At 52.5% G+C, this 138,821-nt stretch overlaps 5 protein-coding genes and 1 long non-coding RNA gene across 32 annotated transcripts in view; 3 read left to right on the top strand and 3 right to left on the bottom strand.

Moving 5' to 3' along the window:
• PRKCZ (protein kinase C zeta) overlaps window positions 1-13,051 on the bottom strand; it is a 100,816-nt gene extending 87,765 nt beyond the window's left edge. The window contains exons 1-4 of one of the 2 annotated variants that reach the window (XM_072731040.1): window positions 12,870-13,051; window positions 10,759-10,880; window positions 9,822-9,911; window positions 7,891-7,941 (exon numbers count right to left, since the gene is read on the bottom strand). In XM_072731040.1, the coding sequence (XP_072587141.1) occupies window positions 7,891-7,941; window positions 9,822-9,911; window positions 10,759-10,880; window positions 12,870-12,940 (334 nt within the window). In that variant the 5' untranslated portion in view covers window positions 12,941-13,051. Of the gene's footprint in view, window positions 1-7,890; window positions 7,942-9,821; window positions 9,912-10,758; window positions 10,881-12,321; window positions 12,404-12,869 lie in introns of those variants that run through there. The other variant, XM_072731041.1, reaches the window with a different exon arrangement.
• Window positions 13,052-29,731: 16,680 nt separating this feature from the next.
• On the bottom strand, window positions 29,732-53,383 carry GABRD (gamma-aminobutyric acid type A receptor subunit delta). 12 transcript variants are annotated; one of them, XM_072731029.1, is made up of 9 exons: window positions 52,881-53,383; window positions 34,518-34,630; window positions 34,168-34,235; window positions 33,851-34,071; window positions 32,776-32,858; window positions 32,149-32,286; window positions 31,256-31,411; window positions 30,799-31,025; window positions 29,732-30,459 (listed from the first exon to the last, which is right to left on the bottom strand). In XM_072731029.1, the coding sequence occupies exons 2-9, from the start codon at window positions 34,624-34,626 to the stop codon at window positions 30,160-30,162; spliced, it is 1,302 nt and encodes a 433-aa protein (XP_072587130.1). In that variant the 5' UTR covers window positions 34,627-34,630; window positions 52,881-53,383; the 3' UTR covers window positions 29,732-30,159. The 12 variants fall into 12 exon arrangements, with proteins under 12 accessions (XP_072587130.1, XP_025862940.1, XP_025862939.1 ...); XM_026007155.2 differs by lacking the exon at window positions 52,881-53,383 and adding an exon at window positions 39,517-39,760 and having other exon boundaries at window positions 30,799-31,022; XM_026007154.2 differs by lacking the exon at window positions 52,881-53,383 and adding an exon at window positions 39,517-39,750.
• Window positions 39,002-118,306, top strand: CFAP74 (cilia and flagella associated protein 74). 11 transcript variants are annotated; one of them, XM_072731021.1, is made up of 39 exons: window positions 39,002-39,342; window positions 63,225-63,310; window positions 67,672-67,756; window positions 67,851-67,997; window positions 69,379-69,477; window positions 70,142-70,249; window positions 73,895-74,068; window positions 74,727-74,837; window positions 75,204-75,306; window positions 76,122-76,279; window positions 77,361-77,565; window positions 78,873-79,043; window positions 80,109-80,282; window positions 80,791-80,909; window positions 83,102-83,168; window positions 83,587-83,676; window positions 91,325-91,489; window positions 92,554-92,716; window positions 101,896-101,972; window positions 102,540-102,662; window positions 103,901-104,022; window positions 105,498-105,626; window positions 105,814-105,901; window positions 106,616-106,789; window positions 107,490-107,623; window positions 110,435-110,711; window positions 111,884-111,982; window positions 113,500-113,639; window positions 114,232-114,366; window positions 114,519-114,628; window positions 114,740-114,795; window positions 114,904-115,023; window positions 115,247-115,402; window positions 116,143-116,272; window positions 116,398-116,552; window positions 116,775-116,907; window positions 117,156-117,286; window positions 117,506-117,640; window positions 117,808-118,306. In XM_072731021.1, exons 2-39 carry the CDS (start codon window positions 63,244-63,246, stop codon window positions 117,907-117,909), a joined length of 4,932 nt encoding a protein of 1,643 aa, XP_072587122.1. In that variant the 5' UTR covers window positions 39,002-39,342; window positions 63,225-63,243; the 3' UTR covers window positions 117,910-118,306. The 11 variants fall into 11 exon arrangements, 10 of the variants coding, with proteins under 10 accessions (XP_072587122.1, XP_072587119.1, XP_072587124.1 ...); XM_072731022.1 differs by lacking the exon at window positions 39,002-39,342 and adding an exon at window positions 53,335-53,597 and having other exon boundaries at window positions 70,145-70,249; XM_072731018.1 differs by having other exon boundaries at window positions 117,506-118,306.
• Window positions 118,307-121,087: 2,781 nt separating this feature from the next.
• Window positions 121,088-127,355, top strand: TMEM52 (transmembrane protein 52). Of its 3 annotated transcripts, XR_011996012.1 has the most exons (6): window positions 121,088-121,224; window positions 121,310-121,353; window positions 121,464-121,505; window positions 122,045-122,223; window positions 122,327-123,440; window positions 124,618-127,355. XR_011996012.1 is itself a non-coding variant. In XM_072731038.1 (5 exons), the coding sequence occupies exons 1-5, from the start codon at window positions 121,159-121,161 to the stop codon at window positions 122,500-122,502; spliced, it is 507 nt and encodes a 168-aa protein (XP_072587139.1). In that variant the 5' UTR covers window positions 121,088-121,158; the 3' UTR covers window positions 122,503-127,355. The 3 variants fall into 3 exon arrangements, 2 of the variants coding, with proteins under 2 accessions (XP_072587139.1, XP_072587140.1); XM_072731038.1 differs by having other exon boundaries at window positions 122,327-127,355; XM_072731039.1 differs by lacking the exon at window positions 121,464-121,505 and having other exon boundaries at window positions 122,327-127,355.
• On the bottom strand, window positions 123,240-126,201 carry CALML6 (calmodulin like 6). Of its 3 annotated transcripts, XM_072731037.1 has the most exons (6): window positions 126,108-126,201; window positions 124,755-124,802; window positions 123,922-124,096; window positions 123,672-123,816; window positions 123,495-123,595; window positions 123,240-123,422 (listed from the first exon to the last, which is right to left on the bottom strand). In XM_072731037.1, the coding sequence occupies exons 2-6, from the start codon at window positions 124,755-124,757 to the stop codon at window positions 123,376-123,378; spliced, it is 471 nt and encodes a 156-aa protein (XP_072587138.1). In that variant the 5' UTR covers window positions 124,758-124,802; window positions 126,108-126,201; the 3' UTR covers window positions 123,240-123,375. The 3 variants fall into 3 exon arrangements, with proteins under 3 accessions (XP_072587138.1, XP_072587137.1, XP_025862944.1); XM_072731036.1 differs by lacking the exon at window positions 126,108-126,201 and having other exon boundaries at window positions 124,755-124,841; XM_026007159.2 differs by lacking the exon at window positions 126,108-126,201 and having other exon boundaries at window positions 124,009-124,096; window positions 124,755-124,841.
• Window positions 127,356-127,425: 70 nt separating the features above from the next.
• LOC140594764 (uncharacterized) lies at window positions 127,426-129,161 on the top strand. The gene is made up of 2 exons (XR_011996013.1): window positions 127,426-127,676; window positions 127,811-129,161. It is a non-coding gene; the product is annotated as an uncharacterized lncRNA (long non-coding RNA).
• The last annotated feature ends 9,660 nt before the right edge of the window (window positions 129,162-138,821 follow it).

Below are 138,821 nucleotides of genomic sequence, written 5' to 3'. Positions count from 1 at the left end.
CAGAGGTGTGCCACACTTTGGGTTCCCACAGAGTCATTGGCCCACCAAACTACCAGGATTCTCAGTTCCTTATCATGTCACACGCGCAGTCCTGGCATGCCTGGAAATGTACTACCACTTGGTGGGAGGGGTCCTCCTGGGTCTCCCAGCTCCTATGGGGCCCTTGCTGCTGATAGCAGGAATCCTGGCCTCCCAGCTGAATCTCCACACATGGTCACCTCCATCGCTCACACCTGATGGGCAGCACATGGCCAGCTGAGGTCAGCTCATGTGGGCCCAAAACTGGCCTCATGGGGCCCCACTGATCGTTTATCCTGGCGATGCCTCAACATAGACAAACTCTATTAGACTTTATGGTGTGGCCAAAACCAGGCTACTCGTTTAGTACTTTCAAACCCTCGAACCTGCATAATTGCCACAGCAGCATGATTAACACAATCTAGGACATGGGGACAGCCAAGGGTCCACTGATACACAAACGGATAAGCAAGCTGCAGGAAATCCACACAATGGCATCAGCACAATAAACTGACACGGCCGGACAGCTGCACACACGTTCTTCCCGGGAGCTCACAGGCCATTCTCAAGACAGCCCACACTGGTGGCCACAAGTCTCACTGGATTTTAAAAGATAAATATACAAAGTATCTTCTGCAACCACCACAGGATGAAGTCCGACATGAATGACAGAAGGACAACTAGAAAAGTCACCAGGGTCTGCAAATTAAACAACACAGCCTTGAACAACCAACAGATCAAAGGAGGAATCACAGGGGAAATAAAGCAAACTTAGAGACACATGAATCCAGAAGCACAGCAATCAGAACTTCTGGGGTCGAGGGCCACAGGGCAGGGGTCATGGGCCAGGGGCATGCCACTGTGACAGCCAACTCCAAAACTGCAACCTGAACCACGACCAGTCACCAACAGCTAACTTCGTGACTTGCAGAAAGATCATTCCCAAAGCCGTAGAAGTAAGGGAGTAATAAGGATCCCACATAAGGAATTCCTTGAGGAACCTGGACCCTTCACACACCCTGACTTCCAGCCAAGCATTGAACCTCTCCAGTCTCTCTTAGACACATGTCAAGTTCTAGTTGTTGAAGACCAGACTAGTCACTGTCTAGGTTTAGACAGATTCATGTTACAGAAATAGTACAGATATTTCCAATCTAAATAGGTAGTTTTGGGGGTGTCCAATGCCTCAGTGGGTTGGGCATCTGATTCCGGATTTCAGCTCAGGTTGTAATCTCAGGACCATGAGATCAAGTCCTGAGTCAGGCTCTGCGATGGGGAAGGCTCTGCCTGCTTGGGATTCTCCTTCTCCCTCTGCTCCTCCCCACTGCTCATATGCGTGTACTCTCTTTAAAAACAAATAAGCAGGGGCACCTGGGTGGCTCAGGTGGTTAAGTACCTGCCTTTGGCTTAGGTCATGATCCCAGGGTCCTGGGAATGGACCCCATATCGGGCTCCTTCCTCAGTGGGAAGTCTGCTTCTCCTTCTGCCTCTCCCTGCCACTCCCCCTGCTCCTGCTCACTCTCTCTCTGTCAAGTAAATTAATTTGGGCAGCCGGGGTGGCCCAGCAGCTTAGCGCCGCCTTCAGCCCGAGGTGTGATCTTAGAGACCAGGGATCGAGTCCCACGTCAGGCTCCCTGCATGCAGCCTGCTTCTCCTTCTGCCTGTGTCTCTGCCTCTCTCTCTCTCTCTCTCTCTCTCTGTGTGTGTGTGTGTGTGTGTGTGTCTGTCATGAATAAGTAAATTAAATTTAAAAAATAATAAATTAAATTAATTAATTTTAAAAATAAAAATTAAAAAAAGGCAAACAAACAAATACATAAATAAGCAGTTTTTATTTAGGCCTAAAGGTGTTGGAAGACCTAAGGCTAAAGTTGCTACAGAATTTCTAAATGGCAGAGTTCCTGACTACAATGTAGTCCCATATCATTTTGATAAAAAAGTTACTCAACTTTCAAAACGAAAAACAATACTCAACAAAGCACAGAAGTCACTATGTGTCTCTTCCCCCTCATACCAACACACAATGAACTCAGTTCTGTCCCCGCCTCTACCTGGAGATAGAATCCGATCCCACAGGTGAACGCTCAGTCCTACAAGGCCTTCCCTCCTCCCAGACTTCAGAGGTCAGTCACCAATCCAGGTTGTCACCTGTGTTTCTGACACAATGGCTACAGACTGGACATTCCCACAACCCCTTTCTGGGTGTGATTAATTTGCTAGAGTGGCTGGATTAACTCAGGAACAGACCCGTGTAGGAAAAGGTACTGGGGAAGGGCGTGGAGCTTCCACGCTCTCCGGACAAGCCACTCTCCCCGGACAAGCCACTCTCCCCGTATCTCCATGTGTTCGTGAACCCAGAAGTTCTGTGAACGCTCCTTTTGGGGTTAAATTTAGGGAGGTTCTTTCGTAGGGAAGATTGATTCAACCTGCAGCCTGTCCCTTCTCCGCACAGGTCAGCGGGGAGGGCTGGCAGCTCCAATCTTCAGGCAACAAGGTCTTTCTGGTCACCACCCCATCCTGAGGCTATCTAGAGGCCCCACCCTAAAGTACCTCATCAGCACACACACAAGTGTGTTCCAAAGGGACTCTGAATGAATGACAAAAGACACTCCCATCACCCAAGAGACTCCAGGGAATTTAGGAGCTCTGCCAGAAACTGAGGACAAAACCATATACACATCTCCTTATAAAACAAATGGAAACTACCTCAACAGAGTAAAAGCCCTCAGCAAACATCTCACTGAGTGGTGCAAGAATGAAACCCCTCAGCAAACATCTCACTGAGTGGTGCAAGATTGAAAGCTTTTCATCCAAGATCAGGAGGATCTTAGAAAACAAGACAAGGATGCTCACTCTTCTATTCAAAATTGTAGTAGAAGTTCTAGCAGGAGCAATTAGGCAAGAAAAAAAATAAGAGCACAAATTAGAAAGGGATAAGTAAAATGATCTCTGTATGCTGATGATACAGAAAACCCTCATGATTCCACAAAAAAAGTTGTCAGAACTAATAAATCCAGCAAAAGAGGACACAAAGCCAACACACAGAAATCAGTTGCATTTTTATACAAGAGCAGTAACAACCCAACCCAAAAAAGAAATTAAGAAAACAGTTCCATTTACGATAGCATCAAGAATAAAATACTTAAGAATAAACCTACCAAGGAGGTGAAAGATGTGCATACTGAAAACTACAAAACACTGAAAGAAATGAAATGTGACAAAAATAAGTAAGATATCCCATGTGTATGGGTTAGAAGGCATAATGCTGTCTTGGTGTTAATACCACCCAAACCAACCTACAGATTCCATGTAATCCCAAAATCCCAAAGATATGTTTTGCAGGAATAGAAATACCCATTCTAAAAATCATCTCAAGGGACCCAGAACAGCCAAACCATCTTGAAAAAGAACAAAGCTAAAGGACTCACACTCCATGATTTCAAAACTTACTACAGTAACCAAAAAAATGTGAAGTTGGCATAAAAACAAACATATGAAGTCCAAGAGAATAGAGACCCCAGAAACCAATCCTCCCCAGCGCCCCCGTAAGATGATTTTTGACGGGGGCACTAAAATCATTCAGAGCGGGAAAGGCTGGTCTTTTCAACAAATGGTGCTGAGAAAACTGGATATCTATATGCAAAAGAATGAAGTTGGACCCCTACCTCACACCATATACAAAAATGAACCCAAAATCCATCAAAGACCTAAATGTAAGGCCTAAAATTATAAAACTCTGAGAAGAAACTATAGGATAAAACTTCACCACATTGTATTTGACAATGATTTCCTGCATGTGACAGCACAAGCAACAAAACCAAAAATACACAAATGGGACTTGAAAACTTAAAAGTTATATGCATCAAGAGACATGATCCACAGAGGAAAACAGCAACCCACAGGATGGGAGAAAATATTTGCAAATCATATGACTGATAGGGGATTAAAACCCAGAATATAGGGATCCCTGGGTGGCTCAGCGGTTTAGGGTCTGCCTTCAGCTCAAGGCATGATCCTGGAGTCCCAGGATCGAGTCCCGCGACGGGTTCCCTGCAAGGAGCCTGCTTCTCCCTCTGCCTATGTCTCTGCCTCTCTCTCTCTGTGTCTCTCAAGAATAAATAAATAAAATATTTTAAAAAACAAAAACAAAACAAAAACCCCAGAATATAAAGAAATCTCCCAAAACCCAGTATTAAAAAAAATTAACAATCGGCTCTAAGATGAGCAAAGGACTTGAACAGACATTTCTCCAAAGAAGACATACAGATGGCCAATAAGCACAGGAAAAGATGCTTGACTTCCCTCTTCATCAGGGAGATGCAAATTGGCACTGCAGGGGAAAAATGACCTCACATTCCTGAGTATGGCCAGAAAACTGCAAGTGAGGATGAGGACATGGGGAAATCAGGACCCCATGCACTGCTAGTAGGAATGCAGATTGGTGCAGCCACTATGGGAGACAGTGGGGAGGCTCCTCCAAAACTTAAACAAAAAACTACCACACAATACAGAAGTTCCACTTGTGAGTATATACCCCTCAGAAGTTGAAAGCAGGGTCTCGAAGAGATATCTGCACACCCATGCTCACAGCAGCATGATTCCCAAAAGCTAAAGCAGGGAAGCAACCCAGGTGTCCATCCACGGAAGAATGGAGAAACCAGATGTAGTCTATATGTACAATGGAATACTTACTATTCAACCCTAGAAGGAAATCCTGACATACACTTCGACATCGATGAACCCAGAGAACATTATGCTGAGTAGAAGAACCAGTCACAAAAGGACAAATCCAGTTTGATTCCGTTTATATGAGGTACCCAGAGTAGTCAAAATCACAGCACAGAAGGTGGGAGGGTGGGAGCCAGGGGCTGGGAGTTAGTGTTTAATGGGGGCAGAGCTGCAATTTTATAAGATGAGAGAAGTTCTGGAGGTGGATGGTAGTGATGGTTGCACAACAATGTTAATTAATATCAACAAACTGTACATGTAAACATGGTCAAGATAGTTTTATGTTAGATGTAATTTACCACAGTAAAAAATTTGGAAAAGAAAGGAATTTAGTTTTGGCACATGCTATAACAGGTGTAAACTCCATAGACACCATGCTAAGTAAAAGACACCTAGGGTTCCATTATGGGAAGCATCCAAACCAGGTAAACCCACAGAGACTGTCGGGGGGTTGGGTGGAGGCGGGACGGGGAGTGGCTGCTGATGGGTGTGAGGTTTCCTCTACAGAGATGTTCTAGAAGTAGGGAGAGGTGGTGTTGCACAGCACTATGAGTATACTAAGTGCCACAGAATCATTCACTTTACAGTGGTTAAATATTAAATTTTGTTATGTGTACTTTACACAAATTTTTAAAAGATTTATTTATTCCAGAGACAGACAGACAGAATACAACACAGACATGCACGTGAGGGAGGGGCAGAGGGAGAGAGAGAACCCCAAGCAGACTCCCTGCTGAGCACAGAGCCTGTGGTGGGTCTTGATCCCATGACCCCAAGATCATGACCCAAACTGAAACCAAGAGTCATACACTCAACTGACTGAGCCACCCAGGTACCCCACTTTATACAATTTTTTTAAAACTATAGAACCGATTAAATTCATATTCACAACCTGAGCAGAATGTTCTGGAAGGTGTTTTGCTGAGAGTAGACACAGGCCCAGATGGTGCAAGGTGGCCCTCACAGGTGGACGCGCCCAGGTGCCACCAGGGGGCTGCATTTCTGCTGCCTGTCCATCTCCGGCCAGTCTATCAACCCATCCAGCCCTCTTCACACGGTCCTGACATAGGTCAAGGGCACCATTCACATGGCACCTGTCTGATCCTTCTCACAGCCCTGGCATCAGGCACATTGCTCAAAGCCAAAAAATGGACCACACAGCATGCCTGTTCACCATGGCCATCAGTGACCAGAACACACTAACCCTGACCGTCCAAGATTAGTCTTAAAATCAAGCCACAAGAGTAAAATACTGGGGAGAACACCTACAAAGAGCCCAGGAGCCCCCTCGTGAGGAAGGCATTCTGCTCACACACCCCTGGCCAGTGAGATGAGGCCGCCCTTCCCCTGTGTGCACAGTGCTTGGGATCTGTGGGCAGGGAGAGACAGCACCTGTCAACCACCCTCAGCCCCTCCCCAGGACCAGCCACCTCTGAGGGCCTGGGAGAACGGTCAACAATACTGAGTAGTCAAGAAAGCCTCAGGGCGGCCCCTGGTAAGCATCTCAAGGATCCACTTGCAGGCCAAGACAGGATGGCACTTCGGTGAAGCTCACCACATTCCCGACATTCCCCCACAGTGACACCATCGGTGCCTGGCCACTCCCCCTTCTACCTGCCTCAGAGACCCAAGACCCCTTCCTGCACTGCAGAGGCTGATGAACCCACAGAAGGCCTGGTGTGATGGTGAGTCCAGGCCCCTGCAGGCAGTTCTTATTACGTCTGCTCCTCGCTGGCCCACCCTGTCTATTCTGGTGCCCACTGCATGTCCCACCCCACAAACCTCTCTGGACCCACACCCTGGCAGCTCCCAGGTCCCACGCTCAGCAAAGCCATACAAGCACACAAGTATCCACTGCTCTGGCCCAGGTGCACCCGTTTAGACCCCACTGCCGGGAGGCGCCATTGCTGGAACATTCTCCATGGGACAGCTCTTCTCCCACTACCCGCTCAATGCAGCTTCTGCCCCCACTACCCCGGCATTTGTCACTGTCTGGCCTGTCATCTCCTCCCAAGGGGCTCCCACTGCCCCTACCCAGGCTTGTAATGCCCGTGTGGCACCAAGGGAAGCACCAGTCCCTGTGCCTCCTTACATTCCCCCCGAAACCACCCCTCACGTCCACTACCGCATCAGCTCACCCTGGCAGCATGTCCAGCCTGCCTGGGGGCAGCTCCAGCCTCAGACCACCTTGTACGACTCCCACCAGGAGTCTATAGTCTGCGTGTCTCATGGCCTTGCTGGCTGCCCCTTCGGGGTCCCCTGTTCTCTGTGGGAGCCCCAAGGCCAGGCCCCAACTGCCAGTTGCTCTCTCTTTGCTGAGGAACCCCAAACCTACCTTCAGCCACACTGCTTTCCTAAACTCTAGATGCATGCACAGACAACTGCCCACCTACCATCTCCCCCAGGCCTGGTAAGCAACAGGAACTAGGCACAGCCTCTGCCAGAACCTGCTCCCAGGCAGAGGCACCTGCCTCAGTAACAAGAGGCTAGCCCAGAGCCCATCCCAGGGACCTGCTGAGAAGGGGCTGAGCCAGCTCCCCCAGGCGGAGCAAGAAGCCACCTTTGCCCCAAGGTGCTTACTCACACAACAGAGACAGCACAGAACCAGGCCAACAGAGGGTCCGGGTGGTTGGTGAGCCCCATCTGGGTGATCTGCCCTTGGGGACACAGGGGGACAAACTTCTCTGACCTGTTTGGGGTCTGATGGCCCCTGGGACTTCAGCCCCTACAACAGGCCCACGTGGAGATGGAGCGGAGGCTCCTACCTTGTCCCTGGGAGCCAGTGTACAACCAGGTCTGGGGTGGCCATAGCCGCGGCAAATGCCTGGGAGCAGCATCCAGTTGTCCCAGACTGGGCCCTTCCCTCCTCGGGGACTTTTCCTGACAGCGCCAAGGCACCAAACCAGTGCCCCAAAGGCAGCATCTGTTAACCAGAATGCACTCACACGCAGGCAGAGGCAAGCACACCATGAAAACTCGACGTCAGGTCACACTATCCACTACTGCTCTGCCTCTGGTCTCTGCAAGGATAACCGCTCCTAAGCCATGGCCACTAAAGGTGCCCGTCTCTGCCTTCCCAACATAACAGATCAGAATTCAAGCCATAACATGCAACACAAGTCATAGGAAAACAGCAGTACTCACTGTCTTCTCCTGGACACGGCATGCCTGGCTGCTCAGGGATGCTGGGGAACACTGGATAGAGGAAAAAGAGCAGTGTGTCATTTGGTGCGTCCTTGTGCCAGGCCCTGTGCCAGGCAGGCTACCCCGATGAACCGTCACACAAACTCTGCTGCTGATAAACCTACTCTCAGGAGATGCTCCCTGTGGCAAAATTTTGGCAGCCCAAGGAAGCTGGTATCAAACCTCCTTTTAAAGGACTTCAAAATGCAGTGAAAAACACAGGGGGAAAAGCCATCGGGGGACCTCAATGGCAGAGCTGCCCCCAGAAGCCTCCTTCTGTGGGCAGTAAATTAACATGGGAAGTCAGGAGCTGCACCTACCTGGAGAATGGACTTCTGAAAGCACATTAGCTTCCATTTCGCACTCAAGGTAGAGTTCAAAATTAAGTATCTTAAAATATACCCTGGGCTTCCATAACAGATTACTAAAACAGAAGCTTAAAAAGTATTAAAACTTAGCTGAAGCAACCATTCCCTTAATGTAGAAAATAAAACTGGGTTTTTAAAGCATCAGAGCTTTCGGTGTTGAAAGACTCCCTGCCATAATCAGGAGCAGGGCCAGGCTAGGTCCTTAGTGTAAACCACATTTACATAAAGAGCTAAAGAAGCTGGAAAGGTAACCAACTCCTAGCCCTGCACCAGGGAAAATGAGGAGCCCCCAGAAAACCACTGGGTTGGAGCTCTGGTCAAGTGCTTGGCATCGTCCGTCCCTGCCCACGCACCCTACCCCCAGCCACAAGCCTGGACTGCACAAGAGTGAATGCAGACATCACTGGTCAGAACTACATTCAGACACCCTACAGAACCCCAAGAGTGCTGAGGGGCAGGCTGAAACTCCCAATTTTTAGACTATACTGAAATCAGAACAATTCTTATTTCTCATGACTCAATTTATGACACAGCTCTGAGCTTAACAAGGTGAGGACAGTTGTGAGCCAGGAGACAACACAGCAGGGTCACGGCCACCCCGTGCGGATCCAGGCACAGTCCCCTGCCCTGCCTGCCCTCATACACTCTGGATTGGGACCCTTTCACATTCTGAAAAGGCAGAAGCCAATGAGAGAGCCTAGGCTTCTGATGCACCCAGTGAAGCCAGCCTCCAGAGAATGGGGACGAGGACCAGCACCCAAAACCCAGGCCCCTGTATTCCAGGGAGAAGGAGCCTTTCTGACTTTATCAGCTACAGCAACTTCTATTTGGGTCAATAAAATATAAGATCAAAAACAAACCCAAATTGCACTAGATTCAACATCCTTAAATTATCTGGAATTCTAAGATTTTCTTTAAAAAAGATTTTATTTTTCATTCACGATAGACACAGAGAGAGAGAGAAAGGCAGAGACACAGGCAGAGGGAGAAGCAGGCTCCATCAGGGAGCCTGACGTGGGACTCCATCCCAGGTCCCCAGGATCACACCCTGGGCCAAAGGCGGCACTAAACCTCTGGGCCACCAGGGCTGCCCTGGAATCCTAAGATTTTATTTTATTTTATTTTATTTTATTTTATTTTATTTTATTTTATTTTATTTTATTTATTTTTATATTTATTTATTTATTTATTTATTTATTTAATTTTTTTGGAATCCTAAGATTTTAAATTACAATCTTCCAGGGATCCCTGGGTGGCGCAGCGGTTTGGCGCCTGCCTTTGGCCCAGGGCGCGATCCGGGAGACCTGGGATCGAATCCCACGTCGGGCTCCCGGTGCATGGAGCCTGCTTCTCCCTCTGCCTGTGTCTCTGCCTCTCTCTCTTTCTCTCTCTGTGACTATAATAAATAAATAAAAATTAAAAAAAAAAAAAAAAACAATCTTCCACGCAGGTTCCAGTCCCCAGGCCATCTCCCATCTCCCCAGACCACAAGGGGACCACTCCTCCCCTCCAGCCACCACTGACCGTGAATGATGAGCCCTTCATCCCTGCGCTGACAGGCCAGGCGGAAGGCCTCCTCCAGCTCCATCTGGGAGGACACAGTGCAGGGGTCACCTAGGTACGGCAAGAGACATCACTGAGGCCGCCAGAGGCCTAAGGCAAAGGGGTGCAATTCAAGCAGGGAAGGGCAGAGCCTGGCTGCTCCCAGCCAGGCGCCCACCGCAGAGTTGGGGGAATCCAAGAACAGCTGGCTGGGCCTGGAAGTACATCTGACTTCCAGGGACCCACAGCAGGAGGGAAGGAGTCCACCCAGAGCCCCCAGAAGTCCACCTAGAGAGCTAAACTCTGCCAATCTTCCCGGCTTGGGCAAGGATAAGGGCGTTCTTAGGTTGGTCCTAGATGCAAGGAAAGGCTCCCTGCCCCCATCCTGGATGGGAACATAGAAACACACAGAGCCCCTGCCCCGGGGCCCAACTGCTGCTCCCCTATGCTGTCTGCAGCCAGCTGGACTGTGTTCCCATCCCCAGCCTTCTCAGACGCCTGTGTGACTTAGATGGAGAAGGTTGGACGGGGAGGGAAGGACTCTGGGGCCCGAGCAACTTACCCTCCCCCTTTCCCTGACAAGATGAAAATAAGAAAGATTTATCCTTCCAAATCAGCCACTGGAAAGCCCAGGACAGAACGGAAGAACAGGGAAAGATGGCCAGAGCTGGTCCCAGGGGGACCCGGAGATCTCTGCTGCCCCCTCCCCATCTGCCCTGCGGGGGACTCTCCTCCCTCCCCACCCCCGAAAACACAGCTTCCTTTTCAGTAACCACTCCAAGAAGTGATTTCCAGCATCCTGACCCCAAAGACAGGTGTTAACTAGCTTAATGCCATCATTTTAAGGGGGCTGATCTCACTTCATCCACACAGAAGATTTAGAGATTTATAGTCTGACAGACACATGACCCAGGCCTACCTTCATTGTCCACCCACTTAAGGGTGAGCGGGTGCCCCTGACGGAGACTGCACATCTCTCGCACTTCGTCACAGAGCTCCTCGAAGGTCATTGCTGCATCTAGGCTGGTGATCAGGATGTCCCTAGGGCAAAGAGGATGGACATGCTTCACCAAGGAGCACATTTAAATCAAATTAAATACTACTGATTGAGTTATTGGTTACATAAATGAAAATTCTCGCAAACAAAATATTACAGGCCTCTCAACAGAACTACTGACCAGTCTCATGGATGCCCCAGCACAGAAAGGAAAGATCTATCCTGTGCCTAGATGTGCCTAGATGGAGAAGTGGGGGTATCAGAAAGCATGGACTATGGAAGCCGGGCAAGCACTTGCTCAGGCATCAAGTTCAAATTCCACTCAAAAGGTCACATAGGAGGGGTACAGGTGGGGTGGACAGTGCGTCCATTTCCAGCCCACTGGCTTCATCAGACCTTCCCCCAAAGCTGATGGTGTGAACAGTAGACCAGACTGGAGCTGGAAAGAGGAAGACCCCCATGTGGTTGTTTCTGTGAGCTTAGAAGAGGGCTGAGACTCAATCTGGCAAAGCAGGGTCTCCACCTCCATGGTGCATTCATTACCTGGAAATACCCTCAAAACACAGGTACTGCTGCATTCTGCTTGGACCCCACTCAGACCCTGGTGACGGCACATCCTCCAAAGGCCAACTTGGGGGCTCCCTATTTTTAACAATGACATCTTCAATGGGTCTGACCTTCCATTGTGGCCCCGCTGTCCAAAACAACCTCCCAGCAGCCAGGCGGCAGCATAGTCCATCCGGAGTACCAGGACCCTGGAGGCCTGGATAAGTGAGCCCCTTGTGGGAGGGACCAGGGCAGGGGCAGCAGGAGGGAGCGGGGAGCAGGGGTAAGGCAGGAACCTCAGTGCAGTCCAGGTACTACCTACCACCAAGGGAGAAAGGAAGAGTGTGGGAGGAGGAGGAAGAGGGAGGGGATGGGAGAACAGGATGAGTGGATGCCTCATCAGCCCAGGAACCAAACTTAACGGGTCACATTACTGGCAATAACCAAAGCACTCTCCAGGGGCCAAAGTAGGGGGCAGGGGGTGGGGGCAGCAGGCTCCCTCCAGAACTCCCAGGCTCCAGTCCACTTTGCCTGCCCCCACCTCTCCACCCAGTGCCTGACACTGCTTCCTTGAGCCCAGCCTGGGGGCAGGCTGGGGGGGGGGGTCCCATCTCCACCCACCCCGGGCCAGGCGGCTGGGGTGTGGACTTCCTCACCCTGAGGACCAACTCTGATTTTTCACAAAGCGGCTTATTGCTCAATCCCACAGTTCCTGGCTGGGAAGAGGACTGTCAGATATGGGGACAGGCCTTCCACCGGGTGCACCAGCCAGAGAGCCAACCTGTTCTGGCCCTGCATGAGTCAACAGGCAGACCTCTTCAGGTGGGCTGGCCACGGTCCCCCCAGAGCCCTGTCACCCGCTCTGCCAGGTGACCCAGCTGACCATGGCAGAAGGCACAGGACAGGTGTGACCTGAGACCCCAAAAGAGGTGCCCTCACCGAGTCGAGAGCCCCAGGCTCCTCCCCAACCTGGAGGATGCCGCAGGAGGCGCACCTCCGGGGAGACCTCGGGCGTCCAGCAGCCGCAGCTGCAGGGTTTTCGCCGCCCCCGAGCGACACCACCAGCAGGGCTGCCCCGCGGCGGCCCGGCCCCTGCCCGAGCGGTGCCCGCTCGCCCCATTTTACCGCGGGCAGATCGAGTCCAGGGCGCCGCGCGGGGCGGGGCGGGGCGGGGCGGGGCGGATCAGAGTCCGAAAGATCCGCTCCCCGCAGAGCGGCGCCTCGGGCCGTGCGCCCCCGCCCCCCCCCGCCTCCCCCGCCTCCCCGGGCCGCGCCGCCGAGCCCTCCGGCCGGGAGCGGGGACCGCCCGGGAAGCCCCGACTGCTCGGCTCGGCTCGGCCGGCGGCTTCCGCGCGGCCAGAACCGGCGCTCGCAGGGGTGCGGCCTCCACGTCCCGCCGCCTTCGCGCCGTCGCGCCTTCGCGCCGGGCGCCCCGCGGCCCGCCCCCCTGCAGCGGGGCCACCCGGGCCGACGGCGGGCGCGCTCACCCGCTGTGGTGCGCCTTCAGGCGGACGCGGCAGCCGCTCCCGTCCATCTTGGGGCCGGCGGGGCTGGGCATGGCGCTCGGCCGTCAGCCGTCAGCCGTCAGCCGTCACGGGCGCCCCGCGGCCGGCCGGGGCGCCAGGTGCGGCGGCGGAACGCGGAAGGGCGCGCGGCGCGGGGCCCCGGGGCGGGGCCGGCCCAGCCCGCGGAACCTGGACGGCGGCGGCGGCGGCGGCGGCGGCGGCGGGCGGGGCTCGAACTCCGGCGCCGGGCCCGGGCGGGGGGCAGGGTCCGAACGGGGCCGGGCCGGGGCGCGGCGGGCGGCCAATCGGCGGGACGGGCGGCCCCGGGGCGGGGGCGCTGGCACCTGCGGCCAATGAGGGCGAGGCGGGGCCGCCACCTGGGCCAATCCCCGGGGCCCCCGCGCCGCGACCCAATGGCTCCGCGCGGGGCGCCTACCTGCCGGGCGGGGCGCGGCCCACCTGCGGCCAATGGGAGCGCGCGCGGCGCGGCTCTGCCCGGCAACCGGGGGCGGCGCGCGGCGGGCCCCGCTCTGGCCCCTCGGCGCCGCGGGCCCCGGGAGCCTGCTGCGGAGGCGGGCGGCGCGGGGCCCCTCCCGGGCTCGCGGGTCGGAGCTCGGGCGGTCCGCGCGGACGAGCGCTGCGGGGCCCGGCCGAGCTCGAGGCCGAGAGGACAGCGCCACGAGGACCGTCCGCCCGCCGGCCCCGCGCCCGCCCCGTGGGACCCAAGATCGCGCTGGCGCTCCCTCTGCCCTGGCGGACTCCTTGGCCGGGACGAGGACGCTGCGTTCGCCCACGTCGCCCACGATCTTCGTGTTTGAATCCACACCTCCGTGGGTCGTCCTAACTGCTGCACCTGATCCGGATTAGCGCCTCTGAACACCCCCGCGGCCCGCTCCTCAGCGGTCGGGTCGCGGCCCACACCGGCGGCGCCTGTAGGACCTCACCTGGGCACCACGCGGGCACCCCAGATTCGGGTCTGCACCCGCGCCTCCCTGCCAAGCCCCCTCCTCCCCTTCCCCACGCCACCCAGGGGGCAACCTCCGACCTGGGACTCCAGGCCCGCCAAGCCTTCACTCCTCACCTGGACAGGCTTCTGGTACTGGGTACTCACACTCCCATTCCGCGGAGCCTTCCCGGTACCTCCTTGGTACTAGGCTCTGGGGTGAGCCTGGAGAACCAAGTGGACGGTGATTTATGGCCGTGGAACTCATCATCTCCAGAGGGATGGACACAGAGAAACCTGTTGAAAGCCCATCTCTCACCTACTTAGGATGCTGTCAACTCTCCCTTGGTAAAACACAGCAAAGGGCTCTACAGGTCACATCTGTCCATTCTCTGCTCTCTTTACAACAAAACTGCCAGGAGCCTCTGCAGACCGCATCCCTGCCACATTCTCTTGAGCACCTCCCCACAATCTCCCTACACACACACCCATCATCACTGACTCCTGTGTTTTAAATACAATGGTGGGATCCCTGGGTGGCGCAGCGGTTTGGCGCCTGCGTTTGGCCCAGGGCGCGATCCTGGAGACCTGGGATCGAATCCCACATCAGGCTCCCGGTGCATGAAGCCTGCTTCTCCCTCCACCTGTGTCTCTGCCTCTCTCTCTCTCTCTGTGACTATCATAAATAAATAAAATAAATAAATACAATGGTTAGTTCTCAAGACTTTTTCTTGATTGGCTCTTGGCAGTGGTCTGACCCCTCCTAGAAGGTCTGACCCCAGGATGCTGCTCTCTGCTGTTTCACCCTGCTCTCTCCTACGTCTCCCTCTGCCGCTTCCTCCTGGTCTCACTCTCAAATCCCCTACTGCCCCAGCTTCTCTCTCCTGCTTAGGGCTGCTACCAACACCAACCTAAGCTAAATTGCTCCCCTGGACTCCTGAGCCTGATTCCCCACACACACACCTCTCATCCCAGCAGAAGCCCCTCAGCCATGTTCTTCCCCATCTCTGTCAGTGCCAACCTCACTTTTCTAGGTGCTCACTCAGAAAACCTCCTCTCCCTCTTATACCCCACATGTATTTCCAGATTCCCACACATCTCACCACCATCTAGTCCCTGCTATATCCTTTGTGCAGGGATTTTTGCAGCAATCCCCCAATGTCCTTAAAAATGTAAGTCAGTCCATGTCCATCTATCAGGGGTTCAAGACCCCCAGGGATTCCCACTGTTCTCAGGAAAAGATCATAGGCCCTACAGGATGTGAGGCCCCATTCCTTTATCTCCCACCATTCTCATCCTGTCTCACTCACCTCCAGATACCTAGCCACTTTGCTTCCCCTTGCCTCAGGGCCTTTGCACATGCTGTTCCCTCTCCCAGAAGCACCTTTGCTCAGACCCACACTTCCTTTGAGTCTCCACTTAATATCCCTGATGCCTGTATTGCTCTGTTCCCCCATCCCACCCCATTGGTTATTCCTCCATTGCCCCAGCATGGGCATGTAGAGCTCTTGGCTGTCAGTTGGGCATGAAGGGAAATGGAGTATGAGGGTTTGCCATGTCAGGGGAGCAGTGTGGTGCTCATGGGGATGAGCAGGACCAGAGAAGGCAAGTGTGTGGGAGGCACCTCTTCCTGTGCCTGGCCCACCAAGCAGCCCATGGCCAGCACTGTGGCCTCATCCCCACGGCTGTCCAGAGCCCAGCCTGGCACGTGGCCTCAGGCAGGGCTGGCTGGTGGAGATGAGCACAGTTACATCTCAGTGGGCACAGGCTGTCACTGAATGGAGAGGGGTCCTCTGATCCCCTACAGCATCTCCCTGGTACTCTGACCTCCTGCCCTTAAGGCAGGGAAGGAGGCAGTTCTTGGTGGACAGCCACCCCACTGCATGACCATTTCTCCCACACGCCCCACCAGACATGACAGCCCAAGTCTGGCCCCAGAATCCTTTCTCACCAGGGAAGCTCTTGCTGGGGTAGGAGCCCTGAAGGAACTGACTTCACCTGCAGATCCCAGCTGACATGTGGAACCTCTATCCTGGCAGCTGGGACCAGCGTCTGGTACTGTCTTGCCCCCAATCCTTTTTGGGGGAAGTCAGGAGGAGAGCCTGAGGTGCTGAGCTTGAGGGCCAGAAGTGGGGGAGGGTGAATACGGGAGGCTGGGGCGTCTGTTCTCTGTGAGGGTGGGGGTGAGGAGAGGCATACTCCAGAGGGAGGGCCAGGGGAAGGCTCCACTCTTAGGTCTCTTACACATCCTGCCCCAGGCTGGGGTGAGGGCACAGGGGTCATCTGCCATGCCCAGAAAACTAACCTGGTCTCCAGACACCTCACAGGACTGCCCCCAAGCATGGAGGGCTTTGGATTTTCATTGTCTCCACCAAACAGCTCTGCAAAACAAGGGGTCCCACCTCCCCACCAGGCCTGTAGACAATCTCCAGATGGTGGGCAGCCACCTGCCCCGAGCCCCTATCCTTTCCCACCCTACCATTAGAGGGTGTGGTCTTGACCAGCAGGTGGTAGTGCAGGCCTTGTGCTCTGGCAGCAGACACAGGCTGTTTGTTCCCAAATTTTCCAACCACTCCCCACTCCACACGTGACAGAGGTCGGGACCCAGTCAGCATAGGCCACTGCTGTGTCTCCACAGAGCCTGGGTGTCTGGCACATTGTGGGATGAATGAGTGAAGCAGTGAGTAGGCAGGGAACCCTCAGAATTGCCACGCCAGGCCCTGCTCTGAGGGGCACTGGGCAGGGTTCCTGCTTCTGCAGTCTGCCAAGTAAGGGAGCTGGGGAGTGTGAGGCAGGGAGGTGGCCTTGGTAGCCCACAGACAGACCTGCCAAAGGCCCTGGGGATGAGGGCAGGTCCCTTCCACCTCTCAGCAGCTTCTGTGTTTCCCAGATCTCCCTGCAAACACATCATGTGTTTTCAAAATGACAAACATTTATTTCCAAAATGAAAAAATACGAAGGTGTGGGTTTTTTTAAAAGGGATTATAAAAGTGATAGAGGCTTGCTGGAAAGCTTCAACATCACAGAAGGGTGTCAGGAGAACTCTGCTACCCCACCTCCCTCCTCTCCTAACAGAGTCCCCTGGGGCGGTGTCCCCTCTCTTGTCACCTGGGACCCCAGAGCAGGTGCGGTGCTGGTGGGGGAGGAGGGTGACCAGGCCCCAGCTAGCTTACCCTGATTTTCTAACATGAATGTTCTTTATGAGAATGCTTTCAAATGACATTGAGATGCTTTAGGGGAAGGGTGAAAGCCAGGCGAAGTGTATGCTCCGTGAGACATATCAGACACAAGCAAAGGCCTCCCATGGGGTGCCTCCCAATGGGACCTTCCTGCAGGACCCCTCCCCCCCCCAGAGGTCTGTCTTCCTCATCAGAGCTCACGGACTGCATTTGTGCCAGTTTGGGACAGCCCAGAAAGAGGTGGCTATCAGGGGCTGGCGTGTCTGGGAGCCTGTGGGGTGGAGACCCCTCGTCCTCCTGCCAGGTGTGACACTGCCCCAGGCAGTGAGGACCACAGCAGAGTCTCAGGAAACCCAGGGTGTGTGCTTGGCGCACAGCTGTGGGAGGAGCAGGGCAGCAGGTGTTTCCTTTCTTTGTCATAGATCACGGGATTTGGAAAAACTGGTTCAAGAGACAACATTCACTTCACTGGCTCATTAATTTGTTCAGCGGATGTTGACGAAGGGCCTACTGGGTGCCAGGATACAGAGGGGACTCAGGCAGACATGGCGGCTCTGTCATGGAAACTGCACACTGGTGGAGAGACAGACCACTGTCATTGGTCACATGACAGCGCAGTTTATTGGAGAGAGCCCAGTCTGACCAGGTCCCTGGGAGACAGTGTGACAATGGGATGAGGATGTGTGCGGTGAAGCAGGAGAGCAGGACAGGCAGGTTGGGTGGCTCGTGCAAAGGCTCTGTGGCCCCAGGAAGCACGGTTGTCTGGAGGTGTCAAAGCAAGGCTGCAGAAGCTGCTGTAACAGACACTGAGGGGCCTCTAGGACCATGTTAAGGAGAGTGGGGGAGCCAGTGGCAGCCCTGGGAGCTTCCAGAAAAGGTTGCCCCGTTCCCTGGGCAAGGTCCTGGCCAGAGGGAGAGGGAGAGGTGTGTCTTCATCTCTATGGGCTTCTGGGCCTGGGTGTGTGTCTGTCTGCATGTGTGTCTGTGTGTATTGTGTGAGTATCTTATTAACACAGTGTGTGTATCGCATTTGTGTATGGATGTGTCCGAGGCAATGGTGTGCATCGACGTGCACACCACGTGCACGGGACCAATATATTACTTCTCTGCTCCAGATTCACCATTTCCTACCTGTGAGTATAGATGGCATTCCTTCGGGCCAAGGGTGCGGGTTTCTGGCTCCCGGCACTGCGGGACCGTTCATCGCAGCGGGGCCAGCCTGAGCGCGGCAGGTGCAGCGGCGGCCCCAGCCAGCCCCTCTCCTCCCACCACGGCGCGGTGCTGCACTGTCCCAGCAGAGGGCGCCAGAGGGACGCGGCCGGAGAAGGGGTGCCGCCTGGTCAGCGCAGGTGGGCGGGGTGTGGGCTGAGGGCATCCTGACCCCCCCCCACCCAGGCCCAGAACACAGCCCAACTCCTACTTGAGGAGAGGCGCCCCCTCAGCCCCAGGGTGCTAGGCCTGTCTCTACCTGCAGTCACTGTCCACAGCTTCATTGTCCATTGTATCAAGTGATCCCTGTTCAGTCACTGGCTAGACCTGGGTGGGCACGGTCTGCATGTGTGTGTGTATGTGTGTGTGTGTGCTGCGTGTGCGTGCTTGTGCACCATGTGTGTTTCAGTGTGCATGCACTGGTGCAGGTGCTGGGAGAGGCCTTGTCTGGCTGAGGCAGAACAGCTAGGAGGGTGGGTTCCTAGGTCCGGGGGCTGCAGAGACACTGACTGCTCAGAGATCTGGATGCCACTGTGCCAGCCACTCCTACATCCAACCAACTCTCACACAGAGGCCTGCAGCTGACATTGTCCCATCACCCAAGCGAAGAACACTGAGGCACCAGCACCCTGGGTGCTGCCTGGGACAGTCCCTGGGACGTGGGTATCACAGGTCCATTTTCTGAATGAGGACTTGAGGGTCTGGGTGTCCCAGTGCTTTGTCCATGGTCATGGGGCTGGCAAGGTGTGGGGCCAGGACAGCCTGGGCCAATGGGGGCGCACTGCACATCTCTCCTTTCCTGCTGGATGTGTCCACTTTCCTTGGGGCCCCTGACAAGCAGGGCCAGGGCACCACGGAGGGTGAGGCCCTTCCCCTCCTGGGAAATGGAATCTCTCCCACTTTTAATCCCCTCAGCTGCCTGGGATTATATTTAAAACCCCAAGCAAGCCTGACATGCATCTGAGGAGGCAGCACCCAAAACCACGGTCACCATGGCAATGCCACTCCACGGGGGCTGCATATGGGTGCTATTTTAGCCATAAGAAAACCATAGTTAACTAGAAGCATCACAGGGAGACACGATGACAGAGTGAGACAGGCCTCCAGCTGCCTGGCCGAGCCCTTTGTCCACCCAGGTGGGAGCCTGTCCATGCACAGCTGTGGGGGCACTGGGCCCTGGTAACTCCACCTGGCCGAGCCCACCCTCCACTGTCTTCTTTGCCTTTCACTCAAAGACTGAGATGGGGGCCCCCCAGCGGGCCACAGAGCTTGGCATTATGTGTAAACTGCTCTGGAGTTAGGCTTCCAGGCTGCCATGGTGCCCAGTAACCCCTTCCTGGGAAGGGATTAGAAGGTGCAGCTGGGATCACTTTCTAGAAAGCAAGGTGACAGTGTGAATCCAGAGCCTTTAGATCTCATCATTCCAGTTCAGGAAATCCGTTGTAAGGAGAGAACTGGGTGTGCAAACCTCTATGAGTCCCAGGCAGCTGTCCTGATGTTTGCAGGGTCAGGGGCAGGAGGTGACATGGCTGGCTGCAGAACAAAGGCAAAGTCCACCACAGGCTCCACATGACCTTTGAGAGCTGATGTTATGCACAGACACATGCACAGTTGATGCCACCAGGTCCCAGGCAGGACTGGGGCTGCCGACCAGCCCCAAGGGAGCCCCCTGTGCTGGGGCAGCTCTCAACCTCTCCTGTGGGTATCAGAGGCCACCTAACCTTCTGTAACTTTACCTCCGTCTTCTCCGGCCTTCCTCCCAAGCCTGTGCACTCAGCGGCAGAAAGACAAAATGACTCAAGTTTTCACCTGAACCGTTGATTCAAACAGCCTCCTAGGTTCTGCGTGGGCTCCCTCATCTCTATACTTGCCTCCCCTACAAAGACACGTCTGGGTGCTGTGGGAGGGGACAGCTGCTAACTCACGGCTGTGGCAGGAGGGGCCGTCAGACCCTTGCTGGGCTGGCTGTGGCGAGCAAAGTGAGCAAGAGTAGGCAGCTCTGACCCCACCATCCCATCTGCACCCACAGCTGAGGCACTTTCTGGGATCATGAGGCCGTTGCGAAGAGACATCAGAAGACATGAGAGTCCAGGTTCAGAGACAACCTGATTGCTCTCAGTACAGAGAGTGGTGGGAACAGTGAATTTGCCTCAATCTGCTTGCCCCCGAGCCCCACAGGAGAATACTCTGTGTGCAGTGGGTTCTGTGACAGGAAGTGAACCCCGAGCTCAGGGAACCCAGGTATATCACAATATCTGGGCAGGAAAAAAAACCCGCCCTTTCTCAGGGGGAGATAATTCTAAACTGTTCATTCAACAAACCTCCTTGAAGACATGGTCCAGAGCAAGAGGCAGTTGGCATCTTGCCTCATTCAGAAAATGGACCTGTGATGCCCACATCCCAGGGATGTGCAGAAACAGAGACAGGAAACTGTCTCCCAGCAGGAACTTGGGGTGCTGCTTCTGGACCCAGCAAATCCCAGCAACCCCCCAGGAGGGGCGGCCTCTCTATGGTCCTTGCTGGCTCTTCCAAGCCTCTGCCTTTTCAGGTGGAGCTCCAGCCTCAGTGGACCCAGAGCAGGCACCCCAGAGGTTCAGGAGAGCAGGCCACCACAACCTGCCTGTCCTGTCCTTGTCTGTCCGCAGCACACTTCCCCCTGAACTGAGCCAAGAATGGGAGCAAGTGTTCCCTGATGCATGTCTCTCCTCCATGCACAGCACACATCACATGCCATCCTGGGAAACCAGCTGTCTGAAAAGTCAAAGCCCCAGTTACAGTGTTTCCCAAATCCCATGGTGTCAAGTCACTGGCCCTGGGGTTGGACAAGCAGTCAGCTCCCGTGAGCCTGTGGCCCTTCCCTGCCTCCTCCATACTCTGAATGCCTTCTCCCTGCAGCCCCCTGGCCTTCCCCATTCCTCAGGCTCACTGCTGCTCCCCTGGGACAGCAGGCCTGAGGCCTGTGCTCTGCCACCTTGAGGAGTAAGCCTGAGTCTCCTAGAACCGCCCTCCTGAGCCCAATGGCAGCTGAAAGGGTTTAGGAAATGTCCAAGGCACAGCCGGACTGCCAGGTTACACTCTTGCTGCAAATCCTATCTTGAATATCTAAACCTAAATACTGACAGTAGCCTTCTTTTTTCACTTCTTCTTCAACAAGGCTTATCACCCCCAAACCAGGCAGGTGGGGGCCTTGAGCTGACCCATAAAAAATAATAGCATTTACTGAGTGGCGTGAACTATAGGCTCTGCTCTAAGTGCTTTTTATTACCTATGTGACCAGTCAGTTCTCACAACTGTGAACCATCATGACCCCATTCTACAGAAGAGGACGTTGAGGTCCTGGGATGGTGAGTTCCTTGCCCGAGGTTAGGTAGACAGAAGTGCTAGCATGCCAGATGGTCTGGCTCCAGAGCCTGCGCTGCCAGCAGGAGCATCACAGGACTTCTCAAGAGGAAGTCCCACCCAGGAAGGCCCAAGAAAGGGATAAGCTCTTCTGTCACCCTGCCCAGACAGCTGCATCTCTTCTACTGAAAATCCCTGACTTCTTGGCCAGAGATGCTGTTGGTGCCCTGTGCCACATCCCTGGGCTCACCTCTGATTTCAGAGCAGCGGGGTAGGTGGTCCTCCAGCACATGGGCAGTGTCCTGTCTTGTCCCATCACTGGCCTGCCCCAGGACCGTGTCTGACCTGCTCAGCCGAGGGCAGCCTGAAAGGGTGGGAAGTTAATGCCCCTGCGGGCAACAGTCAAGCCCTGGAGTATGGCAATCCATCCTTAGAAGGTGGTTCTACGTGGCTCCTCAGGGGGTCTCCGGGAGGTGCAGACAACACCCCTATCCATGTGAGCTGCCCCCAGTACCCAGCCAGCTCAGGAACACAGACCCCACGGCTTTTCCCTCCTTGCCATCTCTCTGCACTGGCTCACTGCTCCCTCCTGGGCCCTTCTCAGGTGATACTGGGAACTGAAGTCATGGCCAACTCTGCCTTCAGGTACCGGGTGCAAGTGTGGGGTTAGGTCACCCACTAGTATGATGACAGAGTATGTATGTATGTAGGGTTAGGTCACCCACTATATGATGACAGAGTATGATGCCTGCCAGTGGGACGTGGGATGGTGACCAGCCTGCAGAGCCCTCGCTGTGGTGGGCTGCAGAACCAAGTATGGCATGCTGTGAAAGCCAAGAAGTTCTCCCCAGCATTTAAGGAAGCCTTGCTGCCTCCAGCCAGAGGGCAGGTGGTGCTGAAAATTAGGCCGCAGGTATAGTCATAAGGGTGAGAAATCCCAGGGAAGAATGGTGGGTGGCCTTGACGGGTTCCTGAGGGGAAGGTGTCCAGCCTGGGGCCTGGTTTGGGGTCATTGTGAGGTATTTTCTGCAACTCCAGACAAAAGAAGCTTCCTCTCCTGAAACAAATGGTACGTGAAATGGGAGGACAACTCCCAGGTGAATTTGCTCACCATCCCAGGGGGCCTTCCTTGACTCTTTCCGATGGGAGCTTGCAGAGACCCACCACAGGCCTCTTGAGCTCCACTGGACTTCCAGCCAGAAGGAAAGACAAGAAGACACAGGAAAGCTTGCGCCCAGCTGGTCCTGCTGTCTTTTGCCCTGTATGCCCCACTCAAAATTACCAAATGTGGTATTTGTAGCTTCTGCAAAATGATACTTGTGGTGTGAGTTCATGGTGGCTGCTGTAAGAATGACCACAGACTGTGGGACTGAAAGCCACAGAATTTTACTGTGTCCCAGGCTGGAGGCTCAAGTCTGAGATCAAGGTGCCAGCAGGCTCGGTCCTTCTGGAGGCCCCAGTGGCCATCTGTTCCTGGCCTCTCCCCCACTTCTGGTGCTGCTGACAACCCTTGATGCTCCCTGGCTGATAGACATGTAAGTCCAATCTCTGCCTCTGTCTTCACACGAACTTCTTTTCTGTGTCCCTCCGTGTGTCCTCCCATATAAGGATACCAGTGGGTGGATTTAGGACCCACCCCCTTCCAGCATGACCTCATCCTAACCTACATCTTCATTACATCTTCAGAGACCCTACTTCCAAAGAACATCACATTCACAGGTGCCGGGATGAGGACTTAACACATCTTTCAACCTATTATACTTGTTGTCTCCAGAATCTGCCCCTGCCTTCCCTCCTTGCATCCAGACCAGTAGCTGGGACCAGGCTTGGTCTGAGCAGGGATGTTGAGTACCTCATGGGAGGGAGTAGCTTCCTCCCAGAGAGATTGCAGCTCCTGGCTAGGCAGCTCCTGACTAGGTACTGGCAGGAACCTGAGGTCAAGCATGGGAGCAGCTCTGGAGACTGTTGGATGGGGGTGTGTGGAATCTGAGGCTGAGCAGGGGGAGAGTGTACTGATACAGGGGCAGTCACCTACAACTAAGCATTAACATCTCTGCAGATGGAGCCAGCCCTAATACACTTGGGGTGGCTCTCAGAAGCTGGGCTGTGATGGTGGCCGATACACATGAGGCAGAAACACCAGAGTATCTTTGGAAGAGTGTGAGGAATGGGCCCAAGGCCAGGAGGGGGGCTATTGGGATGTGTTCATGGGAACCAGCAGCTTACTGGGTCCCCAAGGGGGCTTGGAAGACATGCCTTCCACTAACGTAACAGGAAAGGGTACCAGCATTGCCAAGAAGCTCAGCCAGGGCTGATCCAAATGGCCAGTGTAACAGGTAGAAAGCCACCATGAGAGCTGCAGCAGGAGGGGTGTGGCTGCGCGTGATCAGGGTCAAGGTGGGGCCGTGATGGTGATGGGAAGAGACTCTGGAGGGAAGCCAGGTGCCTGTGGGAACCTGTGGCGCTGGCTCAGAGACCCTGGCAGCCCCGGGTGGATGGATGAGCAACTAACTAGGGCATCGCCTGACTTGCATGAACAAGGATAATCAAGCACTGGGATGTCCAAGGCTGATGTCAACACTCCTTCCTGGAGGGGCCAGCATTCCAATCCACACCCCTGTTGCTTAGAGAGGCTCCAGCGCCTCACTGAAGGGCTCCACACTACCCCACACGCGTATGTGACACACATTCTCCTGGAGTAACTCCACTCTGGACAAAGGATACCCATAATTTTGAAGGACTTTTTTTTTTAATTTGTATTTATTTATGATAGTCACAGAGAGAGGGAGAGAGGCAGAGACACAAGCAGAGGGAGAAGCAGGCTCCATGCACCGGGAGCCCAACGTGGGATTCGATCCCGGGTCTCCAGGATCGCGCCCTGGGCCAAAGGCAGGCGCCAAACCGCTGCACCACCCAGGGATCCCCTGAAGGACTTTTTTTTAAAGGTTTTATTCATTCATGAGAGACAGCGAGAGGGGCAGAGACTCTCAGAGGCAGAGGGAGAAGCAGGCTTCATGCAGAGAGCCTGATACGGGACTCAATCCCAGAACCGCGGGATCACACCCTGAGCAAAAGGCAGACACTCAACCGCTGAGCCACCCAGGCATCCTGTTGAAGGACTTTTTGATACAGGGTCTGGGTTGACAGTGGTACCAAGAGACCCAAGATGTCAAAACTGGCCCCCAGCTGGTACGAGGGCTTATGAATGTCGAGTGATGGATGGAGTCCTGGCCCATGTCCCCCTCAGAGTCGATCCAGTGGGCTTGTGGACACATCCTATGATCATTCCCTGGTTCCCACCTGCTTCATGGTGGATTTATTTGGCAGCTGCCAGAGTCCTCTCATGTTTCCCTATCCTGAGGGGTGAGTGCCCTGTGGTAGAGAAAGCCCAGTCACCGTGTGAAGCTGCCCTCATTCCCCAGCAGAGACAGTGACTTGGAAACACTTCTTCCAGGTTGAAGGACAGATGCGAACGCCAACCTCAAAAACACAGAGAATTCGGGAGTGGTGCCCCCTTCACATTCCCATTCAGGCCACTGGTACGGCCTCTGAACAAACCGGTTGGAGGGCAGTAAGCGGAACAGGGCGGCAACTCCAATGCCCTGGAGCCGGCAGGGGTGTCTGCCAAGGATAGCCTCTGCTTCTAGGTGTGCAGATTGCTCCAGTCACTGTGTTACACCCACTCTGCCTATGGACAGCTGAGTGTGCCCAGACCGCTGTCCTGCCCTAGCGCTGGGTGAGCTCTCCCTTGCTGTTACAACATGGTACGCGGGGCCCTCACTCCCTGCACATCTGATGGACGTCTCATGGGTTCATTTACTGAGGATGTTCTGCTCATTGGACCTGCTGAAAAAGAAGTGGAAGTAACCTGTGTGTCCTGGTGAAACACCTGCTGGCCAGAAGTCAGAGAAATCCTACAAGAATTCCAGGTTCTGCCACATTTGGGGATTTCAAGGCGTATGACAGTCTGGCTCATGCTGGAACATTCCCTTAAAGATAAAGGACTTGTTGCACAGTACATGGTGCTTGGTGGGCTTCTTTGAATGGTGGAAGCTACAAATGCCACATTTCCTGTATTTTGAATGAGGCATAAAGAGAAAGGACAGCAGGGGCAGGTTGGGTGCAAGCTTTCCTGTCTTTCCTCCTGGCTAGAAGTCTAGTGGAGCTCAAGAGGCCTGTAGTGGGTCCCTGCAAGCCCCTGTCAGGAAGTGTCATGGAAGGGCCCCTGGATTCTGGAGCAAGGCCACAGCAGAGAACCATGTGCCCCATGAAAAGCAGCTCCCAAGATGAGACTGGGCCCTGGCACCAACCAGGACCATGGCACCTGGCCACAGGCCATGGCACGGTAACACACCCAGAGCTGCCTACCACGGGCATTGATAAGTGGGCACAGTCACTGTCTGGCAGACAGTAGAAATGCATTGCATGGCTTAGAATCAAGTGAGTCTCAAGAGTCAAAAAGTTATATAAAAAGTGGCCTAGGTGACCAGGTCAGCTATACCATGGAATCAGAGCCTCCCTTCAGTGCAAGTCTGTGGCCTCATGGGGGGCTGGGGTCCCTACAGTCATGTGACAGAGGGGAACCCACCTCCATCCTGGTTCATAGATATGCCAGCATGATACGTTGGATGGAGGTGACAATGGACCGTTGTGCCACTTGCCCCACTCAAGAATGTCCTTGAAGAACAGTGGTGAGTACAAATCCTCCAGAGGCCAGAAATCTAAGCAGGATGCTTGGTTTTCAGTTTTGCAGGATTCACCTCTGGGGGCTTCCACATCAGTGGCACAGAGTGGGCCACGGCAGCAACGCACGTCCAGTGAGGGCCAAGCAGCTACCAAAGCAAGCAGAGGTGCTGGTCAGGGACAGATAGGGGGCGGTAGGGAGAAGGATGCCTCTCAGTTAATGCCTCAGGAGCACCTGCAGCCATAGGGATTGACTGTGTCTTCTTGTGCTCATCGAGGTTGTCTTTGTTGGTGGCGCTGTGACAGCCACCACCTTGAAGCACCAGCTATGTTCTGAGCAGACGTGAGCACTGCAGGGATGACTGCCTACTGCCAGGACCCCTGCACTGCACCTGCCACAAGCAGCAGCCCTTCTAGCACTCTCCACAGTGTCGCCAGGCTGTCCTCTGCTTACAGGCAGGGTGGCCCTGGGGTGGCAGTGAGTAATAAATGCCCCAGCTCCTCATTCCTCAAGAATACCTCAGAGGTGCATTCCAATGTTGGGCAGGGGCTTCCCAGCAGGATTGGGACCCGAGTGCCCCAGGCCATAAAGCACCTTCCAGCGTTTTCTGCTTCCTGCATTCTTGCCTCCACATCACCCCCTATACTGCGTTAACCAGTGTCCCCCCAAATTCATGCCTACCCAGGCCTTATTTAGAAATAAGGTTAAGATGAGTCCTTTAAGGGCAGCCCGGGTGGCTCAGCAGTTTAGCGCCACCTTCGGCCCAGGGTGTGATCCTGGAGACCGGGGATCGAGTCCCACATCGGGCTCCCTGCATAGAGCCTGCTTCTCCCTCTGCCTGTGTCTCTGCCTCTCTCTCTGTGTGTGTATCTTTCATGAATAAATAAATAAAGTCTTAAAAAAAAAAAGATGAGTCCTTAAATCCAATGACAGCCACCTTTGTAAGAAGAGGATACACAGAACGGTGCCACGTGTCCACAGGCAGAGATTGGGTGCTGCATCTCTAGCCAAGGGACATGAGGACCCCTGGCAGCAGCAGGAGCTGGGACAGACCCCCGCCCCCCAACAGCATCCAGAGGGCAAACCTGCCCACGCCTTGATCTTGGACTTCTGGCCTCCAGACCAAGAGAACAGCTTTCTGTTGTTTCCAGTACCTGGTCTGTGGTCCTTTGCCATGGCAGCCCCAGGAAAGTCATCCCTCCTGAATAAATGCCCTGCTCCAAAGCCCTCGTCCCAGGCTTGGCTTTGGAGAGAACCCATATGATGCCCCCCAGGTGCTGGGGATGTGCCCCTGCCGTGGGTAGGAGAGCAAAATGGGGTCACCACCCCGGACCCTCCGGACTTGGGGAGGAGCTGTCCCAGCTCTCAGGGAAGCATTTCAGAGGCAGCATTGACAATGCACATTCCAGCGTCTGCCGGAGACAACACACAAGGAAGCCAGCAGCCCCCCAAAACTGTCCTGCTGCAATGAGACACATCCGGAGGCAGCCTCCCCTCCCCACCATCCCCTCCCCATCCTCCCGCCGGCCCAGATGCCTGTAATACGGGAACTGCTGGCACCCCCTTCCTGAGCTGGGCCTGCTCAGCTGCAAACCTCGATCCGCCCCGGCCTTCAATCTGCCCATCTCATCACCCCCGGAATAGAACTCAGCGTTTATAAAGCACCAGCCCTTCCCGTCCCTTTTTTCTGGCCCTGTAAATATGTGGGCAGAAATAGCAGCCTGCAGGCTGGAGCGAGTGATTGCTGGGTGCGGAACCAGGCGAAGGCTCCTGCCCGGGTGGGCCTCGACGCGTGGGTGCCCGAGGCGGGCACAAAGGCCGGCTTTAAATAGCTCCTTGTGGGTTATGTGCCGCAGAGAGAGGGCAGCCTGCAAGCCACAGGGAAGGTGAGGACAGGAAGGCATAGGGCCGGCAGGGGGGCAGGGGGGTGGTCCTGGCAGCTCAGCAGCTCCATGAACCTTGAACCAACCTGCACATCCCCTGAGGCCCACGGGTGCAGCTGACCCCACCCCGCCTTCCTCCATACAACATAAGGCTTGGGACAGCACCCTAGCTGCCTCCAGGGTTGAGGAGGACAGGCAGCCTTGAGCCCCGCCTGGTAGCTTCTGTGCACCATCTGGGGCTGGAACACCCTACCCCGGGGAGTCCTCTAGGGTCCAGGAGGAGGGAGCAGTGACTCTGCACAAGAAGGTACCGGGTGGCAAGGGATACAGGGGCCATTGCCCTGGGCATCACTGTCCTCATTATGGACTTGGCCGGGCTTGGCTGCCCCCAATACCCCCGTCTGTCCTGAGGTGGCCCGGATCTCCAGCTGACCCAGATCCAAGCCCTGCTGTTCATCAGCCACCTGCTCTCCACTCACCCCCAGGTCCACTCCATTTGTGGAGCTTCTGCTCACATTGGATTCTGAAGGTCTTGCTCCTTGGCCCATCCTACACCCTGGATGACTCTGCCAAGCTCTGCAACCCAGGCCTTTAGGGCAGGGAACGAAGGGGTAATCTTGTACCAGGAGAGGTCTTGAGGAGGCAAAGGGCCTTGGAGCTAGAGATGGAGGTAGGGCTGGAGGGGGAGAGGGAGGAGCTGGAGGAAGAGAGGGAGGAAGAGTGAAGTGGGAGCTGGAAATGCTAAGCTTGGGTTGTGGTTTGGGAAGATTGGCGGATGTTCTCCTTTGTCCCTGACAAGGCCAGGTCTTTGGGGAGCACTACCCTGCACCCCTTTGCTGGGGCACCTGGACCTCAGTAGTCACTCTGCCAGCATAGCCCTTTGGGAGTAAGTGTCCTCTAGCATCCTGTCCCCATGTCCTCCAAAGCTGCAGACCCCTGGATAGATTGTATGGCCAGAGGCAGATGGCAGGCCCCAGGGTTCACATAAAGTCACCATCCTTTTCCCCTTGAGGTGGCCTGAGGTGGGGACCATCAGGAAGGGCACCACGGGGCCAGCTGGGCAGTCACCTGGCTGCCACTCTGACCACAGTGTGGCATACCCATGGCTAGCCTCATCCACAGGCTTTCAGGGCTCTGCTGTGACCACTGCTCCTCTCACTGCCGGCTTTCGTCTCCTAAGTGTGATGACTTGCTCTGCTTTGGTGCCACCGAAAACCTGGACCCCTTGCTGCCTGTCAGATCTCCAGTGACCAATGACCCCTGTCACCCTGCTGCAACCTCGTCACCCTACGTCCATGGTGGCAGCAGGGGAGAAAGGGCTGAGTGGTGTTCATGGAGACTCAATGGCCTCCCTTCACCCATCACCATGTCTAAGGAGACAGCGTAGTGGCATCCTGGCCAAGGGACCAAGAGACCAAGGTGGGGTGTGACTCCTCCAGCCTCTCTAGGTCCCCGTACCTCTGCCCCTCCCACCGATGCCCAAGGACATGGGCACACCTAGCTCCAAGCCCCTCCGTCCAGAGCCCAGGGAGCCCACAGCTGGAGATGGTCTCTAGTCAGCGAGGGTACGGCCCCAGCCCAGCCACAGGCACAGGGAGCACAGCGAGCAGCCAAAGGCTTTGTTTTATTTCATGCTGGGACCGAAGGCCCATGGACACCCTTCTCTATCATTTCACCAAGAAAGTAGCACCACCTACTCCCAGCCTCCCACGACCTGGTCCCAAACCCACAGACCAAATGCCTAGAATCAGGATTGTGAAGTCCACCAAGGGCCCTGAGCATGCCTAGCTCAGCCTCAGGTCAAGCTGGCTCTGCCAAGGAGGAGCTGGGCTGGGGGTCTGCAGGAGAGGTGCGTTGGGGGAGCCCCAGGCTGACTTCCAGGTGACAGTGGGGACAGAGCCTGGGGTATGCAGGGAGGTCAAGGCTTTCCTCTCGTTTTATGTGGCCTGTTGTCATGTCCCCTTTGAAACAGCCAGAGTGGGCAGATTACCTGGTGGCTATGGGCTCCAGGACAGGCAGAGGCCCACCTCTGCCCTCACATGGTGTAGGCTGCCCAGTAGAGGACATTGACTGCCACAAAGGCCGCAGGGAACACCACACGGGCATAGATGTCGATGGTGTCTGCGTCGATGGGCTTGAAAAGTGTACGGAGGCCTCCTTGGCCCCCTGCACGGGCCCCCCGCTGTTTCTTGGCTTCTCCTGTCTCCACCTCTACACACCTATAGGAGCCCATGAGGTTCCCAGGCCTGCGGCACTGCCGACGGGACACTGCCAGCTCCTGGGTGACTCCCGCAGCGGACAAGGAGAACAGCACAATGGCATTCTTCACATCCATCTGCATAGCGAGGGTAGGGGTGGGGGGACAGGGCTGAGTCAAGGGCTGGCTGCCTCCCCCAGAACCCCCAACCTGGGTCAGCGGCTAAGTCCCTCTGTGGGTATCACTGTGACCAGCAGCAGGAAGGGCCAAAGAGTCCAGGCCTGCTGTCCTGTGCCAGGGGCTGCAGGTTACCTCCCCAGAGCAGTAGGTCCTGAATCGGTCCCAGGAAGAGTGGCCCCAGCAACACTGCCCCTCTGTGCTGGGGGCGGAGGGAGTGGGGGCTGAGGGACAGTGGGAGGTGGTAGGGGAGGCCGTCCTTGTTTCTGAGCACCAGAGAACCAGGAGCCCCAGCCTCACCTCTGCTCTCTGCTCTGTGACCTTGACCTTGGCCTTGGCCTTGGCCTTTTGCTTCTTCCGGTAGTCAGCATTGAAGTGGGCGAAGGCATACTCCACCAACGCAGCAAACACAAAGACATAGCAGATCCAGAAGTACACATCCAGCGCCTTGATGGCTGAGGCCCGCGGTAGGGAGGAGCGGGCACTGACCATCAGCGTGGTCATGGTCAGCACTGTGGTAATGCCTGCTGGGAATGGGCAGTGACACTGCTGGGGCCCCTGTCATCTCCCTGTATCCCTGCCCCCAGCCCAGGTGCAGGTCAGCTCCTCTAACAAGCCCCAGCCTGTCTGGCCACTGGCCCAGGACAGCTGGGAACAAGGAGGCAAGACCGGGCTTGTGGCAAGCAGGGTTGGAGTCCTATTTTTGGGCTCCAATCCTTCCACCAGCTCCCTCTGAGGAAAGATCAGGGCCCTGTACCTAGAGATACCCTGGCAGGCACTGCTGCCTGACTGATCCAGAAGGAGACCCAAGACATGGCGACCAGGAGGATGGAGGGCATGTAGGACTGGATGATGTAGACGCCCCGGTTCCTCCGGAGGTGGAAGTGCAGGCTGAGCCGAGGAAACTGACCCGCTGCGGGGAAACGCTCCTGGTTGGGACCTCACCCCCCACACCCCCACACCCCTCACCCCCACACACAGCGGCTCTCGAACGGAGAGGAGGGCATGGCAGGGCACTGGGGAGCCACTGTAAGCCTCAGACCCTTTCTTCCCCACCTTCCCCACAAAGCCCAATGGGTCAGGGTGCTCCTCTGCTCCTCTGCTCCTCTGTCTTGTTGGGGAGAGGCTGGCTCCCTGCAGGGTCACCCAGAGGACAGAGGGAGACAGGTCCAGTGCTGCCCTGACCCAGGGGACTCAGCCAGCAGTGTGGCCAGCTCTCCTGTCCTGGCCCTCCTCCATGCACAGCCAAGCTACAGCAAAGAGCCAGCCAGGCTAGTGGGCACCAATGACCAGGTGGTAGGTGCTGGGAAGGGGCAGGAGAGGCCAGGAGACAAGGCAGCCTCAGGAGGTGTGGCCCTGACCCCCACACCCCTCATACTCCCCAGACCCCATGCCCCAGGCACGGCTAGCCTCCAGGAAGCAGCAAAGGACAGAAGAATAAAGCAGAGAGAGCCTGAGCCACATCCACACTGTGGTGTCCTGAGTCCCTTAGTTGGGCGCAGCCCATGGCCATCAGTGGTTTTCCAGCCACATCCTCAGGGTAATGGAGGAGCCAACTACCAACTTAGTTAAAAGTGCCAAAAAACCACAAGCCAGGTTTACAGGAAGAGGCCACGAGAGGCCACGAGAAGCCACAAGAAGCCACGTTACCAGATTTGAAGTTCATCAGCTCTGTGGCAAAGTGGTAGCTGGTGATGGTGAACTGAGCCAACTGCAGCTTGTTCAAGCCGTGGATCTGCTCCTGGTTCTCAGACCAGTAGTAAACGATGTCCTCCGAGGAGTAACCATCTGCAGGAGAGCCCCAGGTGGGCAGTAGAGCCCGGTGTCCCCCGGCCCCCAGGAGCCCTCAGCAGGAGCACCCCACCCATGGTGGAGACGGGGGACAGCACATGAAGACACAGCCAAGGACACAAAGGGAAGACCTTGGGCAGGTGGCCGGGGCCAGAAGAGCTGGCCAAAGGGTAGGTGAGCCACAGGGGCTGTCACACTGGGTCAGTGACACACACACACACCTTGTCTGGGCTCTGCACCTGTCCATCCCGGGCAAGGCACTGACCCATGGGAAGAGGGCCAGGCCGGTCAGGCCTTCCAGCAACCTCTCTTCCTTCTCCTCAGCCCAGGCCTCTGATGCCATAGGGCCCGTCCCTGATGCCTTCCTGTGCCTGAGCTGGGCCAGCTGTGAGTCCCCTCTCCTCTCACAGCAAAGTCACTGGAGACGCCTGCACGGCCTGGCCCGAGTGCAACCCCACCCTGTCCCGGCCCCAGAAGGGCACTCACAGCTTTCCAGGTGCAGCATACACTCCTGCTCGTCCATAGGGTATTTGGCCAGGTCCATGTCACAGGCCACCGTGGAGGTGATTCTGCCCAGACAACATGCTGGTGAGGCCTCCAGGAGCGAGGCCAGTGCCCGAAATCCTCTGGTTGTCTTGCCCCCCACCCAGAGGGGCCACCTCCAGCGAGCATAGCCAAGCAGCCTCTTGGGCTTCACTGGCCTCTGGGTGAGGGCCAAAACTGTGGTCCGTGTACGGATATTTGTGGGTCTTTCTTCAGGAATCACCACTGGCTTCATTCACTTTCTTCACTGTGCTACATGGGGAGCTTAGAAGGCAGGTCCAGCCTGAGCACCTGACCTCTGGGCAGTCCCACTGCCTGGGCAGTGTACAAAAAGGTCCGGGTTGCCAAATATTCTGATTTTCCAGAAGAATTTAGATTCTTACATAAATCTCCTGGTTTTTAAAATGTTGGCAGCTAATGCTGTTTTTAAAAGGCATATGTCAGAAAGCACGTGTTCAAACAAATTCACACACACGTATGTTCACAGCAGCACAACTCACGATGGCCAACATGTGGAAGCAGCCCCGAGCTCATGAATGGGTGAGGGGTGCTAGGCCACCAAACCCTGATAAACGTCACAACAGGGTAACCCTCAGAAACACTGCGCTCCAGAAGAAAGGCAGACACCAAAGGGCACATTGCGTGTGATTCACTCGACATGAAATGTGCAGAATAGGCAGAAAGTGGGGTTCGGGGGAGTGAGTGCTCATGGGCATGGGGCCTCCCTTTTGGGGAATGAGACGTTCTGGAATCAGATAGATGTGATGTTTGCACAACACTGCAAATGTACTAAATGCCACTGAATCATTCACGTTGAAATGGTGAATTTTATGTTATATGAATTTCATCCCCACATAAAAAACAGAAAGGCACCGTGTTGGCCAAAACGCTGCACCTGCGGGCTTCCCACGGCCACCTCTGCAGCTGCTGTGTTTTGTGCGGAGCTGGTTGCCTAAGGCTACAGACAACGTGCACAGCTCCCAGCAGGCAGCTTGGGGGGGGCGGGTCCCAGGCTCACCGGATGCTGTACAGGATCACCCCGTCAGGCTGCAGCCGGATAAGCTTGTTCTCCACGGTCACATCGTGGAACCAGGCAGACTTGGCATTCACAATGAAGGTGTCCGGGAGCCAGAGCTTGTCCACGAAGCGGCTGTCCAGGCCCAGAGTCTCGTTGGTGTGGTTGTAGGCCAACCTGCTGTCCCGCCAGCTCTGGTGCAGAAACACCGTCATGGTGTACTCCTGCAGAGGGTGGCAGCCAGGGCCACTGGCCATCAGCCCTGCTCCTCTCCTGGGGGCCAATGGCCAGGGGTAGGGCAGAGCCTGGCCAGCACCTACCATGTTCACTTCCGAGATGTGGTCGATGCTGGCCACCTCGATGGCCAGGGCTACATTCACAGGGGGCCCTGTAAGGAAGATGCTGAGGCCAGGCTCTCCACCCTGCACAAGCCCAGGTAGGCAGGACAGGGCTTAGCCAGGGCTTTGCAGGGAGGACCATGCTGGTGAAAGTCTGCAACAACATCCTGAGAAGATTCATCTTCCTGGCTGTCTCCCTGGAGGGGAGCTAGCTGTGGCTAGCCCTTGGCTGACATGGCCCTTGGGAACCATAGCTACACCCCTCGGAGGAGCCAGCCCAGAGCTGAGTGCAGGAGTCCCCCCAAACCCCCAATCCCCTTGGCTGCCCTCACCTCCAATGCCAGGCCGGAAGTTGCGAGCATAGCCGTCCATCAAGCCGTCCAGGTTGGGGAGCCAGGATATCTCCAGGTTAGAGCCAACATAGTCTCCAATGTCATTCATTGCTCTAAAAACACAGAGCCCGTTGGTCACAGGCAGGGCACAGGCATCCCTATGGAGCCTAGGTCCCCTCCCAGGCACCAAAGCCAGGGTGGCCAGGAAGACCACTGTGAGAGCCCCCCTAGGCTGGACCAGGCCAGTCCCAGGAACTCCTGCCAGACACAGGGAACTCCAGGGAGGAGCAGGGCCCAGGGCTCATCCACCTCACCCACCAGCCTCTCTGCTTGGCTACCTCCTGCCGACCCGGCCTTAAGCGAGCCTGCTGGGTCAGCCAGAGTCCCCAACCTCCCTCCATAATGGGCCCAAGGACAGTGGGCAGTCCCAGAGCCCCCATCCCTGAGGACTCTCGATGAATAGCCTTCGAGGATCCTGACAAGGGCACACAGCCTGCCTCTCAGCCTCTGAGGGCAAAGTGTCCTGTAGGAGGTGACTTGAGAAAAGAGCTGTGTGACCAGGAAGCTGCGGGCTGGTGGAGGGGGATGGGTGAGACCCCAAACCTGATAAGGGCCCATGAGGACCCTATAGCCAACCTCTTGCTCTCTGTCCCTTTCCAGGCAGGCCCAGGCCTGGCCCCTGAGTGGCCATGTGCCTCTGAGGCTTAGCCTGAGCCCAGAGCGCTGGGGCCCATGCCAATGATTGAAGCTAGTCCCACTGACAGCTTGTGCTGGGCCGCAGGGCTGTCCCACCTGTGGCCTCTTATGGCCTGTACACACCAGACGGCCTAAGGCCCCCTGCCACTCCACCTACCCACCCCTCCTGTGTTTATCTGTCCTGGGGTGAACTGTGTTGCCCAACACTCATGTCCACCCAGAACCTCAGAACAGGACCTTATTTGGAAATTGAGCTATGATTAGTTAAGATGATATCATGCTTGATTGGAGTGGCCCTAAATCCAATGGGTGGTGTCCTTATAAGAAGAGAAAGCAGACACAGAGGGAGGTCATACAGACACACAATGGAAGCAGAGATTTAGATAAACGTAGCTACAAGCCAAGGGATGCCAAGGACCCAGGCTGCACCAGGAACTGCAGAGAAATCACAAAATGGATTCTCCCTCGGAACCCTCCAGAAAGAGTCAGTCCTGCCCTCATACTTGATCTCGGGTTTCTGGCCTCCAGAGCTGGGAAAGAATAAATGTCTCTGGTCTTAAGCTCCCTAGCGTGTGGTCACTTGTTACAGCAGCTGCAGGCAACACACCCTGCCTCCTGGCCCAAGGGCAAGGCCCACCCACAGCCAGGCAGGAGGTGAGGAGGGCACTGAGTAACAGCCTATTGTGTTGCTCTGTAATAACATCGTACTCTCAAGTGGGTTCTAGAACTCCAGGAGGGCTTGACTGGGTCAGAGAAGCACCAGCAGCTTGGCACCCAGCCCCCTCCTCTGATTCATATACCGGCGCTTTGAAGAATGTCAACTTTGAACCAAGAGCTCCTTAGCTGTGGAAACTCACTAGCCCCTCACTGATCCCAAAGGACCACCTTGGTCCCTCCAGGCAATGGCCTGGTCCAGAGGGGGTAGAGCAGATGATTTGGTAACAAAGTGCAAGAAGGAAGTGAATGAACTCCTGGCCCCAAGGAAAACACAATTAAAAATACAAATGGAGGTCACCCTGAAGATCAGATGCAAAGGGATTCCAATTAGATTTTATTTTTGGACTGGCCCAGCTGCCATCTTGCTGCAGCGGCTCGCCTGCCAGGAGACACCGTCCTTCCCTGGCCTTGGATGGAGCCACAGGCAGGCATACCTTTCCTCTGCTGGGACCCCTGCCCACTCGCGGCCTGAAGGAAGAGTATGGGTAAGCCTCCAGCCACAGCACCCGCCCTCAAGTAGGAGGATGCCAGTGCATTTCCTAGCCTTCATCATCCCAAAGGGGGTGTGAAGGGAACAGGCCCCCAGCCCCACGTCACTTCTCACCTAGCACAGGGGCTGCTCGTTTTTCCATCTGTGAAGCTAGAACTACATGCTAGGTGGGGTTGTGGAGGGCCTCGCTTTCCTCCCACAGCTCAGGCAGCAGCTATAGGGGTTGATAGGGTCCACATTCCATGTAGGGGAGCTCAGCACAGTGTTGGCTTCTAGGGACTCTGACCAGCACCTTGGGAGACAGGTTCTGCTTCATCTGATGGCCTTGGAACCCAATGATAGCCTCGGGTGGGAGCTCCCTTGATGTAGACAGAGAAGCTCAGAGACATACACCCAGACTCCTGGGATGAAGCAGGCACCATGAAAACACTGGCGGCTTGCTCCTAGGTGCTGGGCACCATTAGGCCTCCCTCCCTCTACTGACCCATTGAGAAACAAGCCCACTCCTGTTGCTTGTCTGTACCCCTGGGGACAGGAAGGAAAGGTGGGTGTAACTGAGCAAAGCAGTGGGAGCTTCTCTCCAAAGATCCTTCCACCGTGCACACAAGCCCACAATCCCTCACAGCTCTGCTTTCAGAGCAGCACCAGCTGCATTGGCACCTCAGTTACCAAGGCAAAGAGGAACACCGCAACGGGTGCACGGTGAGCTGACAAGGCAGGAGATACAGGCATGGCTTCTCCAGGGAGATGGAGGTGCCAGCAACCCAGAGGGGCCACCCATGGGGGTGTGCAGCTGGCAAGCTCAGGCACCTGCTGCATGGGTGGATCGTCAGGCTCAGGGAAGACACAGGTTTGACCCAACCCACAAATGCTGCACAGCACTTTCCTCCTTCTCCCACCAAGACTTCCCTATGAGGAAGCCCAGGATCTGACCTGAGAGCAGGCACCTCCTGCCCTCTCATACCACTCCAGGAAGAAAGGGAGGGCACTGTCCCCCTGGCTTCTGGACTGGAGGGGCACAGAAGCTGGTGGGAGGGAGGCCCCAGACTGACAGCACTGCACTTGTCTGAAGGTCACCCACCAAGGCCCACAAAGCCCAGGGGCTCTCTCCTCTTGGCCATGGCCACAGTCTCCCTGCCTTCCTGCACAGGCAGACTGGCACATTCATTACCTGAAACCCCAAACCATATGTGGGTCAGAGTTCAGAATGTTTCAGTTTTTAGAAAGGCAATATAGGGGCACATGGGTGGCTCACGTCATGATCTCAGGGTCCTGGGATCAAGTCCCACGTTGGGCTCCCTGATCAGTGGAGTCTGCCTCCCCCTCTCCCTCTACCTTTCCCCCTGTCTGTCTCTCTCTGCCTTGCTCTCTTTTTTTCTCTCTCTTTTTTTAAAGACTTTATTTATTTATTCATGAAAGACACAGAGAGAGAGGCAGAGACATAGGCAGAGGGAGAAGCAGGCTCCCTGCAGGGAGCCCGATGCAGGACTCCATTCCAGGACCCCGGGATCAACCACTGAGCCACCCAGGCGTCCTGAATAAATAAAATCTTAAAAAAAAAAGGCAATACAATGCACATATGGACTTGGGGTGCGGGGTCAGGGGGTGGTCTGGAGAATTCTCCAGCAGGAAAGTACAAGCAAGCCCCAAAAGTAGAATGAATGAGCCTCATGTAAGAGCAGAACAGGCTTTACCACCAAATGAGTTTTGGTGTCAAACTTGGGCTAAGACTTTGAGGTTTGGAGCAGCTTGGACTTCAGAATCACAGCTCCATGGCTGTACTGGGCCAACAGCCCATCCTAGGCCTCTAGCACATACATCCATGGCCACGCCTTGATGCTCTGCCCTTCCTGTTACCTTGAAGTAGGAAGAGGGAAGAGGGTGATGGAGCTTGATAAAAGAACAAAGCCCTCCCAAGGACAGGATGTCGCATCAACATTGCCCATGATCTTGGGCACAATGGCCACCCTATGGCCAGACCCAGAGCTTCCTGGTTCTTCCCCCATGCCACCAACAAGGAGATTTTGCCCACATCTTCCCCCACCTCCCCATTATGTGCTGCCTGAGTGCCTATAGCCCAAACACAGGCTGATGTTCAACCTTCCCCAGTCCCTAAGGTCTTTGACAGTGGCTGATTGCCCAAAATCTGGAATGCTTGGGGGTGGGGGTCGGGGCTGTCCTTGCTCTGGTTTTCTGCTGCCCTTGCACCAAGATGATCTTCAGAAAGGCCCCTCACAACTCCCACGGAACGTGGCCAGGATACGTGCACGGGATGCCAGACTACCTGGAGCCCCTTCCAAGTCCCCAGAAAAGAGAAAAGCCAGGAAAAGGGAGGAAGCCAAACCCCGGGGGGACCCTGCTTCTTAACCTTGTCCTTCCTCCCCTCCCCCAACAGTTAGAAATCCTGACTTGTCCTCGTCCCCCACCCCCTCATCCTCTCTTCTCCCTCCCCGCTCCCCAGCAGAGGCAGTCGGCTCCTTCCCACTTGCATACTCTGGAGTTCAGTGGATTCCATTTGAAACGGCCCCTGAAAGGAGACTCCACAGTGTCCTGGGCCCGAACTTTCTGACGACCGCACACAGCCTTCTCTTGTCCACCCCAGCCCTGCTAGCTGCGGCGGAAGCTTGTCTGGGTAGCTCTGCTCTCATGGGGAAGGGAACAGCCTCCTCCCCCGTGTCCACGGGATCGCTCCTTTCTTCCTGCCTGCAGCTCGTGCCCAGCTGAGCGCTCAGCCCGCGCCTGGAAGGGCACACGCCAGCCAGGGGCCGGCCAGGGGCCGCTGGGGCCGAGGACCCCCGCGAGCCCGCGCGCGGGGGAGAACCGAGAGCGGCTCCCACGCGTTCGTCCAGCCCCGCGGCGCCAGTTCAGCACTGGGACGGCGGACAGCAGCCGGGCGGCCTCGGCCCCAAGGGCAGCGGAGCCGTGAGTCCTGGGAGGAGCGCCCGCGGGGGTCCCGGGGGAGCAGTGGGCACGAGTGGAGGGGGGTGAAGACGCCAGTCGACGGGGGAGCTGGAGACGGGGGCGGAGGTAGATACGAGGTGGGGGCGGGGTAGGAGACCGAGGGTGCTCCTCACCGAGGGCGACCCCGGAGCTTACCTGGTGCCGCGGGGCTGCTGCGCGCAGAGCAGGAGGAGCAGGGGCAGCGGCCAGGCCAGCGCGTCCATGGCCTCGGCACTCTGCGCTGGGCCGGGGGCGGCGCCGGGGTCCGGCCGGTCGCCGGCGCTCGAGAAGTTGCTTCTCCCGCGGCCGTGGCGGCGGCACAGGCGGGGCGGGAGCGGGAGGGCGCGCGGCGCGGGCGCGAGGGCGGACAGAGCGCGGAACCCGGAGCCCGCCCCGCCCCGCCCCGAGCCGGGCCGCCCCCCAAGCCGCCCCGCCCGTCCCCCCCCCCACCTGCCGCCGGGCCCGCCCCCGGGGTCCCGCACTTCCCACCGCATCACCATCACTGCAGCCAGGGACGCGACCCCGGCCCCAGACCCACCCTGACGCCGCCTCCCGCTGCCCGGCCAGGCGCCTGCAGACCAACCGGCTCCGCGAAGCTGGTCCCCGGGCTGTTTGCGGGGGGAGGGGGGAGGCCACGGTCCCGGGGGCCAGGTTCAGGTAAGTGAGGAGCGGGACGCGGCCAAGGGGGCTGGCGTTCCTGTAGCCTTCACCTGCTACTGGCAGCTCCTTCCAAACCCCTCGCACTCGCGGCAGAGCAGAGCCAGAGCCTAAGCCATCACCTGGCAGAGCAGCTCTGCCCAGCTGAATGGCCTGACTGGAGAGAAGAGGAGGGGGTCCATGAGGCTGTTCCACTGGCCTCGGGCCTGGTCACTGGTCCCCGGTACAGGGACTTCTGTCTGGCCTGATCTGGCTCTGTCACACCTGTCCACATCCCCTTGAAGGGCACTGCAGATGGCTGCGCTGTAACAGGGGTGACATCCACCCTCCAACACCCACAAAGAGCTGAGAAATTCAAGGCCTTGAGCGTTTTCTTTTTTAATTCTTTTCAACATAAAGTTTTATGCAGTTTCCCTCAAAAAACTTTATCATTGTTTGGTCTCGTTTATTCAAGTCCACTTCTGGACTTGGTATCAGCTGACAATAGAAAGTGAATTCTCATGAAAACACCTAAAAATGGGTAAACGTGTCCTGGAGTGGGTTAAGCCTCCTTGTAAGACCGTAGGCATTGGCCAGAGCAGGTGCTGGTAGAAAGCACTTTGCTGCTGGGAATTTCCAGCCCAATCTTGAATGCCCAAGATCCAAGGATGAGGCTGGTTCCCAACTTTCTCAGTGCAAGTGCATCCTTTGGAGGATCCTCCCAACCCCCTTTGGGTATGGAAGCACTGATCTCAGCATGTACCCACCTGTGTGTATGTGCTCCTGTGCTCTGGACAAGTCTCAGGGCCTTGGGACCTCTTGCCTGTGTGTAGTCCTTCTGTACATGTTTGCTGGGAGAGGAAGGAGTTAATCCTTCAGAAAGTTCCCAGAGCAAGGCCTGACACAGAGTAAGAGCTGCAAGTGTCCACCAGTATTGTTATTATTCCCACTGGAATTGGGGTCTTGTCTGCCTGTTCCTCCAGTGTGCCTCACGTCAAAGCCTCTAGCATATAATAGATGCTCAATAAATGTAGGAAAATACACAGGCTCAGAGTCTCCAAAAGCCAGCAAAACGAGCATGGTCAGCAGGCCCTTTGCTGCTCTGGAACTTCTGACTCATTCCACAGCAGCGATCTCTATGCTGGTCCAAGCAGCCATGCTCTGCTCACTCTTGCTCTCCTGTGAATCTTTGAGAAGATCCAGGTGCTGGCAGCCTATGGGAAAGAGTGTTGACCTCGAATCACTTGCCTCAATCAGTTCAGGGTGAACCAGAAGACTCTGGTCCTGCTGTTTTCCTCACTTGCCTCTATTACCCGAGGCATAAAATTAACCTTGAGCTTTCCCTGCAGAGGGATACTGTGCAGGTATTTTAGCCACAGCTTCCATTATTTGGTGGCATCCACTCGCCTCTTCTTCCTGAAGCCCTGGAGGCAAGCATGTTGCAAAAACCAGGAAGAGGGGGATCCCTGGGTGGTGCAGCATTTTGGCGCCTGCCTTTGGCCCAGGGCGCGATCCTGGAGACCCGGGATTGAATCCCACGTCAGGCTCCCGGTGCATGGAGCCTGCTTCTCTCTCTGCCTGTGTCTCTGCCTCTCTCTCTCTCTCTCTCTCTCTCTCTCTCTCTCTCTGTGTGTGACTATCATAAATAAATTTTAAAAAATTTAAAATAAAAAAGAAGAGACAGAGGGAAAGAAGTCACAGGTACACATATCCAACCTAGGACCCTCGCGCCTTGTGCAGGTTTCTGCAGAATAGCTCTGTCTGGGAGAACCAGAATGTTCCATAACCTTCTGTCAAAGTGCTTGCTTTCCTCCCCAGAATCTGCAAGCTCCATTTCAAGTCCAAAATATGCCTATTTGGTTGGTCTGGATCTGGAGAATGGGGTTTTTCATTATTCCTTCTTCGAGTTTTTCAAGAATTAGTCTGTGGCCACTTCTGGACCTAACCAGGTGGTGTCCCCCTTTTCATCTTGGCCCCGTTCAGACCAGCCCCAGCTGCCCCAGAACAGACAGAGCCAGTTCCGGGTGGCCTTGGCAAAGGTCAGGAAACCAGGTCCTGGGTTCCGGGTGGCCGGCCACCAGCGAGGCTGAGGCCAGCCCCAGAATCTGGGAGCATTCACACCTGTGAAACAGAACCGGCTCCCTCATCACCTCCCTTTGAGGATTCAGGAAATGCTTCCCCACTCAGAGGTCTAGAGTAGGCCACCACCCTACTCTGGAAAACACTGTAGGCTATTCCCCATGTTAATTCCATGCCTGTTACTTTTCAAGGTGGGGAGGGAAAACCCAGCCTCCAAGCAGGACTTTCATGAAACTTTCAAGATCCCGAAGAAGGGGGGTCTCTGCAGTGGAAGGTTCTCCATATCAGATGAGGTCTGTGTTCTCTGCCCAGAGGCCTGGACAACCCTAACCCCCTTCTTGGTACCACTAAGACCACAGAACGGGAGGCCTGATACCAGACCATGGGGAGGATGAAAAAGAAACTCAAATTTCAAACCTAAGGCCTTGGATCCCCATACATCTACTCATCTCGTCCATGGCCTCCCTTTGGCCTACTTGACATGGTGGCTTCTTCGTCAGGCAGAACCCATGCAGAGCCCTGTGGTTTCAGGCGCCGGGCAGTGATGGCTGTCTCTTTCTGCTATTTAGTGCAGGGAGGCGTTATGCTCTCCCCATATGGCACTGAGCAGGACAATCATGCATTTGGCCCTGGAAGGTATGGAAACTCTACCTCATGAGTCAGTCCCTGGGGGTCACCAGCAACACTTCCCTGGGACCGCGCAGAGCAGCCCTCAGCTACATCTGGGAAAACTATAAAAGTGTGGCCTCCTGGTCTGTTAGATTCTTGAAATCATCAGCCTGCAGCCTTTTTTGTATTATTTACCTTTTGGGTAATCTCTTTGCCGGGTGCTCCCAGCAAATGGGAAGGGATGGCACCAAGTCTGAGGTTTGGGCGGAGAGCTGGCCCGCATCCATCCCAGCAGCAGGATGGGCCCCAGGAGGTAGAGGTGAGTCATAGGGATCCGGGAGGAGGAGCGGCACTGGCTAAATTTAAAATCCTTAGCCTGATATATTTGTGAGGTTGCTTTATTATTTTCCTGGGTAGAGAAATGGCAGTGACACAGAATTTTCTTGAGCTTAGGCTGTAATTATTAATGCTTTGATTTTCAGATGAAATCCATTCATTTGAGAAGCAGAGGGAACTTGGCAGAGAGGATCAAATGCAAACTACTTGCAGCGGCCTGAGGTTGTCTGTCTATTTAAACAGAGGCCGGGCTCGCAGAAGTAGGGCCCAGCTGCCATGCTGTTCCCCGCAGTCGCAGTCGAGGCCCTGAGAACCGACAAACAGTCACACTTGGCCATTCGGGTTGTTTCTACACAAGTCAAATAGACATTCCAGTACAATTGGTTATGTTGAATGTGGAAAAGACAGAATTCTATTCTCCTGTTTTATGTTTTTTTTTTTTTTAAGTAGTGATTTGAATTCTTTCATGTGAAAGAAGACACAGTAAACACAAATTAACATTCCTGACAAAAAGGCTGTCAGTTAAGTAAGGAAAACATTCTACTTTGGATAGAGTGAGGGCTGCATCTGCCACAGGGAGCCTCTCTCTGGTCCTCAATGCTGATCCTTTGAGCAGGATGTTGGCCAAATAAAAACAGTAACCTTTTTCATACTTGACATTTGACTACCTTCATTAAATTTTCTCAAGAAAAGCCCCCACACAGATAAAAATTCATTTAACAAATATTAATGGATCATTCATCCTACTGCATGCCAAGTATTTTGGTCTACACATGGAGTGTGAATAAGATATGAAAGGCCCCTATCCCCTCTGAGCTCACCTTCTAGAAGGGGGAAGATGGACAATCAGCGAGTAAATGAAGCAACATTTCAGATGAAACACAGGCTGTGAAGGAATGTAAGCAAGATAAAAATAATAGAGTAATTGTGCTGGGTGGGGGGGCACCTAGACAAGGTAGTCAGGAAATACCTTACTACGAGGTAACATTTGAGCTGAAACTCGAATTACATCCTCTCCCTCCTGGAGAAAAAGCCAGCCACATCAAGAGCCAGGCAAGTGTTTCAGAGAGAGAACAGAAAGTCCCGAGGTCCTGGGGCACCTGGCTGGCTCAGTCAGAAGAGCAATCAACTCTTCATCTCAGGGCTGTGAGTCTGAGCAGACATTGGGTGTAGAGATGACTTTTTTTTTTCAAGATTTTTATTTATTTGTTCATGAGAGACACACAGAGAGAGGCAGAGATATAGGCAGAGGGAGAAGCAGACTCCCCATGGGGAGCCTGATATGGGACTTGATCCCAGGACCCCGGGATCACGACCTGAGCCAAAGGCAGACGCTCAACCACTGAGCCACCCAGACATCCCCCTGGGGATGACTTTAAAAGTTAAAAAAAAAAGTTTTTTATTTTTATTTTATTTTTTTAAAGATTTTATTTATTTATTCATGAGAGACAGACAGAGAAAGAGAGAGGCAGAGACATAGGCAGAGGGAGAAGCAGACTCCATGCAGGGAGCCGGACATGGGACTTGATCCCAGGACCCCAGGATCACACCCTGGGCCAAAGGCAGGTGCTAAACCACTGAGCCACCCAGGGATCCCCCCCAAAAAAATGTTTTTTAAAGGAAAGAAAGTGCAAAGGTCCTGAGGCTGGAATGAACCAGCAAGTTCAAAAAGAGGCAAAGCCAGGCCAGTGTGGGCCGTGATGTAGGGAGTGAGGGGGGAAGCAGAGTAAGGCAGGCAGGGTCCAGGTCAGGTCATGCATGGCCTTTTAGGTGTGGCCTGGATCTAGGTTTTATTTTGTTTTATTTCACTTTATATCAGCTTTGTTCACATATAATTCATATATAATAAAGTTTACCACTTTTTTTTTTTTTATGATAGTCACACAGAGAGAGAGAGAGAGAGAGAGGCAGAGACACAGGCAGAGGGAGAAGCAGGCTCCATGCACCGGGAGCCCGACGTGGGATTCGATCCCGGGTCTCCAGGATCGCGCCCTGGGCCAAAGGCAGGTGCCAAACCGCTGTGCCACCCAGGGATCCCTAAAGTTTACCACTTTTAAGTATACAATTTAATGGGTTTTGAGGTATTTGTAAAATGGTATAGCCACAGCCGTCATTATGCATTTGCTCCATCTTACAATCTCCTCCCCCCGGGTCTGGTCCTGAGTAACCAAGAGCATCTGCTTTCTATCACTTCAGTTTTGCTTTTCTAAAGTATAACATAAGTGGAATCCCACAGCATGAAGTTGGTGTAGGCAGCCTTCAAGGATGGCTCCCAGTGGCCCTTGCCACTTGGTATTGGGCATTCCCTGGCATGGTATCTGGACCCAGTGACTTGTACGTTTTTTTTTTAAGATTTTATTTATTTATTCATGAGAGACACACACACACACAGAGAGAGAGAGAGAGAGAGAGAGAGAGAGGCAGAGACACAGAGGGAGAAGCAGGCTCCATGCAGGGAGCCTGACATAAGACTGTATCCTGGGTCTCCAGGATCATGCCCTGGGCTGAAGGCAGAGCTAAACCGCTGAGCCACCTGGGCTGCCCTGGACCCAGTGACTTGTGACAAGACATCACATCCAGGGTCAGCATGTGGAAGACGGTGACTTAGGTCTTGCTGGTACTCTATGAGCTCACTTTGACAAAGCCAGCTGCCATGCTGAGAGCTGATGTATCGAGAGGTTCACTGGGCAAGGAATTGAGGACTGGCCCTTTGTCCAATGGACAAGGAGCTGACACCCACCACAGCCAGAATGAGGTGGAAAGTTCAACCCAACCCCCATGGACCTCAAGGTGCTGGCTGACATCTTGGCTACAGCTTTGTGAGAGGCAGAGTGAGGACCCGACCCTGACCCACAGAGCTGTGAGATAAGTGTGTTGCTTTAATCCACTATGTCTCGTGGCCATTTGTTACACAGTGATAAATGACCGATACAGTAATCTTTGTGTCAGACTACTTTCACTTAGTATAATATGTTTGAGATTCATTCACATTGTGGCATAGAAAGGAAGGTTTTTTTTATTGCTGGGTAGCACTCCATTGTATGAATATAACCCACTTGCCCAAACCCACCTGCTGATGGATATTTGGGCTGTACCCAGTTATTGTCTATTAGGAGTAAAGCTGCTTTGAACGCTCAAGTGCAAGTCTTTATGTGGACACATGTTCTCATTTTCTTTGAATAAAAACCTAGTGGTAGGATCACGGGATTTTAAAAGGAATGTATGTTTATAGGAAACTACCAATCTGTATTCCAGTGTGGCTGTACCATTTTGTATTCCTAGGAGAAACAGATGAGATTTTAAGTTGCTCTGCATCCTTATCAACACTTGCTTACAAAGTCTTTAATTTTGGTCATTTTTGTAACTATGCATAGACATCTCATTGTGGATTTAATATGCATTTTCTTAATGACTTATGACACTGAGCACCTCTTTTTGGGTTTGTTCAAATCTTTTGACAATATTTTCTTTAAAAAATGTACTTATTTATTTGAGAGAGAGAGAGAGAGCAGGGGGAGGGGCAAAGGAGAAGAATCTCAACCAGACTCCCTGCCAAATGTGGAGCCTGACTCCCGGCTTGATCTCATGACTTCAAGATCATGACCTGAGCCAAAACCAAGAGTCAGACACTCAACCTACTGAGCCCTCCAGGTGCCCCCCTTTTGTCAATATTTTAAAATGAGATTGTTGGCCTTATTGAGTTGTAAGAGTTCTTTGTATATTGTAGGTAGAAGTTCTCCATTGGATGTATGTTCTGCAAATGCTTTCTCCCAGCCTGGAGCTTATCTATTCACTTCTCTTAACAATAACTTTTCAAGAGCCAAAGTTTTCAATCTTGATGAAATCCATTTTGTCAATTTTATTTTATGGCTCATGGCACCCTTGGGCCCTCCTTCCCCTGAGAAAGGGCCTGGGAGCATTCTCCAGGGAACAAGCTGAGATCCTCCTAGGGCTCATCTGATCTGTTCCCAACTCTCAGAGATCTCTGCCGCTAGTTCCCTGGCTGTTGGTGTCATTTTGTATAACTACATTTTGTTCAGGAAGGTAAATCTGCTGTTACTCCATCTCAGTCAAAACAGAAGCTTGCCTTTATTTAGAATTTTTTTAAATGACAACTTTATTGAGATATAATTAGCATACCATAAAATTGCCCTCATTTTCTAAAGTTGTTTTCTCTGACTATAGAAGTTTAGATCATCAATGGTTTTTGTGTTTTTCTTTTTTTTTTCTTTCAGTGTTTTTAAGTTGTTCATTCCATTGGGTTGAATGACTTCTCTCAAAAAGATTACTGACATTTCTTTGTTGCTCTATATGAAATGTGTCTTTTCTCTGAGTGTTTTAAAGAGTTTTTCTTTATTTCTCATTTTCGTCAATTTTATTATGTGCCTTGCTGTGATTTTCCTATATTTATTCTGCTTGAGGTTTGTTGAGCTTCTTGAATCTGTGGGCTTATCATTTTCATCAAGCTTGGAAGATTTTCAGGCACTTTGGCAGCAAATTGCACATCCTCTGGGTCCTTGCCAGGGTATTAGATCCATATCCTGAGAGAATGCCCCACGTGGACAAACTCTCCCTCTTATGGCCTCATGTTTGGCCCTTGATCATGCACCCACAAAATCCATTCCGTGGTTCATACATGTTCCTAATTCTTACAGCTCCCTTGGCATATAGCCCCTGTTAGCCTTAAAAATAAAACTTCCAGCTATTTTACCAGCAAAAGACAGGTTTATTTGGGAATAAAAGAACTGCAACCTACACAAGCAGCCCACATCCAAACCAGCACTGACTCCAGAGAACAAAGCAAAGGAAGGCTCTTTTATAGTGGAAAGGTGGTTATAAGCAAAAAGTCCATTGGAGCAGGCTAGGAGTTTGAGGTGTAGTGTCTTCTCATTGGCCGGGCTGCGGCTATCTCTCATTGGCTGAGCTGGGGCTGTCCCTCATTTGCTAGGTTATGATGGTCTCTCTTAGGCTGAGCTGTTGCTGAGCAAAAGAGAAGAAAACCTTCCTTTCTCCTACTGGGGTAGTGAAGTAACACTCACCTGCAAGGTCCCTCTCTTCTTGTTGGGTCAGCAGTTGACAAGGAGTGATAGGGTCTGAGAGCCTCCCCTCCCCAAAGCTCTCCAACTACATTTTCATGAGGTTTTCTGTTGTTAATTTGCACACACCTTTCTTTCTTATCAGGCCCAACATGTATTTAATGAGGCAATGCTAAACTTATCCCTGGTTGCCAGTCTGGCAAGCAGGAGGGGTGGGAGAGGGACCTTGTTGCCTTGTTTTTGAAACCTCTACAGTATCCTCCCATAAGAGAGGAGTCTCAGTGTTTCCCTTAGGGGCTAGGGGTGACCAACCTTTGCAGTCTCTGACGGTTCAGAAAAGTCCAGGGAGCCAAGACATTGGGGCATATCCAACCATGGCATGTATCAAGGTCTTCCCAACCAGAACCCTGACCTTGGCATTGCAAAGCTACCTTGAATGAGATTCAAGGTCATTATACTTTTAATTTTTTGAGGAACCTCCATACTGTTTTCCAGAGTGCCTAGATCAATGTACATGTCCACCAAATACACAAAAGGATTCTCTTTTCTCTGTACCCTTGTCAACTCTTGTTATTTCTTGTCTTTTTGATATTAGCCATCCTAACAGGTGTAAGGTGATATCTCATTGCGGTTTTGATTTCCATTTCCTTGATAATGAATGATGTTGAGCATCTTTTAATGTACCCATTGGCCACTGGATGTCTTTGTCTTCCTAGAAGAAATGTGTATGTAGATATTCTGCCTATTGCTTAATTGGACTGTTTAAATTCTTTACCATTGAGTTGTATGAGTTTTAATATATTTTTGATATTAATCCCTTTCCAGATACACGACTGGCAAACATTTTCTCCCATTCAGTAGGTTGCCTTTTCATTTTGTGGATGGTTTCCTTTGCTGGGCACAAGCTGTTTAGTTTGATTTTGTCCCACTTGTTTATTTTTGCTTTTGTTGCCTTTGCTTTTGGTACCAACACACTTAGTTTATGTGTTAACTGTCTCCAACTTCTGATATCCCTCTGAGGGATGTTTGTGTAAGTTGGTAGCAGCCAGATCATTGTAGTATTCTTTTTGTTTAACATTGATTGATTGATTGATTTGAGAGAGAGAGAGAGAGAGAGAAGAGAGCATGAACTGGAGGGGCAGAGGGAGAGGGAGAAAGAATCTCAAGACTGAGCACAAAGCCCAACACAGGACTCAATCTCATGACCCTGAGATTTACTGTTCTTGTACATAGCTCCTTCACCCTGCCAAACACACATCCTTCTCAGTCACTGTACCAACAACTGTTCTCCCAATTTATTATTGGTGAAAATTGTATCAATGGGCTGCCACCCTGTACAAGGCATCCACATACTACCCAACTGGGCAGTGAGTGATCTAGTTACAAATCTCCATCTTGCCATGTACTTCCTCAGACCATTCCTGCTACCAACTGTTAATTTGTGTTCTCCAGCAAACAGTCTATAAGATGGCAGAGTGCAAGAGATTTACTGGGGGCTCATGCCTATAAAAGATGGGAGGATGAGGGTGGGCAGTGAAATTGGGCTGAGGAAACCCGCAGACTACAGCATTGATCTGAAGCCTGCGATGGGAAGTGGGAAGAAGCAGAAATGAACAGGAATAACCTAACTCTAATGCAAATCTGAAAACGTTTTGGCCAACCCAAGGGAAGGGGATGGAGGAACTCTGGAGTGAAGACTGTCCTAGAGGAGTCCTAGGTTGGTGGATATGGTCCACCTAGAGCCCCTCCCATGCTGGATCATTGACCAGGAACTACCTAGAGAGAAAGTGAACCCAGCTCAAGGCCCTGCACTGAAGGTTGGCAGCTAGCTGCACTCCTCACAGCTACATGCAAATCCTTTCTTGAAAGGAGATCAGGATGAAGCTCTTCCATGGCTGCTACAGAATAGTGTGACTCAGTATCTCAGCATCCTTCAGGTGATCAACGAGGATTTTATTTTTTAAATGAACTCATGGATGTTAACATATTTGCTGTGCTCCAATCCACTGTATTTACTTTTCTTTTTGATACTCAAATTGTCCTTACCTTGGCCAGTGGGAGCGCCTCCACATTGGCTAGCAAGCCCTCTGACACAGAGCTAGACTCATTGATAATTTCCTTGCTTCCTGTTGATAAGAAGCTCCAGGATCATCTTGTGTGTTTTCTGCCTTAGATCTGAAATCATTTTTCTAAGAAGCTGTGGTTTCTTTGAGTGGGAATGGCATGCAGGAAAACAAGCTGGGTACTAAAAGTGCTCACTGCTACTGAATTAGTGATTGTTTTTAGACCAATGCAACCCAAGAGAAGCACTTTTTATATCTATGCTGTCTAATATGGCAGCTACTAGCCATACAGGGCTACTGAACACTTGAAATGTGGCTACTGCAACCAAGGAATGGAATTTTATTTTATTTATTTTTTTAATTATTTTTACTTATTTAAAGTAGGCTCCAAAAAATAAAAAAATAAAAAAATAAAGTAGGCTCCATGCCCAATGTGGGGCTTGAACTCACAACCCTAAGATCAAGAGTTGCCTGCTCCACTGCCAAAGCCAGCCAGATTCTCCAAAGAATGGAATTTTAACTTTTATTTAATTGTAATATTTTTATTGTGGTAAAATATACATGTCATAAATCTTACCACTTTAATCATTTTTTAAAAGGTTGAATTGTTTATTTGAGAGAGAGAAAAAAAGGTGAGAACACAAGCTGGGAGGAGGGGCAGAGGGAGAAGTAGACTCCCCATAGAGCAGGGAGCCCGATGTAGGACTCAATTGCAGGACCCTGGGATCATGACCTGAGCTGAAGGCAGATGCTTAACTGACTAAACCACCCAGGTGCCTCTCATTTCAACCATTAGTTCAGCAACAATTCATACATTCAAATTGTTTGCAACCATCACCACCACCCATCTCCAAAATCATTCCATTTTCCCAAACTGAAACTCTGCCCCATTAAACACTAACTCCTCATTTTACACCCACCCAAGCTCCTAGCAACCACCATTCCACTATCTGTCTCTATTAATTTGATTACACAAAAAAATTTTAAAAATAAAAATAAAAAAATTAATTTGATTACACTATGTACCTCACACAAGTCAAATCAAACAATATTTGTTCTTTTGTGTCTGGCTTATTTCACTTGGCACAACGTTTTCAAAGTTCACACACACTGCAGTATGTGTCAACATTCCTTTCTAAGGCTGGATAATATTCTATTGTATGTATTGTATGTATATATCACATTTTGTTTATTCATTCTTCCATTGATGGACATTTGGGTAGTTTCCACCTTTTGGCTATTATGAACAATGCTGCTGTGAATATTAATGTACAAATATTTGTTCAAGTATTTAATTTTAATCAATTTTAAATTTAAAGAGCCATATGTGTTCACTGTCTACCATGTTGGACAGTTCTAGACCTTTTCAGTAGACAGAGGTAAACATTAAATTTTTTATTATTTATTTATTTACTTATTTTAGAGAGAGCAAGCAGGGGCAGAGGGGCAGAGGGAGATGAAGATACACAATCCTAAGCAGGCTCCATGCTCAGCATGGAGCTGGACCAGGGCTCAATCTCACAACCCTGAGATCATGACCTGAGCTGAAATCAAGAGTCCAAGCCTTTACTGACTGAGCCACCCAGGTGCCCCAGAAATACATTTTTTAAATTATATTAATTCATGCTAATACTTTACATTTAAACCCAAGATTAAAGATCTTTAACTTAGCCCAGGTGGATCAGAGGTTTAGCGCCGTCTTTGGCCCAAGGTGTGATCCTGGGGACCTTGGATTGAGTCCCATGTCGGGCTCCCTGCATGGTGCCTGCTTCTCCCTCTGCCTGTGTCTCTGCCTCTCGTTCTCTCTGTGTCTCTCATGAATAAATAAATAAAATATTTTTAAAAGTTTTTAACTTATTTTACAGTTCTATCTCTTCTCTCGAGCTGAAAATGTTGGTTCCTGTTATTACCATAGTAATTATTTACTATATCTCACTTATGCAGTTCCAGAACAGCAATAACAATATTTTTAGGAAGACCAGGACTACTGCAAACAACCTGAGATTTCTTTGCTGCTCCTTTTGCCCTTACTAGTTAAGTACAGTCAAATTGTTAGGTTTTAAAGTCACTTGAATTCTTTTCTGTAATGTTAAGCTACCAACTTGACATGCATTAGGTTCATTTGTTTCATTTTGTTTTCCATTTGTAGGAATTGATTTATTTTTTCGTTGTAATTACACAAATCCATAGCCAAAGGGACAAGCACATTTAGAGAAATCTAGTTTCTTTCTTTTTTTTTTTTTTAAATCTAGTTTCTACCTACAAGTCATCCTCCTGATCCGGGCTGGTAACTACTTTTATGTTACTTTTTAAGGTAGGAAAATAGGCATGTATGTTCTTAACTGCCTCTGCCCCTTCTTAGTAAAATTCTACACACATTGTCCTACAACATTTTTTTTTCTTAACCATACGCTTTGAAGATCAGCCCGCAGCAGAACATAGGAACCGTCCTTGCACCTGTGACAGCTGCTCCGCTGTGCGGCTCCTCCTGCGGGACACTGGGCTGTGTCCAGTCCTCCGCTATCTTCCCTTCTGTCGTGGAAAGGGCACTGATGATTATGGAAAGGCCCAGAGAGGCAAAGCTGTCAAGAAGGCAGCCTAGCTGCGTGCGTGGGGTGAGGGAAGAGAAGTATAATTTTTGTTGGAGAAGCTATCGTGGGCTGATATGGTGCCCTCAAGTCCAGCATCCCGAGCAGGGAGGGGACCCGGACGCTGGGGACGGGCGATGAGGGCGGAGGTGCGCGCTCCGCCACCCGCTCACCTGCACGGTTGCCACCTTCGCTGCGCTTTTTGCGAGGCTTGGCGGCTCTGCTGGACGGTCTCCCCGCTGTGGCACCAGGAGCCCCGGGGCGAAGCTAGCACGTGGCCCGCAGGGCGAGCCACCTGCCAGTCAGGTGCAGGCGCGGCGCTCCTCAGGGCAGGGTGTGCCCCCCGCCCCGCCCCGGGCTGGTGGGAGGGCCTTCGTCACACCCTCCGCCGCCAGGGGGGTCGCCTACTGAGGGATTGGGCCAGGGCAGCGGAGTGACGGCGACGGCAGGCCCGGGTGGGGAGGAGGGGGCGCTCAGTGGCGCTCCCGCGCGGCGGGCCGCGTGTGCCAGCGCTCTGCCCCACAGGCAGCGGCGGGGAAGCCCGATTTCAGGGGACACACCGCCTTCTTGCGGCCGACCGCCCGTCTGAACTGGAGCCTGTTTGGGCCACACCCTGAGCGGCCGCCACGCGCGCGGTCGGGTCCACCGAGGCACCCGCTCCACGCGGGACCTCTCCGGCCCGGGCCCGGCCGCACTGCGCCTGCGCCTGCGCCGGGCCGCGCCGACCGAACCACCGCCGGGGCAGGGGTGCGTGCGGCGCGGAGCTCCCCCGCCCCCTGGGGCGGCCCGTTGCCATGGAGTCGCCCGCCGCCAACGCCGCCGCCGCAGCCGCCCGCGCTGCAGAGGAGCCCCCAGAGGAGCTGCCCCGAACCTCGGCGGGCGGCGGAGAGGTGGGTCCGTCGGTCCGGAGCCCCCGGCCTGGGTCGGCGCCCTCCGCCCAGGTTCTGACAGGCGGGCACTTGCTGCGGTGGGTCTCGCCCCCGGGGTCTTGGGGCTCTGCCCTGACGCGGCCGCCCCCCGGGGTTGTGCGCCCGGCTTTGCGGGGCTGTAGGGTGCGGTCGCGGATCTTCCGTGCCGGGCACTGAGCAGAGCTGGGGGGAGCCTGGCTGGTGGGCCCCTGGGAGGAAGGGCGCCTCCTCCCGGAGCTCCCGGAGTGCTCCCTCTGGCCCCCTGAGCTCCTGGAGTGCTCCCGAGGTCCTCCCCGAGCTCCCGGAATGGTCCTGCGATCCTCTCCGGGCTCCCGGAGTGCTTCCTCGGTCCTCCCGGAGTCCTTACCCCCCTGGAGTTTTCTAAGTAGGCTCCGCGCCCAGCGGGGCTTGAACTCAGGACCCTGACATTGAGACCGTAGCGGAGATCAAGAGCCCGCCGCTTCACCAACTGAGCCACACAGGCGCCCGCATTGGGTGTTTGAAAGGATAACCGGGTTTGGGCAGCGGAGGGGCCGGTGCTGTTTCCCACCAGCTGCTGTCTAGGCGCCTTTGCTGAACATCTGCCCTGCGCCAGGTGCCACGCCAGGTGCTGCGTCAAGTCCGAGCAGACTGCGCTGGTCCCCCAAGGCGCCAAGGGTTCCTTCACAGGTACCTTCTGCAGGTAGACGCGCGCACATACATCCACACACACAGCGCACAGATTGCTTTTAAAGTGAACATCAGTAACAACTGCTCAGGTCAAGAAATAAAACCGTGTGAGCACCGCAAAAGTCAAGCCACCCCTCTGCTGCCGCCTGCAGACCTCACTCACCCCCAAGACATGGGGACTGGCTTTTGTGGTTCTAATTTGCTTGATTTTCCATAGGTGTACCACCTATGTACACTTTCCTAAGCAACATAATTAAGTTTCGCCGGTTTTTAAACTTCATATAAATGGAATAATATTGTATATATTCTTTTTTTAATTTTTGAAACAACCCCACGTTTACAGAAAATTGCAAGTTCAGCACCAAAAATCTTTTCCTGAAGCATTTGAGCGTAAGTCGCTTCTATAATGCTTTCTGACCACACCACACTGTAGAGGGTGTCTCCTATGTGCAAGGTTCTCCCAGGTGACCCCTGACAATCAAAGTCAGGACAGTCACAGGTGTCAGCACCACGGGTCCTCAGCCCCAGGGAAGCGTTTTGACCATCGATCCCATAAAGTCACAAAAGCAAAAGGACCCAGTGTGGGACGGCACTTTGCACTCTGTTGTTGTCGTGTTTGTTAGTTCCCAGTCCACCGCAGTCCCCACTTTTCCCTGGCTTTCATGACTTGGCTGTGGGCGGGCTTGTAGAAAGTTCTTCCTGTGGGCTTGTCTCATGTTTCCTCAAGATTATATTTGCATTATGCATCCTTGGCAGGAAAGTCATAGAATTTATGCACAACTTTCTGCTTATTCTACCCAGTCCGGTGGCTCACAGTGACACATTTGTCACATTACCGATGAAATTTACCCCGATCACTCAATTAAAATGGTGTTACTTTGTACCTTGGTAATTTACACAGGGAGACATTTTGAAACTCTGGCCATGTCATCCCTCCCATGCGTGAGCCGAGTGGCTCACAGGGGACAGCTCCCCCACCCTGTTTGGGCTTCAGTGCCCTCCAGGGTGGCCTTCCTCCTACTCAGGCCCTGACATCCTGCTCTGGGCTGCAACTCCCCAACACTGGCATCCCAGTCTGGGCCACTGTGGATCCTGCTTGGCCCACCCCATCTGGGGTACCTCCTCTGAAAGTGGAGAAAAGAGGAAAGGCAGTATATGTGCTTTTGCACCTTCCCTGTCAGCTGTGCTGAAGAGGTGCGCCCACAGTATGACACAGCTGTGGACCATTCTTCGTTTCCCTAGAGCACTATACGGGAGGAATCCTGCTATTGGTGTTGCTTGCCTATTGGTCTTCGGGCTTCCTGCTGTTACCAGCACTGCAGCTCTGGGAGGTCCTCTTATGTCTCCTGGTGTTGAGTGTGTTATAAGTTAAATTGTGTTCCTTCAGGGGGAAAACATCATAGGTGGAAGCCCTAAGCCCTAGTATTTCAGAATGTGACCTCATTTGGAAATAGGGTCCTGGGAGATGTCATTAGTTAAGATGAGGTCATACTGGAGTCCTGAATATGACGGGTGTCCTTATAAAAATGAGGTATTTGAATGTAGATGTCCCACAGAGAGAATGTCAGGTGAATGCTGGAGTTAGCCTGCCACAAGCCAGGGATCTATTAGAACCTAAGGGAGATGCGTGGAACAGATGCTCTCCTAGCACATCAGAGGGAACATCGTCCTGCCAGCACATTTATTTCAGATTCCTGGCCTCTGGAAGTATGAGAGTATACATTTCTGTTGCTGAGACACCCTGTGTTTTGCACTTTGCAATGGCCACCCCACAACACTAATGCAATATGTAAGAGTGTCTGTAGGGTGCACACCTCGGAGTGGAATCGCTGAGGCAGAGAGTATAGGAGGCCAAATAACATCCCCCAGAGATGTCCATGACCTAATCCTTTGAATTTGGGGATATGTTAGAGATGTGGCAGGGGAATTAAGGTTGTTGACCAGGGTTTTAGAGATAGGGACATTATCCTGGATCATCCAGGTGTGCCCAGTACAGCTACAGGGTCCTCAGAAGTGAACAGGGAGGCAGGAGAGCTATTGAGGGAGCCCCAGGAGAAAGGGCCTACATCACACTGCTGACTTTGAATATGGTAGAACAGGGCCTTGAGCCATGGAGTGTGGGTGACCTCAGGAAACTGGAATATTCCCAAGAGCCTCCAGAAAGGAGTGCAGCCCTGCCCACACCTTGATTTTAACTCAGTGAGACTCATTTCAGAATATGACCATCACAATAATAAGGTAGTAAGTCTGTTAAGTCACTGGGTTTGCAGTAACTTATTAGGGCAGCAATGGGAAAGTAATCCAAAGGTATATCCTCTTTACCTTTACTTTAAAAAAAAAAATTTATTTATTTATTTGAGAGAGTGAGTGAGCAAGAGAGAGAGCACGAGAGAGGGGGAGGAACAGAGAGGGAGAAGCAGAGCCTCTGCTAAGCAGAGAGCCAGATGCCGGACTTGATCCCAGGACCCCAGGATCATGACCTGAGCAGAAGGCAGACAACCGACTGAGCCACCCTGGCGCCCCTTGACTTTGCCAGGTGATGCCAAATTCTTTGTGAAGTAACCATCCCAGTTTTCACTCCCACCATTTGTGTGCGAACATTCCCACTGCTTCACTCACGCACCTGGTATTGTCAGGCTTGTGACATCTTACCATGTGTGATGACCATGTCATGATGGTAGATTGTGGTTTTAATTTGCATTTCCCTAATTACAAATGAGGTTGGGAAATTTTGTTGCTGTTTGTGACCAACAAAAAATTTATCATCCAAAGCACTAAAGAGTTAGAGGGAGCACTGCTAACGATGCTAGGCAAACCCATGTGATGGGCACGCTGATGCTCTGCATGTGTGGCCATGTCATTGTTCCTTAGTGCAAAGTGCCTGTTGCCTCCAGGCTGCCCACCTCCTTTACTGACTTGTGGGTAGTCCTTATGTGGTTGTCCTTACATTCGGGGTAACGGGTCAAATTTACCGTCAGGTTTGTAACTTTTCTTAAGTCTCACTAGGGCGTCATCTGAACAAACATTTTTAATTTAGATGTATGTGACCACCAGCCAGCTTTTCCTCTCGTGGCTAATGTTTTAGGAGTCCCCTGTAAGAAACCCAAAGCCATGAACCTCCCCCCGATCACTGTGACAGGTCTTCTTCCATGTGTGTCTCTAACCCACATGGAACCAGTCACAGCCCGAAGGCCGTGCCTGAGGTGTTGATCTTGCACACGTGCTCGGGCACACGCACACCTGTTGGATTTGGGTGCGGGTCTTAGTGAATCTGCAGAGCCATTTGGAGACAACTGGCACCTCGACAACACTGAGTCTCCAGTACTTGAGCATTTTTGTATTTATACTGGCTTTATTCTTTCGTTGCACTTTTACTGTGGCAAATTACAAACTCAGAAACTAGAGAAGGTGTACCATCACTTTCCGAGCTTGCTAGCTATGTGGCTCCGGGCCCATCCCTGCTCCTCACTGGCAGGTTTTGGTTGATGTTGTTTAATGAAAACCCCAGATGTAATGTTTTTACCTGTCACTATAGCTCTAACAAGTAGACTCACTTCCAGCATAACTACGAAGTCATCATCCACCCCCCAAAAATTAACATGAATTTCTTAATGAAATCTAATACTAATCTGTGTTTACTTTCCCACATCATCTCAAAAATGTCTTCTACAGCTGCTTTCTTGAATCAGGATCCAAACAGGACCCACCGAACTGCGGGTGGTTGACTTGTCTCTTAAGACCCTTTTAACTTAAAATGGTCTCCCCTTCCCTCTTTTCCACCATGACATCCGTATGTTGAAGTTTCTAGATCATTTGTTCTATTTATTATTTAGGCCTTGAATGTCCCCCAGGGAGTCTCCAGCATTTTCTCTGTAGAGGTTCTGCACTTTCGTCATATTGGTTCTTAGGTACTTCATATTTATTGATGTAACTATAAGGAAATGGCATCTTTTCCAAATCTCGTTTTCCCATATGTTCTGATAAATGGGAATGTATTTGGTTTTTATGATTGAATTTGTATCTAGTGATATTACTAAACTGTCTCAATGACTTTGATAACGGATATCAGTGTGCCCACTTAGATTCTGTACATTCATGGGCGTGTAGTCTGAAAGTGTTTCCAGTTGTGAGTGCCTTTTGTTCCTGTGGGTTCTGGCTGGGAGCCCCTGGCCCTGCAGGTTAGGAGGACGGATGGTGTTTCCTGCATGTGTTTGGAGACATCCAGCCTTTCCCACGTTAGAGAAGTCCATGTTGGTGTAAGATTGTTAAGTCTTTTTAAAAAGTGCAAGTGGAGGGTCACCTGGGTGGCTCAATTTGGGCGTCTGCCTTTGGCTCAGGTCATGATCTCAGGGTCCCAGGATTGAGCCTACATCGGGCTCCGCTCAGGGACCCTGATTCTCCCTCTGCCTATGTCTCTGCCTTTAAAAAATAAATAAAATATTTTATTTATTTATTTTTATATATTTTATTTATTTGTTCATGAGAGACACACACAGAGAGAGAGAGAGAGAGAGAGAGGTAGAGACACAGGCAGAGGGAGAAGCAGGCTCCATGCAGGGAGCCCGATGCAGGACTCGATCCGGGGTCTCCATGATCAGACCCTGGGCCAAGGTGGCGCTAAACTGCTGAGCTACCCGGGCTGCCCTAAAATCTTTTAAAAAAATACAAAACTTCTGGTTTTCAGACCCTCTCTCTCACATTTGTTTTTGTTGCTGGAATTTCTGATCTTTTTAGTTTTCTTTCTTCTACTTCCTTTGGGTTTATCTTGCAGTTCTTTATGAAACTGCTTGAACTACGTGTTTAGCGCATGAGCTTTTAGCCTTTTCCCAACAGGCGCGGTTAGGGTCACCAATCCACTGGGCTCTAGATGCCCCGCAGGGCAACAGGCACTATCATTACACTCAGTTGAAATATTGTATCTTATCTGGGATGATGTTTTCTTCAGCCCAGGAGTTCTTTAGAAGGATGTTTCTTAGAGGCACCGGGTTGGCTCACTCCGATAAGCCTCCGACTCTTAATTTCAGCTCAGGTCATGATCTCCAGGTCTTGAGACAGAGGTAGGGCAAGGTTGCTCCGCTCTGCAGGGACACTCCTTGAGATTCCCCGCCCCCACCCCCTCCCCCTGCACAAGGGGTGTTCTCTCTCTCTCTCTCTCTCTCTCTTTTCTCTCTCAAATAAATAAATCTGGGATGCCCAGGTGGCTCAGTTGAAGCATCTGCCTTTGGCTCAGGTCATGATCCTGGGGTCCTGGGATCAAGTCCCATGTCCCTCTCTACCTTCTGCCCATCCCCCTGCTTGTGCTCTCACTTTCTCTCAAATAATAAATAAAAATCTTAAAAAAAAAAAAAAAAAAGAAAGAAAGAAAGTATGTTTCTTAGTTTCCAAAAGTAGTTCTCTATTTGTTACTGATTCGGGCTGATGACTTGGTCAGAGAACAAGCTTTTTATGATTGTTTTGTTGAGGAATAACTGATTTATGGTATTGTGTTCATTTCAGGTGGACACTGCAGTGATCTTATATTTATCGACATTATGAAATCGTTACCATAAGTCCCATCACCATCTGTCACTGTATACAGTCATCACGACATAATTGACTATATTCCCTACTCTGTATGAAGCTTTGTACCATTTCAGTCCTTGAAACTTTTGGAGATCTGCTTTGGACCTGGTGATGGCATTTGTAAATGTTCTGTGTATGCTTCTAGGGAGCACCTAAGATTCTGTAGTTGTCACGTTTTGGATACTTCTGTCAAGTTCAGTGTGTTGATGATGTCATCGAAATGTATGTCATTAATGACTTATTTTATCTGGGTTTGTTACCAGTTCCTAGGAGAGGTATGTTAAAATTTCCCAGTAGAGTTTGTATTTTGACTTTTTCCCTTGTTCTGTCAATCTTTGCTCTGTTTACTTTGTGACTAAGTTAGTAGATGCACGTGCATTTAAAATTGTTGCATCCTCCTGGTGAGCCGAACATCTGGTCATGATGTTCTTTATCGCTGTTACTGCTTTTTGCTCAGAGTATCTCATGTGTTTCTAGATAAAACTCCACCAGCTTCCTATTTACGGTTTCTATCTAGAGCATCTTTTTCTGACTTTTAAAATGCGGTGCTTCCATAGGCTTGTATTTCAGATTTCAATTGTGGACAGTTAGATTTCTTGGTGGTTGTTATTGGTCTTTTCAACCAATTTAAAACAAAAAAAAAAAAAAACACTTTTTTTTTTTACCTTGGGCATTTTAACTATTTATATTATTGCCTTTACTTAGATTTTGACCTGATGATTTCTGATTTTCTAGTCAATTCTTTGAGGTTCTTGAGGCAATTAAAATACAGTTTTACTCTGAATTTCTGCCTATTTTTAGTGTGATGGCTGGCACACTGGACAGCCACGTTGCCAAAACCAGAAATGGAAGTTCCAGCTGCTTCTTAAGCATTAATTTAGCAAATCTCTGTTTCTGATTCTACTTCACCCTCGCTTCATAGACACCCAGTTCTGGGGCCTTCTGCCAGCTTGTGCTACATACTCAGGGTTTCATGGTACAAGTTTCTCCCCTCAAGGGTCAGTCGGTCAGTCAGCGCCTCCACCTGCTGGGCGATATCATCCTCACACTTCCCAGCTCTGTTTTGTTCAAACTAATTCTCCTCTTCGCCTTGAACTTGTAGATTCATGTGTTAGAGCTCTGAATCTTTCTGCTGTTGTTTTAGGGAGAACTTAAGAGGGAGCAGAGGCCACCTGCTGGAACTACCATTTTTAACTGGATATTCAAAGTGCTTGTCGTTTAGGGCACTTGGCTGGCTCAATCACTGGAGCAACAACTCTTTTTTCTTTCTTTTTTCTTTTTTTTTTTTAGGGGATGGAGTAGTGAGGGGTAGAGGGGGAAAGAGAATCTTAAGGTGACTCCATGCCTAGGGCAGAGCCAGACATGGGGCTCCATCTCACAATTCTGAGATCATGACCTGAGCCATAATCAAGAATCCAAGGCTTAACTAACTGTACCACCCAGGCTCCCTGTGACTCTTAATCTCCAGATAGTGAGTTTAAGCCCCATATTGGGTGTAGAAATTACTTAAAAATAAAATCTTTTTAAAAAGTATATGTGGTTTAATGTTATCATTTTAAATGAAACTGTATATGTGCAATGTTCCACCTCTTATCAGACTGTCATTCATGGGGGGGTCAATTAACATTATCATGAACACATGGAGTTCTTGGACATGAAGCAGAACAGATTCGACCACTTTGTGGATAGCTTCTAAAAGCTCTGCCATTCACTGACCAGTAGGTTAATAGACTTTTTTCAAGTGAGAGGAATATTGTTGGCATTTTATAAGATGCCTTAAAATTCTGCCTCTCAAAATTGTAACCCATGATTGTTTCTTTATAGCATTTTACAAAATGAATTACTAGCATTGGCTTATTAATGATTTATGCAGGAAACATTGTTAGGCTTTGAAAATATTTTTCAGCAAATTATTCTGAAGCAATTGCTAAATTAAGCAATGAAAAACAAATTCATCTACAATTTTAGTATCTCCTGCATAATAACAACATTCCGTACCAAGTTCTATACAGACAAGCTCCTAACATTCCCCAAATGATAACCAAAGTGCAATGAATATTCTGAAATTCCTTAAGAATTGATTTTGAACTGTACTGTAACATGTATAACATGCTGTATCACACACATATCTTAAATGTTCTCTTGGATGAGTTTTTATAATGATGTACACCTGTGTAACCCCTGCTCCAGACAAGATCTAGAACATCCCCTATCCACCATGTTCTTCATGCCCCACCCCATTCCCTGCCTTTAACCCAGAAACCACTATTACTAGCAATTTGTTTTGCCTGCATTTGGGTTTCTTAGTTGTCTTTTGTATTATGGCTTTCTTTACCTGACATAATGTTTCTGAGATCCATCCACATGTTTTCATGGATCAGTTTCGTTCATCTTGTCACTGAGCAGTGTTCCATCTCCCAGAGATGGACACTTGGGTTGTTTCCAGTTGGGGGCTATATGAGTAAGGTTGCCAAAAGCATTCGTGTACAATATTCTTTTAAGGACATATTTCTGTTTCTCTTGGGCACATATCTTGAGTAGGATTTCTGTGTCACACAGTAAGTCTATGTCAACATTTAGTGTTATGACTTAGTATTTATATTTTTTATTTTAGGCATTCTAATAGGTGTACGGCAGTGTCTCATTCTGGCTTTACTTCACATTTCCCCAGTGACCAATGCTGCTGCACACAGTTTCACAAGCTTATGGACCATTTGTGTATCTTCCCTTACGATGTCTGTCCTAAAATTTCTGTACCTTTTTTTAAAAAGATTTTATTTATTTATTCATGAGACACACACACACATAGAGAGAGAGAGAGGGAGAGAGAGAGAGAGAAGAGAGACACAGGCAGAGGAAGAAGCAGGCTCCATGCAGGGAGCCCGATGAGGGACTTGACCCTGGGACTCCAGGATCAGGCCCTGGGCCGAAGGCAGGCACTAAACCGCTGAGCCACCCAGGAATCCCCTCTGTACTTTTTTAGTTGGAGTTGGACTTTATATTGTTGATATTTAGGGGCTCATTATATATTCTGGATATAAGACTGTTGTCAGATTTATGTGCTACAAATACTTTTTCCTAGGGGCACCTGGATGGTTCAGTGGCTGAGCGTCTGCCTTTGGCTCAGGTTGTGATCTGGGGTCCAGGGATCCAGTCCCACATTAGGCTCCCTACAGGGAGCCGGCATCTCCCTCTCCTTCTGTGTCTCTCATGAATAAATAAATAAAATCTTTTTAAAAAATATTTTTTCCTAGGTTGTGGCTTATCCATTTTCTTAATGTCTTTTATATGAGAAATTAATAATTCTTATGAAATCCAAGATTTATTTTTTTAAACTATGATCTTATTCATGCATGTCTGTAATAATTTTTTTTGTAGCTAATTTCTGCTTCCCAAGATGGAAGAAGATGCTAGCCTATTCCCTAAGAAGGAGCTTTTGGACAGTGTCCCACTTTTGGAAGATGGTAATAAAGGTCTTTTCACAAATAACAGGTGTTTAGCAAAAATGAAGATAAATGATGTGCTTCATAGTTTCCTTTAATTATTTTTCATAAGAAAGACTACATCTTTTAAGCTTATTTTTTTCTCAAAGAAGGAGCTTATTTTTTTTCTGTCTTTAGTTGAAAGAAAGATAAATTATGGCTGAGAATCTTGAAAGTGGCAGAACATAGTTTTCTATTTTCTAACATCTCTATTGAGAAATATGATGCCATTTTTATCCCAACCCTTTGAATATGACCTATTTTTGTTTTCTTTGCCTGAAAGCTGTTAGATTAAAAAAAATCACTGATAATCTCAAATATTTTCTAAGATGTGCTTTGATGTAGGCTGATGCTGGGCACCAGGCAGGACAATCCAACTTGGACTAATATCCTTGGTCCTCCATCTACCCCCAGCATGGCTTCTTTCTCAGTACTGAAGTAGGTATAGTGAGGCATGGTGATGTGAGGTGAAGTCGTGTGAGGTATTGTGAGATGAGGCAAGATGAGATCATATGAAGTATGGTAAGGGTAAGGTGATCAAGTGAGATGGGCTGAAGTGTGGTGTGGTGAGGTGAGGTATGGTGAGGTGTAATGAGATGAGGTAAATGAAGTGTGGTGAGATGTGGTGAGATGAGTTATGACATGGTGAGGTATGGTGTGGTAAGGTGAGATGTGGTGAGGTGAAGTGAGCTGATGTGAGGTGTGGTAAAGTAAGGTGTGATGCAGAGGTCTGGTGTGAGGTGTGGTGAGGTTAGTGAGGTGATGTGAGATGATGAGGTGTGGTATTGCGTGATATGGTGATGTGAGCTGAGGTAAGGTATGGTGTGATTAAGTGAAGTGAAGTTTGATGAGGTGTGATGAGGTGAAGCGAAGTTTAATGAGGTGTGATGAGGTGAAGTAAGATGTGGTAAGGTGAGGTGAGATATGGTGACATGACATGAGGTCAGATGTGGTGGTGAGGTCAGGTATGGTGAGGTGAGGTATGGTGTGTTGAGGTGAGGTGAAGTGTGGTATGTGGTTTATAGTGGTGTAAGGTGGTGAGGTGAGGTGTGGTGAGGTGTAGTGTGATGTGGTAAGGTGAGGTAAGGTAAGGTTGGTGAGGTGAGGTATGGTGTGGTGGTGAAGTGAAATCTGGTGAAGTGAGATATGGTGAGGTGAGGTGAGGTGTGGTGAGATAAGGCGAAGTGAGTGAGTAAGATGTACTCACCATACACAATATACTTCACCATACACAAAGATGTATGGTGAAGTGTGGTGTGGTGAGGTATGTTATGGTGTGGTGTTGTGAACTGTGGTGAGGTGAAGTGAGATGCAATGGGGTGAGGTAAGATATGGGTGAAGTATATTGAGGTGGGGTGAGATATCATGTGGTGTGTTGAGGTGAGGTATGGTCTGATGTGGTGTGGTGAGGTGAGGTGAAGTGTGGTGATGTGAGGTTTAGTGAGGTGAGATGTGGAGTGTGGTATGGTGAGGTGAGGTGTGATATGCTGTGATTTGTGGTATTGTAAGGTTTGGTGAGATAAGCTGTAGTGAGGTGAGGTGAGGTATGGTGAGGTGTCTTGAGTTGAGGTGAGGTATGGTAAGGTGAGGTGTGGTGTGGTGAGGTGAGATGTGGTGAGGTGTCTTGAGGTAAGGTGAGGTATGATGAGGTGAGATATGGTGTGGTGAGATGGATGAGGTATGGTGAGGTGTGGTGAGATGTGGTGAAGTGAGATAAGGGTAGGTAAGGTGTGGTGACATGACAAGTGGGGAGGTGGGATGAGGTGAGGTGAAGTATGGAGTGGCATGGTATGGCAATGTGAGGTGAGATGAGATGTGATGTGGTGTGGTTTGTGGTATTGTGAGATCTGGTCAGCTGAAGTGTGGTGAGGTGAGATGAAATGAGGTAAAGTGTGGGTAAGATGAGGTGAGTTGTGGTGTGGTGAGGTCAGGTAAGGTGTGAGGACATGAGGTGTGGTGTAGTGAAGTGAGGTGTGGTAAGGTGAGGTCAGGTGAAGTCAATTGAGGTGTGGAGTGATGTGGTATGGTGATTGAGGTGAGGTAAGGTATGGTGCGATGAGGTGAAGTGATATGGTGTGGTATGGTTTGGTTTGTGGTGTGATAAGGTTTAGTAAGTGAGGTAAGGAGTAGTGAGGTGACGTGAGTTGTGATGTGGTAAGGTGAGGTAAAATGTGGTGATTGAGGGGAGGTATGGTAAAATGAAGTGAGATTAGGTGAAGTGAGGTGAGGTGAAGTTACGTGAGGTGGAGTTAGGTAAGGTGAAGTGTGGTATGGTGAAGTGTAGTGTGGTGAAGTGAGGTGTGGTGCAATGAGATAAGATGAGATGTAGTGGGGTGAGGAGAGATGTAGTGGGGTGAGGTACGGTGAGGTATGTTGAGGTAAGGTATCATGTGGTGCATGTGGTGTGTTGAGGTGAGGTATGATGAGGTGAGGTGAGGTGTGGTGAAGTGAGGTTTTGTAGGGTGAGACGTGGAATGTGGTATGATGAGGTGAGGTGTGGTGTTGTATGGTATGGTTTGTGGGTTGTGAGGTTTGGTGAGATGAGGGATGGTGAGGTGAGGTGTTTGAGGTGAGGTATCATGTGGTATCTTGAGGTGAGGTAAGGTAGATGAGGTGAGGTGTGATGTATAGTGGGATAAGATGGGTGAGCTATGGTGAAGTGAGGTTAAATGAGAGGAGGTGAGGTGTGGTGAGGTGAGGTACGATGTGAAGTGAGGTGAGATGTGGTAAGGTGAGGTAAGATGAAGTATGGAGTGATGTGGTATGTTGATGTGACATGAGGAGAGATGTGGTGAGATGAGGTGCGGTGTGGAGTGGCATGGTATGGTGACGTGAGGTGAGATGAGACATGGTGTGGTGTGGCTTGTGGTATTGTGAAATTTGGTCAGGTATGGTGAGGTGAGAGGAGATGAGGTAAAGTGTGGTGAGATGAGGTAAGTTGTGGTATGGTGAGGTGAGGTAAGGTGTGGTGATGTGAGGTTTGGTGAGGTGAGGTGAGGTGTGGTGTGATGTGGTATGGTGATTGAGGTGAGAATAGGCATGGTGTAGTGTAATGTGGTTTGTGATATGGTGAGGTGAGGTGTGGTGAGATGAAGTGAGATAAATGGAGGTGAGATTAGGTGAGTTGTTTTGGAGTAAGGTGAGGTAAAGTTAGATGAGGTGAGGTGAGTTGAGATTTTTGAGAAATGGTGAGTTGAGGTGAGATGTGGTGAGATAAGGTGAAGTGTGGTGTAGTGAGGTAAGGTGTGGTGAGGTGAGATGAAGTGAGGTATGGTTTGTTGAGGTGAAGCGAGGTAAGGTATAGTGAGGTGAGGTGTGGTGAGATGAAGTGAGGTGAACTGAGGTGATATTAGATGAGGTGTGTTGAGGTTAGGTGAGGAATGGTGATATGAGGTAAGGTGAAATGAGGTGAGTTGAGGTACGATTAAGTGGGGTATAGTGAGGTGAGGCAAGGTATGGTGATATGAGGTAAGGTATGGTGAGGTGAGATGAGATGAGGTATGGAGGTATGGTGAGGTCAGTTGAGGTGTGATATGAGGTAAGGTGTGGTGAGGTGAGGTCAGGTGACATGAGTTGAGGTGAACTGAGTGAGATTAGGTGAGGTATGGTGAGGTAAGGTATGGTGGAATGTGCTGAGGTAAATCAGTGCCCACCTTTCCATCTTCTAAAATTGTATAGGGTTTTCTTGTCCACTCTCCTTCCTATACTCCTTGTGATTTGCACTGATGCCTTTTTTAATTCCTTTCCAGTCATTTTCACTGAGATTTAATGAAGGAGTAGTAATATATGGTATTGTGTAGATTGGCCATGTTTTGCTGGAAGTCTAAGTATTTCTCAAACTTTTCTGTCAGAGAACCTCTACATTCTTAAAAATTATTGAAGACTCAAAGAACTTTTATGTTAATTGTATCTTTTAATATTTGCTGTATTAAATATTAAAGCTGAAAATTTTTAATATTCACTTAAATTAGCAAAACTGAAACTACTATAACAGAAAGAGTCTGATTTATCAGAAGATGGTTGAATCCTCATATCTCATCGAAGTTAGTCTGTTGTGATTCATAGTCATGTGGCTTTTGCAAAACTCTACACTTAAGAAATGAGAGTGAAAAAGACAATGATGTTTTAGTATTATTAAGAAAATAGTTTTGATGTTGCAGACACTCTAGAAGGGTTTCAGGCACTCACATCAGGGTTCCCTGGGTGGGCCACACTTTGAGAACCATGGTTCTAAGGTGCCATCAGCATAGTTGCCTGTCAGTGTGAGCTCTCTGGATTTATCCCAGGGCTTCAGACTTGAATGTCTATATCTGCTCTGTTTTCTCTCTTGCCTCAATTTCTAGAAAGAGAGGACCTAGAGGATCCAGAATATGAGGCTGAGTTTCTTCCTCCAGAAGCTGAAAACAGCACTGACTTGGGATACTGCTGGTAAATGATGCGGGTGGGCAAGCCCAGCCTGGGCATCCTCTGTAGAGAGGCTGAGCTGGGCAGCGAGGTCAGGTGGTGTCCCTTCTACATTCAGCCCACAGAGAAAGCAGAGCACAGATGCTGATAAAAGTAAGAAGAGACCAGCGGTCCCGGATAGACTCAAGGCCTGCCACCTGCGGAAGACCTGGAGCCACCTAGAGAAGCTGCGAGAAGAGAAAGAGCTTTTCATTCAGAAAAGCAGGTGAGGAGCGCCAGGGGGCTCAGTCTGACCTCAGTGGAGGTCATGATCTTGGCATCCGGTCCCACCACGGGCCTGGCAACCCCCACCACCTGTTCCAGGCTCTGGGCTCCGTGGGGAGTCTGCTTCTCCCTCTCCCTCACCCCTTTCCTCACTTTCTTTCTCTCTCTCTCTCTCTAATAAATAAAGAAAAAGAAAATCAAGTTAGCCGAGGGGCGGTGGGCGTGGCGAGTAGTGGTGGGGGCGGGGTGGGGCGGGGCAAGTGGTTGTGGGCGGGGCTACCCTTGTTCTGGAGGCCCTGGAGCTGGACCTGGAGGCGGTCCTGGAGTCCTGGATGGGCAGACCTCCTGCCTTGGGGGCTGTGGTCAGGTGAAGCTGCAGCCGGTGCCCTGGTCGCCCCCGCTGGGCCTGGACCTGGCGAGTGCCCTGTATGGGGCTTGCCCTCAGGTGCCCCTGCGTGCCCCACAGGCCCCTTCGTCAGCACCCGCAGGGATATAGGTGATCCCCAATGTCTGTGAAGAAACACAGAAAAGTCGGAAAGTTTTGAAGATGGTTATAGCTGTCACCCCTACACCACCGTTAACCTTTTCCCATTGTTTCTTTCTCTGGAAGACATGTGTGCATTTACGTGATTTCTTTTTGCTATAAGTTACTTTCCCTAAGGAAATGGACCTCTCCCTACCTGTGCCGCATCCAGGTCCACAGGGCAGCTTAGAGCGAGTTTGGTTCTGCCGTTTTCATCACAGGAGCTAGAGTTCTGCATCAGGTTTCAATCCAGGCCCACACACTGGCTGGCTGGCTGTTGGGTCTGTGGGTTTTAGAACACGGATGAGGTGCCACAGTTGGATGCCCTCTTGCCTGTGCCCTTTACATGCCTGAGCTCGTTCATTTGTGCTGGTTCATGTTAATTTTCATTTGGGAGGAGGTCACACAGGTGGCTTTCAGAAAACAGATGTCCAATACCCTGATCATGCAGCTTGCTTATGTGAGAGAAATCCCTGGAGAGATGATGTGACCTCAGACCCTGGCCTGGGTGAGAGGGGACAGGTGACATGGCCCCTGGCCTGGGTAAGAGGGGACAGGTGTCCTCAGCTCCTGGCCTGATTGAGAGGGGACAAGTGACTTTGGCTGCTGACCCGGGCAAGGGGGACAGGTGACCTCAGCCCCTGGCCTGGGTGAGGGGGACAGGTGACTGCAGCACCTAGCCTAAGCAAGGAGAGCTGGAGGGAAATACCAACCTAGTCTGTGAAGGCCTAGACCTCACCCTGCCCTGAGCCCCACTGTCCTTTTCTGAAGATGGGTAATCATCGAGGCATCTGCGGGAAGGCATGCAGAGAGACTGAATTCCAGAGAACCACTTACTCAGATTCTGGTTTACTTTCAGAGGAGAGCTGCGTGCTTGCCGCCAGAGGATAGATCTCATCACCAAACAACAAGCGAGCGTGGCAGCTGAGGTGGCTGCGGGAAGAGAGGCCAACAACACGTAGGTCTTGCGCACTGGGCACTGAGGGGGCTGACTAGTGCCATGCAAAAGAGGGGCATCCGGGCCCACTCCAACCATGACCTGTACCAACACCTGTGGCCTTGAGGTACACGAGGAAGCAGCCTAGCTGACCTCCAGGGTGGGAAACACACAACCCCAAATGGAAACAAACAAATGATCACAAGGACAAGAAAGCTGATGGCCATGAGGTCAGGAGGGGTAATCACTTTGAGGCAGATGCCCAGGGAGGTGTCCTGAGAAATTACCTCCAGGCCAGGACCTGAGTGACAGAAACAGCTTCTCTGTAGTAACCAGGAAAGAACCTTCTGGAGAGTGAAGTTGTGCAAAACCCCAAGAGACCCCGAACAGAGGGGCCACCCTGTGGTGACAGTGCAGGGATACCAATGGGCTTAGGGGAAGAAACATGAGGAAAGTGGGCAGGGGTGTAACCAGGGCAGGTTCTCCAGCAAATTCTATGCCTGGCCAAGCAGCCAGAGGTGGGTGTAGGAGGTCACACCCACTGCCATCCCCATTGGCTGGTATAGACAGATTTCTCTCAAGGGCATCACCGGGAAGGCCTGTGGGGTGGCAGCTGCAGGGAGGCTTTCAGGGCCGGGCTGACACCGCCTCCCAGCCTCCCTTGTCCCCTGCCCCTGTGCATCAGCAGCGCCGCCGTGGGCCGCCTCCAGGCAGTGTCCAGACGCCTGTGCATGGAGCTAGACAACGAGAGAGACCTGCAGTCGAAGATCACGGCCCTGCTGCAGAAGAGCGAGTGAGTGAGGCGGGGCAGGCAGCCTTCCTGTGGGTGGAGTATTGAGTGTTGACTTTAACTGCCAAGAAATTGGAAGGGAGCTCATTGATGAAATCATTGAAAGGATAAGACTTCACATTTTTTTAAATGTTTCCCACTTTTTCCATGTGTGCTTACATTTTTAAGAACTATGAAATCTGCTTCTTTTCCTTTTCCCCTTTCCTGCTTTGTGCTTCCCAAGAACCACCAGCACCATTTTTAAAAAAGATTTTATTGATTTATTTGAGAGAGAAAGAGAGCGCATGAGTGGAGGGAGGGGTAGAGGGAGAAGCAGACCCCCTCACTGAGCAGGGAGCCCAATGTGGGGCTCTGTCCAAGGACCTCAAGATCACGACCTAAGAGGAAAGCAGATGTTTCACCTGCTGAGCCTCCCAAGTGTCCCTCACCAGCACCATTTTACAAATTGTTTTGGGGGCACCTGACAGGCTCAGTTCAGTTAGTTGAACGTCTGACTCTTGATCTCAGGGTCAGGAGATGGAGCCCCACCCCAAGTTCTAGGCTGGAGAGTTTGCCTGAGATTCTCCTCCCTTAGCCCCTCCCTGCTCACACTCTCCCTTAAAAAAAGATTAAAAAGTGTTTCACAACCTTTGTAAAAGCATCCCCCAGAAAAGAGACTGTTACATTGTCTTTAATATTTTCCAGACCAGGCTGTGAACATGAGCATTGCCTCTAGCCAGTTGAAGCAAAAAAGGGATTTCAGGAGGGAATCAGATGGGTCATGTCCCTCATGTCCTGCTTCCCTGCACGGTAACCCCCTCCCCCAGGAGCAAGAGGGCATAGACAGACCTGGACAGGGCGTCGGCGACAGGCCACCCCTCTGCTGGAAGAACCACAGCTGCCCACCCCACCCCCCCATTGGCGACTCTTGGGGCCAGGAATCTGTGTATAACCCATCCTTCCTGTGAGTTAGACACAAGCTGGTCTGATCTCCTGGGTCCCGTGTTAAAGCATAACACCCTCCCCAAAATCTAATGGGGAGAGGGGTGAGAGTAAGGTGGCCAGGATGGTAGATCTATTTGTGAGCAAGCAAGGAAGGACAATGGGCATTTGTGTGGCCCTTGCTTGACAGTTGGCTACAGAGCCAGGTCTCACCAACCAGCACCCAGGTGGGCAGTAGTCTTTACTAGAATGGCAAAAACCCTGGAGCTCCTGCCTTGTCAGATCCCCAGATGCACCTGTGTTCTCGCATGTAGGGGTAATCTGGTGCATCCTCAGTTAAACATGACAAGCATTTATTACCTCAGCCATCCTAGACGGTCTGGAACCCAGGAGCAGTGTAGCTGAGGGGTTCTGGCTCAGGGTCTCCCATGAGGTGTCAGCCAAGGCAGTATCATTGGAAGGTTCACTGGGCTGGGGTATCAGCCTCTGCTCACTCAGTTCCACCCAACATGGGCCTCCTTCTAGGGCTACTTGTGACAGGGCACTGAGCCCCAGGGTGAACAATTTGGAGGGAGGGGGCAGTAGCAAAGCAAAAGCCCCAGAGTCATCTCAGAAGTGACATCCCATTATTTCTGCCACGTTTGGATCAACCATGGGGCCAGGTGGGTGCAGACTCAGGAGTGTGCATACAGGAGGCAGGGTCACAGGCTGTCATCTTGGAGACTGGTCACCTCATACTGAGTCTCAAGTTCCCCAGCAAAACCAGCCACTATGCACTTGAGGCACCTGGCAAGTGGTGATCTGGGTGTTTACACCATCTCAGCACTGTCCTCTCTGAAATTATGTCGTTGTGTGGAAGTCATGGGGCTGCATGATGAGCTTAGCCACTGTGCCTCCTCGGAATCACAGCAGTGACAAAGACACAGGTGAAGAAGGAAGCCCTGTATGCAGAGGAAGTGATCATTCCTGAGGGCCCGAATCACTGCATCTACCATAGTGGAAGGCCATCTGGGTCCTGAGGGACATGTGCAGAGTGGGGCCAGCTCGGCCCTGGAGAGGGCAAATCTGTCTGCCTCATTGATGAGAGGATTCTCTCAGATGGGGTCCCGATATCCTCATGCTCTGGGCCAGTTCTGAGAAGTTTGCCCACTTGATGCCTCTGTAAGTCAGGCCATTGACCTCTGGGCCACCAGCCACACCTGCAGTGCTGCAGGGTCTCTGCAGATTGCAGCCTCCACAGGTGGTCCCTCAGGTGATTTGACTGACCAGATGCAGGTTCTTGGAGCTCTGCTCTCAAGGAGGACGTGCCTTCGGGCCATCCTGTGTTGCTTCCAGCCACGTGCTGGGCAGAAGTATCCATGAGTCTGGGATTCTGAGGAGGCCCCAGGTGTGGGTGGGGGAGGCCAGGCCTCCTCCAGGGGTCTCATGTGCACTGGGGTGCTAGCAAGGCACCTGAATTTGCGGCCTGGTGTCTCAAGTAGTGCTACTCACGTAGTCATTCAGCAAATAGTAGTAAAGCACCTGCTACATACCAAACACTGTTCTAAGCATTTGGGATTCATCAGTGAATAGAGCAAATGAAAAGCCATGCCCAGGGAGCCTCTGTTTTTGTGGTAATAGGAGACACACGATAAGCAAAACATGAAGTTCATGACAGGTGGCCCACATCGCACAGTTGCTGTGTCCTTGGACTCAAACTTCTGTCTCACCAGAGGTCAGAATGGTCATGGGCAGGGCAGGCAGGGCTTCGCTCACTCCGTGGGCTCTGTGCCGCTTCCCAGCCAGCCTCCAAGGTAGAGTGTCGTGCTCAGGCACCAGCCTGAGAGCAGTAACATTCCTTTTGTCACTGCCGCAGACAGCATGCAGGTATCTCACGTTCCTGAGGTCAATGCCCACACAGACCTCCCTGGGCTAAAGCCAAGGAGTTGGCAGGGGTGCCTTCCTTTCTAGCGAGAGCTGCTTTCAGGTCCCTTCCGGCTCCTAGAGGCATGCTCCTTCCTGGGCTCATCCCTCTTCCTGTCCTCCAGGCCAGCAGCATCTCTGGCCCTCTGACCTTCCTTCCATTGTCACCTCCCTCTGACCACATATTTTTCAGGCCTGAGGACCCCATAACCAATCAGCCATGCTCAAACATTCCTGCTGCCCATCCAGCCCACCTCCCTTCCATGCCCTGTCTGTACTGCATCCCAATGCCACAGGAGCCTCCTTCATTTTTTTTTTTAAAGATTTTATTTATTCACAAGTGGCACACACACACAGAGGCAGAGACATAGTCAGAGGGAGAAGCAGGCTCCCTACGGGGGGCCTGATGTGGGACTTGATTCCAGGACCCGGGATCACGCCCTGAGCCAAAGGCCGGTGCTCAACAACTGAGCCACCAAGCATCCCAGGAAGCCCCCTTCAAAGGCAGCATCTCCTACCTGTGTCCCTGGCCTATTTCAGGGTGCCACATCAGTGCTCAGACCAGGTGGAGCAGGTGCAGGTGAGTGCCCGTGGGCACTCAAGGAAGGGAGACCCAGGTTGGAACAGGGCAGGGCCCAGGGGTGCTGCAGGTACAGGGGGAGCCTTGCTCTCTAGCAACTGAGGCCCAGAGGGCTCCCAGGAGGAGGAGCTGCCCTTCAGTACTGTTTGTTAAACCTGGATGTCCAGGCCCTCACAGACCCGGGAGTGGATGCTCCACAGAGGGTACGGCCCCAGGTCTCCAACAAAAGTGCCTCTTGTTTGAAGGAACACCATGTGGCACCTTGCAATCCAGGAGGGACAGCTGGAGGATGTCCGAAAGTCTGCCCAAGAGGAGGAGGTGACCAGCAGGAAGTACCTCCGGGAGCAGGCGGCCAAGCAGCTCCGCAAGGAGGAGGAGGCCTCAGAGAAGATCAAGCGGAACCGGCTGCTGAGAGTCAGGTGGGTGGCAAGGACCTGCCAGGGGACCTGCTGCTTCTTGGTAACCAGCCTGCCTGTGGTCCTGCCTGAGCCCCACCCCTGGCCAGAGTCCCCCTGCGACCCCCTACTTAGTGACCTTAACATCCACTTTTCCTTTCCATCCCTGCTCTGGCTGCTCCCAGAGGCTCAGGCCCCACTCCCCAGGTGTAGCTCCTGTCCAGCAGCCTCCTAGTTGGCCAGGTTCCCAAGCAGGGCAGAGCAGCGTCTGCAGGGGTGTCGGGGCCACAGGGCCCAGCTCCGGCCACTGCAAAGGAGCACCCACTCCTGCTCCCCTGGTGTAGTCCCCATCTCCTTAGCTCTCAATCCTTCCCCGAGGTCCACTCTACTCTTGCCCCTCTTCATGCCAGCCAACCCATTGCCAGCTTTCTCCGCTGTTTCTGTGGGAGCCAAGCCCCTGGTCACTCACAGAGTCCTCACCCACCCCTCCCCACCAGCTTGGTTCTCATCCTGCCCTTGGTGCCAGCTCTGCCCCGAGTCCCCCTCCTGGCCCTTGTCCTCGGCACAAGCACTCAGGTGCTGCCACCCTGTGCCTTAGGGACACCTGTTCCCCTGGGTGGGTGTGGCCCCTCCAGAGCTGCTGGGCCCGGGTTTCTGTTCCCACTGCCCCATGCACCAGCAGGAAGTCCATGTGCCTCCAGAAAGATCATGTGCTCAGGCACCAGAAGCTGGTGGAAGATGCCCAGAAGAATCACAGGATCGCAGTGAAGTTCCTGAAGGCTTCCCTGAGAAGGTAGCATATTCAGATCCTCTTCCTGTTGATACCCTGGAGGAGAAATATAAGAATGGATCCTTTGTTTTTGTTTAAAATTCCCCAATTTTACTATTAAATCATCACCTGACTGTCAAAAAATAGTAAAACTTGTTTTCAGTTTTGCCCTGATCGCCCTTTATTTTCAGAAGAGGACCTACCATAAAATGGCAGGAGCCTCTAGTCCAGAGAAACATGCTTCAGTGTTTCCTCGTGACATTCAACACAGCACTTTGCATGTATTTTATTTTCCTGGCGGACACAACCAACCCCCAGGCTCCTTCCAGTTCTGTACTAGCATGTCAGTATGACCTTGGTACTTCTGGTGAAAAATCCACCTTCCTCCAGAATTCGCGAGCAGGAGAAGGAGGAGGAGATGAAGTCCCGGGAGCACATGAAGAGGCGCATGGATGCCGTGCTGGCTCTGAAGAACAGCATCACTGCCAACAGGGTAGGCACCCGCTCAAAATCTGTCATCGACCTTTGCCCGCAGGGCACATCGCAATCCAGGAGGGACAGTGTGAGAGCCTCCCGACACCCTCAGGGCCCCGTGCAATCCTCCAGGAGCCTGTCCAGGCTGTTCTATACCTGCACACTGCTCAGTCTGCCCTACCCTGTCCTGAATCCCTGCTTCTTGGGACAGATCCTGGGTCCTCAGACTCACCACAAGTGGCTGCCTGGGGGTCCACCATGGTTCCCCAAGGATCCATCACCCACAGGTCTGTGCTGGCTCTAGCCAGATGCCTAGCTGGCAGGGAAGAAAGCAGCACAAACCTGTCCTCAGGGGGCCTTGTCTATGGGAGGAGTGATGACAAGGCTCCAGGAGGACCAGGGCTGGGTGAGGCCACGTGCAGGGGCCCAGGACCTCGCTGGGGGAAGTGGCATCTGCCTGGGGCCTGGGCTGTGGAAGTTAGTCTTAGGAAGTGGAAAGGGGATGAAGGGGAACAGCATTTGCAAAGTCTCAGAGGCAAGAGAGAGCAGGCCTCTTGGAGGAAAGCCCAGTGTGGCTAAGAAACAGCAAAGATCCAAGGCTGGCAGCCCATCCTGCAGAGCTGCAGAAGACAGCATGTCAGGGGAACCCCTGAGGATCCTGAGGATGGTCAGTTGGTAGGTGGGCAGGGCCCAGGGACGGGGTAGCTCTGCAAACATCTATTCAGGCATCTCAGAACTAATTTAATGTCACCCATTCAACAGAAAGCTCTGGGGGTGGGTGTATGTGCACATGCGTGTGCCAGTGCTGTAACCTCACTGTTCTCTGTTCCCAAGGAAACACTCCGGAAATTTCAGGCATGGAGCCAGGCCAAGGCAGACCTGGCTGAGCAGAAAGCCCAAGCCGAGAAGGAGATGATTCTGGCCCAAGGTGGGGACGCTTTCAAGCAGCTTTTCCATCAGCGCCGGTGCGAGGAGCTGGAAGCCCAGAACCGGTGCGTGCAACGTAGCACTCCAGGGGAGATGCCCCTCTGGGCCATCAGAGGCATGTCCGTCCTAGTTAGCCAAGCTGCTTCCCTCTCTGGGCTTCCCCCTCTGGGGCCTCCCCAGTCCTCAGAGCAGGTCCTTCCAGCCCCATCACCCCTAGGGTGGCCCCACTTGGATTCCTGGCCTGGTTTCCTGATTTCTCAGGAGCCACCCCGAGGCCCCAACATGGCTCACTGTCTGGCTCTGGGCTCTCCAAGGGCCCTGCCCTGGATGGCTATGGGCAGCCTAGGCTCTCCCTCCTGGGCTCCACTTTCTGATTTCCTCCAAACAGTCACTCGGTGCTGCCTCCTCAGTGTCCTACACCCCCTCGCAATCCTGAGATCCTCCCCCTTCAGCCCTTCAGGGTCCCTGTACACAGCCCCCCAGGCTGCACCCCTGCCCTGCTTCCCACCCCCAATTCCCCCGGAGGATGGGCTTCCCAAGGTCCTGCCCCTGACCCCACCCCCAGTCATGGTCACAGTTAGAGTCTTCCCAGGTGTGGCCTCCTGGTTCTCTCACAGGGGACAGCCTCTCTCATCTGGGGGTCACTATGCCCTGAATGTCACCACAGGAGCTTTGCCCTCAGCTCACCTGCTAGGGGCTCCCAGGGGCAGCCCCAAAAGCCCCTTAGTCTGGCACAGGCCTGGCACCTAGGAAGAGTCAGAAAGGAGCAGCTGGGATGAGTGAATGGGCAAATGGCCTCAAGCCCTACTGTGGCCTTGCTCTGTGCCTCATCAGGAGTGCCCAGCTGCTGGCCTGGAAACCAGGAGCAAACTGCAGCGCCTGTTGGGTGGAGGTTTATGGTGGGGCCGCAGCCAGGCTCTGCCGGAATCTCTAGTCCTGGGTCTCCATCCAGCCTGGCAGCCATCCTCGGCCTCATCTGCCTCCCAGGAGCCTGGGGCTTGTGTGGAGACCAGCTCCTTGCAACCCTGTGCCCCATGGGGCCGCACCAGTGCTCCTGAGGAAGGGGCTCTTGGGGAGGGGCTCTTGGAGCCCCCAGAGGCAGTTGGCGTCTCACTTCCTCTGGGCCCATGTGGTGTTCTCCCACAGCACCTTCGAGGAGGAGCAGAAGCTCAGAAAGCAGGAGATCATCAACCGGATCTTGAAAGAGGAGGCTGAGGAAGAGAAGAGGAAGAAGAAACAGTCTCCCCCTGCCCCAGCCATGGGCCAGGCACCTCTGAGAGAGAAGACCTGGAGTTACATCACAGACATTTGTGAAGGGAGGGATGCAGTGGCCCTTCCCAGCTTCCCTGGGGTGAGCAAATGCCCCATCAAATACTCGCAGCACCAGGGGAAGCAGACGGGCAATGCTCCCAGGGACCCTGTTGGGACCTCTGCTGAGATCCAACAGAGGCCACCCAGCCTGTCCCTGGGTAACCAAGACGGGCTGATGACCACAGGCCAGTGCCTGTTACCACCCTGGTGCCAAACATGTTCAGGACCCCTAGAGTCCAGCGTCTTCCCTCTCGTGCATTCTCCCATCCATTCATGCAATTGACCCTACCAAGTGCAGACTCTGTTCCAGCTCCCGGGCCAGTGACCTGTTTACCTGTCTCGGGGTGGGGGTGGGAGGGTGGGGGTCAGGGAACTCAGGATCCCCAGAGCCCAGTGCAGCGTGTCCACTTCTGCCCTTGTGCACCCCAAGACCTGAAGGTCCAGGTCACCCCAGGTCTGTGGGGCCTTGATCTGGCCTGAGGTGGTTTTCAGTTTTCCTCTTTCCCAGCCCTGTGGCTGCAGAGTCTGCACCTCACCCCACCCCCACCCCCTGCACCCCCTGTCCCCACCCACATGCTGACCTGGCTCACACCCCAGGGCCTTCACACCTGCTACTTCCTCCCCTGTCCCCTGCCCTGGGAGCCTTCCGCCCATCTACACAAGGTGCCCTGTGTTTCTCTGCATTGGCACCCGCTCTACTTCCTTGGGAGCCTTTCACACGATTGTAGCAATGTCTCCTCCATCTCTGTCTGATGTCTCCTGGAAGAGGCTACACCCCATTTCCACTGCAGCCCAATCCCAGAGCCAGGCGTCCGCTGGGTGTCAACCATGGATGGCTTTTCCAGGGCATAATTTATAGGAGCAAAAATTAGAAATAATGCAACACTAAGGGTCTGTGAGAAAGATTCCCGTAGGTCCATAAATTAGTATCTTGTGGATTCTTTTGTGGGCGTTGGAAAAAAATATTTAATGCCATATAAAGACATTTGTCTTTTATTTATTTATTTATTTATTTATTTATTTATTTACTCATTCATTCATTCATTCATGAGAGACGCAGAGAGAGAGAGGCAGAGACACAGGCAGAGGGAAAAGCAGGCTCCATACAAGGAGCCCGAAACGGGACTCAATCCCCAGGAGTCCTGATCACACCCTGGGCCAAAGGCAGGAACTAAACCACTGAGGCACCCAGGGATCCCAACATTTATCATTTAAATGGGAAAGGTTACAAAACAGACTATGTTCTAGTGCCTAGATAAAGAGAACAAGATGCCTTTATCTTGGTGCCTGGGGACTTATGGTGAGGGTCACTTTGTCCTTGCTAATCTGTAGAGTCCCTATTTGCAGGACAAGCTGCAGGATGGCGACAGGGCTGAACACCCCAAAGCCTCTCAGTTCCTGGAAGCCATTTCAAGTGAATCTATCCAGGGGGACCTCAGGAATGTCAGCTGGGAGGATGACACGCTGGCTGAGCCGGAGATCCCTGGGCTCTGGAAGGAAGACTATAAGCCGTACCAGGTAAACACTTCTGCTTGCAGGGCCATGAAGCTGGACAGCGGCCTGGCGCCTGCTGGCCCAGAGCATGAGGCCATAGACAGAGCTCCTGGCCAGGTTATTCACATCGCTTGGAGAGGCACCTTTACTTATGTCACTTGGGGAAATGTTGCTTCCTATTACAAGTTTCAACACCTTCCTCTGGGCCTGATTTAAAAATCTGGGAAACTGGGGCGTCTGAGTGGCTCAGTCAATGAAGCATCCAACTCTTTTTTTTTTGCTTTGTTGCTGCTGAGACGTTAGCTCCTTATTTTCCTTTAAGATTATATATTTGAGAGAGAGAGAGAGAGCACACGAGAGCACGGAACGGGGAGGGGCAGAGAGAGAGGGAGCAGCAGACTTCCCACTGAGCCTGGAGCCCAACCTGGGGCTCAGTTCCTCAACCCCGAAATCAGGACCTGAGCCAAAATCAGGAGTTGGACACTGAACCAAGCCCAGTGAGGCACCCCACACTCAGCACAGAGCCTGCATAAGATTCTTTCTCTCCTGGGGCGCCGGGTGCGGGGCTCCAACTGTGAAGCATCTGCCTTTGGTTCAGATCATGATCTCAGGGTCCTGGGATCCAGTCCTGCAAGGGGCTCCCTGCTCAGCGGGAAGTCTGCTTCTCCCTCTGCCCTTCCCCCTGCTCATGCTCTCTTGCTTGCTCTCTCTCTGTTTCAAATAAATAAAGTCTTAAAAAGATTCTCTCTCTCCCTCTGCTCCTCCCCTTCCAAAAAGTATATATATAAATAGAAAATAAATAAAAACGGATAAATTAGTAAACTGTTCAAATATCTAAAAAACCCCACCTGGGCATTACTTCCTGGAAATCTGCTGGGCCCCTGGATGCGTCTGCTCTTCCCATCTTTCCTTTTTCTCTGAAGGACGGTCTGCTGGCTGATGCCAGGCTCCCCTGGCCTGGCTGCCCTGGGTCTAGCTCTGTGCCACCTCCTCCCGCTGCCCCCCAGCCACCCCCCAGGGCACGGGGGCAGAGTGCCACTCTGGGCCTGGGCTTGCCCCTAGTGCCAGCCACTGTTACTGGAACCTCAGGTGCCCAAAGAGGAGGCAGACAGGAAGCCCGTGGATGGGACAAAGATGGACAAGGACATCCTGGCCCGTACCATGGAGAAGCTGCGCAGCCGAGTGACCCACAAGCAGGTGGTGTCGGGGCATGAGTTCAAAGGTCGCCCATTCAACAGCAAGCCCAAGCTCATTCACTTCAAGGTGAGCCCTGAGAACCCAGTGGGTGTGCAGGAGGGACAGACCCAAGCAGCCTCCCCTGGTGCAGGGGACGGGGTGGGGGTCAGACACCAGCCCCTGAGGGTCCCCTGATCAGGGCCAGCCTCCCTGGAGAGGGACAGCGAGGAGGTCAGTGCCCACACGTACTCATAGCCAGGAGAGGCTGCAGGGGCTCCGGGGCTGGCATGCAGTCCCTTGTCCATCCATCCATCTATCCATCCCAGTAGGGCTCCGGCCTAGCCCACACCAACCTGGCTCCCCAGAAAGCCAATTCCCACCCCACTCTCCCTGCACTTCGTGCACCCCCAGAGGGGCTCTTCCCAGGTCAGGAAACCTGGGGAACTGCTCCTGGTCTGTGAGGATGGTCCTCGTGCTTGTCCCCAGACCTTCCTCTGGCATCCTCACAGTGGCCATCGGATATGAGGAAAGTCACCACATGCTCACAGAGGCGGCCGCCCTCCAACAGGCTCCTAATAACCTCTGCTTTTCCCAGGATTTTGATATCGGCAAAGTGTACAAGAAGAAGATCACGTTGATAAACGCCACATACACCATCAACTACTGTAAACTAGTGGGCGTGGAGGAGCATCTCCGGGACTTCATCCACATAGAGTGAGGGGCTGTGGCGTGGGCTGCGGGTGGTTCTCACGCCTTCCCACCTCGCAGCCAGTGCTTCCGCGTGAGACCTTCCGCTGGCGGCTGCGCTGTCTCTCTCCCTGTGTGGGTGTTGTTGGAGGCCAACCTCGTTTTGCATGATCCGGGTGTGGCGGCCACATGCCGCCTTGTAGTGTATCACCCATTCTGGCCAAGATGCCCCTGGCAGTTGTTGGGCCTTTTCTGTGTGAAGCTTAGACCTGTCCCTACCACAGAATGGTCTCTTCCATCTGTCTGCATGTCCACTCTGTCACCATGTTTCCCTTTCCTTCTGCAGAACCCCACTGGTGCATGAGTGGGTCTTTTTCCCATCCACCTGGCCCCCCTAATATTGCTTCTTCCTTGCTTTTTCCCCCACATTTTTCTCAGGCAGACCTGCTATCTCCACTACAGTGTCTCTCTTTTCTTCTCCTTTGCATTTTGCCTTTGGTTTTAAGGAAGTTTCTTCCTGGTTTCTGCTAGCTTTTAATTGATTTGGAGGCCCACAATGACCCAGGATGGTGCTAGGACTCCTGGCTGGAGTGCATGGGAGCAGGGCAGGTACCCACCACCCATCCCTGAGACCTGTCCCCACAATCTGTGCCTGCTGACCTGGGCTCTGGTCAGCTTCTCCCACATAGGACATGCTATTCTTTTCCGGGCACTGTTTGTAGGTCAGACGTGGGATCTGTGTGCCCCCTCCTCTTTCCAGCAGCATTCTGGACTCTCCTCGCTCTGCAAAGGCTTATGTGGGCAGACCATGCCCAGAAATTGCCCTTTAGCACTGTTACAGCCTCCTGTCCTGTCCTGGAGGCCCAGGATGTACCTGCAGTCCACTCATTCTTCATGCTGATCTGCGGGTGTCTTGGGGAGTCGATCCTGAAGCATTCCCTGCGGGGGCTGGAGCTGAATCTCTCGTTGACAGCTACTTTCTTCCCACACTGCGGTTATCACCCTCCATCTTCTGGTCCCTATGATTGCTGTTGCAAAGTTGGCTTCCAGCCCAAAGGTACAGCCCTTGTGGGTTGTCTGGCTTCCCTCTGGCCACCTAGAGACCTCCTTGTCTCCCGTGTCCTGCAGGTATGGGCTGATTTCTTAGATGTGTTAGGGCTCCCTGAGGACTTAGACCTCTGAACAACTGTGGACACCTCTCCAGCCTTATGTCCAGGTGTGGTCTCGAGTCCCACGCTCACCTGGCCCTTCTCACTCTGGGTCTAATTGGCTGTTGAAATTGCTCACTGAGTCTGATTTCAGTGGCCATACTTCTCATTTCTCAAAGTCCTGCCTCCTGCCTCAGGCCCGCAGCTACATCTCGATGGTACCTTGTTCCCTTCTCATATCTGTGATTCTCTGTCTGTTGATAGTTTCAATATTACATCTTTTAAAGTCACCATTCAATCGTTCTCTCAATCGAGGACCTTGGAGTTTGACCCTACTGTCTGCACGTATGTCGTTGGCTTACATGTGTCCTTTCCAACCTGGGATTCCCATCTTCTCACCAGAGAGATTCTGCCCCACTGGGTCTCTATGATGTGGCATCAAAAACCTTCCCTCCCAACCAGAGACATTTTGGATTTGCTTCTGCCTGGTGCTGTGGGGTCATTACCAGCCAGGGGGGAGACAATTATATAAATAATAAATTTTTAGCTTATATCTTTCTAATTCAAGCACCTTTGGTAAAATCCAACCTTCTGAAAATACATCCCACATTAGAAATTCTCTGGGAGCTTCTTTTTCTCACTCAGGATCCAGACCAAGATAGGCTGACTGCCCTCAAATCTCCCTGTTTCACAGAAAATGGGGTTCAGAGGGTCCCAGCTGTGTGCAGGGTCAGTTGAGTCCCCTACCTGGCTCACACCCCTCTCGCTGGTGTTGAAACCCTAGGCCTGTGGTCCAAGGCACATTCATGTCCCCAGGTTAACCGTGAGTACTGCTCACGCTGTGGCATCTGCCCCCTCTGGGGACCTGCCTTATTTGCCCATCGACTCCCTTACTCTGCACACATTCAGATGTTACTTGAGTGTCTCCTGGCACCTGGGCACTGGGGCACTGGGCAACAGTGCCCAGCACAGGCAGGAAGGAGTGCAGAGACCCACTCAAGTGTCTGCTTCTGTCCAACTATGCCTTCCCACTGCTCTGATTACATATCCTGTCAATTGTTGTGCCTGCAGCTTTGATCCCCCTGGTCCCATGTCAGCTGGGATGTCCTGCGAAGTACTTGTCACCTTCAAGCCCATGGTGAGTGCCTGTCCCAAAACCAGGTGATGTAAACGGACTTTCCTCCATTGTGAGTGAGTGGTAGATGGAACTGGGTCTCTGCTTCTCCTTGGGCTCTGCAGACATTGATGTGATTGGTGCTGGAGGAGGGAAACTTGGGCCTCAGTGGGGGGTCACACAGGCCCCTGTTCTGTTTTCAGACACATTCAGCAATGTTTCTGATGTTAGGAAGAATTACAAGGCTGCCCTGATGGTTTGCGAGCCAGCAGGTGTGATCCGTTGGTGCTCTTGGGTCTAAATGGGGCATGTTCAAGTGTCCTAAGGGGCCGTGGCCAGTGTGGGGCTCCTCCTGCTGCCGCCACACCCAGGTCCAGCCCATGGTTCTGAAGACAAGGCAAAGTTACAAACGTTATGGTGGTTGGGGTGTTTTGTTTTTTAGATAAACAAAGATCTAGAAGGAAACGTCTCATTCCTGGCTCAGACAGGTGGATTTTCTGTTCCACTGAAGTGCTCCACAAAGAAATGCACGGTAAGTCCAGAGACTCCCGAGCCAGTACCTCCAGGGAAGCCTTGGTGGCACCAAGCAGTGCATCCAGGTCTGGGCCTCAGTCCCACACAGCTCGGGTGAGGCTGGAGCAGCGGCCTGGGCAGGTGAGAGCTCAAGTACTGCTCTGAGCAAGTGAGTGTTCATGTGGATGCTGGGAAGCAGGGGCAAGTCCTGCAGCCACCAGGATACCTCAGGGCTAATCTCAGGAGACTCGGTCACCTCGGATGCTCTGTGATGTCCCCTCTATTTCCTTCTGAAATTATAGTCACCATGCTGTGGACACCTCCCCAGGCCTGATGACTGAGATTTGTACCTTTGCACCACCTCCCAAAACCACCTCTGCTGTCTGCACATGAGCTGGGGTTGTGGGTTCCTCACATAAGTTAGGTCGTACAGTGTCTTTCTCTGCCTGGCTTCTCTCACCCAGCAAAGTGCTCTCAACGTTCATCTGAGCTATTCCAAATGGTACGATTTCCTTCTTTTTTTATTCCATAGTACATATACCCCATCTTATTTATCTGTTCATCCACTGGCAGACACTTAAGCTGTCCCCATTGGTTGGTTATTGTAAATAATGTTGCTATGAATATGGGGTTTCAGGTGTCTTTTTGAGTTAGTGGTTTCATTTCCTTGGATATATTGTTGGAGATGAGATTGCTGATCTCAGAGTAGTTCTACTTTTAACTTTTTGAGGAAATTCCAGACTGTTCTCCACAGTGGCTGCACCAGTTTGCACTCCCACCAACAGTGCATGAGGGTTCCCCTTTTCCACATCCTTGCCAACACCTGTCTGTTGATTCTAGCCGTTCCAACAGCTGTGAGGTGACACCTCATTGTAGTTTGACTTGCATTTCCCTGATGACAAACAATGTTGAGTAACTTTCCACACACCTGTTGGCTGTCTACATGTCTCCTTTAGAAGAATGTGTGTTCAGGGTAGTGGAGAAGAGCTGCGTAGTACCCCATGGATCAACCACCTGAGTGCTCCATCCATAAGAACTGCCTTAATTTTAAATTATCTATTTAAAAAAAGAAAAATGTTTGTTTAGGTCCTCTGTCCATTTTTTTAAAAGATTTTATTTTTGGGATCCCTGGGTGGCGCAGCGGTTTGGCGCCTACCTTTGGCCCAGGGCACGATCCTGGAAACCCGGGATCGAATCCCACATCGGGCTCCCGGTGCATGGAGCCTGCTTCTCCCTCTACCTGTGTCTCTGCCTCTCTCTCTCTCTCTCTCTCTCTGTATGACTATCATAAATAAATAATAAAAAAAAAATTAAAAAAAAATAAAATAAAATAAAAGATTTTATTTTTATTTATTAACAAGAGAAACAGATAGGCAGAGACACATGTAGAGGGAGAAGCAGGCTTCCTGTGGGGAGCTGGATGTGGGACTCAATCCCATGACCCCAGGATCACTCCCTGAGCTGAAGGCAGCGCTCAACCACTGAGCCACCCAGGTGTCCCTGCCTATTTTTATTTTATTTTTTTTAAGATTTATTTATTTATGATAGACATAGAGAGAGAGAGAGAAGCAGAGACACAGGAGGAGGGAGAAGCAGGCTCCATGCTGGGAGCCTGACGTGGGACTCGATCCCGGGACTCCAGGATCGCGCCCTGGGCCAAAGGCAGGCGCTAAACCGCTGAGCCACCCAGGGATCCCCCTTGCCTATTTTTAATCAAACTTTTTTCACCATTGAGTTGTGTGAGTGAGTTCTTTATATATTTTGGATGGCAAATATTTTTCCCATTCTATAGGTTGCCTTTTCATTTTGTTTACCTCTGCTGTGTAGGACTGAGTCTTTTAAAATTCTTTTCTTTTTAAATTTTTATCATTGGAGTGTGGTTGACATACAGTGTTGTATTAGTTGGAGGTGTACAACATCAATTCGACAGTTCTATACATTACTCAGTGCTCGTCATGGTAAATGTAGTCATCACTGATCCTCTTTTTAATTAAGAAAAAATTCAAACATAAGGAAAAGCAGAAAAAATAGCCCACTCAGGATGTGCTGCCTGGTGTGTGCTTTGCTGATCCACTTCCCAGTAAACCAGCAATATCAACACCTCAGCCTTAAAAAACTTCCACATTCATGTAGAATAAAGGAGATTCTCCTTCAGAAACCACCAACCATGGCCCCTCCTGAGTGAATGAGTCAGCACTTACTGCCATGATGCTGGGTAACAAACCACTCCTACATTTAGCAGCTTATCACAGCAGCAAGTATTTTGTCAGGTTGGGCTTGGCCAGGTGGCTCACTTCAGGATACAAGTGAACGAAGCAGTAGCTTCTCATGGATAACAGCCACAGCCCTGGAAACGAGGGCCACCCACACAACCTCCCTTATCACATCTCCTAACAATGTTGACTAACACAAGTCACATGCAACATGCTCCATCAGTGGAGCAGAGAAAGAAGCCCCCTTTCCAGGACAGCACGGGATGTCAAGACCGAAAGCGGGAATGAACGAGAGGTCACAATAGTCACAATATTCTCCCCTGCAACATCCACATGCCTCCTCCCGGCCTGTTACCTGGTCCACACTCACATGTACCAGCTGCCCCAAACCACCTCCCGTCGCTGTTTGCCAGCTAGGACACCCTCAAGATCGCACACTGTGTTGATTTACCATCTTAGCCAAGTGTAAGTCCACGCTTCAGTAGATTACATGCATTCATAATGGGCAGGCACCGCCTCCATGCTTTCCAGAACTCTCCTGCCTTCCAGAATGGAAGCTCTGTCCCCAGGCAGCACTTAACTGCAATGGCCCTGGGCGCCTCCTCGCCACCTTCTGTCTGGGGATTTGAATTCTTTAAGTGCCTTGTAAGTGGAATCACGTGGTATTTGTCTTTTGTGATTGTCCTCTGGAGTCATGCTTGTTGCCGCATGTGTCAGAATGTCCGTCCTTGTCAAGCCTGTAGGTGCGGAGGCCGTGCTTCTGTTTGCCACTCCTTGCCTTCCTGAACCTCATTCCCTGCATCACTGTCTTCTTTTGTGTTTAGTTGATTTTTTTTACAGTGAAATATTTAAATTCCTTCCCATTTCCTTTTGTATACATTCTGTCGCTATTTCCTTTGTGGTTACCAAGGGATTCCATTTCACATCCTGACGTTAAAGCACCCTGACTCGGATTTCTCGCAGCTGAAGTCCAGTAGCTGATAGAATGTCTGCCGCTTTACGGCTTGGGTATTAATGTCACAGAATTACATCTTTGTGACTGTGTGTCCAAAACCAGGAACTCAAAATATTTCACACGCATTAGTCTCTTTTCATGTAGAAAGCAAAATGTGGATTACAAACCAAAGTGATGATAACATTAGCTTTTAGACTAATACCTGCTTTTTAAAAAAAGCATTAGTCTCTTAAATCATGTGAGAACAAAACCCACAGTTAAAGCCCTGTGACAAGAACACTTGCTTTTATGTTGCCCGTGCGCTCACCTTTACTGAGGCTGTATTTCTCCTGGTGGCTTTGAGTGACTGTCTCCTGAGTCTCCTCCCCGTTTGGCCTCAGAGTGCTCCAGGTGCATTTCCTGCAGGGCCCTTGACTTTTGTTCATCTAGGAATGTTTTGCTGGAGAGAGGCTTTTGGTTGACAGCTTTTCCCTTTAGGCCCTTTGTATACATCCACCCACTGCCCTCTGGCCTCCAGAGTTTCTGAAATCTGCTGATGACCTTGCCAGGCCTCATGTGCACTGGGTCATCACCTCCCCTTCTTGGTCTCAGTGGTTTGATTGTAATGTGTCCCGACATGGGTCTTTTTGGGTTCATATTACTCAGAGTTCAGAGAGCTGCTTTGATGTCCATATTCATGTCTTTCATCAAACTTGGGAGTTAGGACCATGTTCCTTGTCTTCCGCTGCCAGGACCTCTGTGATGTGGCTTCTAGTACACCAATGGTGGCCCACCCATGGTCCCGTAGGCTCTGCTCACTTTACTTCAGACTCGACACCTGTTGTCAAATGTCATATCCGAGTCCCCTGAGTCTTTCTCTCGTCTGCCACTGATGCTGCCAGTAACATGGCAACACCCTGCCACCTTGTCTTGAACCCCAGTGTGGCACCAACTGCCACCTCCCCACCAAGTGTGGCCATCAACTCAAGGTTTGAGCCATGACCATACCTCCTGCCTGAAGCAGCCCCTTCCTGAGGAGGGATGAGTCACGAGAGGCAGCTGTGCTTCCCTGGTTTCAACCCCTTGGCCTCCAGCCCCACAGGGGAGGCTCAGAAGGCCGTTTTCAGTACTGACTTGTTGCTTTCCCTATGTTTTCACTTCTTTACTAGTCTTTAGCATAAGGAGTTTGTAGTTATCACTTCTCATGGTGGCAAGTTAGGTCCTCTCTCTTCCTGTTTCCTCATGGATTCACGGCTTTTGCGTATTTCACAATCTAAAGACTAAATTGATCTTTTAGTCTCCATTCTTGGTGCTCACATGGCCCAGCCGTGGCCATGGCAGCCCTGGGCCCCCACTTAGGTTTATACACAGCCTATGCGCTATGGCCCCAGGGCAGTGGCATCTCTACTGGTGGCTGCTGAGCCTCACAGAAGCCATGGAGAGCTGATGTGTGCTACAGAACACGTTGCCTCCAGCAACCAATGCTCCAGGGCTCCTGAGCCACCCCCACACGGTGTGGACACCGCCTTCTCAGAGCAGCTCATGGCACAAAGCAGCAGTACTTGCTGGGGAACAGGCCCTCAGAAAGAGCAGGTATGTGGTGGAGTCAAGATTCAAACCCCGGACTAGGCCATGGGAGAAGGCTGGGCACCTGGAAGCCCTGCTCCCCCGGAGGCAGGCCTCAGCTTCCTTTCTGGATGGACCTGGAAAGCACTCATCTGCTAGGCTGGCCCATTGCCAAGTGCAGAGAAGGGCCGTCAAATGCCCAGCATAGGTTCCTAGTGTCCTCTGGGCTTCCCTGCAGTTTGATCATCAGATCATCAAGTGGAGCTGCCATGACAAAGGTGCCTAAGACTGTAGCTCAGTTAAGCAAGGACTTGTTTCTGCCTCAGGGGTCAGGGGCTGGGCTGGCATGCTGCCTTGCCACCATCAAAAAATGGCTTCCAAGCATTGTACCTTCCCAGTCAGAGGGAAGGGGGAAGGGAGGTCCCCCGCATGAGCTGGAAGTGATGGTGGCATGCTGACCTCTGGCTATAAGGTAGACTGGGCAGTAGAGCCCATGTTCCACTGAAGCTCGGGCTCTGTCATAAACAGGAGAAGGGAGAACTCCTAGGGGCACACAAGGTGCCCCACAGTGCAGCCCACCAGCCACTGATTTCACCTGTGACCTGTTGCTCCCACATTTAGAACACACCAGCCCCTTTCCAGGGCAGCAACCCAGGCCCACCGAGGCACTGCCTCTAGCTCAGCATGTTTGAGAAGGGCCACCCTCCATCCTGTCCACACGTGGCTTCTGGAAGTCTGGTGACCTACAGCCAGGAGACAGGTCATCTGCCCACGTACTCCATACACACATGCACACCCACACCTTCACACACAGCCCCACACACTTGTACATGTGTGCACACTCACACACAGCCCCACATGCATGCACACCCATACTCACACATTTACACACAGCCTTACATGTACCACCACCATGCCTCACAGTGCCCCATAACCTTCATCACCTGACTCAGTGTGATTTCCTCACAGTAATGTTTCTGCTCTGCCATCCTCCTGCCAAACTGTGCTCTGTGGGAGGGCCAGAGGGGCGGGAGAGACTCAAACAGCCATGTGGATTATTTGGAATTCTTCTGTAAGGGAGATTTATCTTTTCCTCATTCATTAATTTATAAAAATTATTTATTGATTTCACTCTTCGAATTAGAATCAAATACAACTTTCTGCTGCTGCTCACATTTTTCTTAGAATAAATTCAGTGGCCCTGAGGTCCTCTGACACTCGACTATTACTGTGTTCACAACTTCTGGTTGAGCACACTTCCTTTCTTTCTAATACCAGATAACGTGCCAGGTTCATCTGCGTACCTCCTGCCCCCCATCCTAGAGTAAATCCTTTCCCTAGATAGCCCAGTTTCTTCTCCTGGAGAGTGATGTTAGTAACCAGTATCTGGGGACACTGGGGTAGGGGGTGCACAGCCAGTTCATCTCCTGACTCTTGGTTTCAGCTCAGGTTGTGACCTCAGGGCAGTAGATCAAGCTCCAAGTCGGACTCCTTGCTCAGTGCAGAGTCTGCTTAAGACTCTTTCTCCCCCTGCCCTAGTCCCCCCGACCCTGCTCACTTGCATACTCTTTCTCTCTCAATAAATAAATACAGGGCAGCCCCGGTGGCTCAGCAGTTTAGTGCCTGCCTTCAGCCCAGGGCATGATCTTGGAGACCCAGGATCGAGTCCCACGTCGGGCTCCCGGCAAGGAGCCTGCTTCTCCCTCTGCCTGTGTCTCTGCCTCTCTCTCTCTCTCTCTCTCTCTCTCTCTCTCTGTCTTTCATGAATAAATAAATAAAATCTTTAAAATAATAATAATAAATACATATATATATACATACATACATACATACATACAATTAAAAAAAATAAACGGGTATCTGCACAGAAGATGTGGCCATCGGAGCTGGGATGTTGGCACTTCCAAACCTTCATACGGACACCTCCACCTCTAATCTAGGACCATATGGATCATTCTAGTCTCTTCCCCTTGCTGACCTGTGAGCAGGTCCAACAGGGAGAGCGTGGCTCCCCCAGCCACCACCCATGCCCTGATCACCCAGCCTGCAGGCTCCATGCTGCCCCAGAGTCACTTAGCTCCATACGTATTCCCTACTGTCCCTACTCAGGTTGTCTCTTCAAACCGTGACCAAGAGACATGGTTGTGTGACATTTCCCATTCTGTTGAAATTTCCTCAAAGTCCCAAATGATATATTCTTCAATAGACTTTATTATTTAGAGCAGTTTTGGGTTCACATCAAAATTGTGAGGCAGCTGCAGAATTTTCCAGGTGCCCCAGCCTCCACTGTCCCCTCCGCCCCAGGGTCCCAGGGTGCATGGTGGGTAACAGGGCCCTAATTGCTGTGTGTCCTGTGGCTCGGACAAAGCTATAAGGACCTGTCACCACCCCTTCACACAGAATGGTGTCACTGCCCCCCAGCCCCACTGTGTCCACCTGCTCATCGCCCCCACACTGCTGGCAACCTCTTTCCAAAACGCCATACATTCCAGAATGCCACACAGTTGGCATTGCTGTATGTACCTTTTTAACAATGTGCCACTTGAGATTTCTTTGTCTCTTCAGGGCTTGATAGCTCATTTATTTTTAACTAACTGGACTTTTAAAAAATTGAAGCAAAAAAATAAAAATAGAAAAAAAAGAAAAGGAAAAAAAGAAAAAGAAAAGAAAGAAAAGAAAAGAAAAGAAAAGAAAAGAAAAGAAAAGAAAAGAAAAAATTGAAGCTTAGGAGCTCCCAAATTGTCGTGATCAATCCACAAACTGAGGATTTCTAGGATGTAGACCATGTTCCTGGGGTCTGCAAAGGCCCCGCCTGGAACCAGATGTAGGACTTGGCCTGGCACCAGAGGAAGGGGCCAGAGCTCCAGGGTACCCTCAGGGCCGTAGGGCAGCAGGTGAGAGAGGAGAGCTTGCCTGGCACACTTACCCTGGCTCCTTCCTGGGTCTCTTGGCAGCTGTCCCTCGACAAGGAGCTCATTGACTTTGGCAGCTATGTGGTGGGGGAGACCACATCCCGGATCATCACACTGACCAACATCGGGGGCTTGGGCACCAGGTTCAAGTTTGTTCGGGCCTCAGAGTCCTATGAGATGGACCTCTCCCAGTCAGTCATGAAAATAGTAAGTATATTGCCTGTCCTGATCATGAGCCGTGGCTGCTCACCCAGAGGAAGGCGTGAGGCCTCCTCGCACCCCACACAGTCCTGTGAGTATAAAACTGACATGACAGGAAAGAATCTGTCAACATAGGGCTGGGTATCATCAGGCAGAGTGGGAGAGACTGGGCTCCGTGAGAGGATACCTAGAGCCACAGTGACTGGAGTGTGTGGTGGCTGACAGGGTGGTGGCTGAGAGCCACAGGGGACCACCTTTCTCCTGGTGCACCTATGAAGTCCCAGCAGGAGGCTGGCCAAGAGGACACGGCCTGAACACTGCAGGCAAACCCTGCCCGCTCCTGCACCTTTTCCAAAGGTGTGAGGTGAGCAATGGTCTTTTCATGGGAAGGCCATGCAGACATGCTGCTAAGTGATTGAGAACAACCTCAGAGCAACACGGTGTGCCCCTATCTGTGGAAACAACTTCTGTCACACTCAGTGGACACTGGGAGGTCTTTTGGGGGCAAGGATGGGTGAGAGAAACTTCCTGTAAGAAGCACTGAGCTACTTCACAGTTTGGTCTGCTTATTAAGGGCTCTTAGCAAAGGCCTCAGAAGTATCTCCCCCAGAGGGGACAGAGGACCAGTGAGGTGGGGGCAGGGGTGGTAGGGGTGGGGGTGTAAACCCAGAACATGGCCAGGGCAATGGTGGGTGAGGAGAGGGGTGCAGGCTGGGTCAGCTCTTAGGCCTGCAGGCGTCTGAGCTGAAGCCAGGAGAGTGGAACTGGGGCCTGGGGCTCCGATCCCACAGGGGCAATGGGACCAGGCATCCCAAGACAGGAGGGTAGAGCATCAAAGTGGAACAAGGAAGAGCCAGCCTGGGCTAGAGACAAGTGAGGCAGGGTTGGGCCCTGAGCCCCTGGGCCAGCTGCTGCCCTGATCTGCATGCTTGGCTCAGGTGGGAGAGGGAGCCAAGGAGGATGATTGTGGCTAGGCTCTCATGTGGCCCTCCTGGCAACAGAGGTCTGGGCAGTTGAGTGGGAAAGGCAAATGGAAAACTGCTAGTAAAAGTGTTGTGTTCCCTTTTCAGAGCAGTCTGTTCACATATGAAGATAAAGGTTCTTATGAAAAAATCATCATCAGCCCTTCTGAGCAACAGATGGAGGGCAATGAGTCCTCTCCCTTTGACATGCAAAGCCAGAAGGAGTCTGGGAAGCCGGACAACAAGGAGCAGGAAGAAGGGCACCCCACAGGTGAGCTGGACCCAGCGGGGGTGGGGGGCAGACTCCTGGGAGCACCTGGAGCACTTGCTGCCTCCCAGGAGGCTCTGATGAGCCCCCGGTGGTGCCAGAGGGCAGGACTGTGTGGTATTTTTCTAGGACTTCGACTTAATAGGACTTCATAGGACTTAATAAGGAAATAGATACATTCAAACAAATACTGGTTGTGGAGTGGATTGAAATTTGCAGTCACAGTTAAGCTAACAGGGTATTTATAGAAACTCCCAACTTTGGACCACCAGGCTTGGGGGTCCTTGTTGGTACAGTTGAGGAGCCCTGCCCTCAGTGGGGCAGCAGCAGGACAAAGGGGGAAGAGAGGGAAGGGAGGACTGGGAAGCTCTACTGACAGGGTCTTGGGGGGCTGGGGTGTCTTGGCCCCCTCCCCAGCTTTGCCAATAGAGAGGGCAGTGAGGGCAGTCCACAGAAGAGTCAGGAAACAGGCAGCCCCCTAGTCCCAAGCCCCAGGCACAGAAGGAAGAGCATTCCCCCAGGCCCGGCCTCACCCTGACATGCCCCCTTCTGCTCCAGCGACTGCTCCTGGGACTGTCCCCGTCCCCTCCTGCCTCCCCGTTCGTTTGGTTTCCCCTTCAACACACATCCAGAAGTGGCAGGCTTTGTCCTGTTTCAGCCACTTACACACAGAAGCCGAGCAGTCAGTCCCATTGCTCAGGCTGCTCTGTGAGCTGTTCTTCCTGTCTCCGCCGCTGTGTGGCGTCTGCTTTCACAAACACACCTTGAGTCACAAACCTGCTGCAGCCCAGTCTCATGTGGGGTCTCAGGGTGTGCCAGACACCACACCTCGTGCATTTGCGTATGCAAGGCTTACCTGCCGCATTCTTGCCGTCTCTCCTTTATTGGCTAATGTTAAGTTCTTTTTCAACATGATTGTGCCAATTCAGACTCCCTCCAGCACCCAGCACAGCTGCCAGCAGCCGCTGGACATGGAGGGCATTTCTGTGGAAATGGACAGCTGATTCTAAAATTCGTATGGAAACCCAGAGGACCTAAAATATCTAAAACAGTTTTGAGGGATCCCTGGGTGGCTCAGCTGTTTAGCACCTGCCTTCAGCCCAGGGTGTGATCCTGGAGTCCTGAGATCGAGTCCCACATCAGGCTCTCTGCATGGAGCCTGCTTCTCCCTCTGCCTGTGTCTCTGCCTCTCTCTCTCTGCGTGTGTCTCTAATGAATAAACAAAATATTTTTTTAAAAAACAGTTTTGAAAAAGAAGTACAAAGTTGGAAGACGCAGACTACCTGATTTCAAGACTTGCTCTAAAGCTACAGTGACGAGACAGTGTGGTGTTGGCAAAGGGAGAGACACAGACACTCGATGGGGCAGAACAGAGTCCAAAAATAGACCTGCACAAATATGGTCAATCAATCTTCACTAGAGATGCAAATGTAATTCCTTGGAGAACAAAACAGTCTTTTCAACAAATGAGACCTTAGCAATTACATAAACGTATGCTAAAAAACTAACCTCCATCCATTCCTCACATTGTACACAAATACTACTCAAGATAAATCATAGACCTAAATGTAAAATCTAAAACCATAAAACTTCTAAAACAAAGCATAGAGGAAAAGTCCATGTCATCATGTGTTGGGCAAAGATTTTTTAGATATGACATTAAAAGTATGATCCATTTTTTAAATATTATAACCTGCTTTGGGATGCAGCAAAAGCAGTTCTAAGAGGGAAATGTAGCACTACGGGTCTACCTCCAGAAGCAAGAAAAGTCTCCTTATACCTAAACGTATACCTAAAGGAGCTAGAAAAAGAAGAACAAACAAAGCCCAAACCCAGGAAAAGGAAAAAAAATAAATAAAAGAGCAGAAGCAAATAATATAGAAACTTAACACACACACACACAGTAGGACACATCAATGAAATCAGGAGCTAGTTCTTTGAAAAGATCAACAAAATTGAGAAACCTCTAGCCAGACTCATTGAGAGGAGACAGAGACAAAGAGAAAGGATTCAAATAAATAAAATCACTAATGAAAGTGGAGACATAACAACCAACACCACAGAAATTCAAACAATTATAACAATATTATGAAAACCTACATGCCAACAAATTGAACAACCTGGGAGAAATGTATAAATTCCTAAAGCAGGAAAAAATAGAAAATTTGAACAAATTATCAGCAACGAATGGAATCAGTAATCAAAAAACTCCCAACAAACAAAAGTCCAGGACCAGATGGCTTCCCAGGTGATTTCTACCAAACATTAAAAGAAGAGTTACTGCTTATTCTTCTTAAACTATTGTGAAAAAACAGAAAAGGAAGGAAAACTGCCAAATTCATCCCATAAGGCCAGCATTACCCTGATACCAAAACCAGATAGAGACACCACAAAGAAAGGGAACTATAGGCCCATATCCCTGATGAAAGTATATGGATAAATCCTCAACAAAATATCAGCAAACCGAATCCAACAATGCATTAGAATCACTCACCATGACCAAATGGGATTTATTCCTAGGATGCAAGGGTGGTTCAATATCCACAAATAATCAACATGATATGTCATATCAATATAAGAAAGGATAATAACCATATGATCATTTCAATAGATACAGAAAAAGCGTTTGATAAAGTACAACATCCATTCATGATAAATATTAAAAAAAAAAACCCTCTGCAAAGTAGGGTCAGAAGGAGTATACTTCAACATGACAAAGGCCTTATGTGAAGAAATCTACAACCAACATCATACTCAGTGATAGAAAACTGAGAGCTATTTCCCTAAGGTCAGGAACAGGACAAGAATGTCTACTCTCACCACTTTTAATCAACTTAGTACTGGAAGTCCTAGCCTCAGCAATAAGATAAGTAAAAGAAATAAAGGGATGCCTGGGTGGCTCAGCAATTGAGCATCTGCCTTTGGCTTAGGGCCTGATCCCAGATTCCCAGGATCGAGTCCCTCATCAGGCTCCTTACATGGAGCCTGCTTCTCCTCCCTCTGCCTGTGTCTCTGCCTCTCTTTCTGTGTCTCTCATAAATAAAATCTTTAAAAAAAAAAAAAGGAATAAAAAGCATCCAAATTGGTAAGGAAAACGTAAAACTTTCATTATTTGTAAATCACATGATACTACTATATGTAGAAAACCCTAAAGACTCCACCAAAAAACTGCTAGAAGTGATAAATGAATTCAGTAAGATCACAGGATACAAATTCAATGTAGAGAAATTTGTTGCATTCCTTTTTTTTTTAATGATTTATTTATTCATGAGAGACAGAGAGAGGCAGAGACACAGGCAGAGGGAGAAGCAGGCTCCCTATGGGGAGCCCAATGTGGGACTTGATCCCAGGACCTGAGGCAAAGGCAGATGCTCAACCACTGAGCCATCCAGGTGCCCCTGTTGCATTCCTAACACTAATAATGAACTAACAAAAAGAAAAATTAAGAAAACAATCCCATTTATAATTGCACCAAAACCAATAAAATATCTAGGAATAAATTTAACCAGAGGTGAAAGACCTATACTCTGAAAACTATACAACACTGATGAAAGAAATTCAGGATGTCACAAAGAAATGGAAAGACATTCCATGCTCATGGATTGGAAGAACAAATATTGTTAAAATGTCTATATTACCCAAGCAATCTACATATTTAACGTAATCCCTATCAAAATACCAACAGCAAAAAACAAACAAAAAATACCAACAGCATTTTTCACAGAGTTAGAACTCAATGCGGCAGAACAGAGTCCAAAAATAGACCTGCATGATCCTGTGATAATCCTAAAATTTAAAAAAAAAAAATCCTAAAATTTGTGTGAAACCGCAAAAGATCCTGAAGTTGGCCAAAGCAATCTTGAAAAAGAAAAACAAAACTGGAAATATCACAATTCCAGATTTCAAGTTATATTATAAAATGTTAGTAATTAAAACAGCAGGATACTGGCACAAAAATAGACACAGAATAGAAAGTCCAAAAACGAACCCACAATTATATGGTCAGTTAATCTTCAACAAAGGGGGAAAGAATATCCAATGGGAAAAAGACTTCAACAAATGGTGCTGGGAAAACTTGACAGCTACATACAAAAGAATGAAACTGGACCACTTTCTTACACCATAAAAATAAACTCAAAATATATTAAGGACCTAAATGTGAGGTGTGAAACCATCAAAATCCTAGAAGAGAGCACAGGCAGTAACCTCTTTGACATCAACCATAACAACATTTTTCTAGATGTGTCTCCTGAGGCAAGGGAAACAAAAGCAAAAATAAACTATTGGGACTACATCAAAATAAAAAGCTTCTGCGCAGCAAAGGAAACAATCAACAAAACTAAAAAAACAATTTCTCCCTATGAAATGGGAGAAAATATTTGTAAATGACATATCTAATAAAGGGCTAGTATCTAAAATATATAAAGAACTGACACTACACCCAAAAGACAAATAATCCAATTTTTAAAATGGGCAGAAGACATGAACAGACATTTCTCCAAAGAAGATATCCAAATGGCCAACAGACACGTGAAAAGATGGTCAGCACCACTCATCATCAGAGAAATGCAGATCAAAACCACAATGAGAGATCCCCTCACATCTGTCAGAATGGCTAAAATCAGCAACACAAGAAACAACAGGTGTTGGTGAGGATGTGGAGAAAGGGGAGCCCTCCTGCACTATTAGTGTGAACGCAAGTTGGTGCAGCCACTCTGGAAAACAGTATGGAGGTTCCTCAAAAAGTTAAAAATAAACTACCCTGTGATCCAGCAATTGCACTACTAGATATTTACCAAAGAATATGAAAATACTAATTCAAAGGGATACATGCACCCCTATGTTTATAGCAGCATTATCTATAATAGCAAATCATGGAAGCAGCCAAAGCACCCATCAATAGATAGATAAAGACATGGTATATACAATAGAACATTAGTCATAAGATAGAATGAAATCTTGCCATTTGCAATGACATGGATGGACCTAGAGAGTATTGTGCTAAGTGGAATAAGTCAAGGAAAGACATATATCATGATCTCACTCATATGTGAAATTTAAGGAAGGGCATCCCTGGGTGGCTCAGAGGTTTAGCGCCTGCCTTCGGCCCAGGGTGTGATCCTGGAGTCCCGTGATCGAGTCCCACATCAGGCTCCCTGCATGGAGCCTGCTTCTCTCTGCCTGTGTCTCTGCCTCTCTCTTTCTATCTCCTGTGTCTCTCATGAATAAATAAATAAATTCTTTTTTCAAATTTTAAGGAAAAAATGAGCAAAGGAAAAAAGAGAGAGGCAAACCAAGAAATAGACTCTTAACTATAGAGAACACACTGAGCATCACCAGAGGTGGGGGTGATGGGTCAAATAAGGGATGGGGCTGAAGGAGCACACTTGTCATGATGAAATAATAATAATAAAAAATTATATCTGGAATTCATCAAAACTAAAAACATCTGCTCTTCTAAAGATAATGCTAAGAGAATAAAAAGGTAAGATATGGCTTGGTAGAAAATACTAGGAAAATACTAGGAAAATGTTTGATAAAGAACAGACCCAAAATATGTAAAGAACTTTCAAAACTTGATTAGAAAACAACCTAGTTTAAAAATGGGCAAAAAGGGTACGTGGAGGGTTCAGTTAGTTAAGGATCTGACTCTTGGTTTCAGCTCAAGTCATGATCCAGGGTCATGGGACCGAGCCCCACATTGGGCTCTGTGCTCAGTGTGAGTGTGGAGTCTGCTTGAGAGTCTCTCTCTCAAAAAAAAAAAAGAGAGAGAGAGAGAGAGAGAGAGAGTCTCTCTCTCTCCCTATCTCCCTTCACCCCTCTCCTGAGCTTTCTCTCTCTCAATCTCTCATAAATAAATAAATAAATAAATAAATAAATAAATAAATAAATAACTTTTCAAAAAATAGGCAAGGATGCCTGGGTGGCTCAGCAGTTGAGCATCTGTCTTCAGCTCAAAGCATGATCCTAGAGTCCCAGGATCGGGTCCCAAATCAGGCTCCTTGCAGGAAGCCTGCTTCTCCCTCTGCCTATGTCTCTGCCTCTCTCTCTGTGTATCTCTCATGAATTTAAAAAAAAAAAATGGGCAAAAATCCTAGACATTTTACCAAAGATTTGTTGACAGTATTTCAGCACACGAAAAGATGCTCAGCATCACTAGACGTGAAGGAATTGCAAATTAAAACCACAGTGGAGGGCAGCCCGGGTGGCTCAGCGGTTTAGCGCCACCTACAGCCCAGAGCGTGATCCTGGAGCCCCAGGATCGAGTCCCACGTCAGGCTCCCTGCATGGAGTCTGCTTCTCCCTCTGCCTGTGTCTCTGTCTCTGTCTCTGTCTCTCTCTCTCTCTCTCGATTAAATAAATAAAACTTAAAATTAAAAAAAAAAACAGCTAACCTTTAAAAAAGAATAAAATAAAATAAAACCACAGTGGAGGGACACCTGAATGGCTCAGTGGTTGAGCGTCTGCCTTTGGCTCGGCACCATTCCAGGAGCCTGGAATCAAATTCCGCATCGAGCTCCCCTCAGGGAACCCGCTTCTCCTTCTGCCTATGTCTCTGCCTCTGTGTGTGTGTGTCTCTCATGAATAAATAAATAAAATCTTTTTAAAAATAAAATAAATAAAACCACAGTGCATGTCCACTACACACCTATTAAGACAGCTAGATCAAAACCAAAAAAAAAAAGGACAACCTGGGTGGCTCAGTGGTTTAGCACCGCCTTCAGGCCAGGGCGTAATCCTGGAGACCCGGGATCGAGTCCCACATGGGGCTCCCTGCATGGAGCCTGCTTCTCCCTCTGCCTGTGTCTCTGCCTCTCTCCCTCTCTCTCTCTTTTGCTCTCTGTGTCTCTCATAAATAGATAAAATATTTTAAAAAAAGAAAGAAAGATAAAAGAAAAAAAAAGATAAAGAGCTGGCAACACCATGCATTGGTGAGAAGTGACTGTAATCCCATCCTCTGCTGCTGGATATGCAGCAACTTTGGAAGAGTTCAGCATTTTTTTACCAAGTAAGCAAACATCAAACAACCCGAAACCCCACTCCTAGGTATTTACCAAGAGAAATGTAAAACTATAACAGAATGGAAAATTGTACGTGAATGTTTACAGAGGGTTTATGTATAACTGCAGACGGCTGCTGACTAGTGCACAGACATGGTGACACGGCCCTGCCGCGCAAGGGAGTGAGTTAGTGATGCATACCACGACATGCATGAATCAGAAAGGCATCAATGGTTAGGGAAAGGTCAGGCTCAAAAAACCACAAATCATGAATCCATTTATGTGACATTCTGGGAAAGGCAAAATGATATAGATGAGTGGTTCTCAAGAACTGGGGGAGGGATTGGCTACAAAGGGGTATTGGGGGGCTCAGGGGTAATGGAACTGTTCCATATCTCAATCCTGGTGGCAGCTAGACACTATGCATTTGTCAAGGCTATGCTGAAAAGGGTGAATTTTACTGCATGTGAATTATTCCTTCATAAAAGAAGTGGAAATCACTCAATATACATAAGCAGCAAAGCACTGTCATCTTGCATGTTTCAGATACTGGTATTATCAGATGCTGAACAGAAAACAAGCATACTCACTCAATGCATGGAAAACCATCCCGAAGGATGAAATGAAGCTGGTTTGAAAATGAGCCAAGTAAAACTTCTAGAAGTGAGAATGTGGTCATTGTAACTGGAACCCCAGTCAGTAGGATGAACCGTAGAGAGACACCACGGAGGAGAGACCCGGGAATGTTCTCACTGCAGATAAAGGGCCAGAGCTGGAAACATGAAAGAATGTACATGCCATGGAGGACAGAGGGAGGAGGTCTCATTGGTCTGCTCGAGGCCAGAAACGTATTTAGCAACATGCTTGCTGAGAATTTCTAGAATGTCGAAACACATGTAAACTCATATCCTGGAAGTGATATAAATATCCACTCTATGCTGATAGCACAGAACAGCCCTGGATGCATGATTAAAGAAAGCTTTCATTAATGAGCCTGATTCTAGAATTTATGAAAGCTCACCATGTTTTTAGCCAATGGCTCGACACAGTTCCACGCTGGGACACCAAGAGACCCCAAGCACCATCCACACAGAACAAAGAGCTGCCCCTAGAGTCTGCCCGGCTTCAGGTCCGAACTGTACACCTGAAGCAGACAAGGACATACACATCACCATGGGGGCAGTCAGCTGCCCCCCCATCCAGGTGACAGTGTGGCCACTGAGTGGGGTGACAGGTGTGCCAAATGGGAGGAGCCCAGGTCAGTCCCAGGCCCCAGAGATAGTGCACACCATCCTGTAGGGTAACAGTCCAGCCTCACGGGGCACATGACACCATGTCAGGTGCAGGGCCCAGGGCAGGCTGCCACAGAGCTCCAGGGCTCCACGTAGTAGCCAGGCCAGGCCGCCCAGGACAGGAGGACTCGGAAGGGTGCCAACATTCACTTCTCCCATAAGTTCTGTCTTCATGAGCAAAGTCCACAGAAAGACCTTCTCAGACCAGAGGAATCAGCCTCTGCTTCCAGGGGCCTTCCTGACACGTGGCCAAGGGATGGGAACACACCAGCTGCACACACGCAGATAAAACTAAATAATAGGGGTTAGGCTGGGACATTTGGGGGGCAATACCATTGTCAACTTCCAGACCTTGGTCCCTCTGCTCCCTGGGCCCGGAAATGCCTCCACCCCCAGGCTGCATGTCAGCCCCTCCCCACTCCCTCTGCAGCAGCCCTCCTCTCTGCTGGGCCTCCCTGTTTCTCCTCTGAATAGGAGACCCCTGTGAGCCCACTCCCCAATCCCCTGACCCCCAAAGGGCCAGCTTGCTCTGTTTTCTCCAGCCCTGACCTTCAGGCCACGGCACCCCACTGGCCATGCACAGCTAGCTCCCCTCACCTACCTGACCTTCCCTAGCTAGGGCCTTGCAGCTCTGGCCACCTTGCCCACCCCCAGCCTCCAGCACCAGAGGCCATGGTGCCCACTGTCTTTGTCTCCTGAGAAGCCCCGCTCTGCCCCTCCTGTGTCACTAGGTCTTTCCTCTTTGCAGAGCAGCACCAGAGAGAGGGAGCTGGCTGGGAGCTGGTGGTCCTGGAGATGGAGGGGCTAGATCCCCCTGGCACCCCAGCTCACCCCTGGGCCCCACGGGCTACCTGGCCAGACCTCTCATCTGGACGCCCTTCTTTTCCAGAATCAGAGGGAGTGACCATGACCACTGTCATGACCATACCCCCCAGTGAGGAACAAATGGAGATCTCGCTGGGAGAGGTGAGCAAGGCCTACTGCTTCCCAGCCCATCTTCCTCCAGCCATGCGTCCCTGACCTGCTACCCCTCCTGCAGGTTGCCCTTCCACTGGGCCAGACCTAGTTCATCTGAACGCACAGCCTTCAGGCAGCTTGCGCTATCAACTGGCCTGTGGCCACCCCCATCCCAAGTTGAGTCCAGGCCAGCAGCAGGGACAGCGTCCTGGATACAAGGCACTGGGTCGCCCTCCGAGAAAACATGGTCAGGGCCTCCCTGGCTGGAGCATGGTGTGTGTGTGTGGATGCATGTGTCAGTGTGTGCACATGTGTGTGCATGTGTATGTGTGTGTGCATGCACATACACAAGGGCCCTAAGTCATCAAGAGAGCAAGTACACACACTTGGAGCATCCCAAGAAGGGTTAAGCTGTGATGCTGGGCAGTGAGCAGTGAACCCTCGAAGGGCAGGGCCAGGCCACTCAGGGACACTCACACTCATGGTGACCAGCACCTCATGCTGGTGAAGACAGGGGGAGGTGCCCTGATAGAAATGTGAAGCCTGACTGGGTCTGTGGCATCTCTTCCCTCTCAGGTGACAGAGGGTGAGATTGGCCCCTTCAGCTCCATCAAGGTACCAGTCATCTTCACACCAGTCACCCCAGGAGCCATCCACAGCATGTTCAAGGTCATGTTTAAGAATCAGCAGTGCCCAACTGTGAGTGCCCCACTGCCACTTCCTGCCTTCCTCACTGCAGCCCAGGCTGTCCCTGGGCCACGGGATCCCTGCCCTCTGTGCTTCCCCCACCACAGCCCTGTGAGGCAGCTGCCTGTGCTATCCACGCCTAGACAGCCAGTTGGTAGCACAGATGGTTAGCACCATAGCCAACACACACACGAACATGCATTTGCATGCACATCTGTGCACACACGGAGCCCTTGCTCTTAATTACTGGAAATGCCTCTCCAAATTTCCAAATACTTAAAGTTTTTACTCATTACTTTTTATCATGTATTTATTAACTTACTTATAGGTTTATTAAATTTTGCTCCGAGAACATGATCTGCAAACTCTGGTTCTTTTAAATTTGTTGAAATGTCTATTGTGACCAAAGGCAAAACTGAGTTTATCGATGTAATGTGTGCACGTATGTGTAAAGGCTGCATACAAATTCCTGAACTGAATGATTCACATTATTCACGGCCTCCCCATGCCATTCCCTAGCACTCAGCCTGCAGTCTTCTGGTCTCTGCCCCAGGGACCCTGTGGCCTGGGGTCTGCTGGCTGGACCGTCCTATATGTCACATGTCCTGCAAGTCCTGGGCTCCATGGCCCCCGTCCCAGGCCAGGGGTCCTGGAGGAAGGCCCATGGAATCCTCAGCTCACCACTGTAACACCAGGATGGTGCCTCCCCTGCTAGGCCCCTGCCTGGCCCAAGAGGGGCTGTTGGCATCAGCTGTCCCTTCAGGACACCCACACACCTCCAAACCTCCTGAGACCCAGACTCAGGGTTTGGCTAGGAAGAGCCAGTGGCCATGGAAGGGAGAGAAGTAGTTCCCTCTCTCCCTGGTCCCCCCGAGACCTCTGAGCCTCCATTCTGTATTTGCTGGGAAAGTTTTATAAAGTGTACATCTCTCTGTGAGACGTGTTATTCTGTAATGAAAGCGGTTTTTTAAACAGCTAAAGATGTGGATAATCATGAAGCTGTGTGATGGGTACATGACAATCCATTGTGCTGTTCTTTTTATGTTTGAACATTTTGATAATAGAAAGGATTGTTTAAACTGTATGATATGAAAACTGTCTCAGACCCCAAAACATGGCTGGTTTGATCAGTGACCTTCCAATACTGGTATGAGTTACAAACATCCTGCAGCTGGGTGGTGTTAGTGCTCACCGTCATTGCCCACTTTGCCAACAGAAGTGTGTTGCTGACTTTTCACCTTCAAACTCAGTTGTATTTCAGAGTCATGGGCGTTGCTATGGACGTGCCTGTCTGGGTACCAAAACCCAACGTAGATCTGAAGATATGCATGTATGACCGGCTATACCAGGACTCTGTCCTTGTGCATACACGGTGAGCCTGGGTCCCACGCTGCCACTCAGCTGAGGACCTGAGGAGTTGACTCTCAGGGTCACAGCCTACGAGGGGTGACAGGGCCAGAGTCAGGCACAGAGGGAATTGGATGGGCACACGGAGGTGGGGCCTCTAGACCCCAGGAAGGGCCAGGAAAGGGATGCTCCCCGAGCCTCAGTAGGAAGCAGCCCCACCTGCAGCTACACATTAGCTCAGTGGGATCCATCTCTGGTTCTGACCTCTTTACTCTAGGAGAGTAAGTCTGGGTGGCTCCAGCAACAAGGGGATGCTCACCCCTCCACACCCAGGTACTTGGTGCATCATAAACACAGACAGGAAAACAAGGAGTGAGGCCATGTGGACAAACCCCTGAGGAAAGAAGCGCGTTCTATCTGTGGGGTTTTGCAAAGACATCCAGGCTCCAGAGTAGTCACTCCTAAAAACTTAGTCACTCCTAAAAACTTTTTACTAAAGTACAACTTAGGTGGAGACAAGTAGGCAAATGCCGTGGTTGGTGCTGTGGGGGGGGGACGCTTGCTCCCCACAGGCCTGGTGCTGGCATCTGCTGATGCAGGGAGGGTGGGGAGGGGGCAGGGGCTTCGTGGGCCCTGCTGCCAGTGCAGAAGTGGTTCACAGATGTGCGGGGCCTGCAGACTTCCTTTGTGACCATGCTGGTGGAGGGGCTTGCCTGTCTCAGTGCCAGGATCACACACATCAGGGGACTCGAGAGGGGCCCCCCTGAACTTGTGTGTGGAACTAGTGCTAGCCGGCCTCTGCCAGTCAGTTTATATCAGGACGGTGGTGCAGCTACCTTCGGGGGGGGGGGGTGCTGAGGGGGGCAGGCCTGGGCCTATGAGGTAGGTGAAGACCCCAGCTGCACACTCAGGGTGTGTGTACATGTATGTGTGTGCGTGAGCTTGCAAGGGCATGTGTTTGTGACACAGTCGGCCAGGTCACTTGGCTTTGTGGAGACTCAAATGCAGGCAAGGGAGTGGGGGAGCTTCCTGGTGGAAATAGGGAAGGTTCCAGCTGAACCCAGATGGAAGGAGGTGGGGGTTCGGGGCTTGGGTGCAGGGAGCAAGAGGCACCCTAGTCTCCTGTGATTGGTGGGGCCCACGCTACCTCCTTTGACAGCTCTGGACTTGGAGGTGGGGACAAAGCCAAGGCGAGGTGCCCCAGGCCTATGGGGCCCAGCCCCTCCCCAGCCCAGCCCCCACACTCCTCCAGGCCCCCACACTTTGCACAGTCTGCCCAGAAAACACTCAGGTTTCTGAGAACCAATGGGGCCATATTTCCATGGCAGAGTTTCTGTTTGTAGGAACCCCTCATGAGGAAGGCTGCCCCTCGGCCCCTGAGCAAGCAGGGTGGTGAACCTTCACTGGCACTTGGCCTGGTGCGAGCGCCAGGGGTGTGCAGGAGCAGACGTGGGAACAGATCCACAGCGTTGCTGTCTAATGTCCCCCGGCATCCTGCAGGTCAAAAGCGGCCCTGCGTCTGAAGTTTGAAGTGTGCAAGGAACTGCGGGAGCATGTGGAGCTCCTGCCAGAGACAGGCTACATCCAGGCCCAGTCCTCCTATGCCGTGCAGCTCAAGTTCCTGCCGCGGTGCGTGCCTGGGGGCTGCAGGGCAGGGAGGCTGCAGGCAGCACCTCTCCTGCCTCTCGCATGTCCTACTTTGCCTACCACTTGTACCTCCTGTGTGACCCCAAAGCACCACTCACAGGTCAGTTTTATTGTCATCCTCCAAGTATAAAGAAGAAAAGTACTTTTGAGTGTGTCCTGTCTCTTTCAGACACTCCCTCCCAGAAGATGCAGGGAAGTATTTCGACAAGGAAAGCAGAGTCCTGGAGGCCCCGATGACAATACGGGTGGCTGACCAGGTCTGCGTGGGACACTTCCTGGGAACGTGGGGCACTCTTGGGGACCTGAGCACCACCCCCCAGAAGGCAGGGCCCTGGTGGGTCCCGGCGGCCTGACCCCAGCATCCCCTACACAGTGGGAATGAAGGCAGGGTGTTTGTGGATCAAGGACAGATCCTGGAGAGCTGGGCAGGGCTAGGGGGCGTCCCCCTGGCTCCAGAACCCACTTGTGCCCACGTGCCCACTCACAGTGTGTGCACACCTGTGCGCCTGCACTCACACACCCCCATGCCTCGCCTAACCGGGGTTACTCCCCTCTTCGTTGGCACTTGCCTTCCTATCCTCCCAAGTCAGCAACTACAGGAAGGTGGCCTTTTCCTTTTTTTTTTTTTTAAGATTTTATTTATTTATTCATGAGAGAGAGAGAGAGAGAGAGAGGCAGAGACACAGGCAGACGGAGAAGCAGGCTCCATGCAGGGAGCGCCCCCCCCCCCCCCCCCCCCCCCCCCCCCCCCCCCCCCCCCCCGGGACTCTATCCTGGGTCTCCAGGATCACACCCTGGGCTGAAGGTGGCGCTAAACTGCTGAGCCACCCGGGCTGCCCAAGATGGCCTTTTCCAAAAAAGTCCTGTGTCTGGCCACCAGGTTGAAGCAATGCTTCTGCCTTTCTTGTGAGTGGAGACATTTGCGAAATGGACTGCAAGTAACCAGGTTGCCCTCACCCTGTGCACTTCAGATCAAGCCAGTGGGGTTTACCTTGCATGCTGTGGTCACCACCTCAGACCTGCAGCTCAGCCCCTCAGCAGTGGACTTTGGTTACTGTACCATCTATGAGGCCATCAGGACACAAGTCAGCCTCTACAACCACTCCCTCCTGCCCCAGGGCTTTGGGTTCGTCGGGCTCCCCAAGGTACCTCGCTTGGTCAGGGAAGGTCACAGGGTGTGGGGACAGAGTCAGGAAGCTCTGGGGGTGGGCCAGGGCGGTGCTGCCCCAGGGTCTGGATGCCCAGCACCAGGAGGCCTCAGCCCTCCCCAGCCCTCATGCCCTCCTATCCCCTCATCATCCCCACCATCCATATCCCCAGCCTTTGTCTCCCCCTCTCTGGCCTGCCCCAGTAGGACTCAAGACTCCTTTCCCTCCCTTCCTGCCTGGCCTTGCAGGATAGCCAAGGTGGGACTCAGACCAGGCTGCCCTCAATTCTCCCTGGGCCGCTCCACCGCCAACCCTGCCATCCACTTACATACATGCAGACACGTTACAAACGCACCAACATAATGCACACACTCACATGCAGGTGCTCATATATGTGCCAACACTCACAAAGACACACCATACATAGACACATAAACAAATCACACACACATGATTGCACACATACAGACATGCTCACTGCTGGCACTCACATACACACAAGCACGCACACATACATGCAGATACTCATGTACACCCACTCGTACACACAGACACCCACACACTCACATTCGCACACACACTCACATGCCCTCATACCCACTCACACACACTGCCACACACATGTCCATGCAGCTCCCAGATAAGCCCCAGAAGATCACTGTTTTCACTTTGGTATTAATGGTTCTCCATTTGCTAGTTTGTGGACATCCAACCCAACGATGGGTTTGGGACAATCCTACCGCTAGAAACACTGCAACTTGACGTGATCTTCCAACCAACCAAGGCCAAGGAGTACAGCTTCGAGCTCGTCTGCAAGTCAGAGATTAACCGGTAAGCCTGGCAGGCAAGGGGTGTGGAGGGAGGGGGGCAGCTGGCTTGGGGGTGGCAGTGTGCACATGTGGATGTCTATGGGTTGTGTATGTGTGGGCATGTGTGTGTGAGCATGTGATTACGCATGTGTGAACATGTACATGTGGTGTGCAGAGGATCTGGACATGAGCCCCACTTGCTCTGATCACACTATGTGACAGGGACAGTCCCAATTCTATCCTGACAGATGGGACAGAGGAGGTGGTAGATAGAAAAGTCAAACAGGATGCAGAGGGGGTGGTCTGGGATAAGGGGCCGGTTCTTGTTGCTCCCCAAGACTATCAGCCCCAGCGAGGCATGTTCTGGAGCATTCTGTGCAGGTGTCCAGCTGGGCACCAGGCCACCTCCCCAGTGAGCCCCACTGCCTACCTGCCTGCCCCCATTTCTCTTCCTCTCTCCTGTTCCCACCTGCATTCCAGCCTGAGTTGCTGTTTGGCCCTGGGTGGGCCAAGCCCTCTTGTGGCCCCAGACACGTGGCCGCCTGGGATCCAACAGGCGGGCGAGCAGGAATGAGTACCCGTGTGGTAAGAGTTTAGGGAGTGAAGTGCAGAGTTAGAACCCACAAACATAGTCAAGGGCCTTGGCTACCCACCTGCCACGTCCCCCATTAGGGTCTTAGGTAAAACCCACTGCCTCCCATCATAAGAACTGCAGCCTCTGGCAAGTCTCACTGGAGCCTTGTTGACACCTCCCTGAACGGGTGGGGGACTTCTGGTTCTTCTTTGCAACAAAATGAAGGAGTGCTTAAGTGAGTGGCCAGAGGGGAGCTACTCAAAAATAACACTGGAAGGCATGTTGCCTTGTGCTGTGGGGCATAAGGAGAGATTCAAAGGGTTGAGTGACTCTGGGGGACAAAGCTTCATCCACACCATCCCAGGGCCCTCCAGGGAAGCCCAGCAACACCTCCACCCACAGTCGCGCCACTCCCAGATGCTGGAACCAGCTGGGAAACAGAGGTCGTCCGCCATCCTGAAACATGTCCAGTGAAATCTCTGTGATGATTATCACAGTTCATACATTTATGGCCTTTCAATTAATCCCATACTAATAATAACCTCAAAGATATTTCCACCCACAAGGATTTTTTTCCCCCACATTTAGAGCCTGTGGTCGCAGGACATAAAATATATATATTTTAGTACTTCAGTGTGTGAGCAACATTACCTTCACAGCCAGGTAGGATGGGGCCATCCACATCAGAGCGTTAAAGTGTCTGTAATTAGGATGAAATTTGACACGGACGGTGAAGTAGAAATCTGGGTTCGAAGAAGGTGTGGAATGAAAATATTCCAGTGGTTAAGATACCAATATCAGTTATTTGTTTTCATACATTATCTTAATTCAAATACCAGGCTGGGGCAGCCTGGGTGGCTCAGCAGTTTAGTGCTGCCTTCAGCCTAGGGCCTGATCCTGGAGACCCGGGATCGAGTCCCACGACAGGCTCCCTGCATGGAGCCTGCTTCTCCCTCTGCCTGTGTCTCTGCCTCTCTCTCTCTCTCTGTGTGTCTCTCATGAATAAATTTAAAAAAAAAAACAAAAAAACAAATACCAGGCTGATCACAGATGGCCCAAGAACCCTCATGTAGGGACGCCTGGGTGGCTCAGTGGTTGAGCGTCTGCCCTTCAGTTCAGGGCCTGATTCTGGAATCCTGGGATTAAGTCCCACATCGGGCTTCCTGCATGGAGCCTGCTTCTCCCTCTGCCTGTGTATCTGCCTCTGTCTCTGTGTGTCTCTCATGAATAAATAAATAAAATCTTAAAAAAAAAAAAGTCAGAGCCAGTGGTGCTAGGGTAGCCTGGTCCACAGAACCACACACACCCCTCTCTGGCCTCCCAGCTGGTGGGCAGAGCTTCCCTTCCCCAAGCTGCTGGAAGCTGCCAGCAGAAGCAGCTTCACTACTGTGTCCTGGCTCTGAAGAGCTGCAGGTCAGCAGGGATTGGAGACACCCTGGAAACTGGCCAAGTGCCAAAATGCACCTGTGGAGGCGGCTCCCAGGCTTGGGGGAAGTTGCCTTGACACTCACCGATGCCTGGACCTTTCACAATGGGCTGCAGACGAACAGAGCCAAAGTTCCAGGACGAAAGCCCACTGTCACACATCTGCTCTTCTACTCTAAAGGATAATGGCAGAAATGAACTCACTAGATGTTATAGATTTATAATGTATAGTTTTATAGATTCCTGTGTTTATAGATTTATAGATTCATAAGCTTATAGATTTATAGATTCCTGTGCTTATATTTAAAGAGCAATTGATCCATTTTATTTTTATTTTTTTAACACTTTTTTAAAATTTTTATTTATGAAAGTCACACAGAGAGAGAGAGAGGCAGAGACATAGGCAGAGGGAGAAGCAGGTTCCATGCACCGGGAGCCCAATGTGGGATTCGATCCCAGGTCTCCAGGATCGTGCCCTGGGCCAAAGGCAGGCACTAAACCGCTGCGCCACCCAGGGATCCCCCATTTTATTTTTAAATGTCAATGAATGTTTAACAAAATAAGCCAGAAATTACCTCCTCGGCAACTAGTGATGCAATTTTTAGCTATCACTTGAAATGTGCACAGGGGTATGCAGTATTTTCAAAAGATGGTAAGATTCATTCATGAACAGTGAGCAAAATCTGTGCCAACTGCTGTCGTAGTCCTAGGCACTGTGCCCATGCAGGCCACCGTCTCCCTCAGAGGCCACCTTCCACAGCCCAGAGGGACACCATGGACCGCAACCCCCCATGGACAGTGCCCTGCCTGATCCACCTGCCCTGGCCCTTCCAGGAGCTTCAAGCTGGCATGCCGGGCTGTGAGTATTCACCCGCCCCTGGAGCTGTCCCACTACCAGGTCAAGTTTGCAGCCACTTCCCTGTACGACACGTCCGTGGCCACCCTGTACATCATCAACTCTCACGTGAGCATAAACTCACTGACCCACTCCGTGCCCCGCATCGGCTCAGAAGACGCCTTTCCCGTGGGGCCCACGTCCTTTGAGTTCCTGCTGCCTCCGGATGCACCCATCACCATCTCGCCCTCTGTGGGGACCGTGTCGCCAGGAAAGGCAGGTGTGGGCCTCACGGGTAGGCTTGGGGGGGGCGGAGTTCTGCTGGGGTGCCTGGCTCTGAGACCACAGGGGTGGGGATGAGTTCTGCCCCTCATCAGACCCAAGTAGGACCAAGGAAGTCTGCATAGCCCATGAGCATGGGTGGGGGAAGGAGGCCCAGCCCAGCCCCAGTCCCAGAGGCAGGGGCACCCAAGGGTGGCTGACCCCACAAGCACCTGCCTGGGCATGCTAGCGGCTCAGACTTAGGGAGGACATGCAGACCCCTGGATCTCACAGCAGATGGACACAGATGGCCTGGTTATCAGAAGTATAGGGTGTCTGTCCACTCCATGGACCCAATGTCCCACCTCTACCCCACATCTGCTTTGCCTGATGGAGCAGAAAGAACAGGGCTGGAGGCAGAGATCCCTCTTAGCCAGTACCAGGGCCATCCAGCCTCCTGGAGCTTAGATCTTTCCCTTCAAAAGTGAGGGTGGCCGCTGCCAGGATGAGGTGAGGAGGGGCATGTGAGGGTCCTGGGGAGGCCTGGGCCCTGGCAGGGTTTCACTTTAGTGTGATCATTTAAAATGCATTTTATTAAATTTAGCAAAAACTCTTAAATACCAGTCCCCAAAGGGCATGTGGGGGTTGGCTTCTGTGTTCTCTCCCTTTCCCTGTTCCCTCTCCCCTGCCTCTGCCCTGCCGCCCACTGTGTGTGTACCTCTGCTTTTCCAAGCAGTGGGGACACCTGGGAGTGACCCTTCCATGGGGCCCAGAACCTTCCCGCAGGCTGGTCACAGGGACAAGTTGGGGTGAAGAACTCACCCCCAAATCTTGATGGCTGAATGCAGTTTCCTTTCTCACGCATGCTTCTTGTGAGCTGAGGGTGGGGTCCTGGCCCATCAGGACCTCCATCATGGTCCCCCCACCCTGCATGGTAAGAGTGGACTTGACAGTCGTACGCTGTAACCTGCCTAGCCCCCGGGGGCAGGGGCACTGGTCAGGAAGCATCTCTCTGGAAAGGGCCCTCAGGAAGCTGAAATCCCACAGAGGTGCCAGAGGTGCCCTGCAAAGAGTGTCAGCATGACAGGGGGACATGCAGGGGAGGGAGGACTGAGGGACTTCAGTGGGTGCTGAGGAGGACGGGGCAGCAGGGGCCAGCTCTGCCCTTGGGGCTCCTCTCCCTTCAGAGGTGCCTGATCCAGGTGGCCTTCCGGCCTGTGCTGCCCAGTGAGCTGATTCGCCAGGAAGCCTTCCAGGCTCTGAACAAACAAGTGGAGGTCAAGTCGGTGCGTGGAGACTCCAAGAGGAGGGGTACAGGGCACAGGGCAGGGGCTGTGGCCTCCCCCCAACTCCCGAGGCAGCAGGGGCCCAGGACAGCATGCCGGGAGCACTGGGGGGACTTTGTGGAGCATTGTGTGTCACCTGGCTTTAAGAGCATCTTCTCCCTCAACAGCATCACCAGGAAGGCTAGGTCCCAAAGGGCAGTCTCGGGGAGGGGTAGGGGGCACCTTGGCAGGGTGCACTGAGAAGCAAGAGGGGGGACGCCTGGGTGGCTCAGCAGTTGAGTGCCTGCCTTTGGCTCAGGTCATGATCCCGGGGTCCGCGGATCAAGTCTCACGTCAGGCTCCCTGCATGGAGCCTGCTTCTCCCTCTGCCTGTGTCTTTGCCTCTCTCTGTGTTTCTCATGAATAAATAAATAAATCTTAAAAAAAAAGAGAGAGAGAGAGAGAGAGAGAAGCAAGAGGGGCTCTACAGAGGGAGAGCAGATAAAACAGCAAAGGAGCCCCTGATCTCCCCGAGTGTGGCTTCTTTTTTTTTTTTTTTTTAAAGATTTTATTTATTTATTCATGAGAGACACAGAGAGAGAGAGGCAGAGACACAGGCAGAGGGAGAAGCAGGCTCCATGCAGGGAGCCCGACGTGGGACTCCATCCTGGGTCTCCAGGATCACACTCCGGGCTGCAGGTGGCACTAAACTGCTGCACCACCAGGGCTGCCCCTGAGTGTGGCTTCTTCTTCTTCTTTTTTTTTTTTTAAGATTTTATTTATTTATTCATGAGAATACACAGAGAGGGGAGAGAGAGAGAGAGAGAGAGAGAGAGAGAGAGAGAGAGAAAGAATGGCAGAGACACAAGCAGAGGGAGAAGCAGGCTCCACGCAGGGAGCCCGACGTGGAACTCTATCCCGGGTCTCCAGTATCCAGCCCTGGGCTGAAGGTGGCACTAAACCGCTGAGCCACCGGGGCAGCACAGAGTGTGGCTTCTTAAAACCGTCAGGCAAAACCTGTGATAACAGCCCCACAAATGTAGCATCAGCCCAGAGACAAAGCCCAGCAAGGGTCAGGCCCACTGTCCCAGCCAGCTGCAACATGTGGGCTCCTGCCAGGAAAGGGGGTCCCAGGGATCCACATGGAGTTGTGGTGGTCACTGCGCTCCCAAGGACCCAGAGGGACACCCAGCATGCCCCTCCAGGGTCTGGCACACACAGGGGGTCAGTGGGGGGGGCACCAGGAAGGAGGACCCCGTCCTGGGTGACTCCTCCCCTCTGTTGTCTGTTTCCCTGCTGGTGAAGGCAACCACCGAGGTTGGTGCCCAGGCCCACGGGGGTCCCTGCACCTGTAGTCATTGACCCCTGAGGAAACTGGCCCATCCCCCCTCCCCACACACCCGCACCCCTGGGGCCTGCACCCACCGCCGCATCCCCTCACAGGGCAGTCAGCCCAGGCCTGCTTGGAGAAGAGCCAGCTGCCAGGGGCAGCCACAGGGCTCGCTGGGCTGAGCAGGGCTGGCCTCTTGGCACCCTAGGTCCGCAAGGACACAGTCACCCAGAGGAAGGACCTGAGGAGACAGTCCTTCTCCACGCTGCGGCTGCAGAACCGGGACCGACTGCTCCGGACCTCCACTCCACTGAACACGGAGCTGCACAAGCAGGACCTCAAGTCCAAGTGAGCCTAAGAGAAGCCCATCCCGCCACCTCCTTCCGTGCCCATGTGACGACACCCTGTCCTGACCCCCATAGAGATTTTCCCCACTGGCTCCCAGGAACCGAGCTGTTTTGAGCCATGTGACTGGAAGTCCAGGACCGTGCTGGCTTCAGGCACAGTTGAATCCAGGCTCTGCCTTGAGGCCCTTCCAGCTCTGACTTCCTGGGCATCTGCCCACCCCATTCCCCTGGATCTGGGCCCCTGTACACAGCCTCACACCATGGGCAGGGGAGACCCTGCTCCCCTGACTCCCATATTCCCAGTTCAGCAACACCAGCCTCTCCAGGTGCAAAATGAGGCCAGGAGAGCTCTGAGGGGCTTAAGTCACCCACCCTAGACCCTTGCCTGAGATCCTAGGAACATGATCTTCTTGTTAGGTGCCTGACTAGGACTGGGGGGCGGTGGAAGGACAGCCAAAGCCTGGGCCCCAGCATGGCCCCCAGGCCACTGCCCCCCTTCCCTCTCTGTCCCCCGTCCCCCCAGGAGAGTGTGGCAGGGCCTTGGGGCTACTGGCCAGTGTGCAGTGTGAGTGCATACTGCTGCATCATTCCAGTTCCGACGAGTACCAGGCTGCCCAGGCCACCCTGGCCAGATCTTTCCAGGGGAAGTTTGACAAGTTTGTGGTTCCCTGTGTTGTTGCCCGTGGTGACACCAAAGACAGGAAGGGGACAGAACCCCTGAGCTTCAGGTAAAGTGCTCTTCCAGAAAGTCACCATCCCTCCTGTATTACCCACCCAGATGTGGGGCTCCAGAAGGATAGGCATGGTATGGTGTCCAGAGTGGGCAGACAAAGGTGAGGAGGTGGGGCAGGTGCTATCAGCACACCCTCTCCACCCCCAGTCCTCACAATACCCTGTACCTGGAGCTGTGGTGTCCAGCAGTAGCACCATCCATTGTGGTGACCTCCAACAAAGGCAAAACTACCACGAACTTCGGTGACATCGCTGTAGGTGAGCCCTGACTGGGCCCAGCTCGGGGACCCAGGCCCCCCATCACTGCCCGGGTCCCTCACCCCACTCTTGGGCCTAGGGCTATAGCCTAACTCCACCATCCCATTTCAGGACACCACGGCATAAGAAAGGTCTCCATCCAGAACATCTCCTCTGAGGATCTTGCTGTATCCTTGTCCATACCCAGCCCAGCCAGTTTATGTGGATGGGACAGGGGAGTTGGTGGGGGGCTGCAGTCCTACCCTGGCCACCTCTCCTTGACACTGGGCCCTCAGGTGGAGTTCTCTGTGCTGAACCCCAATGGCCCCTTTATCCTGCTGAACCCTATCAGCAAGCTGCCTGCAGGCGAGACCCAGGTTCTGACTCTGTCCTTCTCTCCCCGTGAGAGTGTCCTGGTGAGTCCCGAGCCCACTTTACACCATGCTGCAGCCCATGTGTCTGGGCCTTGGGGGTAGCCGATCCCTCTAGACCTCCACCTCCAGGGGACAAGCAGGAGGTGGCTAGGGAGCTCAGAACAACCTCAGTCCAGCCTGCCCTGCCCCAGCGGTCCCCAGACAGAGGTCCAGCTCAAGCCTCTGACAGATGTCTGCTTCACGCTAATTGATGTGGTCTTCACAGGCCCAAGAAACGCTGGACATCATAACCAAGAGAGGCACACTCTCCCTGACCCTCATGGGTACTGGTGTGGCATCCATGATCACGTGCTCCATCGAAGGGGATGTTCTGGACATGGGTTACGTGGTTGCCAGAGAGTCTGTGTCCTCAAGCTTCAAGGTGAGGCACATGACAGGTGCCTGGTGCCCATGCTGGTCCCTGGAAGGGGGTTCCACCTGGGAGGGATCAGACCCACCTTGGTAGGGGAGCCAGTGGAGGTGTAGGCCATCCCCACACCAGGTCTTCCGCCCCACCCCCAGCCCCCCAGCAGCTGCCACCTCCATTGCCCTGTCCAGCAGAGGGAGGGCTGGGAACATGTGTCCCTCCACCTCTCACCTGCCCTGCCTTAGTGCCCCCTGTCTTCCTGCTCAGGGCCTGGGATGAGGAGCTCAGCTCTTCAGTGTTGTGGGTAGTGGGAGCGTGGCCCCCCTGTAGGAGGGCTGGCCTAGCTCCCCATGCTTCTCCAACATCTGAGGGACTCACCAGCCTTGGGATCAAGCAATCCATAGGACACCGGTTTTGTCCACTGGCTTAGGTCAGGACCTGCACTGAGTCCAGAATAGGGATTTCCTGAGTGCCTCACGGAGGAGAGGGTGCTCTCAGGAGAAGGGGGTGAGGGCAGGGGAGAGACTGGGCAAGGACATTAGCTCAGCTGAAGGCTAGTCTGAGCCTGACAGCAGAGGGAGCCCTGGAGAACAGAGGGCATTACCAGGCTGTCCCCCCTTGGGGCACTGCAGCTCCAGCAGGTATGCCAGTCCGGGAAGGGGGTAAGTGGACAGCCAGCCAACGCCCTCAGGGGGGGAGTGAGCTGAGACCCCCTCCCACCGTAGCAGCCCGCTAAAGGTCACCTGTCCTCACAGCTGCAGAACTGCTCCGCGCTGCCCATCAAGTTCTCCCTGCAGCTGGACAGCCTCTCACCCTCCAGGAGCAAAGGCCAGCAGCAGCTGCCACAGTTCCTCACTTCACCAGCCCAGAGGACTGAGGTCGTGGGTGAGCTGGTGGGTGGGGACACAGGGCCACTGCTGGGGAAGGCAGGGATGCAGAGAGGGACTCCGCCGGCTGGGGAGGGGAGCTGCAGGCTGGGCTGGGGACTTGCCACGCTGCCGGCCCCACAGGCACTCAGAACCATAGCGGCCAGAGCGTGTTCAGCGTCATCCCGGTAGAGGGCATCATGGACCCCGGCAAGGCGCAGGACTTCACCGTGACCTTCAGCCCTGACCACGAGAGCCTGTACTTCTCAGACAGGCTACAGGTCATGCTCTTTGAAAAGGTGTGGTTCCTCCAGCCCAGTCGTGACCCCCTTCCCGAGTGCCCAGGGCCCTTCTGCCCTAACCTGCCTGCCCTACTTTGAAGGCCCTGGCCCATGGCCAGGGCTCCACACCATGGGTGTTGTCTGGTAGAGAGGCCAGTGTCCCAGGTCCCACGGGCCCACACCCTCTTGGAGCTGGGTCACGAGGTTGCAGGACGAGGCTACTGTGCTCCTTGTCCCCAGAAATTATCCCACCAGATCCTTTTGAAGGGTGCAGCCCGCGAGCACATGATGTTCGTGGAGGGTGGAGACCCCCTGGACGTGCCTGTGGAGTCCCTGACAGTGATCCCCACGTATGACCCTGAGCACAGAGAGGGTGAGCCCTCCATGGGACAGGCGCCCTGGGGGTGGGAAGGGAGGCTCGGAGGTACAGTGAGAGGGCCCCTCCTCCCAATCTGCACTTGCACCATTAGCCCTAGGAAGCCTCAAGGGCAGGATGGTCATTCCGGGCCCACTCCTCAAAGGGTGGGGTCATGCTGAAGAGATTTCCTGATTCTAGGCAGCTCCCTCCCTCTCGGCACCCCCACCGCCCCATCAGCCCCCAGCCAGGTCCTCTCTCTTTAGAAGCAGAGGAGCTGAAGCCCATCCTGGTGACCCTGGATTATATCCAGTTAGACACAGACACGCCAGCCCCACCTGCCACCCGAGAGTTGCAGGTGGGCTGCATCCGGACTACCCAGCTGTCCCCAAAAAAGGTGACCAGAGCACTACCCAGGCCTACCCTGTCCCCCTGAAGAACCCCCTGCCTGGCCTTGCCCCTTGATAGATGCAGGGTGGGCAGCCTTTTGGTCAAGGCTGAGAGGAGGGTAGGTGGGGTTGGCCATCCTTGAGGAGATGCTCAGCTCCCAGACCTACTGCTTCCTGGGAGCTGTGCCTGGCCTGCCAGCCCCACCAGCAGCTCCAGTGTCCCACAGAGTGTCGAGTTCAGCCTGGACAGCAGCACATCTCTGCAGCACAAGGGCTTCACCATTGAGCCCTCCAGGGGCTCCGTGGAACGTGGCCAGACCAAGACCATCAGCATCTCCTGGATGCCGCCTGCTGATTTTGATGTAGGTGCCACAGACTCTGGTCAGGAAGCCTGCCAAAACCAAAGGCGAGGCAGGATGACACCCCTGCCCCACCCAGGGAGGGAGCTGCTGAGTGGGCAGGAAGACCACAGATGTGTCTGGTGGGCCAAATGGCTAGGGCCTCCTTCTGTCCTCCCCTCCCATTCCAGCCAGATCATCCACTCATGGTGTCGGCCCTACTGCATCTCAAGGGGGATGTGAAGGAGACTTACAAGGTCCTGTTTGTGGCCCAGGTGGTGACTGGTCCCTGAGGCCACAGGAGTCTCTCCACAGAGCCCCCTCGAACTCCCTGCTCGCCCCCGAAACCCTCACCAAACCACCCACAGACCTGGGACCTGGGCATCCCCTGCTGGGCAGACTCAAATGTCCAGCCTCTGCATGGCCCCCATGGACAGGGCACCACAGCCCCATGGGCATGGCCACTGCCAGCTGCCCTGGACCCACTGAGTCCCAAAGGCCCAAGAACACCCCTCCCTGGCGCCAATCAGAACCAGCAAGAAGGCCAGTCCTACCCACATCCTACTCTTACTCTGAGCCCCTCAGAACCCCCAGCCCCACCAGTACCCACCTGCCCAGCCTTTAGGAGCCCTGATGGTATGGGGAGAGCTGCTCCCACAGGTCTGCCAATAAACCTTCTAGGCTTCTTCATACAGGCCTGCAGTGTGGGATGCACACCAAAAGATATGGGGACAGAGCCCTGGGGAGGCAGCATCCTGAGCCTCCTACCTCACTATACACAAATCAATCCATAAACTATGAACTCTGTCCCTCCAGAAGGTGGATGCCTAGATCATTAGGGTAACCGCTAGCAGGGCAGGGTGCTGGGGATACAGGCTGGAATTTAGACAGGCACAGACCCAGGGAGGCCTTGCAAAGATAGAGAAGGGTACAGGAGGCTCTGTAGGCTTTTCTGCCCCTCCCAAGTTTCAGGATCCTTGGTGACCCCAAGCAAGGAGGGAGCAAATGTGGGGGGCTCATGCTCAAGGCCTCCCTCCACATCTAGCCGGGGTCCAGGGTGAAGGCCCAGAGCATGAGTTGGGTTTTCCATTTTTCTGGACAGAGTCCAGGCTCAGCCTTCTGGCTCTAATGCATCCCTCAAGGTTGAAGCCCCACAGGCCATATGAATCTCCTGGGAGCTCAGAATGTGCCCCTATCCCAGTCCCTGCCATCTGGAGAGTGACAGTTGGATACTGTCCCCACAGAGCCCTCCAATCTGGCCCCCCTGTGCACAGCATGCCCAACACACCAACCCAGTCCCATGCCTGCCTCCAGGAGAACACATGCAGCTTTCCCTAGCAAGAATAGAGGGTGTGATGATGCATCTGGGGACTTTCCTAGGCAAAGGCTTCAGGACACCAGCCTGGAGCCACCAGTTCTAACCCCAGTTCCTTGATGCCCTTCATGCCTGGAAGCCTGCCATCTCCCTAACCTGAGGCCAGTGACGACCCTTCCATGCAATTATGCAGGACTCCTGTCTGTGCCCTCCTGGGGCTGACCAGCCATAGCCCAAGCCGCTTTCCTACCAGATGAGAAGAGAAGGCAGGGCTCTAGCAGCCCAGGCCAAATCAGGCTCCTGGAGGAAGTCCCTGACTCCTCTTCTGGCTGGTGGGCAAGAGGGGCAGGCTTCTAAACCCTGGCCTCAATCTCCTACCAAAGGCCCTGGTACTCACTGGCCAAGGCCCTGCCTGAACTTCTGTGCACTGGCTGGACTTCTGTCCATCCTCATCCCTCCCATCCAGTGAAGGCAAAAGACGGGGAGAAAGGAAGCCAGGAGCCAAGCTTAGCCAGCCTGGCTGGAGCAGGGTGGGCAGGAGGGGCACTGGGGTGTCATCACACAGCCTGGAGGTGCAGAACAGCTTCGGGGCAAAGGGTGGGCCAAGATCAAGGGCGATCAAAGAGAGGTGCCTGGCAGATCCAGGCAGGGGCGCCAAGCCTAGGAAGGGCTTCATACAAGGTAGAGTATGTGCTGAATGCAATTAAGAAAGACAGAGGCACCTGGGTGGCTCAGGTGGTTAAACTGTTGACTCTGATATGGGCTCTGGTCAAGATCTCAGGGTCATGGGATTTTTTCTTTTTTTTTTTTTAATTTTTATTTATTTATGATAGTCACAGAGAGACAGAGAGAGAGGCAGAGACATAGGCAGAGGGAGAAACAGGCTCCATGCACCGGGAGCCTGATGTGGGATTCGATCCCGGGTCTCCAGGATTGCGCCCTGGGCCAAAGGCAAGTGCCAAACCACTGCGCCACCCAGGGATCCCAGGGTCATGGGATTGAGCTTCGACTCCAGCTCCAAGCTCAAAGGGGAGTCTACCTCTCTCCCCTCCTTCTGCCCCACTCCCTGCTCGTGCTCACTCTCTCTCTAAAATAGATGAAAGAGGGATGCCTGGGTGGCTTGGTGGTTGAGCGTCTGCCTTCCGCTCAGGGCATGATCCTGGAGTCCCAGGATCGAGTCCCACTTTGGGCTCCCTGCATAGGGCTGCTTCTCCCTCTGCCTGTGTCTCTATGTCTCTCATGAATAAATAAATCAAATTTTTAAAAAAATAGATGAAAGGAAGAGAGAGAGGGAAAGAAAGAAAGAAAAAGGGAGGAAGGGAGTAAGAGAAAGAAAGGTAAAAGGTAGCTGCTCCTCCCGCTCTCCCCAGACAAGGCCCCCAGACAAGGCCAACCACCCTCCACCTTGGGCTGCTGACCCCCTCCCTTGACCTGACCACCAGGTGGTGGGGTAAAGGCCTGAGAGAACTTAGCAGGACCACTAGTCCCATAAAAGGGCGGTGAGGTGGAAGAAATGGCAGAAGGGTCAGTAGCATTCTGTGCCCCCAGGCCCGGTGACCACAGAGGGTACACGCCCCAGATTGGGCATGACTTTCAAGGCCAAGTGCTCGGCTCCCCGCAGGAGCGGGGGGGGGGGTGGGGGTGGGGGGGGTGGGGGGGGGGGATGTCAGGCGCACACTCCCGACAGGCCTGCTTCCGCCAGCCCCAGGCAGCGATTGAGCAAAATAAACGTTGAACACGCTGGGCCGGTTCCAGAACCCGGACTGCTGCATCACTTAACACCGCACGGTGTGCACGGTGTGCGAGCTCCACCACGCTTGTCCTGGCCGCCACCCTCCGAGGCGACAGCAGGGCTCACCTGGCCCGCACGGAGCCTGACTGCACTACAGGCCTGGCCCGCCCGGGACCGGGGCTCTGCGCCGGGGCGGAGGACGAGACCCCGTTGCGCCCAGCAAGCCGAGGCTGGCGGGTCCCTGGGCTCCGGCGAGGAGGGCGGGGCCTCCGGGAAGCGGCTAGGCGGGCACGGGACGGGGCCTCTGGGAAGCGGCGCGGAGGACACCGGGCGGGGCTCTGGGGCAAGGCATGCAGGGCGGGGCCTCCGGGAAGCGGCGCGACGGGCACGGGGCGGGGCTCGGGGGCGGGGCTCGGGGGCGGGGCGGGGCCTGCGGGGCGGGGCCTCCATAAAGCGGCGAGGCCCGCAGGCTAGCGCTCTCCGCAGGCCCCGAGCATGGTGCTGGGGGCTCTGGCCCCGGGTGCGCTCCTCCTGCTCCCGCCGCTCCTGCCGCTGCCGCAGGTGGGTCGCTGGCGCTCGGCTCGGGCACTGCGGGGCGGGTCTGCGCTTGGCGCGCCCTGGCTCGGGCTCACCCCTGTCCCCACAGGTGGCGCTGGGCTTCTCGGACGGCAGCTGCGACCCCTCGGACCTGTAAGTCAGGGGGGTGGGAGCCGGGGCCTGGCCCGACCTGTGGGGGAGGCTTGGGCGGGGCGGTCGGCTGGCTGGTGCCCCACCTGCTCCAGATGCCGCCGTCCCCGCAGGTGCCCGCCCCAGGCCCGCTGGAGCAGCCTGTGGCACGTGGGGTAAGTGGAGACCATGATGCGGCCCCGGCCAGGCCCGGCAGACCCCTAGCCTTCCTAGCTCTGAGGCTGAGGAGTCGCCAGCACTGTCCCCTCCAGGCAGCCCCCCAGGCTGACCCCTGCTTTCTGCCCTCAGCACCAGGATGGCCTGTCTTGTGGGCCCTATCCCAGTCTAGGACTGCTCTAGGCACCCAGGCCCTTGGCACCACTTCCCACCCCCTCCTTCCTCACCCCTGCAGGGGGCCCCTGTGAACACGGTCATTGGTCTGGGCACAGGATTGTGCAGATGGCCTGGGACAGTGTGTCCTGGGAGTGAGCCCAAGGCACTTGTGGCCAGCCCTGGAGAGAGCCAGGACAGGCTGGCTCCTCAGGCCCCACTCTGGCCTGGAAGGAGGTCTCTGGCCTGGAGAGACATTCTCTGGTTTACTTTTATCCTGCCTGTTGTCCTGTCTTGGGTGGCTGGGCCATGACTGCCCCTGGGGAGCAGGTGGCCAGTGGCAAGGGGTCAATCCAGTGGTAGGGTCTTGCTCCTCCCCGCACAGGCTTATCTTACTTGCTGTCCTCCTGCTGCTGCTGTGCGGGGTCACAGCCAGCTGTGTCCGGTTCTGCTGCCTCCGGAAACGGGCACACACCCAGCCACACCTGCCACCAACACCTCAGCCTTGCGACCTGACAGTCAGCCCTATGGATAGTGACAGCCCCGTGCACAGCACTGTGACTTGTGAGTGCCTGCAGACCTCACCTGTTGTCTTGCCCGCCTGCAGGGGGAGTGGGGGCGGGTGAGAGCAGACTCATCCCCACCAACCCACTCTGGTTCCCTGCAGCTTACAGCTCTGTGCAGTACCCGCTGGGCATGCGGCTGCCCCTCCCCTTTGGGGAGCTGGACCTCGACTCCATGACCCCTCCTGCCTACAGCCTGTATGCCCCTGAGCTGCCACCCTCATATGAAGAGGCTGTCAAGACGGCCAAACCCAGACAGGAAGAGCCACCCCCCTCTTAGTAACCCAGTCCTCTCCGTGGGGCCTGAGGCCTAGAGACATCGGCAGGGCTCCAGGAGCCAGGCTCCAATGCCCAACAACCCTGGCTGTAGCCCTGATGCCCCTCAAAGGCAGAGGAAAACTCTCTCGAACCTCTCCATTCTGCCAGCCACCCTGTGCTCAGAGGTGACGGGTGCAAGGGCACTTGCAGCCGAGGACCCCCCCAGCGCACACCTCCCATCCTTCCCCAGGGAAGGCCAGCCCGTCCAGCACATTGCTGCAGCCCTGGCCTCGTTGCTATGTAACGCCAGGCAGCCCAACCAGCTGCCCCTGTGTTGGCCATACACATGCACTCTCACACACTAGGGCAATGCCCACACAGGCTGCTGCATTCAGCCCTGACCTCACAGGCCTAAGCCTCAGGATTCAGGGCTGGCTGTAACACCCCCAGCTTTTTGGAGAGAGAATAAAGTCTGTACCTAAATGATCTCCATCTGTAGGAAAAGGCTCTGGGAGGGGCCTGTGGGTAGACATACCCCAACGCAGGCAGACAGGGCAAGTGGTAGTCTTCGACCTGCCCCCAATCTGGCTTTCCAGCTGGTGTCCAGAACCCAGAGCTGGGCAGTGGGTGGTGTCAGATGTCATAGCAGGAGTGACAGGCCATGTGCTGTGGTTGCCCAGGAAAACCCTCTCCTTTTTCCAGACCCAAATCTTTGCCAGTCCCTCCTTTCTGGGCTAGGGACAGTGAAACACACATTAGTCTGGGTGGAGCGTTTATTGGCCAGAGTAGGGCAGGGTGGGGGGTGGCAAGGTAGGTGGCAGTGAGGGCAGTGCTGTGGGCAGCAGCAGGCAGTGGCCTTCTTCGTGCAGGCCTTCCATGGCCACAGCACCTGCTCCTATTGGACCAGCTTGAAGGACTCTCCGGTCATCATGGCCACAAACTCTGAGAGCAGAAGGACAGGTCAGCCACCAGCCTGGCCCACCCACCCAGCTCCCAGGCCCATCCCTCACTCACCCTCGTAGTCAATGGTCCCATCACCATCCTTGTCAGCCTCCTTCATCATCTGCTCGGCCTCTACCTCATTGAGGGGCTCCCCTGCATTCATGAGCACGTACCTGCAGGGCCCCCACATTCAGTGGTGGCCTGGAGGGTTCCAGCCCATGCCCACCCCTGCCCAGCTCCGGGCCCTACTTGAGCGTGTCCCAGTCGATGTAGCCCTTGCCTTCCTTGTCGAAGACACGGAACGCTGCCCTCAGCTCGCCCTCCTGGTTCTGGGCCTTCTCCCAGTAAATCCCCATCAGGGCCAGGAAGCTGTCACAGTTGAAGAATCCTTTGTCTGCAGGGAGCAAGCAGCAGGCCGGGCCTCATGAGGGTGAGCAGATGCGGCCCTCCCTGCTCACGCTCACAGTTGATCACCCATCCAGGGCTGCCCCAGCCTCACTGTCTCTGTCCACGTCCTTGGCCATGGAGGCCAGCTCACTCTTGGTGGGGTTGATGCCCAGCAGGCTCATGAGCCGCTCCAGCTCACCAGTCTTCACCTCCCCGTTGCCTTCCTCGTCGAACATCTCAAAGACCCCCTTGTACTCCTTGATCTGCTCGGCTGTCAGGCGCTCCGTCTGCAGGGACACCAGCCCAGCATCACTGGGGCCCCCTCTGCCCCTCAGTCTGAGGGAGGTTAGAGGCCCCAGCACACGTGGCACCCTGCCCTGTCCATCCGCTTGGCAACCCTTTGGGGCCTATGGTTCAAAAAGGGGGCCCCTAGCCCAGAGCAGCTTCCAGACAAGGTGGTACAGGGATGAGCAGAACTCTGCCAGGCAGCCTGAGGGGAAGGGCACACGAGGCAGAGCCCAGGTGTGAGGCCCCGGGGCTCAGGCCAGCCATGTGAGGGAGTCTCGGGGGGCTACCAGGTGAGACCAGGTGAAGGACACTGTGAAGGAGCATGCCCAAGATCGGGGTGAAGGGCCCCAGCCTGTTCGGGCATCTCTGGGGATAGTCTAGCCCCTGCTGGCCACCACCACGGCAGCTCTCAGAAGAGTCTCATCCATCCCAGCCACCAGAGCAAGGGGGTGTCAGCATCCAGCAGGGCTCAGCCTTGGCCTCCCTGCTTTGCCTTCTGAACTGCTCCCTTGATTCCCAGACAGGCACCCGCACCCTCTGGCCCAGCCCATGCCTGTGCTCGGAGGCCCTGTCCCATCCTCTCGCCGCCCAGGCCCTGCTCCACTCCTGCCCCACCAGCCCACCAGGGACTCTGCCGGATGCTGGGAGCAGCCTCACCATGTCCGTGGCCGGTGGGGAGAACACTGCACGCTGGCACTGGAGCTGCTGTGCACAGAACACGAGGGGTGGAGGTGTCAGCTGCATTTTAGCTGGGCCCAGCTGCCTGGGGTCCCCAGAGTCTAGATTCCGAGATCCTTGTATGGCCAGGAGATCCTGCAGCCCTATTTTGGACCAGGCTTGGCCGTTCCCCACATAGCCCCTTTCTGGCCCTCCTTGGCCTAAGCATCCCCTCACCCTGAAGCTGCTCCTGGGATCCTAGGTCGCAGCCTCAGCCCTCTGGAGCCAAAGCATGGAGAGACGCCATGACTGAGGACCAGGAGCAGGAAAGGGACTGAGGGGTGGCTGGGGAGACCTGGAGCACTTGCCCATGTGTTCGCCCTTTGCTGTTCCCTCTTCACCGTGTCATCCTCCTCGAATTTTCTTCCCTATGGTGGCTGTCCTCCCACCATTCTGCCCTAGGACGCTCACACAGCCAGTCATCACTTACTTAGGAGGGTTCTTTCTGAATGCCCACCCTGGCCTGGTGACAACCTCCCATCCCTGTAGGCCGAGTGCTTTGTGGGCTGTCTCTACAGACGGGTCAAGAGGACAAATACACCCCCCTGGCCACCCTGTGCTAGAAGGGGCTGGAGGTCTGCAGTCCAGGGAGGGGATAGCTGGATGTGGTGTGGTGGTGAGAGAGGGCAAGACTGGCTACCAGGAAACCAGACCAGATTTCCTCTGAGCAGCCAGGAGCTATTCTGGGACTTCTCAGAGAAACCTGACCTCCCTTCCACTCAGAACAGCAAAGCTGGCTCCCGAGGGAGCCTCATGGCCACGCCGTTCAGTGACCAGATGCCTGAGCAGCACACACACTCAGCGCTTGGACACACATACCCACCCTCACCTCCACCGAGGGCCTTCCTCCTACCCCGGCACCAAGCACAAGATCCACTGGCCTGGCCACGGGGCTCAGAAGCTTGCAGTTACAGGTTGGAGCCTCATGGGTCGAGGGGACTCCTCCCATCTCAGCCTCCAGCACCCCGCAGAGCTGGCCACAGATGGGTGCCCCTACCTAATTCCCCTCACATCAGTGCATGGCCCCCAGAGACACACAGACACACCTGCCACCGCCCGCAACTGCCTGACAACCTGAGCAGGCGAGATGTGCCATGGCCCGACTGGCTCAGCCCTGGGCCCTGCCAAAATATCTGAAGCCTCTGGGACACTCCCACTGAGGCCCAGGCCAGCTGCTGAGGCCGCAGGATTTGTGCTGACGGACAGGATGGCTCCGGCAGGCACAAGTCCTGAGGGCCCGGGCGACCGGGTTGAAGGAGAAGCCGGCTCCAGGTCCGGGGGGTGGTCCCCTACCTTAGCCCTGGCTGCTCTGTCTGGTCCTGGTTTCAGGCTTGTGCTGATGAGAAAAGACTTTCGCACTCCCTTCCCTTGAAAATCTCAAACTAGGACAGGAGTCAGAAACATTTCAATGGCACTAGTCACATCTATAAGCCCAAGCCACAACATGTGAGGAAGGAAGCGTGTGGGGAACTACAGCAGAGGCCTGCTGGGAGAGGCAGGGGGGATAGTGTTACATGTCCAGCTGGGCAGTGGGGCCCAGACTCCCACGCAGACGCTTGTCTAGATGTCATTGGGAAGGGGATTTTTTTCATATATGTATTGATTACAATGGTGACATTAACATAAAATATTACTCAGAGGGGGAGCTGACATTTACTGAACACCTGTTACGTACCACGATCTTTTTTTTTTTTTTACATTTGTGGTAAAACACACACACACATATAAAATTTACCATCAACTTTCTCCTTGGATCCGACTCCTGCGTATAAGCAGACTTATACAGGATTTGTCCTTTGGGACTGGGTTATGTCACTGAACATGATGTCCTCAAAGTCCATTCCTGTTGTAGCGCATGTCAGCACTTCCTCCTATTTTGTTTTGTTTTTTAGAAAGAGGGGAGGGGAAGAGGGAGAGAGAAAATCCCAGGCAGGCTCCATGCCCCGTGCAGAGCCTGACATAGGGCTCCAACTCACAACCCTGAGATCACAACATGAGCCAGAATTAAGAGTCAGACGCTAAGCTGACCCAGCCACCCAGGCACCCCCGCATTTCTTCCCTTTTTAAGGTGGAATAATATGCCACTGGGCAGAAAGACCACATTTTGTTTATCCATCCTCTTGTCCATGGAAATTTAGGTTGCTTTCACTTCTTTGCTATTGTGATTAATGCTGCAATGAATGTAGATGTGCTTGAAGGTTTTTTAGATGTGATTATCATTTAAATCAGTAGACTCTGAGTAAAGCAGATGACCCTCATAATGAAGGTGAGCCTCATCCAATCAGTTGAAGACCTTAAGAGAGCAAGAGTGAGCTCCCCAGAGGAGGGGAGAATTCTTCTCCAGAGGGCCTCGGGTTTGAGCTGCAACACCAGGTCCTCCCTGGGTCTCCAGCTGTCTGAATTCACCAGCCCCACAATCGCCACAAAGGAAGCCAATTCCTTAAAATCAACGTCTCTCTCTCCCTCCCTCTCCTATTGGGCTGTTTTTCTAGAGAATCCTGACTGATACAGGAGGCCAATAAAGGCAACATGTTCCAAGAACCTGGATATCTGTGTCTGGGCCACCGGGACCACTCACAACTTCAGGGCACGTGGTGTTTTCTCTGGGCAGGTCTGGGAGATGGCACAGGCACCCGAAAACAGCTGCTGAATTCACAGACTGATGGCCCAGGCCAGGGTATAGTGAGAGGCCCCGTGTGCATTCAAGCAATCCCATCCCCTCCCTACAAGCAAGTGCCTCCCCAGTGACCCCTTCCTGGAAGAGAGAAGAAACCCATAGACACAGTGAGAAGACAGAAGGCCGCCATCCTTGTGGGGCAGCGTTGGATGCAGACCCAGCTCATGTGGCCACCGTGGCCCCAGGTACGGTGGACCTCTGAAGGGGTACTTGCCCTGAGTCCCCATAGCTGGCCTGAGGCTTCAGGCAGCACAGCTGGGCTTCCTTCTGCCCAATCCTACCCCCGTCCCTATCTCTGGGATTGACCCCTTGCACACAGCTTGTACCCATACTGCATCTCGAGGTCGGCTTCCATGGGATCCAGTGCACAACTAGGAGAATTGGAGACGGCTTCCTTGCTGCCTGGCTGGGAGTCACTGGAGGCAGGCGCACATGCCTAGTGATTTACCTGCTGCAACTGTCACTGTGCTGGATTGGGCAGGAGGGGGACGAGAGGCCAAGCAGCTGCTGCCCAGCGCCCAACCTGTTGTTAGGACCCTGCTGGGGAAAGCAGGACCTTGTCATGTGTGTGGGGACACCAGGTGGCTGTCCCCCTCAGCTCTAAGGCCCAGACTCCTTCAAACCTGCACCCGCAAGGTTTGCTCACCTCTCCCAACCTCAGCTGAAATAGAATTCCCAGGCCTCACCACCAACCTCCCACCCAGGCAACATTTGTCCCCGTCAGGACACCCACCTCCCCTCCCAGCCACTAGGCCGGCACCCAGGGGTATGTTACAGCATAAACCAGCTGGGGATGAGCTGGGTCTGGCAGCTCAAGGACAGACAAGGGTGAAGGGATGGATGGGCCATGCTGGCAGGAGCTGGGGGAGCAGGGCTGCTCCAAGGGGCTGGAGCACAGCCCAGGCAGGCATGAGACTACACACACCAGTGCTCCTCACAGCCCCTTCCTCCTGCAGCTCCTCCCTGAGGTGTCCTAAACCAGCACAGGGCCAGCCATTGGGACCCACACTCTGCTCAGTGCCTGTAGCTAGCCTCCTTACCCACCAGCAACCCCGCTGCATCTGCCACACAGTCTCCCCAGGGTGGCAGTATCCCATCCATTGCCCATGGTGTCACCCCTCAGCCCCAGAAATGCCCCAAGAAAACTTCATGTCCTAGTCTGAGTCTTTGTTGTGGGGTCTGCTTGGGGGTGCCCAGCCCTGGGCCAACCACTGTGGCAGATGGGAAGAGAGGCAAGTGTGACATCTGTCACTGCTCAGGAATGGCCAGAACCAGGTACTGAGATTCAAGTGTTATGTGCAAAGTTGAGGTGACCACTGAGATAATAGAAATAGACTGTATAGCTTCCGTATTTGTGGAAGGGAAAAAGAATAAAGAAAATATAATGAACCTAACAATAAAGAAAAGAAGACAGATTTTCTCCAATTATGCTGGAGAAAAAGCAGCATAACTAGAAAGCCAAAAGTAATGTCAGAGAAGTAAACCCAGGGCAGCCAGGGTGGCTCAGTGGTTTAGCGCCGCCTTCAGCCCAGGGCCTTATCCTGGAGACCAGGAATCCAGTCCCACTTTGGGCTCCCTGCAAGGAGCCTACTTCTCCCTCTGCCTGTGTCTCTGCCTCTCTCTCGCTGTCTCTCATGAACAAATAAATAAAATCTTTAAAAAATTAATAACCCGAGTAAAAAATAAATATCCATTGTGCATCAAAGCACACCATTGAGAGAGAGAAAAGGCACCCCACCGACTGGAAGAAAACGTTCACAAATCTTATATCTGATAAGGGATTTGTATCCAGAATATGTAAAGAACTCCTACAGCTCAACAACAAAAACCACCCAATTCAGAAGTGGGCAAATGTCTTGAATAGACATTTTGCCAAAAAAGACACACACGGCCAAGGAGCACATGAAAACATCACATGCTCAATATCACTAATAGTTAGGAAAATGCAAGTCAAAACCACAATGATCTATTGTTTCACACCCTTTAGGATGGCTATGATCAAAAAACACAGAAAACAAGTGTTAGGGAAGATGTGGAGAAATTAGGATACCACGCACAGCTGGTGGGAATGTGGAACAGTACATCTGTTGCAGAAGACAGCGTGGTGATTCCTCAAAAACGTGGGCACAGAATGACCATAGGATCCAGCATTTCTGATTTGAAGTATGTAGTTAAAAGAATTGAAAAGAGAAACCCCAACAGGTATTTGTGTTCATAGCAGTCTTATTCACAATACATAAAAGATAGAAACAACCCAAACATACACCAATGGAGAGATGGATAAACAGAGTATAGTGTATACATTAGTGATAGTTAATATGTGTCAGCTTGACCAGGTGCCAACAGCCAGTAAAATGTTACTTCTGGAAGCATCTGTGAGATATCTCTGTAGGAGATAAGCACTCGATTCAATAAACTGAGTAAAGAAGATCATCCTCCCCACAGCAGGTGGGCATTGTCGGATGTGTTCAGGGCCCAGATAAAACAAAAATGCATAAGAAGAGTCAGTTTGCTCTCTTCCTGAGTGGACTGTCCATCTTCTTCCACCTTCAGAAATTAGCGCTCTTGGGCAGCCCCGATGGCCCAGTGCTTTGGCGCTGCCTTCGGCCCAGGGTATGATCCTGGAGACCCGGGATCGAGTCCCACGTAAGGCTCCCTGCATGGAGCCTGCTTCTCCCTCTACCTGTGTCTCAGCCTCTCTCTCTCTCTGTGTCTGTCATGAATAAATAAATAAAATATTAAAAAACAAAAAAATTAAAAAAAAAGAAATTAGCTCTCTTGCTTCTCTGGCTTCAGACTCAGACTGAATCACACACCCAATTTTCCTGGGTGTGTAGCCTGCAGAGGGTAAACTGTGGGACGCCTCAGCCTCTACAACTATATGGATCAATTCCTATACTCGATCCCCTCATCTCTGTATATTTTACATATATATATATATATATATATATATATATATATATATATATATATAGTGTTCTGTTTCTATAGAGAACCCTAATAAAACATACAATGGAATTATTATTCAGGCTTAAAAAGGAGGAAGTCCTAACACCTGCTACAGCATGGATGAAACTGGAGGACAGGGATCCCTGGGTGGCGCAGCGATTTGGCGCCTGCCTTTGGCTCAGGGCGTGATCCTGGAGACCTGGGATTGAATCCCACATCAGGCTCCCGGTGCATGGAGCCTGCTTCTCCCTCTGCCTATGTCTCTGCCTCTCTCTCTCTCTCTCTCTCTCTCTCTCTGTGTGTGTGACCATCATAAATAATAAATTAAAAAAATTAAAAAAAAAAAAAAAGAAACTGGAGGACATAGGGATGCCTGGGTGGCTCAGTGTCTCAGTGCCATGAGAGGCAGAGACAGACAGAGGGAGAAGCAGACCCACAAGGCGTCTCCCTTTGGCTCAGGGCATGATCTCAGGGTCCTGGGATGGAGTCCTGTATCAGGATCCCCATGGGGAGCCTGCTTCTCCCTCTGCCTATGTCTCTGCCTCTCATGAATAAATAAATAAATAAATAATCATTAAAAATAAAATAAGGACAAATATTAAGAAAACATACAGGGACATCTGGGTGATACAGTTGGGTAAATAAATGTCTGACTCTTGTTTTCGGCTCAGGTCATGATCTCAGGGTCATAGGATTGAGCCCCCAGTCAGGCCCCGAGCTCAGCAGAGAATCTGCTTAGGATTCGCTCTTCCTCTCCGTCATTCAAATAAATAAATAAGTCTTAAAAAAAAAAAAAAGAAAGGAAAACATACAAATTGTCAAGATACAAGGAAAGATGCTCAACACCATTAATTATCAGAGAAATGCAGATCAAAACATCAGTGAGCGGGATCCCTGGGTGGCGCAGCGGTTTAGCGCCTGCCTTTGGCCCAGGGCTCCATCCTGGAGACCCGGGATCGAATCCCACGTCGGGCTCCCGGTGCATGGAGCCTGCTTCTCCCTCTGCCTGTGTCTCTGCCTCTCTCTCTCTCACTGTGTGCCTATCATAAAAAAAAAAAAAAAAAAAAAAACATCAGTAAGCTATCACCTCACACTTGTCAGGATAGCTAGAATCCAAAACGCAAGAAATTACAAGCGTTGGCGAGAATGTGGACAAAGGGGGGATCCCTGGGTGGCGCAGCGGTTTGGCACCTGCCTTTGGCCCAGGGCGCGATCCTGGAGACCCGGGATCGAATCCCACGTCGGGCTCCGGGTGCATGGAGCCTGCTTCTCCCTCTGCCTGTGTCTCTGCCTCTCTCTCTATCTCTCTGTGACTATCATAAATAAAAAATAAAAAAATAAAAAAAAAAAGAGAATGTGGACAAAGGGGCCCCTGTGCCCTGTTGGTGGGAATGCAAACTGATGCAGCCACTCTGGAAAACAGTGTGGAAGGTCCTCAAGAAATCAAAAATAAAAATACCATAGGATCCAGTAACTCCACTACTGTGTATTTTTTGAAAGGAAAGAAAATACTAATTTGAAAAGATATAGGTACTCCTACATTTATTGCAGCATTACTTACAATAACCAAGATATGGAGGCAACCCAACCAAGCATACATCCATCAATGAACAGATAAAGAAGAGGTGGCATATATACTACTCAGCCATAAAAAAGCATGAAATCGGGGATCCCTGGGTGGCGCAGCGGTTTGGCGCCTGCCTTTGGCCCAGGGCGCGATCCTGGAGACCCGGGATCGAATCCCACGTCGGGATCCCGGTGCATGGAGCCTGCTTCTCCCTCTGCCTATGTCTCTGCCTCTCTCTCTCTCTCTCTGATGACTATCATAAATAAATAAAAATTTTAAAAAAAGCATGAAATCTTGCCATTTGCAACAACATGGATGGATCTAGACAGTATCATGCTAAGTGAAATAAACCAGAGAAAGACAAATACCATGTGATTTTAGTTGTTTGTGGAATTTAACAAACAAAATGAATAAACAAAAAACTCTTAAATACAGGGAAGAAACTGGTGGTTGTCAGAGGAGGAGGCTGGAAGGTAAAATAGCTAAAGGGGATTAGGTACACTTACAGTGATGAGCACTGAGGACTGCGCACAGGTGTTGAATCATTACATTACACCCCTGAAACCAATGTAACACTGTTTATTATATTTCAATTTAAAAAAAGGACAAATACTGTATGATGATTCCACATATATGAGGTCCCTAGAGTCATCAAATTTAGAGACAGGGAGTAGCGTGGTAGGCGCCAGAGGCTGGGGAAGTTAGTGTTTAACAGGGACAGAGTTCCAGGTGGGAAGGATGAAAAGCTCTGAAAATGGATGGTGGTGACAGCTGCACAACAACATGAATGTACTTGATGCCACAGCGCTATACAGTTAAAATGGTAAATCTAATGTTACATACAGGGATCCCTGGGTGGCGCAGCGGTTTGGCGCCTGCCTTTGGCCCAGGGCGCGATCCTGGAGACCCGGGATCGAATCCCACATCGGGCTCCCGGTGCATGGAGCCTGCTTCTCCCTCTGCCTGTGTCTCTGCCTCTCTCTCTCTCTCTGTGACTATCATAAATAAATAAAAATTAAAAAAAAAAGATTTTAAATAAAATAATAATAATAATGTTACATACATTTTACCACCACAATAAACATAAGTAAATGTTGATGAATCTACACCAGTATAAGTGATGGAATAAACATAGGGAGAAAAGAGTCAAATCTCCCATACAGAAGCATTCTAAATATTTATGCAAATATTCTAGCCTCAAGCAGGGGGAGCATAACCCAGACCCCAACAGTGACTTCCTTCCACAGAGGAGTAGAGTATGGGAAGGGAGAGATGGGTGCTGACTCCGTCAGGTGACCAAGGTCAGCAGCGCAGTCATGGGTCATGGTGAGAGCAGACACACCTGACATGAGAGGGGCAGGGCTGTCATCCTCCTGAGCCCCACAATCCCAGTCTATCTGTGAAAAAACACTGCACAAATCCCAGTAGAGGCACCTTCTACAAAGTGTCCTGAACTTCAAAACTGTCAAGTTCATCAAAATAAAGAAAAATTCTGAGAAACTGTCACAGCCCAGACAAGCCCAAGGAGCCAAGGAGACGTGCTAACTCCATGCAGAGTGGGATCCTGAGAAAGAGGAGAGTTGTTAAAAACTAAGGAAATCTGGTTAAAGCATGGACTGTAGTTAATAATAACACGTCACTATTGGTTGCCTGTGACAACGTTAATGTATCATGCTAATGTAAGATGTTCCTAACTGACCTGAGAGTGTGAAGTGCTCGGGAATGCTGTCCTCTCAGCACTGACCTAAGCCGAAATTGAGTCCAACGCTTAACTGCCGGGCCACCCAGGCACCCTCTTTTTAAAAAAAAAAAAAAAAAAAGATTTTATTTATTTATTCATAGACACAGAGAGAGAGGCAGAGACACAGGCAGAGGGAGAGGGAGAAGCAGGCTCCATGCACAGAGCCCCATGTCCTGTGAACAGAAATTAGAGGGACTCTAATTCGAGAGGGACTCGATCCCGGGTCTCCAGGGTCACACCCCGGGCTGCAGGCGGCGCCAAACCTCTGCGCCACCGAGGCTGCCCCCCCCCCCCAAAAAATTTATTTTACAGGTGCCTGGGTGGCTCAGTCAGGCATCTGCCTTTGGTCTCATCTTGAGTCGCTGGGTCCTGGTATCCAGCCCTACAGTGAGGCTCCTGCTGGGGGGTGGGGGGTCCTGCCTCTCCCTCTGCCCCTCCACCTGCTGGTGTTCATGCTCTTGCACTCGCGCTCTCTCTCTCTTCTCTCTCTCTCTCACACTCTCTCTCCCTAATAAATAATATCTTTTTTTAAAAAACCAACAACAGGAGACGCCTGGGTGGCTCAGCGGTTGAGTGCCTCCCTTCCGCCCAGGGCGCGATCCTGGAGTCCCGGGATCAAGTCCTACTTCTGGCTCCCCACATGGAGCCTGCTTCTCCCTCTGCTTGTGTCTCTGCCTCTCTCCTTCTATGTCTCTCATGAATAAATAAATAAAATCTTAAAAAAAAAAAAAAAAAGAACAAGAGTGAGAGTGGGGAAGGGGCTGTGAGAGAGGGAGAGTGAGAGCAAGAAGCAGACTCCCTACCCAGCATAGAGAGTTCTTACCCTGAGATCATGACCTAAGCCAGAATCAAGAGTCGATCACTAACCTACTAAGCCACTCAGGTGCCCCTCAAAGCCCACATTCTGAAGCCACTATGTCCAGCTAGATGGCTCCTGTGAGGCTGTCCTGGTCCTCGAGTATAGGGACCGCTGTTGGGCTCTTCTTTTTTTTTTTTTTTTTTCCTTTTGAAGATTTTATTTATTTATTCATAGAGATGCAGAGAGAGAGAGTAGCAGAGACAGGCAGAGGGAGAAGCAGGCTCCATGCAGAGAGCCGGACATGGGACTCGATCCAGGGTCTCCAGGATCACGCCCTGGGCTGCAGGCGGCGCTAAACCGCTGCGCCACCGGGGCTGCCCTGTTGGGCTCTTCGAGACTGTTGTCATCGGTACCATCTGCCATGCTCACAGGCCACACAACCCAGTTTTTCTATTAGGTGGGCTCAGTGGTTGATCCTGGGGTCCTGGAATGGAGTCCCACATTGGGCTCCCTGCATGGAGCCTGCTTCTCCCTTTGCCTATGTCTCTGCCTCTCTCTGTGTCTCTCATAAATAAATAAAATATTTTAAAAATAAATAAATAAATAAAATAAAAATTTAAAAACCAACAACAATGCATTTAAAACAATCACCACAAAAAAAAAAAAAAAAAAAACCAATCACCACGTACAGTGGGAGACGGTCAGACTGAATAAAAAGAGATCCCTCGGGGGATCCCTGGGTGGCTCAGCGGTTTGGCGCCTGCCTTTGGCCCAGGGTGCGATCCTGGAGACCCAGGATCGAATCCCACGTCGGGCTCCCGGTGCATGGAGCCTGCTTCTCCCTCTGCCTATGTCTCTGCCTCTCTCTCTTTCCCTCTCTGTGACTATCATAAATAAAAATTAAAAATAAAAATAAAAAAACAGATCCCTCTAATTTCTGTTCACAGGACACAAGGTTCAGAGCGGGATGCGGGACGGCTGGAGGGAGAGCAGAGAGGCTGGAGGGCAGCGGGGTAGGAGGCTGGCGGGCGGGCAGGGGTGCAGCGGGGAGGCAGCAAGTCCCGCACCCCTCACTCTGCACGCACGCTGGCTGTGGGGAGCCCCCAGTACATCATCTCCAGCCAGCCTGGGTCCAGGCATCGATCACTTATTGAGTCCCAAGGAAATCCCCACACCAGTCTGACCGCCTTCTCCAGCTGCTGAGATTCGATCATTTCAAATCCAGACGCGAGGAAACAGCCGAAGGAGTCGGAGGGGGGATTTCTGCCGCGGGATGGACGAGGGAGGGGCTGCGGGTGACCTGCCCTGAACCAGGGCGGCTGAAGAAGCAAGCGCAGGCTGTCCCAGAACAAAACCCTGCGGCCCCAGGCTCTTCCCTGGCAGCGCGAGACCCCCAGCCCACCGCCGGGCGGTGTCCCGAGGGGGCTTCTTCCGCTCGGGGCCCGCCCACCAGCCTCCGCCCCGCCCCCCGCTGCAAGGCCCCGCCCCGTCACTCAGCACAGGCCCCGCCCCCCGCTGCACAGGCCCCGCCCCTGCCCGTCACTCGCACAGGCCCCGGCCCGGGTCTCTGGCCCACCCTCGGCTCTGCCCGGAAGCGGCCCGCCGGCGGCCTCTCCACACACCGGCAGTAGGCGGCGCTCGTGGGCCGCGCGGAGCCGGGGGGGAGGGGGCGTCAGTTTTCCGCCGCGGGCGTTGGGGGCCTGGGGTCAGCAGTCCAGGGGTTGGAACTGGGCGGGGGTCGCCGTCTCGGCTACCGGTCTGTGCCGCCCTCCGACCCTCGTCTCAAAGCCCTGCCCTCGGAACCTGACTTTGGGACCCACTTTAGCCGGGAGAGAAACAAATATCGCTTTCGTTCATCTCAAGGCTGACGCAGGTGCGGGGAGGGGGCCTGGCGTCGACCCTGACCGTCCAGGCCGCCAGAGAAGCCCGGTGTCCCTGGATGGCCCTCGGCTCCCGGTTTTGGCATCTCAGGACGCTGGCAGTTGCCCTGTGACCGCCCTAACCCCGGCTCACAGCTGCCCTGCCCCTTGTGCCCTGCCCCCTGTGCTCCTGCTCCTGGGGGCTCTGAGGCTCTTCCTTCTCTCCTCCAGTCTGGTTTGCAGGGACCACACCAAGGACATTTTGTCCATAGCTAAGAGAGGTTTTAAACGCATCCAGAGCCGCAGACCTCAGTAGGGGGTTCCAGTTGGCTCAGCAGCCCCAGGAGCAGGAGAAAGAAGGCTGGAGGACCGTCCTGCACAGAGGAGAAACAGGCTCAAGGTGAAGCCTCTCTGCCCTGCCTCTGCACTCAGCCTAGCCTAAGGGCGGGGCAGCAGGGGCTTGGGCACCATGATGCTAGACTCAGTGTGCCCCAGGTGGTGCCCAATCCAGGGGTCACCCAAAGCCCCTCACCTGCACCCTCTTCAGTGGCTTCCTCTCCATGGTCTATCTCAGAGGTCTGGGCCCCAGGGGCTGCTGGAGGGGCAAAGCGGCAGGACAGACAGGCCCTTAGAAGTTGGATCCAGCAGGGCTAAGCCTTCCCCTCCCCCACCCCAGGTACCCCAGAGCAGCTCCCAGTGTGAGCCTTAGGCAGATGCCCAGAGGAATATAGCCAGGCCCAGCTGGTCCCAGACAGGCGTCACAGCGAGAGCTCCAGGGCCCCCAGCACCAGGCTGCCACCCCACGTGCCTAGCCACACCTGCTGGTTTCCAAAACACCCAGCCTCCTCAGGAGGTGCAGCCCAGGGCCTGTGGGCACTCCGAGCTCCTCCCAGCACCCCTACTGCCTGGGGTCCCAGCCTACCACCACCTCCTCCAGCCTCTGAGACCACTGCCCTTGCACACTTTCCTTCTACAGCCCAGAGGCCCCTCTGCCCTACCCTGCCTCTGATTGCCCTTCCCAGGCATACCTTGCATCACCTCCCAGGTGGCAGGTGGGCTGGGCCTCAGGGACAGGATTCTTAACAAACAGCCCGCAGGCCCCAGGGACACCCTCCAGAAATGAGGCAGACTTGCCCCTCCAGATAGAGCCCCGGATGGCCAGCAGCTGCAGGATGGAGACCCCAGGGGTGGGAGACTGGGGTGTGTGCAGCAGGGGCCCTGCAGTCCATGACACCCTGCCTGTCCTGGGGCACATGCAGTGGTGCCTGGCCTGAGGGTAAAGTGTCCACTTGACTGGGAGCAGAACCTAGTGACCAAGAGCAAGTGGGGGCAGAAGAGTGTGGGGACCTATGACCTCTGCTTGCTTTTGCCACAGACACCCCCCCATAGCTCCCTGAGCACCCACCTTCACTTCAGAAGATACTTTGGGGGTTCTGGCTATTGGGGCAGCCTGTGGGTCCTTGTCAGGGCTCCTGAGGCAATCCTGTTGTCCTGACAGCCTGGTCTCACACATGAGCAGGAGAGCCACTGGTCTGAGGGAGGACCTGCAGGGGCAGGCAGGACAGCTAGGTCAACTGCCTCAGTCCCCGAGGTGGAGAAGGGACAGAGGAGTGGGTCCTCCCCCTGCAGGATGAACCATGCGAAGGGACCCCAGCAGGATCAGGTGCAGAGGACCCTCGGGGATACAGCCCTCCCCACCTCCCAACGCCCCCTGCCATGCTGCCCACAGCTCATTTACTCAGGGCCTGCTCCGTGTTCTGCCCTGGGCAAGGAGGGGTGTCTGCTCCCACACACAGCCAGAACTGCAAGAACCAGTAAATAAGAACGTGCTGCCTAGAAGTGGAAGAGGGCAGTGGGGTGGGGTGGGGTGGGGCGCTGCACTGGGGGTTTATTGGGGATAGCACTGGACCATAGGCAAGGTGACAGGAATAGTTGACCTCCCCTTCCTCCTGAAGGGTGACTAGACCTGGCCCCCAGGGCCTCCCTTCCCGGTCCTGCCTCCTGGCTGTGTTCACACAGGCCTCCCTGCCAGGCCGATTCTGGGACCCTGCAGCTCCCTGACTCCCTTCCTGGGGCCCCATCCCATGCTGCCCCCCCTTCCCTGGCCATATCACCCTCTTGTCTGCAAAGTTCCTGCCTCTCTCTGGGGTTCTCTTCCTTCTCACTCCTCTCCCCTAGGGAGGGGGACATCCTTGGCAGCATACACTCCCCCATGGCCCTTGCCTGTGGCTCTCCATGTTCAGCACACACCCACTTCTCTGCCCAACATCTACAAGCATCTCAGACCCGAAAGATCCAAGACACAGCATGCTCTCCCTGTGCCATCAAACTATCTGCTCCAGCTGCCCCCTCCACCCTCCCAGCTCACCAGCTGTTCAGACAGATACCCTGGGGTCCTCCCCCCACTTATCCCAT

The sequence above is a fragment of the Vulpes vulpes genome, chromosome 12 (assembly GCF_048418805.1).
Source record: "Vulpes vulpes isolate BD-2025 chromosome 12, VulVul3, whole genome shotgun sequence".
NCBI lineage: Eukaryota > Metazoa > Chordata > Mammalia > Carnivora > Canidae > Vulpes > Vulpes vulpes.
This window is presented reverse-complemented; position numbering and strand designations above follow the sequence as displayed.

Bases quoted from the DNA above. Each gene is read 5' to 3' on its own strand.
- GABRD (XM_026007154.2), bottom strand. From the start codon at position 39,584: ATGGACGCGCTGGCCTGGCCGCTGCCCCTGCTCCTCCTGCTCTGCGCG. The intron at 31,412-32,148 runs GTAACGTGGCTT...GTTTCCCCGCAG, and splicing joins GCTGATGAACTTCAAATCTG to CGGGTCAGTTTCCTCGGCTC. The intron at 30,460-30,798 runs GTGAGGCTGGGG...CTCGCTATGCAG, and splicing joins TCACAGAGCAGAGAGCAGAG to ATGGATGTGAAGAATGCCAT.
- CFAP74 (XM_072731018.1), top strand. From the start codon at position 63,244: ATGGAAGAAGATGCTAGCCTATTCCCTAAGAAGGAGCTTTTGGACAGT. The intron at 101,973-102,539 runs GTGAGCAAGGCC...CTTCCCTCTCAG, and splicing joins TGGAGATCTCGCTGGGAGAG to GTGACAGAGGGTGAGATTGG. The intron at 102,663-103,900 runs GTGAGTGCCCCA...CTTCAAACTCAG, and splicing joins AGAATCAGCAGTGCCCAACT to TTGTATTTCAGAGTCATGGG.
- TMEM52 (XM_072731038.1), top strand. From the start codon at position 121,159: ATGGTGCTGGGGGCTCTGGCCCCGGGTGCGCTCCTCCTGCTCCCGCCG. The intron at 121,225-121,309 runs GTGGGTCGCTGG...CTGTCCCCACAG, and splicing joins CGCTCCTGCCGCTGCCGCAG to GTGGCGCTGGGCTTCTCGGA. The intron at 121,506-122,044 runs GTAAGTGGAGAC...CTCCCCGCACAG, and splicing joins AGCAGCCTGTGGCACGTGGG to GCTTATCTTACTTGCTGTCC.
- CALML6 (XM_072731036.1), bottom strand. From the start codon at position 124,841: ATGCAGCTGACACCTCCACCCCTCGTGTTCTGTGCACAGCAGCTCCAG. The intron at 124,097-124,754 runs GTGAGGCTGCTC...GTGTCCCTGCAG, and splicing joins CCCCACCGGCCACGGACATG to ACGGAGCGCCTGACAGCCGA. The intron at 123,817-123,921 runs GTGAGGCTGGGG...TGCTCCCTGCAG, and splicing joins CAAGGACGTGGACAGAGACA to ACAAAGGATTCTTCAACTGT.